This window comes from Amborella trichopoda, chromosome 4, assembly GCF_054954075.1.
Source record: "Amborella trichopoda isolate Santa Cruz 75 chromosome 4, AtrichopodaSantaCruz75HAP2 v2.0, whole genome shotgun sequence".
NCBI classification, from domain to species: domain Eukaryota; kingdom Viridiplantae; phylum Streptophyta; class Magnoliopsida; order Amborellales; family Amborellaceae; genus Amborella; species Amborella trichopoda.
In genome coordinates this window covers 56,322,656-56,455,191 of record NC_142339.1, presented here as the reverse complement: position 1 = coordinate 56,455,191, position 132,536 = coordinate 56,322,656, and the positions used below count along the sequence as shown (strand labels likewise).

At 34.9% G+C, this 132,536-nt stretch overlaps 7 protein-coding genes and 1 long non-coding RNA gene across 25 annotated transcripts; 4 read left to right on the top strand and 4 right to left on the bottom strand.

The window, feature by feature from the left end:
- The first annotated feature begins 25,938 nt into the window (after positions 1–25,938).
- Positions 25,939–28,601, top strand: CYP78A7 (cytochrome P450, family 78, subfamily A, polypeptide 7). The gene is made up of 2 exons (XM_020664036.2): positions 25,939–27,126; positions 27,747–28,601. Exons 1-2 carry the CDS (start codon positions 26,101–26,103, stop codon positions 28,371–28,373), a joined length of 1,653 nt encoding a protein of 550 aa, XP_020519695.1. The 5' UTR covers positions 25,939–26,100; the 3' UTR covers positions 28,374–28,601.
- A 25,490-nt stretch (positions 28,602–54,091) lies between these two features.
- LOC18422367 (laccase-14) lies at positions 54,092–63,077 on the top strand. Its single transcript, XM_020664169.2, has 6 exons — positions 54,092–54,232; positions 54,491–54,642; positions 55,022–55,266; positions 57,175–57,303; positions 60,226–61,167; positions 62,592–63,077. The coding sequence occupies exons 1-6, from the start codon at positions 54,122–54,124 to the stop codon at positions 62,720–62,722; spliced, it is 1,710 nt and encodes a 569-aa protein (XP_020519828.1). The 5' UTR covers positions 54,092–54,121; the 3' UTR covers positions 62,723–63,077.
- Positions 63,078–74,618: 11,541 nt separating this feature from the next.
- On the top strand, positions 74,619–82,938 carry LOC105420311 (laccase-14-like). The gene is made up of 6 exons (XM_011623507.3): positions 74,619–74,753; positions 76,809–76,960; positions 77,246–77,490; positions 78,099–78,227; positions 80,784–81,734; positions 82,663–82,938. Exons 1-6 carry the CDS (start codon positions 74,646–74,648, stop codon positions 82,791–82,793), a joined length of 1,716 nt encoding a protein of 571 aa, XP_011621809.1. The 5' UTR covers positions 74,619–74,645; the 3' UTR covers positions 82,794–82,938.
- A 4,657-nt stretch (positions 82,939–87,595) lies between these two features.
- On the top strand, positions 87,596–93,256 carry LOC18422366 (uncharacterized). Of its 13 annotated transcripts, none has more exons than XR_016054966.1 (10): positions 87,596–87,814; positions 88,868–88,963; positions 89,205–89,279; positions 89,564–89,632; positions 90,154–90,230; positions 90,427–90,515; positions 90,613–90,742; positions 92,008–92,228; positions 92,338–92,403; positions 92,970–93,256. XR_016054966.1 is itself a non-coding variant. In XM_011623502.3 (10 exons), the coding sequence occupies exons 1-10, from the start codon at positions 87,677–87,679 to the stop codon at positions 93,087–93,089; spliced, it is 951 nt and encodes a 316-aa protein (XP_011621804.1). In that variant the 5' UTR covers positions 87,596–87,676; the 3' UTR covers positions 93,090–93,256. The 13 variants fall into 13 exon arrangements, 12 of the variants coding, with proteins under 12 accessions (XP_011621804.1, XP_020522167.1, XP_088722013.1 ...); XM_011623502.3 differs by having other exon boundaries at positions 92,138–92,228; XM_020666508.2 differs by having other exon boundaries at positions 92,120–92,228.
- A 1,555-nt stretch (positions 93,257–94,811) lies between these two features.
- Positions 94,812–108,445, bottom strand: DPE1 (disproportionating enzyme). Of its 6 annotated transcripts, none has more exons than XR_016054962.1 (17): positions 107,938–108,445; positions 107,121–107,183; positions 105,548–105,636; positions 105,378–105,438; positions 104,821–104,899; positions 104,381–104,517; positions 104,100–104,258; positions 103,914–103,990; positions 98,845–98,908; positions 98,587–98,726; positions 98,187–98,218; positions 98,014–98,088; positions 97,616–97,688; positions 97,436–97,524; positions 96,680–96,724; positions 96,084–96,236; positions 94,812–95,209 (listed from the first exon to the last, which is right to left on the bottom strand). XR_016054962.1 is itself a non-coding variant. In XM_006827035.4 (16 exons), the coding sequence occupies exons 1-16, from the start codon at positions 108,304–108,306 to the stop codon at positions 95,102–95,104; spliced, it is 1,749 nt and encodes a 582-aa protein (XP_006827098.1). In that variant the 5' UTR covers positions 108,307–108,445; the 3' UTR covers positions 94,812–95,101. The 6 variants fall into 6 exon arrangements, 2 of the variants coding, with proteins under 2 accessions (XP_006827098.1, XP_020520381.1); XR_016054963.1 differs by having other exon boundaries at positions 96,084–96,230; XM_006827035.4 differs by lacking the exon at positions 98,845–98,908.
- A 4,053-nt stretch (positions 108,446–112,498) lies between these two features.
- Positions 112,499–117,675, bottom strand: LOC18422362 (stress enhanced protein 2). Its single transcript, XM_006827034.4, has 2 exons — positions 116,555–117,675; positions 112,499–113,062 (listed from the first exon to the last, which is right to left on the bottom strand). Exons 1-2 carry the CDS (start codon positions 116,930–116,932, stop codon positions 112,802–112,804), a joined length of 639 nt encoding a protein of 212 aa, XP_006827097.1. The 5' UTR covers positions 116,933–117,675; the 3' UTR covers positions 112,499–112,801.
- A 5,198-nt stretch (positions 117,676–122,873) lies between these two features.
- LOC110007175 (uncharacterized) lies at positions 122,874–123,666 on the bottom strand. The gene is made up of 3 exons (XR_002280762.2): positions 123,358–123,666; positions 123,241–123,278; positions 122,874–123,140 (listed from the first exon to the last, which is right to left on the bottom strand). It is a non-coding gene; the product is annotated as an uncharacterized LOC110007175 (long non-coding RNA).
- Positions 123,667–129,090: 5,424 nt separating this feature from the next.
- LOC18422360 (MIZU-KUSSEI-like protein (Protein of unknown function, DUF617)) lies at positions 129,091–130,386 on the bottom strand. The gene has a single exon (XM_006827032.4). It carries the CDS (start codon positions 130,131–130,133, stop codon positions 129,405–129,407), a length of 729 nt encoding a protein of 242 aa, XP_006827095.1. The 5' UTR covers positions 130,134–130,386; the 3' UTR covers positions 129,091–129,404.
- Positions 130,387–132,536: the final 2,150 nt, after the last annotated feature.

The window sequence follows — 132,536 nt, the reverse complement described above, 5'->3', positions numbered from 1 at the left end:
ATTTCTTGGAAGGCTCAGAAGGTGATCTATGTGTGGTTATGCTCCTTATCTCTTTGGTTCTTTTATGCATACAAGATCAATATTAAACATGTCTCTTTGTTCTCAACAGCTGTACTAATCATGTTTACTTTTTGTTCATCTGATCATCTGCTTTATATTCAGTTCAATAATTTGTGAAAACTATTATTGCATGAACAAACATTGTGTCACCCTAAGAATTAACAATTTGTCCTTTGGTATACACTTAATTTTGAGTGTTTAAAAATTGGATGGTCTACATTCCATCTTAGGAACTTATTGTTTCTAAACTTATATAAAGTGTGTATAAAAATATTTTTATGTTGTGGTTGTTATGTTAGATTGAAGAGGTTACATCGTAAAATTTTACAAGGGCCTATTTATATGTGCTCATTATCATTGATAATTCACCGTTTCAATGAAGTTAATCTTGATTATGAGCTGTCTGTTATTTGGCTATGGCCATCACAATATTATTAGAGATAAACTTTAGGCAGTTTTACATATAAGTTTTATCTTTTTGGAAAGTTGGTTTATTTTATTTTAAGTAATTTAAATAGTTGGAAATCATTGAAAAGTTTAATACTTATAAATAATATTATACATAATACAAGATTCGAACCAAACAAACAAAATAGCATTTATCCATAGTGTATTAATTTCAAATAAGATAATATATTTTATGTAAAATTAATTGTCATACAAACAGTTCCTAAACGATTTCTTAGACAATATTCCTGGATAGGGTTTTGTTAGAGGGAGTGAATGCAAGATTTGCTCTGGTCAGAGGAATAGAGCTTTTAGCTTCAAGATGTTGTTTCGGTGTCCAAAACTCTTATGATAGCTTACAAATCCATTTTACCTCTAATTATGAAATTTAAAGCTCTAATGGTGTTGATCAATCAAATCTATCAATGCTTAAAATTTTGAAAACGGAAGATAACATATTAAAAGATGCATTATTTTTAGGATTAGAAATACTCTTCTTTTTTTCATGTTTATACATGTCAATCTATATCTCAAGGTTGAAAAGATCAATCATAGGATTTGTCAACCTTTTTTAATAGATTTTTGAGGTTTTCTACTGTCTAAGGTTGACTGCTATATTATATATGGAAAAAGTTTACATAAATTTGAGGCCCTGAACAATCAGATTAAGGTGCATCTCAAAAATTCAGTATAAGAAGTTGTTTCGATGCCAAAAAGCCCTCAAATCTCGTTATCTCGATTTTGAGATACATGGATGTAAAAAAAAAGCAAGAAGGAATTTCAAGTCTTGGATGCCTTATCTAGAATGTCAAGTTTCAAGATTTTCAAGCGTTCATGGATCTGCGTAATCTATATTATTTTTTAATCTTTAAATTTTATGACTAGAGACGAAAATAAATTGTCAGGTCATCATAAAGATTTTTTGTATTGAATCGACATCATTAGATATTATTTAAAGGTGCATCTTACTTTTAATGTTCAAGGCTTTATTCTTCTAGGTACCACACCAATATCCAATTTGACATCTAATGGGGAGAATGATTGTGATCTTTATGTACAAAAAAATAAATGATTTATTTGTATGCATCTTTTATATATATATGGAAAACACTACAAAACGCTTGTAGGTGAAGTTCAAAGTTTATTACACGGTTATAGACGCCTATCTGATAGTATTTGAATTTTAAAATTTTTTCTATAAATCATAATGATCTGAAATTTTGTAGGTGTATGCGTCTTAATGAGATGCATATGAATAAAATATAAAACAAATAGTTTGAATGATAAAAATTACGTAAAATACCTTTATAAAGTTTCAGGGGTAATTTTATCATTTTATTTTATGATTATTATTTTTTTAATATTTTATTTTGGTGTGATTTGGTCAAATGTACACACGTCATAATTTTTAGATAAATCTAATTAGTATAATAATTATAAAAATTCAAATACTACCGGATAATTGTGACCGTGTGATGAACTTTGGATCGGGATGAAATGTAGGTGAAGTACTCTAAAAAGCTTTTAGAGATGAAAAAATACTCCTAATTAGTACAATAATGGTTGCGAAGCTTGTTCAGAAGATGTTTTTTATTTGCATTTTTTATTTTTTAAAAGAGCCGTTAAATCAAGTTCCTTTCTAGGCAGAAGTATGGGTGCTTTACCAAAAGTTGAGAGAGACGTTTAAGCATTAGCACGTGAAAGCATGCGCATGCGCATGCACACATCCAATGCGTGGAGAGAGGATTTTGCTACCAGTGTTATAGGGACACCGGCATGTCTTAGTTTATATCTGAACTTATTTCGGAGAAACTTATGTGCGCATTTTGTAAGATAAACGTGAAACTAAATTATTTTTAGAATTGTGAAGGTGATTTTACTTATTTTAAAGTGTTCGTCATTGCAGCCTAATATTGTTCTACGCATGAAAAACTAACATACTTGATGAAATAAAAAATAAACATTAATTAGTTCGAATCGGCAAAGAAAATTTCTTGTTTTATAATATATTTCTTCTTAAATCTGTTACCCTATCTCCAATTGTACCAAGAAAATCCTAGCACTGAAATGTATTAATCTTTTACTCGCTTATATGAGTTGGATAATTTTAGAACGAGCAACAAATAAGTGGGGCTATTTGGGTGCTTTCTTTATATATTGAAGGTGTTATTTATCCAGGCAAATAAAATCTGGGGACTAAGTGATTTTGAGTTTTTCGGCCTCCCTATTGAGATCATGAAAATAGAGCATCTTGTAATGTATTGTTTAGGAGAGGGCTTTTTATGTGACCCCACCCACATATATGGTATATGTGACCTCTGGTCTCAGCCATCAGATCTGAGTAGATGGTTGAGATGACTCGAGTCACAATGTCACAAGCTAGCATTTAACCATCAGATCTTGATCAGACGGCTCATAATATTTTATTTTTTATTTTATTTCACAAATAATTTTGAAGCAAAATTTGGAGCATTCTAACAAGGGTGCACATGATAAAAATATTTTGGATGATAAAATTATCAGAATACCTCTGAAAATTATAAAGGCATTTTGGTCATTTCTTTTTAGATAAAATATTTCTTTCTTTTTTTCCAGGTTGGCCCTAATTTTTTGATGGCCTTAATGTTTTGTTGGGGTCATATAGAAACATTTCCCATTATTTAGAATGTTCATTTTCAAAGTTTTTAATTCTTTATAGATCTATTCAATCCGTATCATTTTTTTATATTGAGGTTTCATAATTGGGGGTAGAAATAGATTTTCATGTTATCGAATTGGATTTTCTTTTTGACAGTTTTGAACAAATAAATATTTTCAACAATTTGTCTCCACTGTTGCCCCTATTGAGTAGGGGAGAAATTCAAACTTAATAAACAATTTATTTCATAAATATTCATAAAGAAATGAAGACTGTTGTTTGTTAAAGATAAGCGACCCTGTTGAGTGGGGGAGAAATTCAAATAAGATAATGCTCCTTTTCTAGAATTTAAATATACAATAAAGGCGAGTTGAAGGGGTTGTCCAGATCGAGCAACTTGGCTGAATCCGAGTCTCAATTGAATTTAATGATTTTTTGAACTATGGATAAGTTTATTTGAGGAGTTTTGTTATAGATTCTTGATAGAGTATGTATATTATGCTCCCCGGGAACAGAGTTTACTTCTATTCCGTCGGTCAAAATACCTATTGGGATGATTTTTTTCCAATCTGAATTTTTGGGGATCATTTAAGAATTATTAGATGATTATTCTCAAAAAAAAAAATATAATTTGAGTTTTTTAATACTTAGATCTCTCGGGATGGTTTCAATTCAATCTTGAGATATTCTTTTTTTTAAGTGCATAGAGGGTACAATTGGCTTTTTTTCAATTGAGGTTAATCAATGGGTTGAAAAGGTTACATTTGAGGTCCTAAAATTAATTCTAGGTGAGGTTTACTTGAGAGAGTAAATTGACATTCTACTCCTGTGGGAGTAGAATGTCTTTTTCCTTTTGGAAATTGCCACTTAATATCTATGTTTATTTAATCCAAGAGAGACGAGAGAAAATCCATTGGATAGTTGTAATCCTCGTTTTGTTGCATGCCACACTACTCAATTTTGCTCCACTCACAGAAAAACCTTCCCCACTATCCACATGAATCGTGATCCTGCTGACCATATTGTATACTTACTCTCTCCAGTAAAAGATGCACAAGCTCACTGTACGTACTCCCATAAGTAAAAGACCTACACTAGTTTTGTTCCTCATGACAAAATTCTTCCACTCTTAATGACCTATCCATCAATTTAAACAGCCATGCTCATACAGATCAATTTATTTGTATTTAAATTGATCAATATGAACATGGTTAAAATTTACTCCCATGAGTAAAAGATTTAATTAGGAGTATTTTCTCATCTCTAAAACTTTGGGATGTATTTTAGTATCAGAGCAAGATTCATGTTGCGACCCTAATTAGTTGGAAAAGGCTTTGATGATGATGGTTTTGCTGTCGCCAATCACCCAAAATTTTTATATTTTCTCGTATCTAAAATTTTGAAATCTATTTTAGTATTATCAATAATGAAAAAAAATTGGATGTCTCTTTTCATTCCAAAATTTCAAGCATATTCCTTCATTCTAAGATTTCAAGGATATACAGAACAAATATGAGGTTGTCTTGACCAATTTTCTTTGCTTTTACTTTACTCTCTCACCTAATCTAATTCAGATATGATTTTCATTTAGGATGGTGGCAACCATTATAAAATATAAAAGTTTTTAAAAGGTACCCACAACTTAAAATATTTGATACTCAAATATTGGCCAGAGCTTTATATAGGATGGATATATACAGCCCATAGCAATTAGTTCTAGAATCATTAATAAATAAAAATGTCACAATTACTTATGGTCATAAACATCTTTATCCTCTTCTTGGACGAAAACTTAAAGCCAAAAGAAAATAGCTAATGGCCATTAGATTCAATACAAAATGAACAAATAGATTATAACTCTCTAAAATCAAATATATGAACAGTGAAAATTTTGATTGAAAAAAGTTATGGGGAATATTTGATACTTTATAATTGAAAGGCCTCTATTTAAAAAGAGATCTCTTAAATAAAGTGGTTATAAAGAATATGGACTTACACAGATAATTTATATTTATTCAGTTAATTTATTTTATTTATTTTTCAAATTATCTGGATAACCCATCCTTTTTATTAAATATCTCAAATTTATGTCACTTAAAATCTTACCTCAATTATACACCTATTTGAAGAATTTATTCAATTAGTCTCCATATTCACTTCGAACTTAGATTATTATGCTTATTTTTATCTGATATCATGGTGACGCAAGTATACCTCTTTCAAATCTCTAATCTCTACTGCATCACTTTCATATCTATATTCTCTCCTACCAATATGTAATGATGGCTTGATGTTGTTATAAACCCACCGATATGTAATGCTAGGTTGATATTCACCTCGAATTTAGATTATCATGTTTATTCTATGTCTGATATCATGGTGATGCAAGTACACCTCTTTCAAATCTCTAATCTCTACCGCATCACCTTCGTATTTTTATTCTTTCCCACTAATATGTAATGCTGGGTTGATGTTGTTATCAGTGCAGTACCTGTTACTCCCACCGATATGTAATGCTGGGTTGATGTTGTTATAAGTGCATTATCTGTTACATAACGCATCGTGCATAACAAAAATATGCAAATAATTTAATTCTAAAATACAAAATAACAAATATATTTAGATTCAGCACCATGACTAATGAAATTTATTTGATCTTAAATGTATATTTTATAGAAGTCCCTCTTACTATGATTCTCAAGTAAAATTACTAAGAGAGAATATCATAAGGAGTTTAAAACCCGTTATAGAGTGATTAAATGGGTTAAAAGAGCCCAATTAGCTTTTCAAAATTTTCCTTTAAAATTTCATTTTACTTGAATACCTCTGTAAAAATATTTTCAAAAATACTCAAGATTTCAGTAATTTGACCTACCTAGATAAAGAAGTGTACTCCTATTATTTAGTTGGGGCCTCTTAATTGGGTCAAACTACTTGTATTAGAGGTTTTTAAACTTGAACAAGTACAATTTGGTGATTTTTTGGAACTATTTTTTTTAGGAGATACTTCAGTAAAAAAGTATTTGATAATTTGTAAATTAAAAAGTAACCACTTTAATGTTAATTAATAATTTTTTGGGGTCCTTGATAATTTGTAAATGATTTGGACCCATTACATTATATTTTGCCGGTACTAAAATATAAATTTTTTTAAAACATATTATTGTTAAGAAAAAAGTTTATATCAGGTTGCAACCTTAAAATGTAGAATCACAGATGCACATAAAAAATCCATCGAAAAAGGTTGCTTTAATGTTGAAAAACTCTCTAATTGATCATCTCGATGTTGAGATGTATGAATATGAAAAAAATATATTTTAAGTCCTAGAAATAGTATGTCTTGCAACACGTTATCTAGATCGTCCATTTTCAAGATTTTCATATGTTTATAGATCTACTTGATATAAACTATTTTTAGAGTTTTAAATTTTATAATTACATATTAAAATCGATTTTTAGATAATCCTAAAATATTTTAACACCAAAATTATATGTTATAACAAAATTTGTAGGTGTGCTTTTAATTGGATGGTTTAAAGTTGTAAGCTTATAGAAACCACACCCTTTTATTACAGCTAAAAAATATGATTACAAACTTAAATCAAATCGAAATGACCCTAAATAGAACTATTATAAAATAATGTAACATAAGTTCTACAAAATAGAAAAATAATTATTGATTTCTCTTTAATCTAGAATCTTGCTAATTCTGAATTACACAGTCACACCATCAAAACGAGTATTACAAAATATAATAATAATAATAAATCCCACTTAATATACCTATTTAGTATCCTCCAATGCTTGAAGTTATTAGATGGAAACACCTCCATAACAAAAGAAAAACAACAATAGCATAATGTTATTCGAATGACTTTGTAATATTGGAAGTCGTGATTCAAGTCCAGAGTTAAGGTATGTGAAATGCGTGACTCATTACAATTGGATGTGAAATGATTATGTGGACCAAACTACACAATGTGAAGTGATCTTTTCACAAATTGGATTAACCGAAAATTTAAGTACGTGAAGCACACAAAATAAAATATAAAACAAATATTTCTAAAATTTAAATTGCCATATACCCCTAAATGTTAGGGGCATTTTGGTTATTTTATTTTTTTCAAACTATTTGTTTATTTTTCCTTATTGTATGATGGTGTTAAGTATAAATCCCTAAAATTTCAACTTAATCCTATCTGAAGGAGATTAAAATTTAATTAGTGACATGTATTCATGACCATCCCAACAAAACTCTGACAACTTGAAAACATAACCAAAATTATAATCTCATTTTAGGTGACAATATGTTATAGAGAGAGAGAGTAGAAAATAATGTGTAAGTAAATAACCTTTAAAAAAAAAAACCTTCAAGTAAAACCAAAATGCTTTTATTAATGGAAAATGAACTCTCTTAAACTGTTTTAATGTGAATTTCTAATATTGTATTGAGAATGATTGGTCTGTGAAGATTGACAAGCACAACGCCAACAGTCCCATATATAGTTTGGTACAAGTCAAAAGCCCTAGGTGCTTAGTTTCAGTATTTGAGCCATTATTTAGAAAAGCATCGAACCTAATCAGAACCAGCCGATTTAGATCGAGAACCGGTGAAACAAGTTTGATTCTACCAAAATAGATTGATCCCACGTTTATTTTTAATATTTTTCAATTTTTTTGTTCTCTAATATTTTAGTTTATTATTGGTTGTTTTGCTAGGCTGGATCACCTATCCGGACCGCCAATACCAGCCAATCCAAATAGGTTTCTCGATTTCGGTCACCGACATGTATTTTTAAACCTTGATTTGAGCTTTGAGCTTGTCAAGTTATTAGCTGATTTGCACCTTCCATCCAAGAGAAAGAGAGGCATAAGACAATTTGTTTGACCTCCTAACAAACATATGCAATAAGTTGGATACCAATCGCCTTATTAACCTTCCATTGACTCAGTGCATCGAAAGCTTTGAACTAATGCTTACTAGCAAATATAGACGGAATTCTAAATGACTTAATTTAATAAAAATCACATTTTTTTAGCTATAAATGATTAAAAATACATGTAAATCCCTAAAAAGAATTAAAAAACTAAAACAATATATATAATGCAAAGTTTATCCTAAATAGCTAACGAAGTATTATCGTGTCATGTGTATTAATTTCAGATATGATAGTCTACATAAGATTTACCGCGACTCAAATATGCCCTAGGTGTTTTAATAGATGTGGATGAAACATATTTGAAAGTTATTAAGTTCACTACTCAAGCCTATTTGAACGACTGAGGAAACAGTTAGATCAGCATTTGTGATCATCACCTTGGTTGCAGTGGAAGTTTGGAAGTTCCATCAAATGAATATGAAAAATGGCTCCTTGATTAGGGAAATTAACAAAGATTTGTACATGTATTAGCCCAAGGGATATGAAGATCTTGTAAGCATGCAAGTAGGCAAAACTCTATATGAATTGTCTGAAGCATATTTATCAAGACAAGAAAGTTCTTTATCTCACATATCCGTTTTCTCTTTGGTGGATTCATGCATATTTATCAGTCATTCTTTTAAAGAAAAAATTATGCAAGTAAATTAACTTGTTCCTAACTAGGATAATAAGCTCATGGATTTCATCTTACTTTATTATCGAGAAACAAAATAATACTTCTATCTCCAAGCTTAGTTCAAACGTGGCTTGTTCCTTTTTTGGGTGTGAAACAATGTCAAACCAAAATACTCAACAAGCAACAACTCTCCCTGAAAAGGAGGTGATCCAGACGTACCTTTTAGTACAGCTACCTTGCTACAACTTCACTTTAGTCACTAGCCGGGCCTTCGGCATGCCCCTCTTTGTAGTTAATGTAATGACTTCGGGCATGGTGTTAGTTATTTGACAATCATGAGAAACAACTCAAGTACCTTTGAAAGAATCAATGGCTCTCTCCCAGAGATTCAAAATGAAGGATTTTGAATAATTGCAATCTTTCTTTGGGATAAAACCTGTGAGAGATGAAAGGAATTTTGATCATGCAAAGGAATTCTTATATCGCACAGATTGTGCAAGCCATATAAAAATGGTTGATAGTCTAATTTACCTAACCATAACCCGGCCAAGCTTAGTATATCTAATTGGTATTGTGCATTAATTAATACAAGAAACAAAAAAACAACACACGGGGGAAGGAAGCAAATATTGAGGTATGTGAAGATAACTATCAACGAAAGCGTGTTTCATGAGCACAAAATTCTTATCAAGCTAAGAGGCTATTTTGATGCTTATTGAGCGGGATATTCAATAAGTAACCCATCCAATGGTATTTAACATCCAGAAAACCGCCAAATAAAATGCATCCCAAACCGAAATATTACAAGTATCGTATCAGGCTGGACCATCTCAAGGTAAATTATAACCAAAATCTTTCTTTATCTGACATGAACGTGGAACCATGTGCATCTAAAGCTCCTTTTACTAAGATCAATGTAGTTATATGCAAACCTAGAGTAATAGCATGGTGAACCTTTTACTAACATTAATGTAGTTATATGCAAACCTAGAGCAATATCATGATGAACCAAGATCAATGTAGTTATATGCAAACCTAGAGCAATAACATGATGAGCCAAGAGGTCTGCATGACCTATTTTTTGGAATAGTAAACTACTATTTTCATTAATAGAATTCAGCCTGCCAGGTAACCATAAGCTTCGACTAGCATTAAATGTTGTGCCGTTTGTTGAAGATACGAGTACATCGAATCCATATGAAGTCTTACCATGAGCAGATTGTATCCATTCTCGGGTTGCAGTTATAATTTCAATTTGGGATCACGGACTTGTATCATTGATAACAAAGGGGCTCATGGATTGACATCTATAGAAGCCAAATAGATAACAGCATATCAAGGTGCATTGCATATGATGCATATATCAACCAATGAATAAGTGACTAACATCTCCATCAGAGCATTGATTCCACATAGCAGTTCAAAGTTCAAACAAGCTTTAGGTGTGAAAGATGTTGGAATGACGATAAAGGGGAGATAAAGATTACCACTGTTAAGTAGTTACTTAAGACAATATTAGTAATATGTGTAATATTTAATATTAATCACTTAAATATATTGATCATTGAAAAAATTTCAATAAAACATGGTCTTTGAGAGAAAGAATTTAATGAATTTATCTTCATAATTGAATATCTTATTAATTAATAATAAATGTGATAGTAAATATTACTTTTAATATATTATTAATTAACACGGATCCATTTGATATACAATTAAAATAATAAAGATTATTTAAATAAATAATTTAGGTTATATAAATAAAACTAATAGAGAAATTTATGCAGGGTCTTACTAATGCTAATATCCAATATATTAGTTTAAGATATTAGATCCTATTAATGTTTATATCTAAAATATTAATCCATTAAAGCATACCAAAAAAGCTTTAAATTTATTATAAATAGTGATAATAATTTATATTTATTGATCAATACCTAATTTCAAAAATAAGAGAAGGGATAGACATTTAAGGAAAAAGGGACAGTGAGAGATAAGGAAAGAGTGGGTGAGGGAGAGATTTAGGGGTGAGAGGTGAGATTAATATATATTTCTTTCCTTAAACTACATGTTTTCTATTAAAAATAGACATGGAAAATAGTAACTTGAGTGAGAGGGATAAATTATCATAAATAAAAATATGTACATTTTTTATTGAGTTGGAGGCTTTTTGTTGCGCATGGGAAATAATAAATTGAATGTGATAGAGATAAATTATGCTTTATAAGAAATGCATGCTTATTAATGAGGGATGTGCATTTTCAATAGGTAGTGTTTTTTCTATTGTATTAACTTAAGAAGCATAAAATTTATCGAAAAAGCATGAATTGAATAAATAATTCAGATATACTATTTGTAATAAAAAATTCTAAATGTGGCCAAAATATTTTCAATATTAGTTTAAATAGAAGAATCAAGAGGGACATAGTGCAAATGAAAATAGCCGGAAAACTTTAGAGGAGATGGGATCACAACATATCAGTTATGAATAATTTTTAATAATTCAAAATTCATAATTAGAAAATAAAAGATATTCAACTATCTCACAAAACAAAGAATCAAATTTTATATATGTTGAATCACATTAAAAAAAAATGGTATTGTCATTAAAAAAACTAATGTAATATTAAAATGGTCATAAAACTTTTTAAAAATAAAAAGTATAGTTAAAATATGCAACAGCCAAAATTGAAATAGAAATAAAATTATTATTATTTCTTTCTATTATTAATATTAATAATACTAAATTATTATAATTATTTTATATATATTGAATCACATTAAAAAAAAATGGTATTGTCATTCAAAAAACTAATGTAATATTAAAATGGTCATAAAACTTTTAAAAAATAAAAAGTATAGTTAAAATATGCAACAGCCAAAATTGAAATAGAAATAAAATTATTATTCTTTCTTTCTATTATTAATATTAATAATACTAAATTATTATTATTATTTTATTTTTATTAAAATAAAATAAAAATAAAAAAAGTAAATAAATTATTATTATTATTATTATTATTATTATTATTATTATTATTATTATTATTATTATTATTATTATTATTATTATTATTATTATTAATCTTATAAGGTATGGCCCGTTTGATATTGAATACTAAAGAGAAATGATTATTTTTCTTTTTGATTCTTATGTTAAATGATACATCGACTTGGTTTCTATCTCAATTTTGTAATTTATTTTTATTTCATGATAAAGAGTTCAAAAGAGGCAATAATACAGCTAGAACATAGCAAGAGAAAGCTATTACTGTCATAAAAAAACTAACGTAATGTTAAAATATTTATAAAAAACTAAAATATAACAAAATATAGTTAAAATCATAAAGGGTGAAATTGAGATAGAAACAAAATTGATATAATCTAATGGAAGAATCAAGAAGGAAAAAAAAATCAATTTTTTCATTAGCATTTAAGATCTATGGGCTTTACCTTATATGATAAAAATAACTTATAAAATAAAAAATTATTTATAAAAATTAAAATATTATTTATTTTGTGGGATTGTCTATAAAGAGATCATTTATCTTTTGTACATGGAGGTCACAATCATTCTTGTCTTTTAAATTTCAAAATAGGTGGTTATAAGATTGTCATTTAATAGACACAAAGTTCCAAAAAAAATTCTCAGACTTCATAACTCACCTTAGGCTATCCAATTTAATATCTAATGAGTGAAAATGATTGTGACCTCCATGTACAAAAGATAAATAGCCTCTTTGTAGACAATCTCTTAATTTATTACTTAGGTCAAAGATTCAAAATACGTAGGAGGGATGGGTGAGACGTGTGGTAGAGAATATAGTTATTATGGTCAGTTAGGTCAAACTTGAGGTCTAACCAATCAGAAGGTCGACTAGTGTCTTCAGCCCATCTGATCCAAACTTCAAAATAGGTTCGGTAAAAAACATGTCAAAATCAATGTTTAATTAGTTTTAACTTGTCGGACTAAGCAAATTTAACTAGTTTGACTTGCTAAATGAATTCAGACAATTTTTTCAATACAATTTATATTTTAAATTAGATTCGTTCCTTTTTGTCTAAGTTATGGACGACTTAACTAGGCACTTACAAGATAAGATACCATGGTATATGTTGTTCGCGGACAACATAGTTTTGACGAATGAGACCCGAAGCGGTATGAAATACGAAGTTCGAACTTTGGAGGGATGCCCTAGAATTTAAAGGTTTTAAAATCAGTCGGATTAAGACAAAGTATATGAAATACAAGTTTAGTAATAATAGGAGTAGAGATGATAAAGTAGTCAAGATTGATAGCCAATAAATACCAAAAAGAGCATACTTTTGATATCTTGGGTCAATAATATTTTAAAATGGATATATTGAGGAAGATATCGCATAAAGAATTAGAGCTAGGTGGGCAAAGTGGAAATATGAAACCGGATTTTTATTTGATCACTGCATACCAATGAAGATGAAGGGAAAGATCTATAGGACAACTGTGAGACCAGTGTTACTTTATGGTACAAAATATTGGGTGGTAAAGAAACACCATAAGATGAGTGTAGCTGAGATAAAGATGTTGAGATGGATGAGTGGTAAGATGAAGGGATAGAATTCAAAATGAATATATTCAAGAGAACTTTGGTGCGGTTCTAATAGGCGATAAGATGAGAGAAAGTAGACTTAGGTGGGCTTGGTATGTTCAGTACAGACCCAGTACAACATCCATTAGGAGGTGCGAGTTGGTTCAAGTAAAAGGCTAAAAAAAGATAATGTGTAGTTCCAAAAGTAGATGATTGGAAGTAGTGAGAAAAGATACAGGGACTTATGACCTTACTGAGGGTTTGGCCCTTAATAGAGTAGAATGGCAGACCAGGATTAGTGTGCCCGACTCTAAATAAATAAGAAAAGTTTATGATGATGATGATGATGAATTTATATATTTAACCTATTAAATCTAATTTTCGTTTCTTGTTTTCTAAAATAAAATCTCACAAGTTCGATCAGTGGTCAGATTGGCTTTGACTTAATCAAACTCATTACAAGTATGACTGGTATAATCCTGGTAACACTGATAGAGAAGAGAAAAGAGAACATCACACTGACAGAAAGAAATTCTGAACAACTATCGGGCCTAAGTTGTTGATAGAGAAATTTGTACAGAAATCTCAAAAACGATTGTGTAAAAAGTCACCGAGATCAAATTGATTTAAATAACCCCAAACCAGCACAAAAACAAGTTTAGTCGTTAGCTAAGTCCCTCTAGACGGTTTTTTCTTCCTAGTTCAGTCGTTAGTTGAACGCGGCCCTCTTCTGTGTACTATAAGATCCGAATCATCGACAATCAAAGCTTATGAAACTTCGAACCTCTCTCTCTCTTACTAGAATGGTGCACTAAAATGGCTTTTGTGGATGTTGGCCATCTTAGTGTTGGGATATAGATATCTTAGGTTCATATCGATATATATCATTATAAATGTATATGTCTCTTGATAAGGTTAGGTATCTAGAAGATGGAGACCAAGTTACTTGGTCATCAAGTTATCATGCCATAATTATCGTCTCTAATTGTGTGATTGTCTTCTATATATAGAGGTACTTATTGATGTAAGCTTTCATCTAATATAATGAAAATACAACCGGTTGGGTCTTTAGATCCGTAGACATAAGGGTTCGTCCTGAACCACGTAAATATTTTCTCTCCCTTCTATGTTCCTATAAATTCGAACATGGTATCATATTCTCTCTCCCTTCTATGTTTCTATAAATTCTAACATGGTATCATAACATTTTCTTCCTCAGAGGCAGAGCCCCAATCCCCTTGATTATTTCTATAAATTCTAACATGGTATCATAGCATTTTCTTCCTCAGAGGCAGAGGCCCAATCCCCTTGATTGTTTCTATAAATTCTAACATGGTATCATAGCATTTTCTTCCTCAGAGGCAGAGGCCCAATCCCCTTGATTTTAGAGTGAGAAAGAGAATCACAGGTACAATAAAGTGCTACGGCTACCGTCTCTCTCATGGCCCTCGTTTCATTCCTCTTGTTTCTTCTTACCCGACCTCTCTTTTCTTCTTTTCCCTCTAGGAAAGGTCCCATTGGTCCTATACTTTGATCCTGATGTGGTTGGAGAACTGATGAACTTTCGTGACGTCTTTCTTCATAGTCAAGCTATAGAAAGAACGATATTGTCTATGATTCTTGAAGCACCAAGTGACGATGAAGTGACCCTACTGCTGGAGATATTTGGACTCTGTTTTACAGGAGGAAGGCAGGGAAGTTCACAACTCAATACTAAGCAGTATACAAGATTTGGCAAAAGCTTTTGAAAGCTACAATGAAGAACTCTCGTCTAAAAAAAAAATATTTGAAGAAGTTGAGAAGAAAAAAAATTGGGTAGTATTTTTTTAAGATTGGGCAATAATCTAGAAATAATTTCATTGGCATTTTTTTTTTTTTGATATGGTTGTACTCAAAAGAAAAAAAAAAAACAATCGTATTTTGCAAATTGGGTGTTTCTTCTCATCTACACCCAACTTGAGGGGGAGAGTATAGGAGATATGAAGAATATGAGATATGGAAATGATATGAATAGAAATGTAGTCAACATCAATAATGTACCCGCTATGTGGACAAGAACATCAGTTTCGGTATTCACGCATTTTTTCAGTTGTCTCGTGTGTTATTTGCTCCTAGCGCCTCGCCATATTCCGGTATTCGTGTATTTTTCAGTCATTCATGATTAGCGGATTTTTTAAGACGTTTTGGTTTCAAGACTCCAATTCCAATTTCAGTTTCAGTTTGATAATCAAGAGTTCCGAAGTTATGGTTGTTGATCAAGAGTTCCCTCTCCAGATGAGAAGATGAAGGTGATCGAATTTCACAATCCTGGTTGTTGATCAAGAGTTCCGTCTCCAGATGAGGAGATGAAGATGATCGAATTTCACAGTCCTGGTTGTTGATCAAGAGTTCCGTCTCCAGATGAGGAGATGAAGATGATCGAATTTCTCGATCCTGGTTGATGATCAAGTTTTCAGTTCCTTGATCTTGTTTGATGATGGAGTTTTTCGTTGCTCCATTCTGTGTGATGGTTGTCGAGTTTTTCGTTACTCAATCTCGGATGTTCCGAAAAGAGAGAAAGAAAAATCATTTTTTAAGATGATCGAATTTCACAGTCCTGGTTGTTGATCAAGAGTTCCGTCTCCAGATGAGGAGATGAAGATGATCGAATTTCTCGATCCTGGTTGATGATCAAGTTTTTCGTTCCTTGATCTTGTTTGATGATGGAGTTTTCCGTTGCTCCTTCCTGTGTGATGATTGTCTAGTTTTTCGTTACTCGATCTCGGATGTTCCGAAGAGAGAGAAAGAAAAATCATTTTTTTTAGAGAGAAAAAGCCTCTAGAAAGAAAATAAACCTATGAAGATAGAGATCTTTAGAGAAGCCTCTGAAGAGAGAGATATTCAGAGACCCTGAGTTTGAGGGGGAATGGTGGGATATAGATATATTGGGTTCATATCGATATACATCCATAAAGGGCAGTGTTGGGATATAGATATCTTGCGTTCATATCGATATACATCATTATAGATGTCTATGTCTCTTGATAAGGTTCGGTATCTAGAAAATAGAGATCAAGTTACTTGGTCATCAAGTTGTCATACCATAATTATCTTATCTAATTGTGTGATTGTCCTATGTGAGTTTGAGGGTTTGAGGGGGAGTGTTAGGGGGAGTGTTGGGATATAGATATTTTGGGTTCATATCGATATTTATCCATAAAAGGGAGTGTTAGGATATAGATATCTTGGGTTCATATCGATATATATCCATAAAGGGGAGTGTTAGGATATAGATATCTTGGGTTCATCTATGTCTCTTCTATGTCTCTTGATAAGGTTATGTATCTAGAAAATAGAGATCAAGTTACTTGGTCATTAAGTTATCATACCATAATTATCTTCTCTAATTGTATGATTGTCCTCTATATATAGAGCTGCTTACTTATAGATGTAAGCTTTTATCCAATATAATAAAAATATGGCTGGTTGGGGCTTTGGATCCATGGACGTAAGGATTCGTCCTGAACCACGTAAATATTCTCTCTCCCTTCTACGTTCTTATAAATTGTTACATGGTATTATATTCTCTTTCCCTTCTATGTTCCTACAAATTCTAATACTGGGTTCCTCTAACCACGCATTTATCTCAAGACTATTTTGTGAACAATAGACCCATAAACCCTAATAACCTCTCCAATGCACCAAAGGAATCCTAAGTTTACATCTTTCTTTGTAATGGTAATAAGGTGATCTGTATCATTTTTCTTCCCTCTTGGTTGCTCCAAAATAAGAAGGTTTATACCTTTCTTTTTAATGTTAATATGTAGGATTATATCTTCTTTTTTCTTTTCCACTCTTGGTATATCTTTTTGGGCCACAGGACAAGCATTTTCTATGTTATGGCTGGAAAGTGAAGTTGTCTTTTGAAATGTTCAGCTCACTTGTTCAAATAATTTTACAATTTTACGCGTTCAAGGAAGAAAAGAGGGACAAATCCATGAATGCTTGGTCTCCAATTTATTTTCTATTTTTATGTTTTTTTCTTCCTTTTTTTTCCTTTAGCCAACCCCAAGTAGTTCAAATAAGACTTGGATGATGACCACAGCCTTAGTAATTAGTCTCTCTTTGGAAATTTCTTGTTGAGGTAATTTCTTTATGGCCAAATCAATGTGTTGAAATAATGATATAATACTAAATTGTGGAAAATAAAATAAGGTGGGTGGGATGGGGGTTATCTCAAGGGATCCTCCATTCTCATAGGGGAGCACAATGTACACATACTCCATCAGGTTAGAGATTTAGTTAAGAGTGACTTTGTGATCTAAAATTGTATGATCCATGTTAAAATCACTAGATAAATATTTTTTTTAAAGAAAGGGTATTGAACTTTTAAGCACTTAGATCTTACTGCCCAAACTTTCTAGGCACACGTAGAATGATAGAATAAATATGAATTTTATCATTTCTTTTTTAAGTAGTTTGTGATGTTTTATCCCAAAAATTGAAGACCCAAACGTATATCTAGATAGCATTTGCACCAGAGAGAGCACGTACCTGCGGGAGCATGAAATCTTATTAAAATGCCAGGAAACAGTTTTGTGGTTACTTTTTCCCTACAAGGCAAGTAGCCCAAACCCTAGATAGTTGTGATTTCAGTAGTTATCATTTATTAGTTCAATGGCAGGATAAGAAAATACAATGTCATTCTTATAAGTTAAAAAAAGCAAAAAAAATTAAAATAAAACTGTTATTCTTATGTTTTATTAGAGTTCCTTCTAAAAAAAGCAAAAAAAAAAAGAATAAGAAAAAAAATAACAAATAGATAGTTATTACTCAAACTTGTCTGTGCTACCAAAACTTCCTTGGTCTTCATGCATGTTTCATTTTTCCATTTTATTTCTCTGTTTGGGCGGATATGGTCAAATTCCTTCTTTTCACCCAACTCGAGCTCTCAAGAAGATGCCAAAGTCAACTTGCATAGAGAAATGTTTCTTAAATTTTACTAGGTAAGGAATTCCTTAAAAATGAGGGGAACATAACATGTTCCTTGTTGTTTTGTGTTAGAACATTCTCTCAGTTATTAAAATTGTTATTCTAGGATTTGACTCCTACACAGTTTTAAAAAACACGTTTTTCCCTTATTGTGCTTCCCATCCAACGCGGTAGAATCATTTTAAGATGCCCTTCCCTAGGATATATGACAAAACTTTTAAATAATGTTTTATTATTATGCTATTTTTTTGGGTACATCGGTGGGGAATACAAGCTATCTATTTTTAGAAATAATAAGCGGTTTTCGAATGCACAAGTGGGAATGAAAACCTAAACCGGTAGCCGAGACTCAAGGTACTATCATTAAGACCTCAACCCGATTCCCTAAAGTCGTAAGTCAGTGGGGATTTAGGCCTTTACCCTTTGATGAGAGTGGCCTGAGGATTTAGCAAAACAATAGTATGTTAAGTATTTAGAATAGAAAAGTATACCATTGGGTGCAAGAACATTTCAGTCAAATTTAATAGTTAGATTTGAAAAAGGATGGTTGGGAGTGTGCATCCCTAGCTATAATGATGTTTAGGAGTTATTGGGTGCAAGAACATTTCAGTCAAATTTAATAGTTAGATTTGAAAAAGGATAGTTGGGAGTGTGCATCCCTAGCTATAAAGATGTTTAGGAGTGATTGTGAACTTTCTTGCATAAAAAATAACATTTTTTTACTACAAGTTCGAACCCGAATAGCTCGCTTCAACCCGAGATCTGTAGGGGGAAGTGATTTGACTCTCAAATGGCCTGTGATCGCCCAATTTTTTACTTATTTCTCTTCCAAGTGCTATTTTTTCGATTCTCTACTGAGTCACCATTCCGAGTTACTGAGCTGAATCGACCCACTAGGTGGGGGTGAGTATTTGGTTGGGTTAACCTATCGACCTGATGAGTTGACCTAAAATGGGTTCCTGTCTGGACAATAATGTTGGACCCAATGTGTCGGGTCCAAAGCCAAATGACTTGGACCCAACCTAAGTCAAGTTTGAACCTTGGTCCATCTCGAAACTTATCAGGTCAGGTTAGGTTTTGGTCAAGGTCGTTCCAGGCCGATATTTATATATAAACCTATCGACCTGATGAGTTGACCTACAATGGGTTCCTGTCTGGACAATAATGTTGGACCCAATGTGTCGGGTCCAAAGCCAAATGACTTGGACCCAACCTAAGTCAAGTTTGGACCTTGGTCCATCTCGAAACTTATCAAGTCTGGTTAGGTTTTGGTCAAGGTCGTTCCAGGCCTATATTTATATATAACATATGTACATTGTAATATTAGTTATAAAATACTGATAATAAAGTTTAGTTTTATTTTATCTAAACCTAGATCCCACCTAACCCCGCAAGTTAGGTCTAGTTCCAACAACCGAGACTGACACAAGTCTCGGTCCAAGTAGGATCTGCCTGACCCCTTATAACCCCCACCACTAGAGAACCAATTCGGCCACCTAATCCAATTTTTTAAAACACTGATAAAAATAAACGGCTTCATGCAATCCCATTCAGAGCAGCCCATCTCCAAGGTAAAAATGAGAGATATACTAAGCTGCCCTTGATGCCCTAATCACCAGTCCAACCGCCCGACCCCAAAGGCATTGCGTTTTCACTATCTAGCAGTTCATGAGGAGAAGAAGAGAGAGAGATTGGAATTTTATTTTATTTTAGCCATAAGATAGAAAACCTAAATTCCAAATACTAAACATTTTGATGATGGGATTGAGGTTGGAGCATCGATGGTCAGGGGAGGATGCTTCAACATAACGCCCCACCCTCTGTATCTACCATATTCCCACCATTAACATATCTGAAAAAAAAAGAAAAAAAGAAAAAAAAAAAAACTACACACTCTTGTGTTTGAAGAAAATAATGTCTCAAGATTGAGTAGTGATGGTCTAAGTTTTGAATGACAATACGTACGTGTTTAAAAACTCAACATCCTTCTTTGAAACTGCTCACTCTGGTGTGTTTGAAAAAAATAATGTCTCAAGATTGAGTACTTACTGTCAAATTTTTGGACGGTAACATGTAAGTGTTTAAAAACTCAAAATTCATATTTTTAAATATTATTGTGATTATTAGATGAATCGCAAAATTCTACCGCAAAAAGATCATCAAATAGCTCTTTTTATTGAGGCAGTTAGTGTATAATTTACTTGTATAATTTACTTCTACTCTCTCAGTCAGAGGACATACTGCGGAGGATAGGAACACCTTAAGAATTGTTTGATGATAATTCTTAACAAAAAAATTTAAATTTGAGTTTTCTAACATTTAGAAATTAGATGGTCTCTAAACCTAAAGATTAGATGGTCTTTAAACCAAGAGATATTAAATTTTTTCATATGCATAGGGCATGCAATTAGGATTTTTTAATGGAAAAATATTATATAGAGCTAATGCTCTAAACAATCAAATTAGAGCCCACCTCAAGCATTTCTTTGGAAAAAGTTGTTTTGATGCCCAAATATCCTTAAATTGATAATCGCGACATCAAGATACATGGACATGAGAAAAAAATAGATTTCAAGATTTGAAAATAGTGCATCTTGTTATGATTTTTTGGATCATCAATTTTCAAGATTTTTAAGGTTTCATAGATCTGCTTGATCTACATTATTTTTCAAGCTTTAAAATTTATAATTAAAGATGAAAATATATTTTAAGACTATCTCAAAGATCTCTAGTATTGAAACCGCAATTCTCGATACTATTTGAAGGTGCGCTTTATTTTGATTGTTTAGAGCCTTGGCTCTATACAAACCGCATCTTTTTTTTATTAATATATGATTTGAAGAAGTTATATCCACAAACTTTGAGGTCCTAAAATTAATTCTCCACGGAGCGTTACTTAGGGAGCAACGCAGAGTTACTTAGGGAGCAAATAGATATTCAATTCCCTAGGAAAAAGGTTGATGAATTGGAGCACAAAACGTAAAAGGAATCTAATCATCCTCAACGGACTCTAAACCGTCCATTGCGAGAAACCCTTTATTCATTTTGAGAAGATGATGGTCAAGGGTGATGACTTAGACTTATCTTTAACCCATCATATGCCCAAATAAAAGAGCTGGGTTGTGTTAGGTGGGCTGGATATGTATGGCGTAGACTCAGTACAATACCTGTTACGAGGTGCGAGTTAGTTTAAATGGATGGCTAAAAAAGAGAAAGGGCAGGTCCAAAAGGACATAGCTGAAACTAGTAAAAAAATATATGGGGGTTTATGGGCTCATTGAGGGAATGACTTTTAATAGAGCAGAATGACAAACCATGATTCGTGTAGCCGACCCCAATTAATTAGAAAAAAAATTTGATGGCGATGATAAAAAATTTCGTGATAAAAAGACTTTTTTTTTCCTTTTTAGAAGACGAATAAAAAATGATATGAAAAATGCTGTAAAAAAATAAATAAAGCTTAAATTTATTAGTTTTTTTAGAGATTAGACTACCAGTATATACGGTATAGAGGTATTGGGTTTGGTGATAGCCAAATCACCATAACCATATTTTCTTATAAAATATCAAGGTATTAATGTAAAAAAAGAAAAGGACTTTCTTTTTGTTCATTTTTTTTTTACATAAAGGAGTGAAGGATGATATAATACTCATCCTTTGAGGGTCACCCTTTTGGGGGTTATGGGAATGGATCTCCAATATGGAGATGGGTCTTTAAGAAAGAGACATGGCTTTTGAGAGAAGAGCGGTATTCTCATGAGTTTTGGATTAGTTAATTTTTACTTCTAGAGAGAGAAAATCTATATGTTGTTCTCAAGGTTATCTTTTCGATAGCAGTATTGCGGTGGAAAAGAGGATGTTGATCGACGATGTTGTTCGGTCTGGAGAGGAAGTTTAGAAAAGAAGATCGATGATGGTTTTTACCGATGTTTAGAGATATGTATTATCTCTTGTAACCTAAAACTGTAATCTTCATTGTGAAAGTGGATTTCGTAAATCACATGTTGTTGTGGTGTGCTTTTTATGTTTGCTTTATTTCTCGCACTCGATTTGTAGTTGTATTTATCAACTTCACATTTAGTAAAATCATGTACACGATCATGGATGGGATCCCAGTGTTTGGGATTCCCGGTTCTGCAAGCCGAAGGGTTATCGGGAAACCTACTATCATACCAATTGTAGGGCTCTGGGGAACCCATTAGTTTGCGAAACCGGGAATCCCAAATACCGGGATCCCACCCAAGATCGTGTACTCAATTGGCCAAATGCGAAGTAGATGAATACATCTATTAATCGAATGCGAGAAATAAAACAAATATAAAAAGCACACCACAATGACACACGATTTATGTGGATCACCTCATTGGGCTACCTCGGCTACTAGAAATCCATTATCACAAATGAAGATTACAGTTTTGGGTTACAAGAGATATGCCCGCTCTCCTGACCGAGCAAAACTGTCGATCAATAAATTCTTTCCACCGCAATACCGCTATCGAAAAGATAATCTCGAAAGCAACCGAGAGACTTTCTCTCTCTAGAAATGAAAGCATAACCAACACAAAACTCGTGAGAATACCGCATCTCTCTCGGAGGCAACATCACTCTATATTGGAGACCCGTCTCCATATTAGAGATCCATTCCCATAACCCCTAAAAAGGCAACCCTAAAAAAATGAGTATTATATCACCTTTCACTCTTTACTAAATATGTCACTTTCTTGCTTATCAAGAAAATCAATATTTTATTTTTCATATTACCTTTAATCTTTAGAAGAAAATATAGATATGGTGATTAATTAGTTAGAAAGTCGGTACAAAGACCTATTAGGAGGCATTATTAAGATTAGCCTGCACGAGAGAGCTCTATAGAGAGAGAGATCCCTTTAATGGAAAGCTTATTCCATTTAGTTGGAGAAGTTCATAGAACAATGAAGGTTTATGAGAGAGAGTGGTCTAGAAAGAGAGAGGGATATATCTAGAGAGAGAGCCATTCTATGTTCTTGATAACAACTGATTTGCTGGAAAGGTTCACTCCATTTGTTTAGATAGTAAGTTCAAACTTTGAACTTCAAAGAATAGGAAGGCTTATTCTTTTGTTAACTGGAGGTAAGATTAACAAAAATAACCCATTCACCAGTATTAACACTAAAACTGTTTCTGGTTCGGATTCTGGAGGAAATCCACTTACCAATTGTTTTCTTGTAATATGGGATTGAATTTAACTACCAATTGAGTGTGGATTAATTGAATTAGGTACACCTCTGACATGCATTGAGTAAATAGATCACCATATACATTTGAAATTTAAGCGTATCAAATAATAAATGCGAGCTTTAAGAAAGAGCCATTACGTGTTTTCTACTAATAGGGTATTAAACTTAATTAGCAATTCAGAATGGACTACCAACATTTAGTGCACTGCCGGCATGCATCTGGTCTACATAAGTTTAAAATTTAAAATATCAAATAATAAATAAGAGGGGGTTTGTTTCCAGAGAATTAATAGAAAATATCCTTATTTAGTTTATGAAAAAGTTAGGGCTAGGGTTAGGGTTAGAGAACGAATGAGGCTTGGTTGGTCGTGTATGAAAAATTAGGCTCTAGGCGCAAAATGTGGCCCGGACCGGGTCAAGGGTGGTTCAGGCTGCAACGAGCAAGGTTGTGCTTGAGCCAAAGCCACGGGAGGTTCACCCAGCCGGGCCGTCATCCCAGGCCATAGCAGGGTTGACCAAGCATTGCCTAGCCCAACCCTATATTTTCCCTTTTTTTTTCTTTTTGTCAATTTTTTCATCTAGCTCATCATGTTGCCAGCCCTACGTTAAGTATAGTCAGTCCTGATTTTTGTAAAAAAATATGTTATATGTCAAGTTATCTCTTATGGTGTCAATTTTGAGTGACCACTTTAGAAAGTTTGCCTTAAGTTCTCTTATTGTGTTAATTTTGAGTGACCACTTTAGAAAGTTGCCTTTTGGGGGTATCTAATTTTTCCCTCATTCATTAGATTGGCTTAACCGAGCAAATCTTATCCGGTGAAAAAAGCGTTAAAAGTAATACAAATTTTTTTTTTAAAAAATATATTTAAATCATGATTAAATAAAGAAATTGTCTACAAAGAGACCGTTTACTTTTGGGTGCGGTTTGTATAAAGCCTATACTCTAAACAATCAAATTATAGCCTACCTTCAAATAGTGCCGAGAAATGTGGTTTCAATATTAAAAATCTTTTTATAGCCTTAAATTATATTTCCATCTTTATTTATAAAGTTTAAAGCTTAAAAAATAATGTAGATCTATAAAACCTTGAAAATCTTAAAAATTGACGGTCTAAAAATGTGTTACAAAATACACTATTTTCAAAAATTGAAATCTTTTTTTTTCTCATGTCTTTGTATCTTGATGTCGGGATGATCAATTTAAGGATATTTGGGCATCAAAACAACCTCTTCTAGTGAAATTTTTGAGGTACACTCGAATGTGATTGTTTAGAACCTCGGTAGAAACTTTTCTTTTTACTTTTTGTACAAAGAGGTCACAACTATTCTCATTCATTAGATGTCAAATTGGATGGCTTGGAATAAGATACAAAGTTGGAGAATTTTTTTTTGGATATTTGTGTCTAATAAATGACACTATTACAACCACCCATTTTGAAATCTAAAAAACAAAAACGATTGTGGCCTCTTTGTGCAAAAGGTAAATGATCTTTTTGTAAACAATCTCTTGAATAAAACACATTCAAATCAAGTTGAAAATTATGAAAAAAAAAAAAAGATTTTAAAAAATCAATTTGTATCCAAAGGCACTTTTAAATTTTTTATAAAAAAAGAAAATATAAGAATAAGTATTCATGACCAAAACACTTTTTAATCTTTTCCAAAATGATAAAAAAACATTTAAAAACCCATTACAAACGAATCATTTATTTATTTTGGATTTTATATAACTTTTTTTAAATTTTTCTTAAAATACTCAGCCGGATTACGCAAACCGGTACTAGCGGGTTCTAGTTTAACCGCTTAGTTCCGAGTGGATATTGTATTGGCCCTAAGTTTTAGGCCCATCCGGGCCATTGGCAAAACCTTGCCTAAAAAGAGCATGAAATAGATGACCAGATCATAATCATAATGAGGACTCCTTTTGAATTGGTTCATCTCTTCTGTTCTCTCTTTCCGCGAGGAAAGGTTGGTCCCACCTAGCCCATACTGTAGCTTCCGAAACACAGTTAGTACAGGTACGGTACCCAAGAAAAACCAACCCATTGCCTCTATCTCTCTCTATACACTCCCAACCCATTGCCTCTCCCTCTATACACTCCCAACCCATTGCCTCTCTCTCATCTCTCATCTCTACTTGGCTTCTCTCTCTCTCTAAAACAGAGTTTATTAGACGTTCACTCATCTCTACTTGGCTTCTCTCTCTCTAAAACTTAGGTTATGACACGTTGTGTTCAGCTCCCGGTTTCAGCCTCGAAATCTATGGGTCCACGTTCACCCCACGCACGCCACCCCTTTCTCTCTCTAACACGAGACTCTCGCACGTGAAAACTATAAATAAAGATGATTAAGGAAAAAATTAAAGAACAAATCTTTCTCTACTTTTTCCAATAAAAAACCCCTAAGAAAAGCCCCTCATTATTAAATAATAAACGTCCCAGTTATTAAATCCCTAAATTAGACACGCAGTCATTTGAAATTCGCTATAATTTTCACTATATAAACCGGGCATGGCCTCCTCTTTTTCTCACCACCGCCAGACCCAATCTCTCTCCCTCTTCTCCCCTTCACCACTAAGCGTTCTCACCGAGGCTTTGAACTCGCTCTCTCATCATTCTAATTACTTTCTCTCACTAAAATAGCAATGGCCTCTATTTTAGGATCCGTTATCTCATCTTCTAAAGACTCCAACTGGTGGGTCTTCACCGTTCCCGCCTATCTCGGTACCAACTGCTTCGCGGGCTTGGGTCTCACTGACTCATGGACCTGCACCGCGATCCTTATCACTTTTTTCTCTCTAGCCCTTCTCTCGTGGGCTTTCACATCAGGGGGGCTCGCCTGGAAAAATAACCGCGCGAAACTGGGCTCAAGGCCCATCCCAGGCCCACGGGGGCTCCCCATACTGGGCAGCATCCTTGCCATGAGCCGTGGCCTCGCCCACCGAACTCTGGCCGGCATGGCTAAAGTCCATAAAGCCACCGAGCTTATGGCCTTTAGTCTCGGCTCAACCCCAGTGGTTGTTGCCTCCGAGCCAGTCACAGCTCGAGAGATCCTCACCTCCCCTAACTTTGCCGACCGCCCCGTAAAGAAATCCGCCAAAACACTCCTCTTCGAGAGGGCCATCGGGTTTGCCCCCAACGGCACATACTGGCGCATGCTGCGGGGCATCGCCGCGTCCCATCTGTTTGCACCTCGTCGTGTTGCTGCACACGAGCCAGGTCGACAGGCCGACTGCGCCGCCATGCTCTCTGCGATGGCCCGCGACCAGGCATGCGATGGTGCAGTCACCATCCGCCCCCACCTCCAAAACGCTGCCCTGAACAACATAATGGGGAGCGTCTTTGGAAAGCGCCTCGACTTGGAGAAAGAGAACCGCGAAGTCCAGGAGCTCAAAGAGATGGTCCGCGAGGGCTTCGAGCTCCTGGGTGCGTTCAATTTCTCGGACTACCTGCCCTTCCTCGGGTGGTTCTACGACCCTCTGAGGATAGTGGCTCGGTCCGAGATGCTGGTGCCGAGGGTCCAGAAGCTGGTGCGTGGGATTATCGCCGAGCACCGCCAGCGCCACGACGGTGCCTCGACCTTGGCCGACGCCGCGGACTTCGTTGATGTGTTGCTGTCTCTCCAGGGCGAGGAGAAACTCGAGGAGAACGACATGGTTGCTGTACTTTGGGTGAGTTCTCAGCATATTATTCCTCTTCTCTCATTTCTGTACGCTCATTTTGACCTGCTTTCGAGTGCCGTTACATTTAGGGTTTGAGTTTGTGTAATGTGTTTTCTTTTTTTTTAGATTTGTTTTGTGTCGAGTATTTATATATTATTATTTCTCGGTGGTGGTGAAGTTCCGTGCATTTTCTAGGTACAGTTGGACTGCATTAGTAGTTATCGGAACACGTGTCGTTCCGGTTGCTTGTTGCTCAATGCATTGCTTTGATTCGTGGCTCGTAGCAAACTCGTTGCTTTTCAGTTTCTAGCAAGCTTCCGCGCCACTTTTCAGCGTTTTCTTTTAACCATTTTTTTTTGCATGAAATCTCCGGAGCACTCGTTAAGATGCGCCAGGGACCTTTTCATCTTGTTTTTTCCTCCAAGGGGCATTTCGATCTTTTTTTTCTTTTTTTTTTTAAAAAAAAACGGAATAAAATTTTGTATATGGGTTTACCCCAAATCACCCCTCAGGGTCAGTTTTGTCATTTGAGAACTAATAAAATCGTGGTCTAAATCAAGCCCTCTTGAGGGACATTGTTGTCCGGAATTCGGAGGCCTGATCTTCCTGGGTTTGCGTGGTGGGTGCAGGAGATGATCTTCCGTGGCACTGACACGACGGCGCTTCTGACAGAGTGGGCATTGGCGGAGCTTGTTCTGCATCCCTCAGTCCAAACCAAACTCCGAACCGAGATCGATACCTTGCTGGACCCCACGGAGCCTCTCTCCGACGCTGCCGTGGCCAAACTCCCTTACCTTAGCGCCGTCATCAAGGAGACACTCCGAGCCCACCCACCAGGCCCCCTCCTCTCCTGGGCTCGCCTTTCCACGTCGGACGTCCAACTCAGCAATGGTATGCTCGTGCCAGCTGGAACTACTGCGATGGTCAACATGTGGGCCATAACCCATGATGAAGGTGTTTGGGACCGCCCAGAGGAGTTCAGGCCCGAGCGATTTGTGGTTGCAGAGGGAGGCGAGGCAGTCGACGTGAGGGGCTCGGACCTGCGTCTCGCGCCCTTCGGTGCTGGCCGGCGAGTGTGTCCTGGTAAGAGCTTGGGGCTGGTGACCGTGGCTATGTGGGTGGCCAAGCTGGTCAGGCATTTCGAGTGGGTCCAGCCTCCTGACTCGCCTGTTGATTTGAGTGAGGTACTGAAGCTTTCGTGCGAGATGAAGAACCCACTTCGAGCCATTGCAGTGCCCAGGGTTGGTATCATGTAGGGCGTGTGGGTTTTGTTGGTGAGCCTCGTGGGCTCTGTAGTGGGTCTAGGTTTGTTTGGTGTGGGGGTTTTGGCTGTGGCCCCAAGGTTTTATGCGTGCAATAGTTATGGTGAAATGTGTGCATGGTCTGTTTTTTTTGCTTCTTGTCTTGTTTTGGCGTTGTGTTATTATGTAATGAAACAGTGCTTTTAATAAATTGTCAATGGGTAATTACTTTTATGCGTGCAATAGTTATAGTGAAATGTGTGCATGTTCTGTTTTTTTTGCTTCTTGTCTTGTTTTGGCGTTATGTTATTATGTAATGAAACAGTGCTTTTAATAAATTGCCAATGGGTAATTACTTTTGCATAAATTTTTTGGTGTTAATTGTTGTGGAATTCTGATGGATTCTTCTCACTCTCTGATACCAACTGCTCTTTCCCTGTAGTTGTGTTTTATCAGACGTACCACTTATAAATAATGCTCCTGATCTCTAATTTCTGTTATTTGTTATATGGTAATATTTTTCGCTATAGGTCAAAATTTAATCTTACATAGGATTGTGTTTGCAATATCGATTTTGATTCTGGTGTTTACACCTAGAAAACTTTGCTTTGTGTTTTCCATTACCTCTCTTGAATTACGTGAAATCTACCTTATATGCAGTGCATGTTTTATATTGCAAATGAATACAAATTAACTCTATTCTTCTTCCCCTTATTCCTTTCATCTAGTGTTAAAAACTACGACTAAGTTTCATTTCGCCTCTGGCGAAATCCATGTCTTCCTGCCCTCGAGTCACAGGATCTTGAATTGGAGGCAATTGTGAACAAGAGAAGTTGCAGGTTTATGAGGAAATTGGAGACCCTCCCGCTCTATCATTCCGTGTGGTTCGGACCCGCGTCCGAATGGTCCAAGACAGACCGGGCAATTTCTAGTAGGCGAAAATTTAAAACTTTTGAGGAAGGGTGCGGTTTGTATAGAGCTTAGGCTCTAAACAATCAAATTAGAGCCCAGCTTCGATTAGTGTTGAGAAATATGATTTTAATATTGAAAATTTTTGTGATAGCCAGAAAATATATATTTATTTTTATTTATAAAATTTAAAGCTTTAAAAAATAATGTAGATCGCCGGATCTATGAAAACTTGAAAATCTTGAAAATTGAAGTTCGAAAAATACGTTATAAAATATACTATTTTCAAAATTTTAAATCCATTTTATTTTTCATAGCCATACATCTTGATGCCGAGATGATCAATTTGAAGATATTTGGTCATCAAAACAACCACTTTTAGTGAAATTTTTGATGTAGGCTCTAATTTGATTGTGTTTAAGAAGCTCTGTATAAACTTTTTCCTTGAGAAAATGTGGACTCTCTTGATGCCATGTCTGCGAATTTTACAAATGCTTCTTTTGAATGTTATAATTATGTCGGGTGATAATGTACCATTTCATCTATTTTCAAATCCTAATTTACCATGAAATATATGCTCCTGTGACGGATACAACATTAATCCTTTTTTTACAAGACTTTTTTTTTTGATCTTTCGTTATGATATTACATCCCATATTCAAATTCGCTACGATCTATTACTCTGTCAATTCGTGGATTTCTGGTGTACCAATTTTGGGTGAGTTTGCTGCAAAAATTGGTTCCACCCAGTCCAGAATAAAATCATTCCGGTCACGATCTTGGCACTACCAATTGTGTGCTACTATCCTAGAAGTTGCGACATCTTTGGTTCTGATGAATTAGTAATCTGTGTGCGCTTGCAGTATCATCCCAATTTGAAGATTGAGATTACTATATTACATTGATAATAAATTCCATCAGTCTGAATTTAACTGAGTTTGTCCTCGTTACGTTCAACTCTAATCTCACTGCATTCCATTCCCGTTTGATATCATCCCATTTCAACTGTGAGAATTTTGATACACTGAACTCTCATCCCTTCACAATCTGGACGCCTTTGTTTCTGATCATCCACCATTAACATTTTATTTCGAGAGTTATAATATTGTTTGAAAAAAGATTCCGTCTTTCTGAATCAGGAATTGCTAGTCATAGAAATTAGGTCACCTTATTTTCTCATCATTCCACAATATGGAGTCTCTCTGTTTCCATATGTCAAAAATTCGGGTTTTGTTCTCATGGTTTTCATATGCACTTTGTTTTGACAGAATCTGGACATAATCAGACGGTTGAGGTGCTGTCAATCTTCTTGCATGATGTTTGAAACCTAAATATTCACTTTTCATCATTCCAACCTAGACACAAAATGCAAATCACGATTGATTGCAGTATTGCTATCCATACCCTACATTGTGTGCTTTACACTGTTGTGATTTAATCACAATGATGATGGCTTTTCCAAACTACCCTAAAGCCCATCGTATTTAGTAATGGTAATTAGTTAAGTTAGGCTGGTAATTAAGACCCGTGATACTATAAGATCGGATCCGTCATAGAATCAATAAAAGATTTGGTCTAGTTAAACTAGATTTTATAAAAACATAGATATGATAATAAAAAAGTAAAAGCAATATTATATAGAAAATTTATCAAACTTCATTTAGTTGGCTTAACTAATTAAAACCTGGTAAATTCAATCAAAAATAGAATTTTGGATAAACTGAGTTTTTTCTATAGAGCAGACCACTCAAGATATTTAGTGGTACGATATTCGGAATCCTGAGGATTTTTGTTCCCGTAATTTTCAGGACGTAACAGGTTATTTCCGTAAAATTGACTTGTGAGATATCGATTGGTTGGCGTGCCACAGTAAAAAGGCGATCGTCCAGAGCATAAATCATTGCAATCTTTCTTCTCCGCATTTACGCAACGCAAGAGAGCCCTTCCCTATCCAATTTAAGTAAGCCCAAAACAGGATTTCATACTTTTGTTAATTTCAATTTTAGCCCTGTAAAGTGTCGGGCGCCCGTGGACCCAGACCCGACTTTGGACGTGAGAGATAGACCTAATTTAAGTATGAGATGTCATCTTGGATCTCTACAGTATTTGGGTCTAGGTTTAAATCTAGTAATATTTTTTGAGTACCAATATATTAAATATAATTAAGATATGAAAAAAGTTTATATAAAGTTGCAACTTTACATCTACAGCTACGGATGAACTATATAAAGTTGCAACTTTACCTCTACAGCTACAGATGCACTACATAAAGTTGCAACCTTACGTCTACAGCTACGGATGCACCTCAAAAACCCATCAAAAAATATAGTTTTAATGTTGAAGAACCCTTTGATTGATCATCTCGACATCGAGATGTATGGCCATAAAAAATAAAAAGATTTTAAGTATCAGAAATAGTGCATTTTACAACGTATTATGTACACCGTCCATTTTTAATATTTTTTATAGATCTACTTGATATTAACCATATTTGAAATTTAAAATTTTATAATTAAATATAAAAATAGATTTTGATATAATCCTAAGAACATTTTACATCAAAATTATATACCATGATAAAATTTGAAGGTGCACCTTACCTCTGCAGCTACGGATGCATCCGTATGCCAACTGCACCCTTAAGATATTATATACAATAAGATTATTTATCTTGTATACGTCATAATTACTTACAATCATCTGATGTAAAATTTAAAAGCTTAGTTGTGTCACAAAGTTAGAAAAAGTTTCTTTTGAACTTTGAGCTTGGTCCATAAAATAAATGGTCTCTTCGTGTACAATCCCATTTTAATTTCTTGGGTCCGGTTCCCTATTTTTGTGTTCAGTCCATACACGAGTCCTACCCGACCCATTTTCACCTCTAATAGGAACAAAATCCAAAAGTAGAAAAGTGTATACTATCTATTTCCATTTTTTTTATTTTTAGATTTTGTTTCTATTAACTAATGCATTCGCTCTTTTCTACTTGTACGAGCTTTGACATTTTAGGTCTCATGGCTGGGATTTGATATGCTTGGCACGTCCCTAGTTATCAACTTTTTAAGATTGAATTGGACTAGCAGTCAAATTAGTCGAACCAGCTTGGATGATTTAGAGCATAAAAGATGCCGACCAAGCAATTTATCAAAATTAATATTTGATCAATTTTAGCTGGTCCAACTAATAAGTAATTTTTTTTAAAATTATTATTCATATTTTTTGACATTTTTAAATTTTAATCAAATAGGTTTATGTTGTCGGATGGGTTTTGATCAGATTAGACCAGCTCATAACAATTAGTAGGAAGTAAATATAGTTATTTGTGTGCACAAAAACAGGACCAGCTTTCATTGCTGTTTTAGAAGCCTACATTATCAAATGTAACTAATTCTATTTCTTTTCAAAGATGATTTTTCTGACACGTTTTACATTGGATGGCTTGAGGCTTTTGTGACATTTGAGCATGAAAGGTAGTACTCTCATTTTATTAGCATATATGTAGTGTTGTCCGTTTGGGATGTGAGAAAGGATTTCTCTTAAAATACATTAGTTGTTGCGTCTTCATGGATTGCATCATTGTTTATAGGAAAATTGTTTCTTACGGGCTGGACGGCATTTTTAGATATACGGTCCTTAAGTATAAAGCATTTATTTTAAAGATGAATGTAAATATGTGGTCCATTTAAAAACAATTAAAACTAATGGTCCAAATGTTTTTTTAATAGAATTATTATTTATAGTTTTTAAATTTTATTTATTTTTTTATATTCATGATCTCCATCATAGAGATTACATATCCTTAAAAATTAAATCCAAAACTCCATCTCAAAAATAGATTTATTAAAAGGCACGGATTTTTACATGTGCAGGTTTGGCTTGCATGCTAATTGCGTCCATGTTTAAAAGCATGAAAAGTTCAATTTTTTTTTTTGAGTGAACTTTACAATAGCGGGGCAATTATAATGAGTAGTATTATAGGTAAAATCTCAGCCGTCAGATTTTCATCGAGTGGTTCAAAATACATATCACAATATGAATTTTAATTCTTTTCTATCAATCTGATCAAGATTAAATTTTAGGTGTATATACCTAACACTATTGTGCACCATATAAAAATATAAAAAATAATTATTTTCAATAATTTAAAATAATCAAATTACTTCCGTCATTTTTAGGGGTATTTCGGTCATTTTATATTTTGTGAAATATATTTTATATATTTTTAAATTGTGTGTATTAATTTTTTATTACATCCATTTAAAATTTCATTTTGATTCGATTTTTAAAAAAAATATTAAAATTTATATAATGATATGTATTCTGAACTTTACGAAAGTATTCTCATTCCACCTACATTACTGTTTATTATAACTGCCATGGTTAGTTTTAGACTCCTCTTTGTTGGATCCAATTTATATTACGGGTGAGGATTTAACAGGAGGACCCATTACAATACTATATAAAAAAAAAAAAAAATTGAGAGTTTGGGTAAAAATGGGACCATCGAAACCCATTTGCCGCCTAAACACGGAATTGCTTTAACAAACCAAAAAACTCTCCATTTGCATTTCATCATGGAGAAAGTACATTCCCCCGATGGCAATACAGTCATTTTCACAAAAACCTCTCCACCCCGTCTCTCTCTCTAGAGTCTATACTCACTCTCTCTCTCTAGACTCTCTCTATTTAATTTAGTGCGGTGTTATGGAGGCATTTATGTACGTTCACTGTGGCTTCATGTACCGTTTTACGCCACCCTCCCCAAAACCCTCGCCGCCTCTATCGTTAAAAGTAGAGCGTCTTTTGGCAGAGACTGCATAGTTATCTTAGAGAGAGAAAGAGGTGAGAATTAACTCAGAGAGAGAAACAGACAGAGACATTTCATCTTTCGACTTTCAACCTGTAAAAAAAGTCACCCGCACGACCACGTGAAATTAGCTGTTGTTTTACCTGCGGGCTGCGAGTTACCCCAGTTTAATCGCTTTCATGCCAGTAAAACAACGTATCATTAATACTAGTGCAATAATAAAAAAAGTTAATATCTTTTGCCACCTTTAATTTCCCTGAATTTGGCGCCAAAATTCCAATTAATTTTTAGGAGAAGTGGCGTTATATAATTGGTGGAATTATATAAATTTCCATAACGTTGGTGGGCTTAAATGCTTGTGCATTTTGCCTTCCACGTAAGTGGCAATTTTGCCTAAATAAGGGTTGTGTACGAGCACGTACAGCATGCTCCTCACGAGCATAGTTTACTTCTACTTCCTCAAGATTTTTTCAATTTGAAAATTTGAGAACAAACTTAAGAATTACTAAATGATTGTACTACAAAAAAAAAATTGAAATTTAAGTTTTCTATCATGTTGATCTCACCATTTAAAAATTGGATGGCCTGTGTTCAATTTCAAAACCGCTATTATTTTAAATGTATAGAGGGTATAAACACAAAAAAAAAAAAAAAATTAAAAATAAATCTCCAGATGAAAAGGTCACATACCCAAAATTTAAGGTCCTAAAATTAATTATAGGTGGGGATTTATCCTAGGGTGTAAATAAACACTATACTCCCCCTGATAGAGTACCTTTTGGCCTTGGCAAAGAGCAAAAAGGGTAGAAGAAATTAGAATACTTCGACTTAATTGTCTCCAAATTCACTGAATTTGTTGTTAATTTAGTCCTTTGATTTGGGTTCATTGGTTTTGTAACTAAATATGGAGGATTTTCAAATTTAGTTTGAGTAGTTTGGAGTAAATTTTGGCAACTTGTGCTAGTAATTGCTGCAAGGGAACCTTAGCTGTCAACTGTGAACTTGGACAATTACCTCGAAAAGAAATCATTTTGTTACCTCAAATGAAAAATTGGCCGATAATAGCAAGAAAAATCTAGAAGTTCAAAGAATTCTACGCGGTTTCTAACAACATCTTGCAATTTTCAGGGGAAATCATCTTTGACATTAAATTTCGGTTCTTTTGGCATGAAACTCAAATCCTCTAAAATTATCTGCCGTTTTAAATTTGGGCCTAAATTTTTTGCATGGACAAAGCTTATAACCAAATGCAACTCTATCTAAAGGAAAAAGTTTATATAGAGCCGAGGCTCTAAACAATCAAATTAGAGCCTACATCAAAAATTTCACGAGAGGAGGTTGTTTTGATGTCCAAATATCTTCACATTGATCATCTCGATATCAAGATACATGGACATGAGAAAAAAATGGATTTCAAGTTTTAGAAATACTGTATTTTGTAACTCATTTTTGGACTGTCAATTTTCAATATTTTCAAGTTTTCATAGATCGGTCTATCAGCACTATTTTTAAGCTTTAAAATTTATAAATAAAATAAAAATATATTTTAAGACTATTATAATGATTTTTACTATTGAAACCACATTTTTCGATACTATTTGAAGGTAGGCTCGAATTTGATTGTTTCGAGCCTAGACTCTATACGAACCACATCCCTATCTAAAAAACCAATAAAAAAGTTTTTCTCCCAAAGTGATCATCTCAACGTTGGATATAAAAAAAGTTTCAAAGTCTTAAAAAACTAGTACATGATATTTTTCTTCTTGTTTGGTAGATCTATTTGATTTGCATCACTTTTAAATATAAGAGTTTCAAAGTCCTAAAAACTAGTACATCTTCTAACATGATATTTTTCTTCTTCTTTGGTAGATCTATTTGACTTGTATCATCTTTAAATATAAGCGGAGCATTTTGTATTTTACCAAAATTTTTAAGGCCAGTATGTAGAGTGATTAACGTATGAACCTTAAAATTTTAGGTAAAATACAAAATGCTCAACTTATAGTGAAAATTACAAAGAAAGTTGATCAATCCTCTTTTTTTTTTTTTTTTTTTTAATTTTTCCCTTGGTCGACCTGAATTTTGATTCTTTTTGTTTTTTTTTAGTTTATTTGTTAGTAGGGTAGTGCCTTCCTACTATTGAAAAATTTAAAAAAAAAAACTCTAAAAAAAATATCAAAATTGGGGTTCATGGAAGGTGCGCTTTAATTAAATTGTTTAAAGTTGCAACCTTATAAATCGATTTTAACTTCACCAAACCCTAATGATAATACTGTAGAGATCTCACTTTTTCTCATTCTTGGTTAGTTTATGATTGTGGTTTGTATGGAGTCGAGGTTATGAACAATTAAATTAAAGTTTTTTTTTAAATAATATCGAGAAAAATGATTTCAATATTGAAAATCTTTCACTAATTTTAAAACATATTTTTATCTATAATTACAAAATTTAAACATCTAAAAATAGTATACATCAAGCGAATCTATAAAAATTTGAATAATTTAAAAATTAATGGCCTAAAAATACGTTGCAAGATACACTATTCGTACTGTTTAAATTTTTTAAGTCCGTACGTCTTGATGTCAAGATGACTAATTCGAAGATATTCGAGCATCAAAAATAAGTTTTTCCCCTTACCTTATGAAAGTTTCCCGAAACTTTAGTGTACTTGGGCCCACTAATTGAGGACAATGTCCCACTCACTACCCGAAAATTCGCTCAAACTATCGGTACGGAAACTACACACGAGATTTTCCAAAGATTTATAATGGGTCCCAGCGCCACGAATCATCCCTTAGTCTTGATTATTGACCGGAGCGACCACAACTTTTTGGGTTTGAACTTTTTTATGTGATTTTCCCTTTTATATACTAAACTTTTTTTTTTATACCCCAAAAAGAGGAAACCCCTCACATAATAGATTATTGTTGACATTAAAACATTTATTTTTATTTTATTAATGGATTTTAAAGATAGGGACTTATTTCATAAAAAAGAATGGTGGATCAAGATTTATTTAATTAAATTTGATTAATTAAAAAATTAAAATACTAATAATAATTTTAAAAATATTTTAAAATACATAAATTCAAGATGCATGTACATTTTAATAATGAGATTCACCCTGACGGGCAAACAATGGGCTAGTTTAAGATCGGCACTAGCTTGGGTGCTTAGTTGTGGGGCCCTAGACTGGCTTGCGTCAAAGAAGCCTTGCTCCTAGCCTAGCTTAGGGTCCATGGATTACCCAACGCTGCCCACATGCTAAATGTTGTTGTGGTGGCCTTGGTCTTAGCTTTTTCGGGGCACGCTCTGCCCGTTGTGAGTCCATGAACAAGCCAAGGGATTCGCTTCATTCGGTTGAAGTATCTTAGATTTAGAGCTGTAATTTATATATTTTTAATGTTTTTTTAAAGATTTATTTGAGTGAAATAAAATTTTCATATAAATTCTTTAAAGATTTATTTGAGTGAAATAAAATTTTCATATAAATTCTCTAATATAAATTGAATTTTTTTTTGACTTTTGATGTCTTGAGTAAGATCTTATTTTTCCATTTATCTATTTTGGTGGTTACCCTAACGAAATGACATGACATAGATTTGGTTAGTATAGTGATCTAGTCGGTGCTCCCTAGATTTCTCTCTCAAATTATGTAACAAAAATATGAATCCAAATTTTTACCACCGACTTTTTTGAGATTTTTTTTGACCTAGGACGAGGATCTCATATCATCTTTTGACTCTCATTCTTTTTCTATTTTAATGGTTTTAGTCTCATATGCTCTTTTGACTCTCATTCTTTTCCTATTTTAATGGTTTTAGACACTTTAGTCTTGGATTTTTTTCAATTTTTTAACACGATGTTTTATTGTGTCTTTAAAGAACTACATTTATGCAGAAAGCTTTTTGTTCGGTTGTACATGTTTTGTTAGTTGTTAGGGAACTAAGCTTTCCCTCACATAATCACGTAGCATTACTCTCTAATCAAGGCTTGCCACGTGTAAAACTTATACACTAAGTATGTCTCCTTGTGCCGCCCTCTCTCTGTCTAGTATGCCGCCCCAGCATGTTTAGCACCTATTTTCTCTCTCTAGCAATTTCCTGTTTCTCTCTCTAGTTTTTAGAGGTTTTTTAAATAACTTTTATCTCTCTCTAAAGGGGGAGCTAAGTGAATTATGGGATCTGGGTGGCCCTCCCTAATTGTTCTCTCACAAAAATATTTGAGTATGGACTCTGTAAGCAATTGACATGCTTTGGTGTATCCTTGTTGGTGTTGGTTGGAGACCAACCGCTATAAGTGAAACTCTTTTCATATAATTAATACTTTATGGTATCTTGTGAGCCCAAAAACGGTCACATTTGCTGTAAAGTACTCTCTCATGAAATGAAATATATATAACAAAAAAAGTCGACTATGTGGAGAATGTTCAAGGGGGAGATGCTCATTGCATGTTCCTTGTTGGCAAGCTGGAACTGGGAAGATTAACTTCTGTGTAGAAGTGGCTCTTGTGAGTTGTACCGCTTGGATTAGTTGGGTGTTTGAGTAGTTTTTGGTGTAGGATTGGCGAGATTTATAGGATTGTTATGTTTCAGGAGTTAGGATAGGCCAGTCTTGGATTTAGGGAGTGCTCCTCTCTATTTCTTTGTTTGGTACTATCAGAACATAGGAGCTTTACTCTTCTATCTAATGAAATTACCGATAACATTTTTTTAAAAATAAGACAATTGTTTCATGCAGACTGGACCACATTTGTAAATATGCGATCTGAAGGTATAAAACGTCCATCTTAAAGATTGATGCAAATAGGTGGTCCATCTAAAAATAATTGTAACTAACTATTCAAATGTTTTTTTAATATAGTTATTATTTATATTTTTAAAAAATTATTTATTTTTTCATATTCATGATCTCCATGTTAAAAATTATATATTCTCTAAAAATTAGGATCAAATTATATTTAAAAAATATATTTATCGCGAACCCCACATTTGTACACATGTGTGGGCTAGGCCGCCATGCTAACCGCATCCAAAATAAATAAATACCTTGCTAACCCATAAGGGTCATCACTTTGCGATGAATCGGTGTTTGCTAACCCATAATGGTAGATCAAGAATTTTGCTTCTTTGGAACCCATCTATTTATTCAATTAATGTACTTATTGTCAATAATCAGATGATTATTATTGAGGCCACTCGCTTATCTAATGCTTGTATGTCAATTATTTATGGAGTATATGCTTTTAACTCTGTCTCTCATAAGGCTTTACTTTGGGATCATATGAGATGTCTAGGGGCTATTACTACATTACCTTGGTTGGTTATAGGAGATTTCAATACCCTATTGGATAGTTTAGAAAGGATGGGTGGTAGTGGCTATTTACAGCCAGATTCAGGGGATTTTGCACAAGTTATGTCAGACTGTGGGTTAACTGACCTTGGGACAACAAGGGGTTGGTTTTCTTGGTCTAACAGTCAGCTTACTAGGAGATGTTAGAAGAAGATTGGATCGTGCTATGGTGACTACAGATTGGGTGTTGGCGTATTTAAAGTCCAAAGTAGAGCTGCTTCCAAATGGGAATTCTGACCACTGCATGCTGCTATTATCCATATTAGATTTGGGTCCAGTTGGACCAAAACCCTTTAAATACTTCTCTACTTGGGAAAAAACTCCTGGTTTTATTGATATAATTTCAGCATCTTGGCAGGCAGAGTGGGGGGTACACCTATGTTCCGTTTTGTCACAAAGCTAAAAAGACTTAAGGGAGATTTGCGTGCCATGTGAGTGATGCTATTTCGGAAGTTCGGCAAAAGCTATCTATTCTATATGATAGTCTGTGCTTTGACCCTTCCAATGAAAACTTAATATTCGAAGAGAAGGAGTATACTGAAAAGTTATAGTATTAAGCCATGAAGAGAGAATATGGAGGCAAAAATGGTTGAAGGATGGGGATTCGAATACAAAATTCTTCCATTTGTATATTGTAATTAGGAGAATGAGTGATCGTATTACCTCCTTAAAAGATCAAAATGGAATTTCTTTGGCTTCTTAATCAGATATTGACAATCACATGATAGGTTTTTCAAAGATCTTCTAGCTCAGGAAAATGATGTTGGTACTCATATGGTTGAACAATTTTTGCCACCATCTCTACCTAGCACTCATCAGCATGAGAAGTTAGTTGAGGATGTTTCTATGTAAGAGATAAAGGATTGTATATGGGGAATGAAATGTGCCAGTGCTCCGGGCCCTGATGGTTTCTCGGTAGAATTCTATAAATTCGGATGGGAGGTGCTCAAGAAGGATATTTTTTTGGCTCTTAATTATTTCTTTAAGAAAGGTAAATTTCTTAAACAAATTAACTCCACCTTTATTTGACTGATTCCTAAGGTTACCACTCCTATTAGTATGAAAGATTTTCGCCCAATTGGTTTATGCAATGTGCTGTATAAAATAATTAGTAAAATTATTTCTAATCGCCTACGGGTAGTGCTAAATGATCTGATTGACCCTAGACATACTGCCTTCCTGAAAGGTAGACTTATTACAGATAATATCCTCGTGGCAAACGAACTCATATCTATATGCAATAAGTATTCTAACAGGGCAAAAATGTGCTTGCAATTAGATTTGAGCAGTGCTTATGATAAAGTATCTTGGCCATTTGTTATTGCTCGTATGAAGGCTTTGGGATTTCCAGATACTTCTATATGTTGGGTTCGTTTCTGCATATCCACTACTTCCTTCTTTGTGTTGCGTAATGGTTCTCCTAAAGGTTATTTTAAGGGGAAAAGATGTCTGAGACAAGGGGATCCCTTATCTCCTTATCTTTTTCTACTGGTGATGAATTTCTTGAGTAGACAATTGGACTATGTTATCAAGCAAGGTATAATTACCAGGGCTTTTCCTTCAGGTTGTGATTATAGAATATCACATCTTTTTTAGGCAGATGATGCTGTGATTTTTTGTAATGCTTCAATTAATACTGATGTTACTATGAAGTTAGTTCTCTCTATTTTTGAAGCAACCACAAGACAAGAACTTAATATTGCAAAAAGCAAAACCTTCTTTTTTGGGGTCTCACAGGGCGATAAATCTTTGATTCTGAAGGAACTTGGTTTTGGTGAAGGGTCCCTTCCAATTCATTACCTAGAGGTACCTTTGTTTTAAGGTCATTTGAAGCATAATCAATGTCATGCTTTGGTTAGAAAAGTTATTGTAAGAATAGGTTCTTGGCAAGCTTTGACTTTATCTTATGCATGGTGTCTCCAGTTGTTGAAATCAGTTCTATGCACTTCTTCTATATTATGAATTCTATCATTTATTTTACAAAAGAGAAATTGTAATATGATTGAAAGGTTATAGAGAAACTTCCTATGGGCGGGCATAGCTAGAAAGAAGGGGGTTCATCTAGTTAAATAGAACACAATCTGTCTACCTCAAGCAGAAGGGGGTTTACGGATACATGATATAGTCGATTTCAATAATTTAGGGATGATGAAATTGGCATGGAGAATATTGGCAAATCCTTCATCGTTATTTGCTCAAATTTTTAAGCATTGTTACTTCAGAAATTCATCCATATGGGAGACTAAATACAAAAGATACTCATCTTATGCTTGGAAGGGTATTCGGCTTGGGTTATCTCATTTGAAGGATAATGTTCGCTGGGTTATTGGTGATGATCGGCTTGTAGACTTTTGGGCAGACTCGTGGTTATCATAAAAGTCAATATGAGACTCTTATGGTACGACTGTTCATCAAGAACTTGAGGTTGCTATGCCAAAGGTCTCTGATCATATTGGGGGTGTTCCTCAATCTTAAGTCTTACCCCTGCCTATGTCAGGCTTTTTGACACAGATATGGAAGGGGGTTCAGAGCGATATCCTTCCACTACAACCACATAGGGATTTTTTGGTGTGGATTAATTCTGCGAGTGGTTTGTTCTCAATTAAAGAAGTTTTGGAGCATATTTGTAACAAGGGCACTTCTCAGCCGATATTCAGAACCTTGTGGTCAGAAAAATGTCATCCCCCAGCGAAATGGTTTTCTTGGTTGGCCCTCCATCATCGGTTATCTGCTACTTCTCTCTTGCAGTGTCGTGGGATTGTTATGGCTCCTCCTATATGCCCCTTTTGCAAAGATAGTGATGATAGTTCATATCATCTATTATTTCTTTGTGACTTTTTGCAGGTTTTATGGAGGTCGATTGCTTGGCGACACAATAGGTGCTTCATTTCTGGCAGTTTTATTCCAATGATGTTGAGAAAATGGTTATCATTTAGATTCAAATCAAATGGTTTCTTCAATATTTGGATGTCTTTATTCTTCACAACTACATAGTTCTTATGAAGGGAACAATTACTCATACATATCATTTCTCATGTTCAGGAGTCAGCTGATGTTAAATCCTGGACATTCCATTTGTCAGAAAAGGCGAACATTGATAACTTACAGTGCAAATGGTATCAGCAGAGGGATAAAATTACTATTTCAGTGGCATGGCCATTTCCTAACCCTAATCACTCAAGATAAACATTGATGGGTATTCCTTGCATAACCAGGGCCAAGCAGGGGGGGTGGTATTATTAGGAACTCTGATGGTGCTTTTATTGCAGCATTTTCCAAACATTTTGGAATCGCCTCTAATAATTATGCGAAATTTTGCACTTTGGAAGAAGGATTAATCCTAGCTGATCAGCTACAGTGCTACCCTATTCAGATTGAAAGTGACTCAGCATTACTCGTTAATGTTACTCATGAACGCTGGTGACCTCCATGGAAGTTATATACAGTGGTAGTAAATTGTCAACAACGTCTCTCTAAGTGCATGTGGTCAATTTTTCGCATCTTTCGTGAAGCCAATATGGTGGCTGATGTTCTTGCAAAGAGGGCTACATCTTATCAAAGTGCTACTGTTTGGCGTTCTCGTCTTCCAAATTTTATTTGCCTTTTTTTAACTTATGATTTGGCACAGGTGCCATGTTGTAGGGTTTTACGGTAATGAGTTGTAAACTTTTTATTTCTTACTTATTAATGAAAAACGGGTAGGGGGTCTTCTCCTCCACTGACTTACCAAAAAAAAAAAAAAAAAATCGGTGTTTAAAAGTTGGAATCGGATTTGGGATCAGCCACGTACTCTACTGCGCTGATTAGTTGGATTGGAAATCCGCTAAATTGGTAAGAAAATATAAGCAGTACAAAATGAAATCGAGGGGTTTACGTGGGTTGGAGTCTTCTGATGCCCATATGTTGAATCTGAATTGGATCTCTCCAATCCGGTTTGCCAAATTGTATAAAACTTAGACTCGAAAGTACTCTCTCCCCCACTCTCTCTCAAACTAGTGTTTTAAAACTTGTATTGGTGGGGTGGATCGTTCACTTACAGACTTGTGTCGAATTGCTGGATCGGCGATTCGAATCACGTCTAGATCACTCCAAATTGATAATCCAAAATATGTAAAAATTAAATAATTAAATTAAAATAGGGATTTATGGGGTGGAGATTTACGGGCCTAAAAAAACATTAAATAAGCTTAAAAAAAAACTCTATATCACATTCGGTCCCATCCGATTCCTATTCGAACTGGCAATCCAGATAGGGAATAATTGGAATTAAAGTTGCTTGATAAGCACTTGGTTAGTGGCCATAAGAACTAGTTTTCCCATAAGAAAATGCAGTAATGTATTGGAGTTTCGGACCTTTCTTACTCTAGCATGGTGTATTTAGCGTGTTTCATTTTCCACATGTTGGTTTTTCTGTCCTTCTATTGGTAAGTTGACCAACATCTAAAACAAAGTTGGTCGACACCATAAATAGTATTCAGTGGTGTCTCTCTTCAATGAATAAGTATTTCGTGCATGGTCCTAAGTTCTCAAATGATGCCGTACCTCCAAATACATTTCAAATTATTGCATCTCTATTTTTGTTTCACATTCATGAATTTGGAACTCTGAAAACTGTGCGGATTTGATAATTTTCGAAGAATTAAAATGAACGATATAGGAAAGTACACAATGGACCTTTTAAGGCTCAAAATCCATTTTATTTATTTTATTACTTTCAGATTTATGATCACCATGACAGCACAAATTCGATTCAAAATCAGAGGGTACTTCTCTTTTTAACTAACTTGGATTAGAATTCTCAGGGATAGATCTCCTTCCTGGGTCTCTGGCTCCTTTGTTGGCTTGTTATTTACAACTGCATGCATGTATCAGTGGCACCTTGGTTAGCAATGCTCTCTTCTAATGAGTGCTCAGGGAGTCGGGTGACTCGGTCTCGGTCTTGTTCCTCAGACTTGGCTCCTTACCATGAGCTGAGTATTTGGGTAAAACTTGTGGATATATTAAATAAAAATTATAAAAATTATGTTAAATTGTGAAATCAATGTCTAAATGTTTTATATTTAATTTTCATGTTTTTGATGCTGATGTATGAGTGTTTCTTGTTATATGCCTTGTGTTTATATTTTCATCTCTTTCTTGGATTTTTTAGAAATGTCTCTAGCTATATATCAATTCTTCCTAAATCCATGTTTTATGCATTCTTTTTCCATCTCAGCTTGACTTTCAATGTTGTTTGCAGTTTAATTTGATTTTTACTTCTTTTTTTAAATTTTTTTTAATTTTTATTTAAATTTTTTTAGGTTTTCTTTTTGCTCCTCAAACTACTTTGGGGGTGTTTGCTCGTATTATAGTCTAAGTTACTCAGCTCTGGTAGGGCCCGAATACCAAGCCGAAGCTGAATTCTAGACATTGCTTTTAATCATTTTTTAAAATTCTTTGATTTTTAAGTTTTTTATAATTTTTTATTTTAAATTGATTTAAGAACTGGTTTTTGGAAAAATAAAAGAATTGTTTTATTATATTAGTTTTGAAAATGACTTTTTTAGATTGCATTAGATTCATCTTCCTTGATGCTTTATCTCTTTACGGTGGTTGACTAGGCATAAATTAAAAAGTGATATACTAGCTTATTATTTGATTATATGGACTAGTGATAATATTTAATGGGATTGTATATAATGAGATCATTTACTTTTGACAAAAGAAGGTTATAATTACTTACAATCATCCAATGTTAAACCTTACGTGTGTCACATAATTCGAATTTTTTTTTTTTGAACTTTAAGCTTAGTCAATGAAATAAATGCATTCACCCAATTTCACATCCAATGATCAAGATTAATTGTGACTACTTTGTACCAAAGGTAAATGATCTCGTTATATACTTTCACATTTTTATTGGTTTTACGTGATGGTTAATGGTTTATTTAGTCAATCGCTAATGCAAAATCCGCTAAACACATACATGCATGCCTAATTTTTAACTGCCTATTTTTTAGCAAAATCCAATCTTATACATTTTTCCTCAACAATTTCATGACACATATTCTCGACAATTTCATGACACACATTACTCAAATTTTTCTGGATCAAAACTGAGGTAGTTTTCTTTTTCTTATTCCTGATATATTGCCTCTGCTAGTTATAAATAGTACTTCAATATTACTTTCTCTTTTTTTATTCGAACTTCAATATTGCTTTCTCTAAATTTTTGAACTAAAAAGATTGTGTGTTCCATAGCAAAATATACATTTGCTCCGTTACAGAAAAATCGAGCTAGAGTATTTTTAATATTAGAATGGATATATATTAGTATGGGTCATATCAATGTTAGTATAGATATCTATCGGAATGGATATATATCTTTGGATAAGATTAAATGTCATTATATAGATAATTATCTAGGTATTGATTATGATAAAATTAGGTTGTATATATCCATAACTGTTAATTCTTTAATAACAATCAATATACATAGAGTTCTCTGCCGTATTACGAAATTTTATCATTTGGGATATTATATTTCAGTTTTCAGTTCAACTCAATGACCACTTAAAAAAGAAAAAAAAAAACTCCATTACTTGCAGAATTGCATGAAAAAAATTATGCCTTAACATCACCGTCCAAATATAGCGAATTCTATTCGTTTTCTTTTTCTTTTTTTCGTCAATATCTCTCATTCTAAGAACTTGAGTCATCAAAATAGAGCTTGGGCTTGAGCTAAGTGGTTAGCACATGAATTTGGCAACGCTACATCGCAAGATTGATTCCTACTATAATTTGTTAAAAAAAGTTCAAGATTGATTCCTACTATAATTTGTTAAAAAAAGTTCAGTTCCCATTGCGGACATAACCCCCTCGAAAAAAAGAAAAGAAGAGCTGAGAATATATTGAGGCAATCTCGCTATAGATGATATCTTGTGAGGCTATGCACATGTGTATTTAGTTTCATGCCATCTCTATCATGAATCCATTTCTGCAAAACTTCCATGAACTGTGTTAGTTACCCTCTTGGCCACTCTATTTTGTTGCAGGGAGCAAGCACCTGTTAATTTTCTTCTGCTCCCACAATAGAGATGAAAGATCAATTGAGATAGACCATCATATTACGAGATCTTCTTGTAAAAGCTTTGTGGTACGCCATTGATTAGCTTTTTTAAAAAAGTTCTTTTTAAAAGAATTTTTTTAAAAAGTTCTTTTAAAAAAAGACAGACCTACCTGTTTTTTCAAGTAGATTAGAAATTAGTTTTTTGAAAATAAGCTTTGAAAAAGTTTCTAAGCGTAATATACACTACATGAGCTAAACGAGCATGCCACTGGGAACTGGGGGTGGCAATGGGTCGGTTAACCAGATCGGAACACCACCTGACTAGGTTACTTGCGGACCTGGTCCTAGGTTGAGTTAGATTCATATGGACCTGGACTTGCAAGTTGTCATTTGGGCCAAGACCCGGTCCAAACTTAGGTCTAGAAATTAAAAGAAAATAAAAAAAAAACTTTACAATGCATATGTATAATTTTACATTGCATATATATATATATATATATGTATATATTCTATATCCCAACCCGACCCGGTTCCTAGACCTAGAGCTAGGAACCGGGTCGGGTCCAGGTCATTTGTGTCCGATCTGAACCGGATCCAACATATGGATCGGGACTTGTACTCAATTCGGGTCGACCCGCTTGGTCAGTGACGGGTTGATCCGACCCGATTGCCATTATTATGGGAAAAGCATTCTTTCTTACTTATTTCACCAGATACGCTTCACTTGCAAATATCACATCCAAATAATTTTCTGGGGTATTGTCCACTTCTAGAGACCTTACTTTTCCAAAAATTTAAGTAATTTCGGTCCACGTGATATATACTGACTAGAATCAGGGATTTGAGAATAGAAATTAATTTTTTCTTCATACCTGGAACCTCTTTTTGCCATTTTGCCTTCACAAGTATGCTGTGAACATCCCAAATAAATAATCCTATTTCGCTCATAGTTTAACATGAGCATTAGCATCTCCTAGTGAGCCATCTTCTCCCAGATTTGACCCATCAAAAATTGACATTAGAACATGCATTTTAGATGAATTGGAGGCGACTTCCATCTTTAGTGGAAATCAGGTAGAAGTTTCTAATTATACCAGTCTGGATTGGGCTGGTTGCCTAAACAACAGAAGATCAAAATCGAGATCGGGATTTGTGTTCGCAAACTTGGCTGGTCAACCGGAATTGGGCAATGGCCGATCTGGTTTTGGTGGTTTGGCCAGGAATTAAAATAAAAAATTCAAAAAAATATAAATTCCAAAAAAATAAGGGATTTGTTTGTAATATGTTTTTTTTTTCATTTTGACAAAGATTGGAAAGTTTTTTAGCCATGAATACTTATTTTTACATTTCCCCATCTTTTTGGAAAATTTTGAAAATAGCCCTAGACACAAATATGATTTATTAAAATCTATTTTTTTCACTATTTTTCAACTTCATTTGGATATGCTTTGTTTAATCATGCTTTAAATATATTTTTCATATTTTTTCAGATTTATTTTGTATTTTTTTTTAACAATATTTGGACCGACCGGGACCTACCCAATTAGGCCGGTTGAACCAGGCAATTAAAAGTAAAATGTAAGCAACAAGTATTCTTGCACAAGAGAGTGAAGGCAAAGCTTGAAGAATTTTGCTGTAGGGTAATATTTGGGTAGCATCTCTTTCTCTGTCCTAATTTGAGTTGTGTGGAAGACATTGCAAAATAGCGCATAGCAAGAGGAGACAGATCATTGAAAAATTTATCAAAATACTCATCAGAGAAACACTATTTAACATTTTAGATTTTTTATATTATTCCAACTCATGATCATGAGTTTTTTTTTTTTATAAGTATTTTGAAATTAAATCAAACAATATGGATACAATGTTAAATAGTTCGCCTCATATGGGTATTTTGATCATTTTCCCAAGATTATTTTTCAATGGAAAAGTTATTTAATAAATTTTCTAGAATATTCACATATGCAGATGAATCTGTCCTGAAATGCTCCTGACTTAAGGGTGGCAATGGACCAAACAGCCTACTCCAAATTTGAAGGAGAGGGACTAGGTCAAGGCTAAGACCCTGCCTTCACTGTTTAAGCCCTGCCCTAACCATTTGAACGGCTTTTCAGAAACACTCTCTCTCACACACATGAACGCTATGCTCTAAGGAAGTTTGGTTCAGGCCCTGCCAACACCATTTGGATGAGGTTTTTAAACCCTTTCTCTCTTACACGCATACGTACACGTACACGCACACGCACACGCACACGCACACGCACACGCACGTGCTCGCAGGAGGTTTTGAGGGTGAGAACACCTGCATGGGTGTCCACCGTAAAGTGTATGTCATGTAATTCTTGAAATGGAATGATCCCTACCATGGAATTTTAGTAAGGAAAGTATAATGTACATCAAAGTCTTTGAGGAGTTACACATTTTATAAGAACGAAAGAATAAATAGGTGGTCAAGCATACAAGCTCCCCAAGGACTACATTGTTCATTTGGGCCTATGTGTGAGACGCCAAATTACAGTTTGAAGGATGCGGTTAGCATATTCGCCATGCCCACACATGCAGAAATGCGGACTCTCACCAAATCTATTTTTGAGATGGATTTTTGGACTTAATTTTTAAGAATATGTAATATTTAACATGGAGATCATGAATATGAAAAAATAAATAAGTTTTGAAAACTGGAAATACTAATTCTATCAAGAAAACATTTGGACCATTAGTTTCAATTGTTTTTCGATGGGCCACATATTTGCATCCATGTTTAAGATGGGTGCTTTGTTCTTCTAGACCGCATATGTAGAAATGCAGTCCAGCTCGCATAAAACAATTTTCCAAGTTTGAAATAGCTACTTAGGGATTTGTTGGATGCCATAACACCATTTTTGTGAAATGTCCAAACACCATTTTTTGTAAAATCGATTTTCGATTTAAAAAAACCAAGCTTAAGATAATTATTATTATTTAAATTCTTATTATTTAACTAGTAACCTTAATTGGATTGTTTAAGGTTGCAAGCTTACAGAAACCACACCCTTATTTTTATTATACACGATTGAACAAAACAAAAATCAGTATCACATTAAAGTATTTTTTAACACAAAAATAAACAAAAATTCCATGGCTGGTTTTAAAAAGTTTGTAACAAATAATAATTAAGAAATGTAATTTTTGTACTTTTTATTATCTAAGATAAAATTATTGTGTAATAGATCTCTTTGGTCATTGAATATTCCGTACGGTTTGTATCGAGCTGAGGCTCTAAACAATCAAATTAGAACTCAACTTCAAATAGTATCCAGAAATATGGTTTTCATATTGAAATTTTTTGTGATAGACTTAAAATATATTTTTCTCTTTAATTATAAAATCTAAAGCTTTAAAAATAGTGTAGATCGAGCCTATGAAAACTTGAAAATCTTAAAAATTGATGGTAAAAAATGCGCTCTAAAATGCACTATTTCCATAACTTGGAATCTATTTTGTTCTCATATCCATACATATTGATGTCGAGATCATCAAGTTGATGATATTTGAATATCAAAACAACCTCTTCTAGTGAAAATTTTGAGATAGGCTCTAATTTGATTGTTTAGATCCTCGGCTCTTTATAACCTTTTCCCTTTAATATTTGATCACTATTCAACAATCACTTTAAAATTTTACGTGCAACGTTACGTAATTCGACTAGTTTTATATTTCATACAACATTGTGAAATTGTTTTAGCCAAAAAATTTGGTGCTCCCTTGGAAGTATACTGTTCATTTGTTCCCTCGGGTAAAACTCAATCGAGAAGTACTTTTAGGACCCAAATTTGGGGATATTATGTCTTTTAACCCATAGGCTAACCTCAATAATTTTTTTCTCCAAATAGCACTCTCTATGTGTTTGAAAAATAGTGTGCCAAGATTCAATAAAGACCATCCAATTTTTAGATGCTAAGAGCTAAGAGTTAGAATCATAACTTTTTTTTTTTTTTGAGATAGCTCAGCAGGCATAGGTCCCCTACTAATAATAATCACCTACTAATTATTAGGCTGTTCCCCAAATTTGAGATCAATAAAATCCTCTCTAGTCAATCTTTTGCCCGAGTGAGTAAATGTATAGCATGCTCCTATGAGAGCATAATATACACACTCATTATTGTAATCACTTATCTTTTAAAGTGAAGGCTTAAACCATTTACTTTTGGTATAGGGAAGTTACAATTATTTACATCCATCCAATGTGAAATTTGATAGCTTGGGTGTGTCATAAAGTTCGAAAAAATTTCTTTTGAACTTTGAACTTGGTCAATAAAATAAATATAGCAACCAATTTCAAGTCAAGATTAATTGTGACAATCTTGTGTCAAGAATAAATAGTCTAATTATATACTTTCCTTTATAAAAATTGGAATCATAGAAAAGTTTTTTCTCATTTCCTGTCAACTCGAACCTGGCCGTAATGAAAACAACATATTTTTACTTTTTTTTTTGTTTGCTTTCCAAAAATTCTATATTGAGATCGGCACCCTCTCCAAAACATCCAATAGTCAAGATTAATTGTGACCATCTTGCGACAAGGATAAATAGTCTAATTATATACTTTCCCTTATAAAAATTGGCATCATAGAAAAGTTTTTTCTCATTTCCTATCAACTCGACCTGGACGTAATGAAAACAACATATTTTTACTTTTTTTTTGTTTGCTTTTCAAAAAGTCGATATTGAGATCGGCGCCCTCTCCAAAACATGTCTAATTAGTGGGCTTCACTAGCATGAGGCCGCGTCTATATGACGCTTCGCAAACCGTACATGAAAGCCCTGCCAAAAAAATGGATAGAGTTTCCATAAGGCTTAGGCTTTATGAAAGCAATGTAAAGCCTCACCTCGAATTTACGTTCAGAAAGCACTTTGGGCATCGAAAAACCTCTATGATGGCTCGTAAATCAATTTTCAACACTAATTATGAAATTTGAATCACAAAAAAAGCTACAGATCTTGCGACTCAAAAACACTTATTTTTCGGGCGACAGAGACTTAAAATGCTATTTTTTTCAGTCACATGGTCAAGGCTAAGATGGCAAATTTGAAGACTTTTCGAAACCAAAATTGCAATTTGCGGTGAGTTTGAGATGAGGATTATTTTGATAGGGCTGCAGCCCTATCGAAACATTCTCCCTAGAAAATAAAGTTCTTACGAGAAAGCCCTGACGATGGATGACGACTGGAAAATCTATTTCCATCCCTGATTGTGAAATCTAAAGTTCTAAATTTGGTGAAGATGCAGTGGATATGTGAATACTTGAAATGCAAATACATAATGCATTACAATTCATGCTATTTTTAAATCTTGTCACTCTTTTTTTACCAAAATCCATAATCATCAAGGTTAAAATGATGACTTTGAGGGTTTTCCAACAAGAAAATCGCATTTACCAGCCAGATTTGAGCTTTTGACTTGAAAATCCCCTATAAAACCCTTTATTTATAGTGTGGGGGCAACTAGAAAAAGAGGGAAAAAAAAAATTGAAGCGTTGATATAGATTGCTTAGATTTTCAAAAGCAAACGCAACTTTTAGTTGTACCTCCTTTTTGTCAAACACTTGTGAACCCATAATTTCATTTTCATAGGTCCTAAATAAGATAGGCTTAACTAATTGGTAGTATTACAAATTGGGGCTATGCTTTACTCATATCTGGCTGATGGTGATTTATGAAAATCAACTGGCACTAGGGTTACTTATGAATCACTTAACTCAACCTAAGGTTTTCTTCTTTTGTCAATTGTTCAATTCCTTGAACTAAAGATTAAGGAAAGTTAGGAAGCTTAATTGTTGTTAGAGTGGCCTAGATTACACTAGGGAATGCTTTGTGAACACAACACGCCTTCTATATTGGTAGACCGTCATTAACAAGGGAGAGTTTAATATATATCATAAGTAAAGTTGTTCTTTCAAGATAGCAAGAAAATTTGAGACGGTACGTTTAGTAGTAGTGAGGTGGGTCTACTTGGACCAAAGTGTGTTGGGGGGATTATAAATTTCCACATTCACTTGGTAAATTCAATGGGAGGTAAGAATTCATTTTCTCTAAAGATGAGGCCAAGTACTGGTGGTTGGCCCGTAACGAGAGGTTTTTATGATTCTTTTTCTTCAGCCAAACAAGACTATATGAACATTAAATGAGTCAGTAAAAAGGAAAGGATGATACTTATCCCTGCCCTCTGTTTTGAAGTGGTGCGATTGAGATTGTCGTTTCATAGTCGAATTTTCAGCTAAGCTCCAAACTAAGAAAAAACAGAACTTCCCCCAAATAATTGAGGTGTCTCAGTTAGGAATTTATCAACATTGTATGAATTCGAACAAGGAAAGAATGATATGTATCTTAGCCCTTGGTTTTGAATTATGCCCCAGTCGAGATTATTGTTTTGTAACCAAATTTGACTCGAAATTAAGGGTATAATGTGTTTTGCAATTAACAAACAAATAATTTGAGAACAGCATAGGGCCTTGGCGGCAGTATTGCTGAGCCCCATGATGAGGTCTTTGACTCCATTCTCACAAAAAGGTAGGGGCCCAAATCCCCACTAACGTACTACTTTTTCATTGATTTACTCAAAAAAAAAAAAACACAAGTAATTACCCAAAAAAACAAAAAATAAAAAGAACAAGCACCAAAGAAAAATATTTTAACTGAAAGATTAGATTTAATCATAGAGGCTAGCACACCACTCGTGTTTTCCTAAAAGCTCCAAATTAAGAGAAAACAAAACATTCCCAAATAATTCAGATGTCTTTGTTGTCATCCAAAACATTTACTTGTGGGGAATGTCCACAAAGTTTTTAAGAAATTTTGTATGTGTTATTCTACTTATTTAGTTGGTGGGGTTAGCCCGGTTTTTGTCACGAGTTTGTATCCTATAAGACAGTTTACCTTTGTTTGAGAAGGTGACAGTGTCATATGTGAAATTCAGCGGTTAGGGTATGTTATAAAACTCAAAACGGAATTTTCTTGGGTTCTGTGTTCGATCAATGGTGCGCCCTCGGCTACCTCAGTTTACACGCAACAACTAAAGATGATTATGAGCTTATAGTAAACTAAGGAAAACAATTTTTTGTAATCTTTCTATTTAGTTTTGGATTCGAATTTTGGGCTCTCTTATTTCATTTGTTTGGTGGAGAAGTTTGACTTTTAACCATCTATCCTAATACCCTATTCTGTCCTATATTTAAATAAAGTAAAAACCATAGCCTAACCACTAAGTTACTAATTAGTTTAAAAAAAAAAAGAAAAAAGAAAGGAAAAGAGAGACATAGCATTTAGGGAAAAGAAAATAACAACAATTAGGAAAGAAATTGTAGGGGCCATTCTTGGACATTGGGGACCATGTTGCAAAGAAGAGTATTATTTGGGTTGAAAACTTGCTCCAATTGGGATATGTCAAAGTTGGTATTTATAATTGAAGTACCAAAAATACCAATATGTGTAGCTCGTGGTTAGTCACCAATTTTTTAATATTACTTACCCAAAAAAACCCAATTTTTTAATATTTTGTTTTGTTTTATTATATTTCTTTTTTAAATGTAACTATCCTTTGTAGAACCTCTATAAAAGCGGGGCAAAAGGAGGTTTTAAGGGACAAATAATCGCTTTGGTCTTCTAGGAATGGGTTCGAGCAAAGGGGTGGTTTTCCAAATTGTAAGAGTTTTTTGGCCTTTGCTTCTATTGACGTGGGCACATCATGCATGGGGCAACCTGGGATACTACAATTTCACCGTAAGGGTTTCCTTCTTCCCTTTTTCTATCTTTCTTGTGTTCGTGAGTAGTGTCACCTTTCTCTCTTTCCCCTATACATTTTTTCCTTATAGATTAAGGAGTTAGTTTTTTTTGAAGTGTCGGAAAGTGGTGTTAAAATTGAAAACTATAACTAGGGTAACTAAGGTATGGGCGTGCTACCACCACCACCCAACCTTTTTTGTAATGGCACCCTTCCTTACCCCTTAATGCCGATTGTTTCATGGTTTTTGATTGCAGGTGGAGTCAAGCCCTTACACGAGGCTGTGCAGGACAAAGGTCATACTCACTGTTAATGGGCAGTACCCGGGGCCAACACTTTATGTTCGTAAAGGAGGAACCCTCATAGTAAAAGTTCTCAATAAATCTAGCTACAATATCACTCTTCACTGGTATCTCTCTCTCTCCTTTTCGTTTTTAGTCGCTTCGAGAATTAGTAGGGTTTAAAGTTGAAGCACCCTGTTACCCCGACCACGTATGCTTGGTGCCCATCTTTCTCTGTGTCTCTCTTTTGGTTTTTTTATTTTAAAAAAAACTGAGGGTCTGTGTTTTCTCTCCCTCTCTCACTACAAGTAGATCTTTCTACAAAATTCAATCGTATAAATTATTTTAGAATAAATTGGTTATATTGGGCATAATAAAGTATTGGGCTTAGGTTTGCTAACACTAATAATTGCAATGCCATATCTCAAGTTCGATTCCTATTGCTGAACTACAGGAAAAGCTTATTTTTGTCCCCACATGACATTTGTTCATCAATCAATCTTGCAGGCACGGGGTTAAGCAGCCAAGGAATCCATGGTACGATGGTCCTGCGTATATAACACAATGCCCAATTAAACCAGGAGGGAGGTTCACATACAAAGTCTTCTTCTCCGCAGAGGAGGGGACTGTGTGGTGGCATGCTCATAGTGACTGGAGTCGGGCCACGGTGCATGGTGCCATCGTCGTATACCCTCGAATTGGAGCGAGCTACCCCTTTCCAAAGCCTGATGGAGAGATGCCCATTATATTTGGTACAGGGAAATTCGATTGCGATGATGGGAGTATTTTGTTTATTTTGTGAGAAATTTGGGCGGTTTAGTGCGGTTGGATTATGGGTATGGGTGGCAATAGGCCGGGTGCCCGACCCTAAAAACCAAGGGCCTAGGCCACAAAATATGGCTTGAGGACCAGACCACTATGGCCTGAGTACTGGGCCAGCTTGGGTCAAGACAGGATTGCACTTGCCCTTATTTCTTTATCTTTTTGTTGTATTTTTTGAATTATATTTAGACCGGCCCACCATGATAGGGCTGGGGCTGGGCAGCGAGGACCTCTTTGGCCTGGTTGGGGCTGAGCTGGGCGCAACACTCAAGGAAACATGCTGGGTTAGGGCCAGGGATGGTCCAGCCCCTTGTCAGGATTTAGGGTATTTTTGGTCTAGAGAGATGTTGATAAGGATTCTTTGGTCATTCTAGTAAAGGTGCACTCGATACGCTAAATTGCTTAAGAGATAAAAGGTCATTTTGGATTCAAAAAAAATTTTGACAAAATTTTATATTGACGACTTACCTAATACAACTTATCTCCTTTATCTGGATGAGTTAGGAAAAGTTTAAAACCTTCATCCTTCCTAGACCAATTAGGTGAAAATAGCCATGATGATGATGATGAAAGGCCACTTTGGTAATTTCAAAGGTGGAGGGTATGATTGTCATTCCAAAAAATCCAATGCAAGAAACATTTTTTGAATATAGAAGTGTGTTTGGACTGCGTTTCAAAATCGGGATTGGGCTACAACTATGCAGGGTTCAAATCCAATTCCCTTCCGACTATGGGTAATTTTCAAGCGGGATCATTCAACAAAGAAAAAAAAGAAGATAAAAACCAAAGAATCGGAAACATTCCACGATTTTTGGAAAATGATCGCCCAGCCAACGATCCCCATCTCAAGTGATTCCGAGTCGGATTCGTAAATTTTCCTCAAGAGAATTTGGCTTGTTTCCTTAAAAATTATGGATGCTTCCCTTTTAAACCCTAAGTGGGTTATGTGGTCATTTTAGAAATGAGGCATCTAAATCATTATCGCTCCTTGTGTAGCTCAACTCCATTCTATATCATTTCTCATTAGGATCAATGCCCAATCGTCTGATGTATTTCTTTTGAATTCTGAACTTAGAAATCATGCAAAAGTCCTCATATTCTTTTCTTCTCACCTCATAGTTATAAAGACTGTATTATATCAATGATTATGGAAAGTGTGAACAATTAATATGATCTATATGGTCTTAGTAACAAGAACATCATGTTATTACGCCCAAAAGTTGAACTATTTAACATTTTACAAAATGTGTAATTTGACAAATTTTAAAAAGCCGTAATGAATAATGATGTATCTTTTGATTGATAGGTTATTTGAAATTTGATTAAATAAACGATAGGCTATTTGAAATTAGATTAAAAGATACAGATGAGATATTAAATTATTTAATTCTTAAATGCGATTCTATAAATTTCTCAAAATAAATCACATGGATAAAGAATCCCAATTAGAAAAGGACACGGTTTCTATGAGTCCATATAAAAATAATTCACCTTTTAAAAATCTAGTTTTGAGATGGAGTTTTGGACTTAATTTTTAAGGACATGTAATTTCAAACATGGAGATTAGGAATATGAATATATATATATATATATATATATATATATATATATATATATATATATTAAAAATAATAATTCTATTAAAAAAACATTTCGACCGTAAGTTTCAATTGTTTTTAAATGACCACCTATTTGCATCCATCTTTAAGATGGATGCTTTATCCCTCGGGAACTGTAAATGTAAAAATGCAGTCCCCGCCGCATGAAACAATTTTCCATTAGAAAATAACACAAAGCTTTTTTTACATCATCATCATCAATATATGTTTCACTTGCAGGAGAATGGTGGAAGAAAGATGTTATGCAGGTTTTGAGGGAAGCCGTAATCACGGGGGGAGACCCCAATATTTCTGATGCTTTTAACATTAATGGCCAGCCCGGTGATCTCTACCCTTGCTCTAGATCAGGTAACATTTAAGTATGAAAAAAGAAAAAATAAGAAAAATGAGTGAATCTTAATATAAAAAAAGGTATATATCATGTTTCCTCAAATAATTTTTTATCTACAAATGGCCACACATGGTGGTTCAATAGGACCAAGCTGTACATTTGGTCCTGCAGATAATAAAAATACGGGTTTTTATGTTCTCATAGTTTCAAATAGTATTTAATTCACCATGCAACCAGTTGCAAAACAGGAAAAGGAAATTCTTATGAGCTCTTGGAACTGTAGATTTAATTGTCTAGTAAATGAATGGATGGTCCAAATTCAACGTTGATTAGAAGCAGTGCTTAAGCTCTAATATTATCTTATTAAAATAATTGGTCTTGGTCATGAACAAAGATGATGTCATAATTGTTGGGTAAAAAAAAATCTTGCGTTGTTGTTTCCGTTATGAACCAAATTTGAAATTTGTCTTCTAGAGCACCAATTCATTTTAGCTTTTCTTTTGTTTTGTTTTTTTTTTAAACATTGATATACACAAATATAAGTAGATACTCTTTCTTTTATTCATTTATTTATTTATTTTTCTTTTAACGGTGGGAATAGAATCTAAGACATTATGTTTGTGCACCTGCTTCCATGAATCAAATATAATATAAATATATTTAGAGAAAAATTTCCCCCTAACTAGGACTTGACCACTTGTTGATGGGTAATTAGCACAACTAAATATTTATGCTTTTCTTGAAGGAGAAACCTCATAATTTGTTGCGCAATGATATAAGAAACAATATTCAATCAGACCATTTACTTTTGATATAAAGGGATTAGAATCATTCAACCATTGAATGTGAATCAGCCAGGTGAACGTGTTATTGAACGAGTTCAAAATCCAAATTTTTTTTCTTCAAATTTGTAATGTAATTTAAAATTTCATATTTCACATCTCATGAGTAAGGGTGATTGTGGCCTCAATATACTAAGTTAAATCATCTAACAGTGTGTATATATATATATATATGAAAAAAATTTATATAAGGTGGCAATAGCGAAAAATTGTCACATCTTATTTAATTCATTAACCTGTATATAATAAGTAGATTGATATGTATTTTATAAATAAATACTAGAAAAATGGATGGAGTGTGCAAAAGAAAATGGGGGATGTTGAAAGGTAGACATAGGTATTGGATCGTGTATTAAAACTAATGCAAAAAATAAGTACTAAGTCATATTCCAAGCCCTCATAGCATTCCTCATTTTCTATTTTTTTCTTCTTTTATTTATTTTATATTTTTAATGATCTTAATTCCCCCTTTTCTTGGTTGAGTGTGCCTCCTTGGACATTCCCGTACGCAAGGGGAAGTATTTTGAGGGGCTTAAAATATAAGAAATTGTAGTTTTTGTGCCCGAAATCTTGCAAATCAATCATCTTGAATTTGACAATTATGGACTTGAAAAATTATATTTCGAGGTCTTAAAATTGTGTATTTTTTAATGGAAAAATTGTTTCATGCGGGCTGGACCACATGACTACATATGCGGTCCAAAAAGTGTAAAGCATCCATCTTAAAGATGGATGCAAGTAGGATTTCCATCTAAAAACAATAGAAACAAACGGTCCAAATGTTTTTTTATTAGAATTATTATTTCTAGCTTTTAAAAATTGGCTTAGTTTTTTATATTCATGATCTCCATGTTAGAGATTACATGTCCGTAAAAATTAAGTCCAAAAATCCATCTAAAAAATAGATTTATTAATAGGCTCGCATTTCTGCATATGCGGGGTTTGGCTGCATAGAAACCATGTCCTTTTTAATATATTATTTGAAAAGTTCATGTATCTATTATATTTATGATTTTTGAAGTTTCAAATTCTATAATTAGGGGCAGAAATAGATTTTTATGTGTCAGCAAGAGGTAAAAATAAATGTTTCAGCCACCGTAAGGGTTTCTAGATTTCCAATAAGAATTTTGTGGTGTGGCCTAACCAAAATTATTGTATGGCTGCAACCTAACTAAAAACCCTCCCAGTAATGAAACAAAGCAGTGACTAAGTTATTGAGGTGACTCATAATGACTCAAGTCGGGATCCATTGATTTTGAGGAGTCACCCAAAGTTGAGCGAATCTCTCGGGCCTAGGGCCTCCGATTGTTACTTGCCCCGAAAATTGAAGGCCTATAACTCGATCGATTCTCTGACCGACTCGCAATTGAGACCCTGGAAAGTCCAAGCATAATTCCAAAATTTCAAACACTGTAATAGATAACAATAAGCATTTGCAAAGGCATTAATTCATGATACTAGCATATTATGATATGAGCATGTATACTATGCTCCCCCAGGAGCATAGTTAACTTCTACTCCCTCAGTCAAATGGCATAAGATTTTTTTAATCTGGAATTTTGATAACCTCCTTAGAATCACTAGATGATTATTCTAAAAAAAAAAAAAATTTGAAATTTGAGTTTTGTAACACTTAGATCTCACCCTCTACAAATTGGACGGAATCTATTCAATCTTGAAACATTATTTTTTTCAAGTGCTTAGAGGGTGCAATTAGAATTTTTTTTTTTTTTTTTATATATAGGTTAATTTATGTATTAAAAAAGTTATATCCCCAAAAAAATGGGGTCCTATAATTTATCCTAGATGTGGTACTTTACCCGAGGGAGTAAATAGACGATATACTCCTAAGGGAGTAGAATATCATTTGAGTTATGATATTGTGCACCATACTATTTACTAGAAATAATAAACTATCTAGCCATTCGACGTAATACATCCCATTTTGGAAATTGATGAGTAAGAAATGATGTACCGCAGTACAATATGATATCATTCAATATCACATTGTGAAAGTTCGTGACTTCTTTCCTTTATTTGTTCTTTAGTTATTTTCTCAGTCGATAAGATTTTGATGATGATTTTACGGTCTTACAGGGACATTTCGCATGTTTGTAGAGCAAGGAAAGACCTACCTCCTTCGACTTGTCAATTGTGCCATGAACGATGAATTGTTCTATTCTGTAGCAAACCACACACTCACAGTAGTAGGAATGGATGGTAGCTACCTCAAGCCATTCGCAACAAACTTTATCGTGATCACCCCTGGCCAAACCATGGATGTTCTCCTCACCGCAAACCAACCTAGAAATCTCTATTACATGGCTGCTAGGTCATATTCTAGTGGCCAAGGAGTCGCCTTTGATAACACAACAACAACAGCAATTCTACAGTATGCTAACACCAAAAACACTTCAGTTCCAATATTCGCAACCCTCCCATATTACAATGACACCTCCTCAGCTACAAGTTTCACTCTAAAACTAAAAAGCTTGGCCTCTAAGGACCACCCAATTAGTGTGCCAACAAATATAGATGATAGTCTAGTAATCACAGTCTCAGTGAATACGATACCATGTGTTAATAACTCATGTCAAGGGCCTAACGGCAGTAGATTGGCTGCAAGTTTGAATAACATCTCTTTCCAAAACCCATCATTTGATATCCTTCAAGCTTACTATGCTAGAGTAAGTGGGGTTTTCACAAAAGACTTTCCTAGTATGCCACCTTTTGTATTCAATTTCACCGCTGATAGTTTTCCTGAGAGTCTTCAAATACCTGAGTTGGGAACCAAGGTCAGGTTCTTGGAGTGGAACTCAAATGTTCAGATAGTTTTTCAGGGGACAAATTTGGTTGCTGGAGAAAATCATCCCTTCCATGTTCATGGGCATAGTGTCTATGTGGTTGGGCAAGGATTTGGGAACTATGATGCAGTGAAGGATCCTCTAAGTTTCAATCTGCTTGATCCACCCAACCTTAATACCGTGGACGTCCCGGTCCGAGGATGGGCGGCAATAAGATTCAAAGCGAACAACCCTGGTATCTCTCTCTCTGTTGTGTGTGTGTGTGTGTGTGTGGTGGTGCGTGTTTTGGGGGATGGGATTGAAAGAAAATGTTTTCAAGTCATGTGCGGTGCCATAGATACAGGTAGTTGTGAAGTAATCCACAAAATCGATAAGCGTATATAACATGCTCTTGTGGGAGCATACTGTAGCCCCTTAGGTAAAGTCCTACTCAAAATTTCTCAATATAAAATCTTGGAATCCATTTTAGAATTATTTGATGAGTAATTTTTTTTTTTTAAAAAAAGACATAAAAAGTAGATGGGAGTTTCTAAACGCATGGATCTGTCCATCTAAACTTTGAAGTGTCTCTATTCAATCTTAGGATTTTATTTTCCAAGGCACATATATATATATATATATATATATATATATATATATATATATATATATATATTATTTTTATTTTTTTCTGGGTTTGGTCTGTAAGTTTAGAGGTTACATCCCTGAAATTTAGGTCCTAAATATATGAAATTTTGGTCCTAAATATATTCCAAGATCGGCTTTTATATATGAGTGTGGTTAGAGCCTAGGCTCCAAACAATCAAAGTAGAGCTCACCTTCAAATAGTGTTGAGAAATGTGGTTTCAATGCTGAAAATATTTGTGATAGCCTTAAATATATTTTCATATCTAATTATAAAATTAAAAGCTTTAAAAATAGTTTAGATTGTGCAGATCTATGAAAGCTTGAAAATCTTATATATTGACGGTCCAAAAATGTATTACAAGATGTATTATTTCTAAAACTTGAAATCCATTTTTTTTTCTCATGTCCATACATCTTGATGTCGACATGATCAATTTGAGGATATTTGGGCATCAAAACAACCTCTTATAGTGAAAGTTTTGAGGTGTGCTCTAATTTGATTGTTTAGAGCCTCAGCTCTATTATAGAGACTCTAAACAATAAACTTGAGCCCACCTTCAAATAGTGTCGAGAAATATAGTTTCAATATTGGCAAGTTTTGTGATAACCTTAAATTATATTTTCATCTTTAGTTATAAAATTTAAAGCTTCAAACATAGTATAGATCGAGGAGATATATGAAAACTTGAAAATCTTGAAACTTGACGGTCCAAAAATAGGTTACAAGCTATACTATTTTCAAAACTTGAAATCCATTTTCTTCTCATATCTGTGCATCTTGATATCGAGATGATCTATTTGATGATATTTGGGCATCAAAAAAACATCTTCTAGTAAAAGTTTTGAGGTAGGCTCTAATTTGATTATTTAGAGCCTAGACCCTATTTAATGATATGTATGTACAGAGACGCACACACAAACATACGTACCCAGGAGCATAAAATCTTTTTAACTAATGGAAATTTGTTTCTTTGGATGAAGGGTGAAGCCTTTGGAATCTGAATACCTTTAACGAGATTTATTTCTTTTTAGGGGTATGGTTTCTACACTGCCATTTAGAACGTCATTTGACATGGGGAATGAATACAGTATTCATCACTAAGAACGGACCGAGTCTAAGCGATCGCTTATTGCCTCCACCTCCTGATTTACCGAGTTGCTAGGAAAAAAAAATGCCAACATCTGAACTTGATCCCAACCATTTGGGGTCAGCATGCTAGAAAAAGTAACAGAGAGCGATAGGCATATCATTGAGATGTTGGCTTTGTGATTTGTAGCATGGGTGTGCTATTTGTAAGAAAGGAGTAAATCTGGAAGGGCAACTTTGGACCTGTTCTATGCTTTATTGCCTGATGTTAATTTCACTCCCCTCTTTCTGCAAGGAAGAGTGGGACTGGCATTGTATATTCATTTCTCATTTGTGCATGTATAAGAGCATCCTACCTATTACATACATACCAACGATTGTAAATTTGTGTTAATTTTTTTATCTGCATATGCCTAATGAAGCTTGGGTAATCTCTCTCTCTCTCTCTCTCTCTCTCTCTCTCTCTCTCTCTCTCCTTGATCATCACCGTAGTTCAACTTCATGCATCTCTCAAGCATTGATGGTCTATGGTGTTAAGTTTAATAATAGCTCAAATGACCACTCTTGTGCTCTCATCAGTGGGCCAGGACTCTGCTGAGTTTGCCTGAGTTGTATGTCAGGAATATTAAAGGAAAATAATCCACAAAATTGTAAAAAATGTTGGATTGATCTAAATTTTTTTATATATGATTTATATGTGTTTGGTAAAGATTGGTGAGTATTTTTTGTGTCTTATTCTATTTTATTTTTTTGAAATTCTTAAATACCCCAGCTATAAATCTGTTTTTTCTATATCCATTATCTAATAACTTTTCAAAGCATCTTTGGACTCCTTAAGGTCGTTTATTATTTTATTTTAATTTTAATGTATTTTTTAAAAAAATTCTCATTTTTCTAAAAAATTTATTGACAACATGTCAGGACTTGAAAAAGTCCTCAAGATTCAGCCGGGTAACTGGCCTCGACAATGGGACGAGTTCCCCAGCCTAGGCAAGTCTTGACTCACTGGCTCTCATCAGAGGTTAGGAGGATAATGATCTTTGACCAAAACTATAGAACTGGAATTGTTAAGGGGCATGTAACCTTAATGATCTCTATATGAGGGGACCAAGGATAGACATAATACCTATCCTCTAGATCACCTTCTAATGTATATTTTGGTTCATGGGGAGAAAGATTTCTATTGACCGAGTCACTTTCCCACATTTGTTTGGAAAACATTATCGAGAAAATTTAAAAGGCTAGAAACTTTTTTTTTTTGTTAAATCGAAAAATAAGTCACTTAGGATGTGCGATTCTATCCTCTCGTGAGAATGGACTCTGAGACTTCATCATAGTCGGAGGGGTTCTACTACCGAGGCCCACAATTCTCAAATAGAAAGGTGAACCTTTCAAGGCATGAAGTGGATTTTAAAATTTCCCAAAATTTGGATGGTGATTTGGGAAGCCTGTATACACAAAATTCATTGAAATTTGAAGCCGCATATTGCCTAATAATCATGAAAATTACTACTTTTGTGGTGTGGATTATTTTAGAAGAATGTTCTTAGAGGAGAACAGATACCTCATTTCCACTGATACTTGTTTGTTGTTGAAGAATTGGGTCATTAAGTAACCCTCTTGCCCCAAAACCTCAGCTTGGGCAGCACAGAGAGCAAACAGAGAGAGTGCATGTTCTATGGGGAAGAGGGAGAGAGAGTATATGGTCGGGCTGAGAGAGAGAGGTCGTTGCAGGTTACCTTGGGTAGCAAGGGAGGAGGAAGAATGGTGATTGTTTCTATAAAAAAAAAAAAAAGAAAGAAAAAGAATGGTGATTGTTACTTCTTGTTCAATTTAATTATTGCTACTATTAAGAAGTACATACGTTGCACGTGATGAAAAGCATCGATCATCAAATATGCATACATAACATTTTCTAGATACAAAAATAAAAAAAGAGAGTCAAGGCTAAAAAATCAGCACAGTGATTATTTTAATTTAAATTACTAATAGAAAAATTCCCTAAGTTTGTGCAGCAATATTACTCATTTGAATTAAAATATATATTAAAGAAATCATGGTATTTTTTGGTAAATAATTAAACAATTATAACCTATAAATTTTCATAAATAAATTTATTTAAAGAGAAACTCTCTCCCTACATAACCCTCTCTTTCTTTTCAACCCTCTCTCTTTTTTCATGGTTTAGGAGTCTCCCTGAACTTTTCCTCTCGCTCTCTCTAAAGATGTAAGGTGAATGCTTTATCTCTCTCTTCCTAAAGGTCTATCTATCTCAAAAAATTTAAGAGGTTTTTTTTTTTAAAAAAACATCTTTTCTATTGTTATCAAAATTCTCTCTCTCTCTAGATATTTCTTTCTCGAGGATATTCTCATCTTCTCTCTCTGTAAAACTGTCAAAATTAGGGGTCATTCTAAAAAGGAAAGAGTTTATATAAGGATGCTACCTTAGAATGTAGAACTACATATGTCCTTAAAAAATCCATCGAAAAAAGTAGTTTTAATGTTGAAAAACCCTTTGATTGATCATCTCAACATCAAGATGTATGATTATGAAAAATAAAAAGATTTTAAGTCTAAAAAATAGTATATTTTACAACATAGTATCTACACCATACATTTTAAAGATTTTCATATGTTTATAGATCTACTTAATTTTAACTATTTTTTAAATTTAAAATTTTATAATTAGATATAAAATAGATTTTGAGATAATTCCAATAAAATTTTACATCAAAATTATATACTATGATAAAATTTTAAGGGCACCTTACCTCCACACCTACGGGGGCTATGCCGAAAAAGTTCATATAAAGATGCTACTAGAAAAAAAGTTTGAACCACCTTTCTTACAAGGCGGTGGTCCATATGCGCTCATGGAGAACCATATGGAAGGGCGGTTATAAATACCGACTTTCTTGTGTGCCTCATTTGTTAGTGCGTGTGCCATTGCAAATGTAACGCAATGATAGGTGGGTGAGTGGGTTGGGCATATGAAAGGGACAACTTATACACGCGTGGGGAATATCATTAGATGTGTGTTGTAACGCGACATATATTTTATTAACATTGTTAATATAACGTGTATGTGCACGGTTTAATATAACAAGGGTGCAGACGGATGCATCCGTAGCTGTAGAGGTGAGGTGCACCTTCAAATTTTATCATGGTATATAATTTTGATGTAAAATATTTTTAAGATCATCTCAAAATCTATTTTTATATCTAATTATAAAATTTTAAATTTTAAATATGGTTAAAATCAAGTAGATCTATAAACATATGAAAATCTTGAAAATGGACGGTGTAGATAATATGTTGTAAAATGCACTATTTTTGAGATTTAAAATCTTTTTATTTTTCATGATCATACATCTCGATGTCGAGATGATCAATCAAAGGGTATTTCAACATTAAAACTACCTTTTTCGATGGATTTTTGAAGTGCATCCGTAGTTCTACCTCTAAGCTTGCAAATTTATATAAACTTTTTCCATATAATAAAGCAAGGTGTTTATGTTTTAGTTCGATTTGTTGTGTACGCGCTTCTTACATCTCTCTCTTTCTCTCTCTCACAGTTCAGAATCTCTCTTCCTTCTATGCCATCTCTCTCATTCTCCATATTATGGAATCCACATCACACTCTTTATCCATGGAGGATCTCTCTCCATATTATGGAATCCACATCACACTCTTTATCCATGGAGGACCTCTCTTACATAGCATCTTTTTAAATTTTAGGATCTCTCTTCAACAGCATTTTTTTTAATTTTTGGAGATATATGCTTAATTATTATTTTTAAATATATATATATTCTTAATATTTTCTCTCAATATTTTAGGAGGTTTTAAAAAAATAAATTCCCTCTTTCTTCCCTCCCCCTCCCCTCCCCTCCCCTCCCCTCCCCCACAAACACTCCCTTAAGATTTACAGACACGTTATTTTTAGAGGTCTACTATGTCTTGTTTGAAATGTATGTATCACATAATATTTTTATAAATAAAGTCTCTTCTTATTCTTGCGACACGTGTCTACCTAACAATAATGATGAATTATAATATATATAAGGTATACTCTAAAAACACCTCTAAAAACCTATATTTTGGTGAGATGAAAGTGGGAAGATGGATAGCCCAAACACTCAGAATAATTTTTTGGGGTTGGATAGTGCTTTGGGGCTTTTACCTTGTCCTTTTGTTTTGATGCATCAACATGGAAATCAAATTTCTATTATGTAATGTTCTAGTTTCTACCACCCTAATTTAAACGCCAAAAATGTATATCATCTCCATGTTATGCAAGATTCGTGTTTAAAAAAATGGATCAATGGGGCACATTCTTCACATACTGATCATGTGTTGGGTTGCCAATATGGATCAATCCCTTAGCTTGTACATCATGAGATTATTTACTTTTGGTATAAGGATGTCATACTTATCTATAGCCATCAAATGTGAAATCTGATAGCTTATTGTGTAGCCCGAAGTTCTAATTTTTAAATTTTATTTTTAATTTTTAATTTTGAGTTCATTCAAGGGACATCTGTAATCATTTGGTTTTACATATGGCTTTTGGGGCAAATTTTGATCTCCCTATACAAAATGTGAATAACTTTATTGTATACTTTTCTATCTATAAACATTTGACAAAATATCAAAAACGAAATTGAAAACCCTTACAATATCTCTAGATGGATCAAAAAATACTAAACTACACTTAGGGGGGTAGGCTTCTATATCAATCAGGTACCTCGTAAAAAATGAAGTAAACGGTTTTTCAAATGACACCTATTCAATGTTGGAAAGCTAAAACGAAGGTACCTCGTAAAAAAAAGGTTACAAATTTTCAAATTACTCCTATTTAGTATTTGAAAGCCAGAACATGAATTGTACTTTGGTAATTTAATCCCAAATAAGCCTTAAAAAAAAAAAGATAGAAATATATCTTTGGGAGTTAAATTACTAAATTGCTCCTAATTATTCTCGCTTCCCAATGCCAAATAGAGGCAACTTGAGAATTATTTTAAGCTTTTTTTAGGGTTGTACCAATATAATTTAGGAATTTAAAAGTATACTCTCAAATGTAATTTGTAATCTTTTGATACATTTAGGGATATTATAGGGAATATCAACCTATTTTTTCATATTTTTCCAAGATATTTTGATACTAAGATGTGAACACTCTTTACTCTTTATGTTGGCTTATGTTGCACGTAAGTATGTATGTATTATCGACACTTCACCCTTTCTCATATTTTTTTGTTTTGGTAGAAAAAATGTTTTATGCGCATTCAACTGTAAAAAAGTCGTAGGAAATTAATACATTAGTAGTGAGATGATGGTTACCGAACAAAGGAAGAAAACGAATGGTAAACATGGGTCTGATTTGACTAAACTTTTCATATGCATGTTTATCTCAATATCCATATTCCAAGATATTTAAGGCACGTTTGATTGGCAAAAGACATGGCTTCTACTAGCTGTGGCTTCCACTGACTGTAGCACCTGAAATGCCACTTTGTCCACCAATTATATCATTTCGTGTGTTTGAAAATGAGAAAGTAACATTAAACCCCAGATGCCGCAGCTTCCATGGTCTCGGCGGCTTCCATGGAAGCCTTCACTCTACAAGTTGGTTTTTGCGTAAAGCAATCAATGGGAGACAGAAATCCATGTTTGACAAGTAACATGAAAATGAGGGTAGGGATTGTTACTAGGCCCCTAGCATATAATCTCATGGTTTTGACAAGGAAATTGGTCCACAACAAGTACACGCTTAAAAAAAGGTGCACAATAATGGCTCTCTTTTTTTATTTTTTACTTAAAAATTATATTAATGTGGAATTTTGGTTTTAGGTTATTTTTATAAATAAGATCAAATAAAATTAATAAAAATATATGTTGAATAAAAAATAAAGACCAAGAAAAATGTAGAGGTATTCTAGTTATTTTTTGTTTAAAATATTTTTAATTATATTTATTTAGTTATATTTATAAAAATGTACCTAGACTAAAAAATTCAGATAAATATTTTATTTAAATAAAACGTAAAACTAATTCTCAGCCGTTGAATATCACCGTATGATAACCCTCCACCTGTCTACATGACGTGGCCGGGGTGACAGGTAATATGAAAATGAATGTAGGGATTGATGATGATGGTCATTGTTTTATGGCATTAATAAGATTGCTCCAAAACCGTATCAAGATGTAACCCTGGCGTAACGCAAGCTTCTCATATGGGATCCACTTGGAAGCACTGTAATGAAAGTTATTCAAGATAACAAGCGTGTGTCTTTTCAGGACTTTAATGATACAATTTGAGCATAGTATTCCTGCTCTTCTATGCTGGGTTATAGAGACAACCCGAGGTTCTAAACAATCCAATTAGATCCCACTTTCAAATAGTATCGAGAAATATGGTTTCAGTAATGGAAAGTTTTGTGATAGCTTTAAATTATATTTTCATCTTTAGTTATAAAATTTAAAGCTTTAAAAATAATGTATTATATTTTTATTTTTAATTATAAAATTTAAAGCTTTATAAATAGTATAGATCGAGCATATATATAAAAACTTAAAAATTTAATGTCTTAATATTAGTTAAAAGATGTACTATTTTCAAAATCTGAAATCCATTGTTTTTTCTCATGTCTATATATTTTGATGTCGAGATGATTAATTTGATGATATTTTGATATCAAAAACAACCTCTCCTAGTTAAAGTTTTTGTGGCAGGATCTAATTTGATTGTTTAGAACCTAAGCTCTACCTAAACTTTTCCCCTAATATAATAATAGCTGGGTAGGGTTTCGATACGTCAGCCGACACGTTTGTCCAAAGTCATCCTTTCCAAATCTTATCTTATGATGAATCTCGGATCCAAAACTTTGCAAGTGGATGATCTTGACTACCACAATTCATAAAAATAAATATTGTTTTATCCTTTAAAAAGTATAGTTTAAAATCTTTGGTTTTTTTTTTTGTTTTTTTTTTTACCGGATCGTTCATTTCGTTTCCAAAAAATCATTAGATTTATACTATTTTAGAACTCAATTTGAGGACAAAATGCAAATATAAGTTTGAAATCATAAGAATTTTGGACTCAATTTTAAGACCAACGGCAAAATGTGTTTGTAGTGATTTAAAATGAATTCACATCACATGTGCATAGAAAAACAAGGTTGCATACTAATATTTAGAAAAGTATAGAATGAGACCGTTTACCTTTGGTCTCATTTTATGTGGTCACATTAATCTTGATCATTGGATGTGAATTTGCGTGGCTCAATTATTCTATTGACCAAGCTCAAACTTTTAAAGAATTTCTATCGAACTTGTGACACATCTAAGATATCAAATTTCACATTAAATGGTTGTAAGTAGTTGTGACCACCTTATATATCTCATTGTATATAATCCCATAATATTTTTTTAATACTTATAATAAGTGATCTGCCTCGATTTTTAGTAAAGATCCTAAGGTGCATATTAGAGTGACGTCTTTATGATCTATTTTTGTATTCCATTTTGGACCGGATTTTCAAGCCCCGAAAGCAAATGAATGATATGCTTATGTTGGAGCATGAAGTCTTTTGGCTTCAAATATATCATAACGAAGTTAATTTTTTGGAAGGAATTCTAATTTAAATAAAGTAGAGGTGGCAAGAAGTCGGGTCTGTATCCGGGTTGGCACCAACCTGGCTAGGTTTCATATGGACCAAGACGTAACCTAGTCCCGGGTCGGGTCTAAGTCATTTAAACTCAGACTTGACCTAGACCCAGGACTAGAAAATTAAACAATAAAATTTGCACTTTATAAGTTGTGTAATGTATATAGTTTATATATCAACCCCAAACCCAATCCTGACCCAAGCATATAAGATCCAAGCCAGACTGGGTTCCAGACCTGACCCCGGGCAGGTCCAAGTCAATTGGACGCTGACCCAACCCGCTACGTCCAACACAAGACCCATATTTGGACCCGTTGGTCACGGCAAGTCCACCCAACCCGATTCGCGCTCTTAAAATAGAGTCCAATAATTACGCTAATTATCTTAAAGAATTTTATTTTCTCTGAGCTCTAACTTTTGGAAGCCTAATGTCTATTTTCAAACCCTAAGAATCTACCATTCTCGCCTAACATTCCAACCTTGAGTATGACGCACGTGATTTTACTTCGGATCCGGAAATTCTTTTGTCCTCCATGTATATATTATTTTGTCGTCTTTTTTTATTCTCGATTTTTAAATGGTTTCATGCGGGCTTAACCGCATTTCTACATACGAAAGTATAAAGCATCCATTTTAATGGTTTCATGCGGGCTGAACCGTATTTCTACAAATGAAAGAATAAAGCATCCATTTAAATGATGGATGTAAATATGTGGTTAATCTAAAAACACTTGAAATTAATGGTTCAAATGTTTTATTAACAAAATTATTATTTTTAAATTTTTAATTTTTTTTATTCTTTTATATTCACGATCTCCATTATAGCAATCACATGTCTTTGAAAATCAAATCCAAAAATCCGATCTCAAAAATAAATTTATTTAGAGGCCCGCATTTCTACATGTGTGGGCTGCGCCGGCATGCTAACCGCATCATTTTTAAATACCGTTAGTCCTCGTGTGTTTTGATAATCTCAATGTCCTATCAAATCAAATACAATTATTTTCCCCCTACTGTGGCATTGATTTGGACGTGAGAAGTGCATTTCATGTGCGCTCTTCGTGAATTTGACGTGGAATATGACTCTCAACACTTGAAAAGTGCACTTCATGCGCGCACTTCGTAAATTTGACGAGAAATGTGAATCTCAAGACTTTAAAAGTTTTTGTTGAGAGTTGAGACATTGATTTTATTAAGGGTGTGGTTTCCATATAGCCTAGGCTCGGACCAATTAAATTAGAACCTACCCTCAAATATTGTCAAGAAATGTGGTTTCAGTGTTGGAAATCACTGTAATAGTCTTAAAATTTATTTTCATATTTATTTATAAAGTTTAAAGTTTCAAAAATAGTATTGATCAATAGATCTATAAAAACTTCAAAATAGACGATAAAAAATGCATTACACAATACACTATTTTCAAAACTTAAAATCTTTTTTTTTCTCATGTCCATGTATCTTGATGTCGAGATGATCAATTTGAAGATATTTGGGCATCAAAACAACCTCTTCTAATAAAAATTTTGAGATAGGCTCAAATTTGATTATTTAGATAGAGACTTGGCTCTATATAAACTTTTCCTTTTTACTAATAAAAGAAAAATCAAATCTGCATCTTGTGTGAAGCTCGAAATTCCCTATTCTCAATGAAAAATAGATCTATGTTAATTTAGAATGTATTTTAGATCCCAAATGCCTTGAAAACCAAGAGGAACGCATGAGCATAATTTTGACTACAGTCAAATTAAATTGGAGCAATCAAACTAAATTTAACTGTTGTAAAAGCAAACTAACAGGGTAAGCTACCTTTTCAACCTTCATGGTTAAATGGATAGATTTTATTGTGAAAAGACCTAGTACTGGATAGTTGATGGGTAGAGCCGAACGGTACAAATTGTACAAGTTATCAATAAACGAGGGGGGGCGAATTTGCTTGCTTGGTAGCTAGTACAATATACCGCACGTGCGTGGTCACCGACTGTCTTCTTGCTTTATAACTTTATGTTGGGTCATGTGTTTTGTGGCTTGGCCTGAGCACCATGCTGCAATTGAGCCCCAAACCACTCTCTCATGTTTCACATGCACAACTATGGGGTTGGTATTGTCTTCTAACTATTAACAGTAAATGTTGTTCTTTTTTAATTTTATTAAAAACCATAATCCTACTTTTAACCTACTGTGAGCTCACTTATATGTTCTAACGCTTGAGCCATATATCCCCATTTAAGCAAAGTAATCAGAAAAAACAATCACCTAAAGACCATGCCAAAAGTAAAGAGGTAAAAACTAATGTCCTTGCGAAACATATAGTGACATATGCTTTCTTTTTCAAGTATGCGTAAATATCTCGTGACCACTGGCCTATGGACAAATGCAAAATGGACGGTCGGCAAAAGTGATGGCGCAAAATTGTGTACGAGTTTATTTTGACTTTATTATAGAAAGTAACGTCGAATGCACCCTAAATTTTGCACACATTTTTTAATTAGTGTCCGTGCTCTTAATAACGATTGAAGGTTCAATTGCTTCAACCATTTTTGTCGTCTAAATAGATATTTATCTTTTAGGATTTGATCTAGTCAAAATTGGTCTGATTACCCATTGGATTGATTTGATTAGATTTTAAAAATTTTATGAAAAAAACATGAATGATAATCTAAATTATATATATTAGGAAAGAGGCGTTGTGCACTTTCTTTAGCTAGTTGAACCAGTCGAGAATAGTTGGTCGAATCAATAAAAACCGATCAAACACTCATTTGGACCGAAGATTTAATTTTTACTCTTACACGAAACCAACCAAGGCGGAGGGCCTATTCAATCGGGTATTGATAATCATGGTTTTCTATGCGAGATGGGTCACACAATTTGCTGTGTGTGGGGACACATCTATTGGATTGCTCCCTGACATTTGTACTATTTCAGTGCTCTTGGGTACATAATTATGCGATTGCTTGACATCTGCACCGTCTATTTAAATAGACGATGTAGTTACTCACCTTGAATTGACTGCATCTGTTGTATACACAGTGCAGATACGAGGAGACGCATTAAAAGTATTCCGGCCAGCGCTCCAAACACTTTTCTCCCGATCTTTAACTGCGGAAGGGAAAAACTTGATGTAAGGATACAAATATACTTATAAAGTTGCAGCAATTTACGCCATTCGATGATGTGGATATCACATTATGTTAAGGACCCAGTTTCTATGTGTCCAAGCCCTCATATGTACAAGTGCGGGCCTCTTAATAAATTTACTTTTGAGATGGATTTTAAATCTTAATTTTTAAGGACTTGTAATCTCTAACATGGAGATCATGAATATGAAAAAATAAATAAATTTTAAAAATTAAAAGTAATAATTCTAATAAAAAAACATTTGAACCTTCAGCTTTCATTATTTTTAGATGGAACACCTACTTGCATCCATCTTTAATATGGATGCCTTACACTTTCTAGACCGCATATGTAGAAATGCGGTCGAGCCTGCATAAAACAATTTTCCTTATATTAAAGGACGTGTTACTTTTTTTATTATCTCAAAAGATAGAGTGATCCACATACGGACTTTAAAACTTTAGGCAAATACAAAATACTCTACTTTATATGTGAAAGTTATAAAGAATGTCGGCAACCCCATTTTTTAGGTTTTTCAAAATTGTTTATCAGTCAACCCGAGTTTTTTAGTAGGGTAGTGCCTTAAAATTTGGAGCACTACCTTACTAACAAAAAAACTAAACAAAAATTTAAAATTCGGGTTAACTAAGGGGTAATTTTGAAAAAAATAAAAAAAGCCGGTTGATGGACCGTATTTGAAATTTCTACCAATAAGCAAAACATTTTGTATTTTACCTAAAATTTTAAGATTTATTTATAAATCATTTGTCCAACTAAAATAGATGGTATAGAAGACCATAACCTTGCAATTTCTATAAACAACACCTAAAAGAAAAACATAAAGAGTTATTTTCCAAAAGGATTTAGCTCAACAATATTGTAAGGCGCAGATATGATGCCGTTCATTGGACAGATATTTTTATCCAATCTCTACGGTCCAATGAAACTTCGTGGGATGATGATACCTGGTCCCAAAAAGACGAGAGCGCAGTCTCATGACTTCTATTTGTTTCTTTTTTGAAGAAAAAGAATGAGGTGACAAAAAAAAATATCTATTGAGTTTGAAAAGATACCCACGCAGAGTAATAATTGTACTAAATAAACACTGCACGATGTTCACATGGTCTTTCATAAAAAGTCCTCTCTCTCACTCTTTTCCCACCCTATAAGAAGTGGGTCGAGGGCGAGTTGAAGGGGGCAGGTGAGGTTAGAATGGGTTTAAGCAAAGAGATGGGTTTGTTTGTGGGGTTTGTTTGCTACTTGGTTTTGGGCATTACTGGTGCGTATGCAGCCGGCGACCTGGGTTATCACACTTTCGTAGTTAAGTATTTTTTCTTCTTTTTCTTGTGATTCTGATTTGTCCTTAGTTGCTCTCTACTGTTTGTGGAAATTCATTTACGAGCGATACTAATCTCAAACGTCTCTTTATTTTTTTTGTTTTTTTTGGGTAATTCAATGGGGAATACTACCTTTATGGTTTTTTAATAGATTAAGGAGAATTACATTTCGAAGGTGTTAATTAGGGGTGTCAAACGGTAAGAATGGATACCAGGATGTGGTAACTGGATGCAAAGATGCTAAGTGTTAATTAAAGGTGTCAAATGGTTAGACTGGATACCAGGATGTGGTAACTGGATGCAAGGATGCTGCCGCCACGACTCCGGTCCCTTTCCTAGTTTAGAAGCCCGTGTGTGGGTGTGTTCAGGCGTTCTCTCTCTCGTTGTTATGGACTGTCATGGTCGGTTCGGCCATTTAATGTCAAAAAGTATCGGCCCTCTGAGAGACAGAGATGGGTGGTGTTGGGTGTGTGGTTGCTGGGAGGCGGGCCTTCCCAAAGCCTAGGAGCGCTCTATTTTGTTTCTATATCAACTAATTTTGTCTTTAGGAATTTGTTTCTTAAGATCAATGGGCTTTCAAAAACATGGGCACTTGAGAGTTAAGATATATGGGATGAGGTCCCTGGTAGTGTTTGAAAACTTGAGTATTCCCAAGTAGGCTACTTGCCTGAGTACTGCCGCTGATCCGGTGACTAAGTACTCGGGCGAGTAGTCAACTAGTAGGCCAGGCCGGGTAGTGTTGTACTCGGCCGAGCCGAGTTGGGCATTGCCCAACCTCTCTCTCACAGTTGGGCAAGGGGCATGGAGCACTCCGCCCATATTCTCCCTCTCTTACTCTCGGGGTTGGGGTAGGCTCCTGCCCTAACTTCTCTCTCTCCCTCTCTCACTATGTTTATGTATGGCCCTTGCCCCAACCCTCTCTCTATCCCTCGGTTGGGGCAGGGCCAAGCCCCAACCCCTCTCTCTCTCCCCCAGCCCGTTCGGACCCCTCACCCTCTCTCTAGCGCTCTCTCTCTCTCCTATCTTTTGAGGCAAGCCCTAACTCCCTCTCTCTCGGCAAGAAAGCCCAACTCTAGCTAACTACTCAGACCTGAGTATTGTGGGGATAAAAAATGTTAAAAAAATATAAATAAAAAGTAAAAAATTCCAAAAAAAAAAAACTATATTTTAAATAAAATAAAATACATTTGAATATGATAAAAAAATAGATTTGAAAAATCAGTTTCGGACTAAGGTATTTTCAAACAATAGGAAAATGTAAAAATAAGTAGTCATGGCTAAAATACTTTCCTAACTTCGCTAAAATGACAGAAAGCATAAAATATATATATATATATAGTTTTCTTTATTTTTTGTGGAATTTTTTTTATGTACTTTTTAAAAAAATTTAATATCGAGCTCACTCGATTTTTCAGACAGCGGTCTATGCTTCCCCCTCTTTATTTTTCAGACAGCGGTCTATGTTTCCCTCTTTGCATGGGAGAGGGAGAAAGGGGTTTTGCGCATGAGTCATCACAAAACAGCTCCATTACTTTCGTTACAACAGCTGGCAATCGCTTTTAAAGTTTTACCATTTCCATGCTTCATCTTATGGAAATACGGATTACAAAGCAATGTAAATATACGCTGGTATACTTTTTGGGGGAACACGAGAAAGTCCTTCACACGTATGAACTGTCCATTGGACCACACGTGTGTATTGACGATCGAGCTTTAAGGAGGGGGTCAATCCGCCACGTGGGCTCGGCTGATTTGATCTGGACCGATTGCTATTTATTCAACTTTTTTTTGGATTTGTTTTTGCTTTTTTTAAAAAAAAATTTACTTGGCTCCGTGGTTCGTCAACGCGCGCTTGACCGATTAGCGGGAAGAAAACCATACGCGCTAGCGTGCACATAGGGTTACAAGCCAGCACAAACAAGTAGGAACCGGTGTCACTTGGGCTCAAAACCCTGGTTTATCCGAGCCTGAGTCTGGTTTTTCAAGGCCGATTTGGAGACATCACTAAATCCTGTTTTCTCCTTATCTCTCTCTACAGGTTCAATCGACTCCTTACACAAGATTGTGCAGCACAAAGAACATACTCACTATCAATGGGCAGTACCCGGGGCCAGCTCTCCATGTCCACACAGGAGGAACTCTCATAGTCAATGTTATTAACAACTCCACAACCAATATTACTCTTCACTGGTCTCTCTCTCCTATGCTTGAGATATTTATTTTTTTGGATAATTCAGTAGGGAAGATAACCCCTACCGGTTTTTTCAATTTCAAATAGTTTACAAGTTAGTTTTTGAAAAATTTAATAGGGTAGAGGGTAGTGTAAGTGGAAATGAAAAACACAAGCGGGTGACTGGGTTGTGGGGGTGCTACCACCACGACCCCGGCCCTCTCCCATGCTTGAGATACTTTGTGTTGTATCTTTTCAATAAAAAGAAAGGCAAAAATGATGATTGTGGGTTTTTGGTGGTGCAGGCATGGATTGAAGCAGCCAAGGAATCCATGGTCCGACGGTCCTGAGTACGTAACACAGTGCCCAATCAGACCAGGACAGAATTTCTCTTATAGGCTTATATTCTCTGATGAGGAAGGGACCATTTGGTGGCATGCGCATAGTGATTGGAGTAGGGGCACGGTTCATGGTCCCATCTTTGTGTACCCGAAGAATGGGACTGGCTACCCTTTCCCCAAGCCGGCTGGAGAGATACCCATCATATTAGGTATGGGAAATTTTGACTGACATAATAAGGGTATTTTGATTATTTTTATTTGATTGAGTTGAAAGGAAATTGAGGACATTTTGATCACTCGAAAAGGGATATATTGGTAGGGAATCGAGGATTTTGGTCACGGTGAGATGGTGGAGCAGATCTTTGGTCCTTTGGCATGTAGGAACCAATGAAGTAAAAGTATTGATCTGGTCCATTGTTTCAAAAATCAAACAGATGGGTTTTCAAAAATCGAACAGATGGGTTCAATTGCTCACCAGCTACTTTTCAGCTAGGTTTTTCTTTTTCTTTTTTACTGATAACTAAAAAAAAAAGGATAAAAAGGGGTATGGGTGGCATCGGCAGGGTTGGGCCAAGAATAAATGAAGCAAAAATAAGAAAAGAAATAAAAAAAATAGGGTCGGGCCTAACCGAGCCGGTCAGTCACCGGCCCCGGCCGTAGCCCGACCCCCATGCCAGAGCTTGTCGCCTAAGCTGTATTGGGGCCGAGCCGAGCCGAGCCGACCAGGCCACTGCTAGGTAGGGGGCAATAGTAGAGGTGTGGGAAACAAAAAGAAATAAATTCCCCATAATCATCATCTATTTTCATTGTTTGACAGGAGAATGGTGGAAGAATGATGTCATGGAGGTTATGGAGACAATGCTTGAATCGGGAGACGAACCTGAGATTTCAAATGCCTACACTATTAATGGGCAGCCTGGAGATCTTTACAATTGCTCCCAACCTGGTACCACTTATCAACTTTGAATTTATTTTTTTCCTTATATATATATATCTCAATTGGGACTCGTGAAATTGTAACTCGTGAGATTATATCTGTAGATGTGACAACAGTCAGTGACACTTGCCACCCAAATCACCTTTGCCTAGAGCCATTTCTCTTTTACCATTTTCGGTTCACGGGAAATTTTTTTTTACGTGTGGGAATATTTTATACGAATTAACTGTGAATTGATGTGAAAAAATGCACTCGGACCGATTGTTTAAAAATCTGTTCACACCTGACCACATGATGCCATTGTTTCATGTAAAAATATTTTTCAGGAAATATTTCATATATTACATTCGAAGATCTTAAACATATTAAATTCTTATGTAGTCTCATAGGATGATGAATAAATTTATTCTTCACCTTGTCTCGCTAAAAGTAAAGGATTTGGTTTATATAATTTACCTAAAGAAATCTGAACCCTTTTCAACAAAAATTTAACATGCTGCTTTTTTTTTTTCTTTTTGCTTTTTACCTGATATATTGATTTGATTTTGTTGGCTCTCAAAATCCCAGAGTTGGCGTCCTTAAAAAATAGTGTTCGACAAATCGAACCCGACTCGGAAACTGGCCAAGGGCCGGGTCCGATTAACATGTAAACCTGCCAGGTCACTCAGCCCAAGCGGGCAGGTCACAGCGAGTCCAAAAAGTGCTGAAAAAAATAAAAAAAAGTAAAAAGAATTTGTAAAGCAATATTAAATAAAACACATCTAAAGGAAGTTGAAAAGTAGTGAAAAAAATAGATTTTAAAAAATCGATTTGTGTCTATAGGTATTTTAAAAATAATCCAAAAAAAAAAATGTACAAATGAAGTTTCATGGCCAAAACACTTTCCAATCTTTACCAAAATGGTAAAAATTATTCAAAAACACATTACAAACAAATCCTGTTGGACCACTTAAACATGCCAAAATCAAATCTTACCTGGTTTCAGTTTGACCGGCCCGTTCTAAGTAGGACCAACTGACTTTTCTAAGTTCAATTTTGACTTAACGCATTAAAAACCCAATTCAAAAAAAAAGTAGGGGCTCGTAATCCCCACTTAATTACCCAAAAAGAAAAACATAATGCATTATTCCCTTAAACATTTCTTTGAAGCTTTTTCAAAGGAAAATTGTTTCATGCGTTGGAACGCATTTCTACAATATACGGTCTAGAGGTATAAAGCATCTATCTTAAAGATGGATGCAAATAGGTGGTCCTCCTAAAAACAAATATAAATAACGCTCCAAATGTTCTTTTAATATCATTATTATTTTTAATTCTCAAATTATTATTATTATTTATCTTCATGATCTTCATGTCAAAGATAATATATTATCTAAAAATTAAAATCAAATTATATTTAAAAAATATATTTATTGCATTTCTAAAATATGCGGTCCGGTCGCATAGAAACCGTGTCCTTTCCCAATATGACCTACAAATCCAGGACAAACAGTCTTAAAAATACAAGGCATTATTATTCCCTTAAACAGTATTTTGAAGATGTCTTACAAATTCAAGACAAAAAGTCCTCGTTCTAAGAGCGTACAACAATAAAGTCTTTTAGAAAAGTGTCCAACAGTATCTCCCAATAGTACTAAATAACAGACCTGGTCACTGAAGATGTGCAAGATCCTTTTGCACTCAAGTAATGGGGTCCCATGACTTGCACCACCAAGGTTAGATTGTTTACCATTACTGCTTCTCCCTTTTACCAAGTTGCAATCATGAAACACACATCCCATTGTTTTGTTTTACTTTTCTCTCGGGTGATTTATATACGGATTCTAAACTTTTAGGTAAAGAACAAAATGCTTCGCTTTTAAAAAGAAATCACAAACTAAGGTCAGTCAATCGGTTTTTTTTTTCTAAAAGAAGATTACCCCTCGATCAATTGAATTTATTTATTTGTTAATTTTTTTTTAGTTTTGTCATTAGTAGGACAGTGCCCCAAACTTTAAAGCACTACCATGCTAACAAAAACCTAAAATAAATAAATAAAATAAAATAACACAACAAAATTTGGGTTGATCGAGAGGCATTTTTAAAAAAAATAAAAAAAATGGGTTGACTGAGCTCTTTGTAATTTTTGCCTATAAGTGGAGCATTTCATATTTTACCTAAAATTCTAAGGCCCCTATGTAAATCACTCTTTTCTCTTTTGTGGTAGGTTAGGTGAGTTGGGATTCAAAGCACAGTTGAAAATTAAGCTTGGAAACATTTTTAAAATTAGGCTATGTGAAATCCTTTATAAAATCATGAAAAATTGAAGAAAAGTAAAATCTACAAAAAAAAAATTGTTAGAAATTGATGAAAATAATTTTCTATTGCCCTCCATTTTTTTGGTGCCATTAACGAAGCACATGATATGATAAGATACTAAATTTTTCTTTACTTTTGAGGAACAAATTGAAAGCACTCAGAAAGTCCCAAGTCTCTTCATGTTCATGGACGTTATCTGATAATTCATTCAATCTCATGTTCTTCTTCATTGCATCCTCTTATTTTCACGAATTTGCCTTCTTACAGGGACATTTAGGACGACGGTCGAGCAAGGAAAGACTTACCTCGTGCGACTTATCAATTCGGCCATGAACACAGAGCTATTCTATGCAGTCGCGAACCACACACTCACAGTTGTAGGAATGGATGGGAGCTACCTCAAGCCATTCAATACAACCTACGTCATGATAACCCCTGGCCAAACAATGGATATTCTTCTCAAAGCAGACCAACCCAAAAACTTTTATTACATGGCTGCAAGGGCATATGCTAGTGGTGTAGGAGTCTCATTTGGTAACACCACAACCAGTGGAATTTTGCAGTACAAGGGTTATGAAAACCCTAAAAACAGTTCCTCAATGCCAGTCATCCCATTCTTCCCATTTTTCAATGACACCAAGTCAGCTATGAGCTTCAGCAAAAAGCCTAGAAGCTTAGCCTCTAAAGAACACCCAGTTAGTGTGCCACAAACCGTGAATGATGATATGCTGATCACCGTGTCTGTTAACATAGCTCCATGTGCTAACAGCTCATGTTCGGGGCCTAATGGTAATAGGTTATCTGCAAGTTTGAATAATATCTCCTTCGAGAACCCCTCCATTGATGTGCTCCAAGCCTACTATGCGAGAATTAACGGAATTTACGGCATCGATTTTCCTTCTAAGCCATCCCCTGTTTTCAATTTCACTGGAAATGTTTCTGATGTGGGCAATGCACCTTTTAATGCCACTAAGGTCAGGTTTTTAGAGTGGAATTCGAATGTTCAGATAGTTTTTCAAGGGACCAGTTTAGTTGCAGCAGAGAATCATCCAATGCATCTCCATGGCTATAGCTTCTATGTGGTGGGGCAAGGTTTGGGGAATTATAATAACGAGACTGATCCTAAGACCTTTAATTTGAAAGATCCACCTCATCTTAATACTGTGGGTCTTCCTCTTAATGGATGGGTAGCCATTCGATTCAAAGCCGATAACCCTGGTAATCTCTCTCTCACTGAGAAGTTTTCTATAGCATTGTATATAAACACTGAAGTGACTGAACTGAGTCGGGAACGAGCCTGGTGATTTGGGTAGAGTCCTAGGCCAGATCAGTGAGTCTTAGTTTTGGAAAACGATGCTTCTTTAAGGATATTAGTAGAACTGCTTTTGAGACTTGGACAGATTAGGGTAGACTCTACCAGGCGTGAATCAGACTCGAATCAAACTTGGATTACCCGAGTCTGACTCATCCAGAGCTGACAGACTGCCAATTCAAAGTAACTCGGGTGAATTCATGTCCGGCCTGTAGAGTTTTAAACACTGGTGTGTAACATAACCATCAGTGTTCACAAACTCGAACGGTCTAACTTGGAACCGGCAAGTCAAATCGGAGCTCAACATTGGCCGATATGGTTTTTTGTGGTTTGGTCAGATATTTTTTAAAAATTAAAAAAAAAAAGATCTAAAATCTTAAAAAATAAGAGATTTGTTTGTAATATAATTTTTTAGTGTTTTCTATCATTTTGGCAAAGATTAGAAAGTGTTTTGCCCATAAATACTTATTTTTATATTTTTCCATATTTTTTAGAAAAATTCAAAAATACCCTTTGGGTGATATTTTAAAATCCATTTTTTCACTTTTCAAACTTCATTTGAATTTTCTTCGTTTAATCATGCTTTAATTATAATTTTTTTTTTTTTTTAGATTTTTTTTAACACTTATTGGACCGACCGGGATCTACCAATTAGGCCGGTTGAACCGCCCGTTTATCGGTTACTCAGACGCAGCCGTTGTCCAGATTTTTTAGGCCGGTTCAATTTTTCGAACACCGATAACTATACAAATTGGGGAGTCCACCAGGAGCACGAGTGTGTGGAACTGTTGGTGTTATTGTACTAATGCACTTATTTATTTTCTTTAATTACAGGTGTGTGGTTTATGCATTGTCATTTGGAGCGCCATTCATCATGGGGAATGAGCACTGTGTTTATTACTAAAAATGGGAAGAATGTAGGTGAAAGAATGTTGCGTCCTCCGGCTAACTTGATTCAATGCTGAGAAGTAAGAGGCCATGAGTCCCAAGAGGAACCCGTATTTATAAATAAACAGAGTGTTTGAAAGGAGTGAGAATATTTGAGTTTTCTCTATGTATAAATGAATTTGATGTATGCATCCGCTGTAGGAATAAATGTGAATTGGTAAACTGCGTTTCCATGAATTATTTATCGCCTACTCTAAGTTTGAACGTTTACTTATTTTGTGGAGAAAAGCATGGTGCATAGTACATGTGCTTACGCATGGGTGCAAATGGAATATAGGGGACCTTAAAGGGCTCTCTCTCTCTCTCTCTCCTATTTCTTTTTTCACTATAATGAATCCTTTTTCCCACCATAATAGATTTTTTAAATGAGATAACCCCCTTGACCCAACTTTCTAAATATTCCCCCCACGGCTAATACTTCTTAACCACAATATTAACCCTAAAATAATTTTTATTTTTTATGTTTGGGACACACCTCCATAACTAAAAGAGTTAGAATTTTTTAAACTAAAATACCCCTACTTTTTAACCCATCTTTAGTCTCTAAAGACCCAATTTAGTTTCTCAGTCTGACCTAATCTGGCACATTTTAGTATCGGGTTGACTTCTATGTGAATTGAAGCCGATTCAGCACATTTTGTGTGGGGTGTGGGACTAGGTTACTGGCTTCTTGGGAGCCAAAAATGGGTTTGGCACTATATATATGTCAGATCGGCTTCTAGGGGAACAGATGGAAATTGCATATGTAGAGTCACATTGGGTCTTTAGTCAAGGGATAGCAACTTGGGTTTAAATTTTGGTTCTAAAAAATTAATTTTTTTACTTGGTGGTGTGCATTGCCTAGACGGTCGGGTCAAGGAGGGTATTTATAATTTTGAAAAGTATACAAAGATGCTATTCATTTTTAGTATAAAGGATGTCGCAATTACTCTTGGATGTCAGATTTTAAATTTGATGGTTGTAAATGTGGCATTGATTAGACTCAAAAAAAATTTAAATTTTTTTTTAGGACTTTGGGGTGATTGTGATTTTAGATGATATCATAATCCCTTATAACTTTCCCTATTTTCTGAAAGGTGTGGTTTGTATAGAGCCTAGGCTCTAAACGATCAAATTAGAGCCTACCTTCAAATAGTGTCGAGAAATGTGGTTTCAATACTGGAAATTTTTTTGATAGCCTTAAAATATATTTTCATCTTTATTTATAAAGTTTAAAAGCTTCAAAATTAATGCAGATCGAGAGATCCATGAAAACTAGAAAATCTTGAAATTTGACAATCCAAAAATACGCTACAAAGCTATCCATTTTTTTCTCATGTCCATGCATCTTGATTTCGAGATGATCAACTTGAGGATATTTGAGCATCAAAACAACAGCTTCTAGTAACAATTTTGAGGTAGGCTCTAATTTGATTGTTTAGAGCCTCGGCTCTATATAAAAATTTGATTGTTTAGAGCCTCGGCTCTATATAAACTTGTCCCTGTTCTAAAATTTGTGAATAGTACGTACGTCGTGTCCATGGCACTTGAACAACAAGGGTGTGGTGTTAAAACCCTTGGTAAGAACAAGTTCATATAACATGTTATTTAGCAATCATCCATGCAATTTCTCTCCACACGGGATTCTACACAATGTGCCTCAAGAATCCCTTCCCAATATATTTCTACACTTTCTCTTGGTAGGGTGGTAAAGAAACACCCTTTTTTTTCTAGAGGAAAACTTGTTGCATATTTCAGAATTTCAGGATTTAAAACACTAAAAATAGCATTAGAAAAATCACCTTCAAAATCCGGCCAAGCGTTAGAAAATCCGCCTTCAGAAAACCGGCCAAGTGCTCGGTTTGAGTAACCGGTAAATCATTCGGTTCAACCGGCCTAATCGGGTATGTCTTGGCAAGTCTAAAAAATGTTAGAAAAATAATAATGAAAAGCATATTTAAAGTATGATTAAACAAAATACATTCAAATAAAATTAAAAAGTAATGAAATAAAATAGATTTTAAAAAATTGATTCGTGCCTAGTTTGAGATAAAAAAGATTGTACAAGTGGGGTTCATTTTGATAATTTTACCTCAAAGGAGGCTTTACAAAACGGAAGAAGTAACCCAACTTGTTTGGGATTAGAAATAATAAATGAGTTTGTGTAGTATTATCTTTGTTACTAAGAAATCACAATTGTTGCTAACCATTAGATATCAAATTGGATGGCTTGAATTATGTTGCAAAGTTCAAATAATTTATTTTGAATTTTGAGGCTAATCAATGACACAGTTACCCGATTTGAAATCTGACCGGATCAAAGTGATTATGATTACCTTGTATTAAAAGTAAAAGATGTCGTTTGTATAAAGCTAAGACCCAAACACTTAAAGTAATGCACACCTTCAAATATTATCAAAAGATATTGTTTCAGTACTGAGAATCTTTGTGATGCCCTGAAAATTTAATTTCATCTCTATTTATAAAATTTGAAGCTTAAAAAATAGTGTAGATTGAGTAGATCTACGAACACTTGAAAATCTTGAAAATTGACGATCTAAAAAATGTATTACAAGATGCACTATTTCCAAAATTTGAAATGTATGTTTTCTCATGTCCATACATCTTAAGGTTGAGATGATCAATTTGAAAGTTTTTGGACATCAAAACAACCTCTTTTACTAAATTTTTGAAGTGCCTCTTAATTTTAGTTTAGAGCCTCACCCTTATATAATTTTTTTTCAAAAATATATAGTCACTCTCGGTGTAATAAATAATTTGTTGAAGACTAAAAAGAGACTATTTACACAAATAGATCATTTACTTTTAGTACAAAGAGATCACATTTTATGTCGGCTTATAGATTTCAAATCTGGTGGTTCGAGCATGTTATTAGCTAGACTTAAGTTTAAAAAAAAAAAACTCAAACCTTTAAGTCGTATCCCAAGCAATTCAATTTAACATATAATGGTTGGAAGCAGGGTTTGAAAACTCGCCGAGTCGAGCCGGATTCACCCGGTTCGACTCGGGAATCGTCTGCAACCGAGCCAATTCCACAAAAAAACCAAGAATCGCCCGTGTCCAGAGAGAACCGGGCGATTCCCAATAGTGAATCGCGAGTCTTACACGTAACCCATGACACCTAAAAAAAATCCACCACACGTGGTAAATCACCTCACATGTCGGCCCTATCGCTTTTTACACGCGCAATGCAACATCTATTACACAGGAATTTATAGAGAACAAAACAACGCTCATCTTTCGATGTGGGATAATTCCCACAAAAACTCATTAAAGCAAGACGATTGAATATTTATTATTATAGAAGCTAATAAAATCACATTAGGTGACGTGGCGGTGTTGGTTGACGTCTCCGATTTTTCGGTGGACATCTAGAGTTCGAATCTAGCGCGCGTCCTCGTTTATATTTTTGTTGTCAAAAAATAAATACAAAGGCCGAACATACTGTTGTAAAAAACTAGAAAAAATAAAAAATAAAAGGCTTTTCAAGATAAAGATAATACAACATTTTTTTTTTTTTTGTAAAAAAAATACAAAGTAATATAACAAGTATTTCTTGTAAAAAAAATAAAACAAAAGGAATAAAAAAATAAAATGTACTTTGACAGCATCATTTTTTTATTTTTCTTGTAGAAAAAATAAAAAGTAATACAACAAGCAAAAAAAAATGTAGTACAACATCTTCTTCTTTTGTCAAAAAAAATAGAAAGATAATCAACAAGTATCATATTTTTCTTGTAAAAATAAAATAAAAGATAACACAATAAGTATTTCTTGTCAAAAAAATATAAGGTATTTCTTAATACAACCTAGGAATAAATGGTCTAATTATATTTTTTATTTTTATAACATGATGGTCTTTAACATAAATTTAGTAATATTAATTTAAAGATATGATTCATACAATGAGGCCATTTGAAATCTCTCTTTCTACTAACAATCTCTTTCACTAATTTATTCTAGAAACCTAAAAAATTAAAGAAAATTGGTACGCATTCTAATAAATTTTGCATTGATAACCAAATCTTTTATTTTATTTATTAATTTTTGTGTTATAAATCATGTAGTGTACTATTTTTATTACAGTCGTCAATAATACATTTTAAATTAGATGATGTTATACAAATTTTTTTATTTTTTATTATTTATATAATAAAATAATTATAAAATATTGTTGGTATATAATATTATAGTTAGTTAGGTTGTAATAATTTGGGTTTTTTTAGCAGATTAGGGTTTTCCTTCAATTCAAGATTTTAGTGGCCAATTTTTCATCGATTTAGTCAACTTTTTATTGTAGTTTATATATGATTATATACTTAATCCATGATAATTCTATGATTTCTTTTGTGTGATGTAAATTTAATAGTCAACATAAGTTTATACAGAGAAAGAACATCTTAATATTCATAAATTAATGACAATAATGAAAGTTAATAATGTAGTACCCCCATTTCCTATTAGATTCCTAAAAAACAACATTTGTAATGAATTTTAATAATTTTTTTGAATGTTTTTAAGGTTTAATTCAAACGATTCGACACGATTCTCGATTCGGATCGCCGATTCATCGTTCTAGATCAATTTTTAGGATGTCCTATCGGGGTCACCGATCCGTTTTTTAAACCACCGGTTGAAAATAATTGTTACATTCTTTAAAAGCTATAATTTTTTTTTGGATGATGTACGTGGTTGAAATAGATATTCAATTTTAGATCTCTTAATCCCTTTCCCCCTAAAAAATTTATATTAAGCCGATATCTGTAGATATTTAATTTTATATAAAATTTCTGTGGACGATACGAGAGAGAAAGCAAACATAGAGCAAATCACAGAGAAGAGGAGAGAGAGACGAAGAAAACAAGAGAGAGAAAATCAAGGAGAAGAAAACAAGAGAGAGATGATATCTGTAGGCTGCCGAGCTCTTTTTCCGAGCCCTAGTTGGTTGAGTCATGGAAAGCCATGGAAATTGGCTGTTCGAGCTGCCGCAGCTGCAGAGGGAACCAAGTTAAGCACACTGCAAGTTGCCATTGAAGCGGTGAGTTTAACCCATAACACTTTCTATCCCTTTTATGATCTTCAATTATAAATGCTCTTGCTTTTAAATTCTCATAGTTTTTCTAAAAGATTCTGTGGTTTTGTGTTTTAGATTATTCAGCACAATTTTTGTGCTAGTGGTTTGCCATTATTTCAGAAATTTGGTTTCCTTGCTTAAATGTTGATTCTGTTTTAGATCTTCAATATGTTTATTTTCTGTTTTATACTTTGCTTCAGTATAATTTATGATTTTTTCCCAAAATTTAGATTAAATTATTCTTGGAATTCGTTGTGTTCTATTATTTTCTCCCCTTTTTTCTTTGATTTGGGTGCTCTGGGGTTTCAGTAGATGGCCTGAAATTCAAAATCTAGAGAAAGAAAATTTACCTGAATTAGAAAAAAATATGGCTCTAGCTGATCATCTGGCGACCTGATATGGAGGGTCTATGCTTATTTTTGCTTTCTATTGGTTTCATTTGGCTGATCTATGCAACCACCTTTCTAATTATTAATCCTGATGCACATAGTTAAGGATCAATTTTGAACTGCTTTTGTTGAAAATGTGTATGATTTTGAAAGTGTTTTAATTGTAAACTTTATGTCTTTAAGGTCTTGAACCCCCTGGTGGTGTGACATTGGTTCGTTTATCATGCCCATTGTTCATGTCAGTATGGGAACTTGGCAAGTCCAACTCGGCCTTGCCTAAGTTACTCAGACCGGCAGGCTAACACACGGGAATCCTGGCCAGTTCCCAACCGAGTCTATGACAGGATCAGCCAGGTCTGTCAGACCTGACTCAGGCTTGGGACGCTAGCGTGTCCTTACTCAAGTCAAGCTGTCGTTTTTTATCATTGCTTCATATATTGAATGTTGATGCAATATTAAAGGTTTCTTGGGCTATGTACTTTTTTTTCTTTTTTTTTGGGTGTATCTCATTGTATGTTATAACATTCTGACTTTCAAGGTAGTAAATATTTCTTTTGATTGCCTCTTTTCGATTGCTAATCCGTTACATGGATATTTACGATAAAATGAGAGATTTGTTATGTCACAGAAAGATAGTGATGCTGTCAAAGAAACACTTGATCAGTTGAGTCAAGTTGGTTGGGCCAAAAAATGGAGTTCACAGACGTATGTTTCACGCCGTACGGTCAGTGCTTGAGCAAAGTGCAAATTTTTTGGCAAGTACAACTCAATTTCTCAACATTAACTTGTGTACTCACAATACATGGACTTGACTTATCTAGTTGTTCATACAACACATAATTATTAATTAGAATATGTGTGTTTGTATCCAAATATATGTATGTAACTTCCTGCAAAAATTTTTTTATGCGGGGTTGGTTTTTTGGTGGGAGGAGCATTTGACAAATTTTAAAAAATCTGTGCAGACATCTCTGAGAGAGCTGACAACTCTTGGCATAAAGAATGCAGAGAACCTTGCAATTCCAAGTGTTAGGAATGACGTAAGTAGATTTGCTATGGCTTGATGCTAATGCTAATTTTACTCTGCATCTTATCTTTTGTTTGAATTTTTCAAGTAATTATGATGCCACAAGCACAAATCTACAAGAATTAGACAACGCTATTCTACGTGGTTTTCTATTGATTTAGGTTTTTGGCTTTCATTTTCTGAGTTAGTTTTCACTGACTTTCGATGGCTTGATGCAATATCTATTAAAATATGGCAGCCTTTTCAAATGCAAGATAGTTAGTCAGATGTAAAGTTTGATTTCTTTCAGTGATGCAGGTGGCTTTCCTTTTCACTGTGGTGGGAACCACAGGATTTCTGGGTGTTATTGCTGGCCAGCTTCCTGGGGTAATTCTCATGTTCATTTCATCGTTATGATTGAGGGATTGATTCCAAATTTTATTTCATTGGAAATATAGAAGAGAACGTCATGTCACATTGTATACCATTAAACATGCAGCACCTAGCGACTTGGGATTTCTGTTTTTCTTTTTGTAGTTGATTTATGATTTCTTTTACTGGAGCATTATTTTCTACTGCCATATATTGTTCTCTCTTATAGGTTAATTTCCTTTAGCATGTCCACAGTATCTGAAAGGTCCTTCTCAACAGTTTAGACTGACTTGTTCTCCCAAGTTTCCCAATAGTCCGTTGTTTTATTCCGAAGAACATCCTCATGGACAGTGTAATGGCCTTTATGGTTTTCTTTTTACAATGTACCTTATATAAAAAAAAGTTGCCATTGATTGACCACATTTATCTTATCAAAATTTTAGTATCGACTACATTTTCTTGTTTCTTTCGGATATACTTGATTACAAGTTTATTCTTGTACTACGATCTCTGTTTTAATACGTCAATATTTACAGGACTGGGGTTTTTTTGTGCCTTACTTGCTTGGAAGCATCTCTTTGATAGTATTGGCAGTGGGAAGCATTTCTCCTGGGTAGCCCTTGAAATATCTCACCTGATTTCCTATGCAAGCCCTAAATTGATTACTTCAATATACTTTTATTCTATGCAATCCCTAAATTGATTACTTCAATATACCTTTATTTTTCTCATTCTCAGAAGGTAACAAATTGAGGAACACAAGGCCCCTATACATTTCTTGTGATTAACTCACTAATTTCTTTTCATAGGCTTCTTCAAGCTGCTATCGGTGGATTTTCAGCATTCTTCCCTGATTACCAGGAAAGGATTGTTAGACATGAAGCAGCTCACTTTTTAGGTAACCTCTTTTAAATGCTTTTACATGTCTATTCTGTTGCATGATTCAACTGGTTTCTATCAGCAGACTGATCTCTGAATTTTCTGTGGAGTGTCAGTCTCATACTTGCTTGGCTTGCCAATTCTTGGTTACTCTCTGGACATTGGGAAAGAACATGTTAATCTGATTGATGAGAGGTTACAAAAGGTGATATATAGTGGGCAGCTTGATGAAAAAGAACTGGACAGGTAGAATATATACCCCCTGCTTCTACAAATTCACTTGCCATTGCTTTGTTTTCTCAAGCATATACCAATTCCACCTGGAGAGGTACTTCATAGCGCCTCTGTTTCTTGGGTTTCATGTCCATATGATTGCTTTATTCCATCTGAGCCTTGTAGGTATCCTAGTCACATATTTTCTTCATCACTTATTATATCTGGGTCTGGTTATCCATGAATGAAAATGGTTTACAGTTTAGTGGATATTTTTTTCAAACCAACGTCCATTAAAGATTTAGACAATCAAAATAATAAAATTTTGGGATCAGTTTGAGGGTGTTTGTTGCCCTTTTTTTGTAACCAATCCCGAATACGGGTGTGATGTCCCAGCATTTACTGGAGAAATGTCTTTCCTCAGCCTTAATGAATACTTGAAGTGCATTTTTCATAGATCTAACCAATCCTTAAATTTCCTTGAGCATATTCTCTTGTTTCCTAAGGACTTTTCTCTTCTGACCATAAAAAAGACATTCATAGAGTTGAGGATCGAAAAACTGCTTAGGTGCCTAGACACTGGGCAGGCATCTCGGTTTCGAGGCGCCCTAGACACACATATATACATATATGTATGCTCCAAATATGCATATGTATGTGTGTCATACATCTATGTGTGTATATATGGACATAGCTTACTAGTTTTTGTTGCATATCTTCGATACTTGATGTTTTGGATGAATATCAAGCTCTAAATCACCCAAAAATTCCTCTTATAACCTTTCTTGATAGTTCACTGTAATCAAATAAGAAAAAAGTTAGGTTTGAGATGATCACTCATACTTTTCAAAAAAATTTATATCAAAGATTTTGAGGAATCCAATAATTTTGAAGTTCTCTTTACTTCAAAAGCCTGAAAACAAGTTTTGAGGTTAGAATACCCCTAAACAGTTTTACCCCAAGAAAGGAAAAAAATACATAAATGCCCCTTGCCTGAGCACAATTTCTGCCCTGGGGAGGAGCGACGAGGTGGGTGCCTCGGCTTAGGTGCAGGGCACTCTGGCACCTAGGCGGGGTGGGGCTAGGCAGGCCCTTTTTTTTAACATTGCATGGAGTTTTGCTTCCCATTATATGGATAATAGAGGAGTTAAAAAGAAATACCTTATCCCATTGGGACGAGGCAGCCTCTGCATCACTAGATTTAACTTCTGTTGCATCAAGCTTGAAATGAATTTTAGGCTAATTGAGCCATCAACTTTAGCTGAAGTTACTGATGTTAAAATTGATGTTTACTCTAGTGGCCTCCATGGTCTGTTCTGGTTGAGCCACAAACAAGGCGTACACAATTAGAAGACAAAATTGCAAATTGTTATCGGATCTTTTTCTGCCAAATTATGTGATTTATTGCAGTACATTAAAAAATTTTAGATTGGCTGTCATCACAATGGCGGGATTAGCAGCTGAAGGTTTGAAATATGACAAAGTGGTGGGCCAATCAGCAGATCTCTTCACTTTACAGGTTGGTTGAATGAGTTTTGCCCAACTTCCTATTACCCCATTTTGTTTTCCCCTTCTCTTTTGATGGATCTCAAGTTCTTGACCCTAATGCAACCTATTCTTGTCTGTAGAGGTTCATTAACAGGAGTAAACCAAAACTTAGCAAAGATCAACAGCTGAACCTTACCAGATGGGCTGTAAGTTCCTCTGCCTATCACATAAATACATTTGCACCAAGTAGACTTATCATATACTGGTGTAGTAGGAAATGAATTCTTCCGAAATTTCCATGAAAAGAGGTTTCTAATTCTTTGAAAAAAAACGTGCTCATTTTCTTTAATATCTCGTGAAATTAACGTGAGATTTTGAAAAATAAATTATGACCACTCAGGATTATAGGCTGTTAAACCTTGTGTTTTGATTAAATCTTGCGCATCTAAAATGACATGATCTCATGGTTACATATATAATACAAGTTCACAAACAAAATATATGGTGTACTCTGTTCAGAGGAATGTGAAGTTTTGCACCGTTCTAGAAAAAAGTCAATAAAAATACAACATCAACAGTTCCTGAAAATTCAAGTATAGGGAAATGTGTTCTCTTCCATTTAATATGGATTTTTCTTCTATATAATTTTCCTTTTCTGTTTTCCAGAGGTTCTCGTGAGAATCTCCCCTGTAAAACTAAAAACATAACTAGTAAAAACTGCTTTGGAAACCACCTGGTTTGGAGTTCTAAACATGGGGCAGTGCTCTTTCAGGTTTTATTTGCTGGTTCTCTGTTAAAGAATAACAAGGATGCTCACGAAGCTCTGATGTCGGCCATGTCGAAGAATGCTTCTGTTGTAGAGTGCATCGAGGCAATTGAGAAATCTGCTTAATAAACTCAGTTGATCAAATGATTATTCATTTCACTCATCATAAAACTTGCTGATATGCAATGCAATTCTTTGAGCATATCAATCTTTCTGTTTGTTTTGTACCAGAAACAATTTACTTGTAAATTTTCATCTTGTGCCAAGTGTCATAGTGCTGTTAAAAACTTAAATATCAGTGTTCTCATTTTGCTTCAATTTATCCAAAGTGATAGTATGAAGCAGTGGTTTAAAAAACGGATCGGTGTTCCGGATCGAGCATTTCAAAAATCCATCCGGATCGTTGAATTGGCGGTTCGGATCGAAAATCGGCCGAATCTGTTGGATTCAACAATAAAAAAATCCAAAAAAATTATTAAAAATATTTATAAATATTGTTTTTTTATGAATCTAATAAAAAATGGGGATACTACATTATTAACTTTCATTTTTTTCATCTATATACAAATATTGGCACAGATCTTTAGAAAAGTTATCATATGAGTGTCAAAATTTTTTAATAGATGTGTCAAATTTAATGCTGATCATTTAGGGTCTTACACACGTGGGTGTGGGAGGGTCTCATAAGATCATTACTCTTTTTGTAATTATATGTAATTAAAAATTAATTACATATACTTTATGTTTGTATATATTTTTAAAATATATATATAATTAATTTTAAAAAGAATTATAGACTATTTCATTTGATCGATGTTCTTGTACAAGAAAGGGATCTATTTATATAACATTTAATTTATACATCACTATACATATGAGAGAGTGTAAAAGAAGATCTTAAATAAAAACGTAAGTGCATTGAATGCCAAGTGTAAAAAGACTTGAAAATTATCCCACATTGAAGAGATGTAGAAAAGAAATGGCATGTAAAAAATATTGAAACAACCCAATTGACATGGCGTGTTGGGTGCATGGCCACGTGCAAACTCCAATTCAGTTCTGTGTTAATTGTGATGCAAGCTCAACGTCATTGATTGGTTCCTTGTAATGCAAGGCTCACCCGCATTTAATTGGATTTTTAATAGGAAAATAGTACAGATGATTGCATCAGCAACGACCCATGATGTCAATTCGACAATTCAAGATCGAGATTCGGCTGGATCCCGTTTTATGACTGGATCCGACTCGATCTTGGTAATTCTTATTTCGGATCGGATCACCAATTTTTTAAACACCGATTTGAAGCCAAATAGGTAAATCAAGATTTTGGCCTAAATCTGGTTAGAATTTGTACAATATGGGACTCCAAGAAGTTTTTTGTGTACTTACTCCTAGGAGCTTGTTTTCTGAAAGAGCAGATATACCGTGCTCCTCCAGGAGCATACTTGCATGTATTACCTTCGGCAAAAAATCTAATTGGCGGGATTTTTTTATATGAAATTTTGGGATGTTCTTAAGAATTACTAGATGATTACTTTCAAAACAAAAAGTTTGGGTACAGATCTTGCGCTCCAAAAATTGGGAGGACTTTTATTTTTTTTCCAAGAGGTTATGTCCCCGAAATTTGGGGTCTTAAAAATACTTGGTTTGGGTTTTAACCGAGGGAGAAATGGACAATATACCCCTGCCGGAGCACAATCTTTTGGCTTTCGGGTAGAAATTTGATCCAAAGAGAGAGACCTTTCAGTATTGTTTCATGCTAAGATTATATACAACAAAGATCATTGAGGACGACGATGTCATGATCATACCCTTGACAATCTCAAAACCAAAGTTCTACGCACTCTGTTTCAGCCAATGTTCAGTCACTTGTACTGAACAAATATTCTTATTTGGAAATTATGCTAGAAACACATGGTTATAGAACAACCTTATTCCAGTTACATAAGCTCCAAGCCTATTTCAAATACTAAAATACACCACATTTCCCCTGGTGATTGGATAGGAATTCATCCAAACACAGAGAAGCTGCTTCACAAGTAAAAGTACGGAACGAAGGCCATAACACAACACATGGCAAAAAGGGGCATCTTATGGTCCTGATCTTACCATATGTCAACAAATGGTTGGTGCTTGACTCATTTCAGCCTGTTGTACAAAATAAGCATGTCCCGGAGTTTCTTTGCTTCTGGTTCTAAACTGTCAAAACTTTTTGAGCTATCCATACGCCAACGCCAGTTACCATACTGGTCCAGCAATAAAATATAAAACCAAAACAAGATAAAATAAGTATTAGCCAAGGCAATCTTTCTTCATGAAGGTTTAATGAGGAATCATGAAGGTATAATAATAAGTAAATGCTTTGGACCATGTGGCTCTAACAGCAATGAAGCAGAGTTAAAAACTTTGCTGCAAGGACAGAAATTGATGGGGGGAGGTGGTGGTTGAAGGGGATTCATTTAATGTGATTAAATGGTGTATGGGGGAGATGAAGATGCTGCGGAAGATGAGGGGCGTGTGGGCTGACATACAAGATATAAGTTGACTGAAGGATATGAGCGTTACTCATGCGTATAGAGAGAAGAATTCCGAGGCTGATTTACAGGTAAAACAAGATGTACAGGTTAGTCAATTGAATGTTGTATGATAGAAGAATAAGGCTGGGAAGTGGTAAAGGCTAATTCATGGATTGATTTGTAATGCAACTTGTTCTAATTTGTAGAATATTAGATATTGAATTGGGTTTTTATTTTTCTGTAATGATTGGTAAGGTTAATAAGTGAACATTGAATACTGTAACATTGAGGAGAGGTTAATAAAAAAAGAAAGTTATTATTCTTGTCAAAAAACGGTAATTTCATTTCATGGTTTAAGTATGAGTTTATGCATTTCTATTTTGTGACGAAGCTACTTATGTCATGTGACAGGTTCAACAAAAGAATTTGTTTCCTTTACTCTTTTTTTACCCAAAACTTTCGAGGGAAAAACTATTGGAGAAAAGAATACATTCCAAGAATTGGGTATTTGTAAAGCTTTCATGTTGGAGTTGGGATTTCACACAAAATGCTTTATTTCAAATCAAATCCTAATATATAACCTAACTAGCATACAATTTCTAACCTGAGTTGCTGGGATATTCATTCTGGCTGAATTATCTAGTCCAAGAATGTCTTGCATTGTTAAGACTGTGGTTTTTGCAACTGAAGATAATGCATATTGAATCAGCTCCCATGAAATATCGCTCTCATCGCTTATGTGTAGATACTTCTGTACCTGCAGCACATGTTCTTTTAATAATAGGATAAATGATAGCTACAAAGAACAAATCTCAATTGCGAAAGTATATTATAACCCAATGTGAAACTTTTAATAAAAATTGCGACCAACAAATAAATAGATATATAATGTAATACTGTAGACCCAAGCAACTTGGAAAACCTAGCTCATTGGGTCATCACAGTCCAATGAAATGGACAGCAATAAGAGAATTGGATTCCACCAATTCAGTCATGTCCTGTTCTGGTGGATCGCACTCTCTCTTGATCACGGTCCACGAATCCATTTCATAAACCGTGACAATGCCATTGTACTGGTTTCCATATTCCATGGAATAAGAGTACATTTCCATCTAACCTGTTGCGTAAAATGCGCGAAGGTAAGGTGAAAGACAAATTTTCTCTAACACAAACATTTCCAGATGCATGTAAATCACTCACAGTAGATTTATCTTCTTGCTTCAACTTCTGCCACCAACCCAGAATCTGAAAGCAAAAAAGGGTAAATGAATAGATTTGATTGAACAAATGGGAAATACTACAGAAATGCTGGCATGACACAATATGATATACATAAAAATTGTGCAATATGAATTCCTAAATTACTTACCATCTTGCTAATTGTACATTAAAAAATAAATAAATAAATAAACCAATAATAATCTACTCAAAGAAGAATCCTAATTTCCAATTACAAATTTATGAATTTAATTCTACAGTCCTAAAATATAATTTAAGGAAGAAAGAGAAAAATCAACCCATGCCTCGAATTGAAACGGTGCAATGGGAGGCCCCATACTGATGTTCTCATGTAACTGGGGAAGCAAGGAAATTACCTAAAATGTTTAAGGCAACTTCCTCAAAAGGAGAGAGCAACAAGTTCAAGAATACATCTCTCTCACGAATGCAACCACTTCAAAAATGCCTCCCCCTCTCTCTCTCTCTCTCTCTCTCTCTCTCTCATTCATGCAAGTACCTCCAAAAGATGGTAGCAAGCACTTCAAGCTTGCATACCTCTCATTCTCATGCAAATCTCTGTCTCTCTCTCTCTTATGTGCAAGTACCTCAAAAGGAAGGAAGGTAGCCAGCACTTCAAGAATACACCCCTCTCTCTCTCTCTCTCTCTCTCTCTCTCTCTCTCTCTGTGGCTTTGGATCATGAAAAAAGGGTTCGACACAAGAAAGTGTAGCTTCTTACTGTGTCATTGTCATGGGTCCCTGTGTATACAACTTGATCAGGTTCATGGTTATGAGGCAAGTGGGGGTTATCCGAATCGCTTCCAAAAGCTGCATCAGGAAAATATAACAAACAAATGAGATGACAAAATATGAAATACTGGTGAGTGGATGTCATGTTGAGCCTTTTGCTGTGCATTACCAAACTGAAGAACTGCCATTCCCGGAGCTCCAATAGCTTTCCTTAGTCGAACAACATCATCTGTAATGACTCCCTGTCAAATCAAAATGATTAGTTAAAACCACATATGGACGTTAAATGGAAAAACGCAACTTCCATGGGTGTGTACACCTTCCCTAGAACCATATATGATGCAACAGAATCATGTATAATGCTAGTGTTGAATGTTCTAGCTTCCATCAGTTTGTCACACTTCCCTAGAACCATAAATTATCGCTAATAAATGAAGATGCCTCTCCAAAACATAACGGCTGTCATTCAGAGCAAACTAGAAACATGCAGAATATAGACCTCAATCAAAAATTCAAAACCAATGAGTTCCAAGTTAGTCAGCTGTAACACAGTATTATGCAACATACCAAGTCCTCAGCAACTATATTGATATTCCCCATTGCTTTAAATATGGCATCAAACAAGGCTTCCCCAGGTCCAGCCTATATAGAAAATGCCTCTCTTTTCAATTGAAATAAAGATTAATAAAGATTCTTGAATTCAACCAGTAAGAACTAGACCTCAAATATATACTACTGACCTTCCATCTTCCATACATTGCAATCTTTGCTTCTGCACAATCACGAGATTTGATCTGTTAGGTGCAATTCTCACATTCCTCTTTTGTTTTTTAGATTGATCTGTTAGCTGCAATTCTCACATTCCTCATATTCAATATCCATATGGCAATTTTGATCTGTTAGGTGCAATTCTCACATTCCTCTTTTGTTTTTTAGATTGATCTGTTAGCTGCAATTCTCACATTCCTCATATTCAATATCCATATGGCAATTGTAGGAATGGCCTCAAGGCTAGGTGGCCAGGGTGGTTGGGTGCAATAACATGATGTCTTGAGTTCCATTCCTACCATGGGTAAAGAAGTCCATACCCACTGAACTACACAAAATAAATAAATAAATAAATATGGCAATTGTACCCACCAAATGGAACAGCCCAGTAACCAGTGAATCCTCGAAAATGGTCTATCCGGAATTCATCAAATAGATCATGAGCACGCTTTATCCGTTGTATCCACCATAAGAATCCATCTTTCTCCATGCCTTTCCAATCATATAGAGGGCTGTTAACCATACATTGCTAGTAAATACCTTAACATAAACACCCATGCGAAAAACAGTGACTAAAAAACAAACTTCTCGCAAATTAAGGGAAAGACTAGGAAGCAATATGTCTCTCACAATTAGCTTACGATGCTGGCCACCATGCAATATCTGATAATGTGGTGAGTTTATAGGGGGGGTCCTGTTGACTTATAACATTAGGTTAGTCTCAAGTTTTTTTCAATTGAACAGAAATCCAAAGTGTCAACTACACATTCAGGACTGTTTCAAGCATTGTTACATTCTCACACCTAACAGAGCATGTTCACTAGATTTGAATATTTAATGCATCAATGGACAAAAAAAGAAGTTCCAACAACACATTTAGTAACTGGCACAACCACTGAGACATCATCACCTGTATGGAGGGCTGGGCACATCCTGCAAACAAAAATCCAACTACTTAAGACTTTCCTTAAAACCTGGAGTAGAACCATCCCTGGAAACTTCTCACACCACAAATCTACCCTCCTAGCCTCCATCCAGAATCTTGACATTCTGGAGGAATCAAATCCTCTCTCGACCTCGAAAGACAACCTTGGATCCGACCACAAACAGGAATATTTCTCCACCCTCAAGAAAGAGGAGATTCATTGACATCAGAGATCAAGGGTAAAATGGTTAAACCTTGGGGACAACAATACGGGCTTCTTCCACCGCATAGCAAACTGCAGGAGGGACAATTCAATATCCACTATCAAAGATGAGAATACCATCTTGGACCAACCACCCGAGATTGAAGCAGCAATCTCTCCTACTTCCTGAACCTTTATTTGGCACCTTTGGACCCAAGACCCAAGATGGGTGACCTACAGTTTAACCACATTCCTCCAAATTGGGTCCAGTGGTTAGAGCATCCTTTCTCAGAATTTGAGATCCTTGTAGCAGTCTCAGCCCTGGGGAAAAACAAAGCCCCAAGCTCGAATGGTTTCCCAATAGCCCCATTCTACACCTTATGGGACACCTTTAGGACAGACTTCCTGAACTTCTTCGAAGAATTCTTCCACCTGGGCATTTTGCATAAAGCAATGAATGCTACCTTCATTGCTTTAGTCCCTAAGATTGAGCATGCAAACGAAATGAAAGACTTTCGGCCCATTAGTTTGGTCAATTCTTCCTACAAGATAATGTCAAAAGTTCTAGCCTCTAGACTTAAAGACGTGCTCCCGTTTGTGATTTCCCCCTCCCAGAGCGGCTTCATTAAAGACAGGCAAACACTAGATGGGGTTCTGGTTGCACGTAAATGCATCCACTCAAGGCATCTACCAAGCCTTAACTTCAAAATTGACTTGGAAAAAGCTTATGACCATGTTGACTGGTCTATCTTGGAAGCAATAATGACCAGAATGGGCTTCGGGGTGAGATGGCGCAAATGGATGAGGGCCTGTTATTCTCATCCTTTCTTCTCGTTGCTCATTAATGGCTCACCGAAAGGTTTCTTCCCATCTAAAAGGGACCTCTGGCAAGGAGACCCCCACTCCCCCTTCCTCTTTGCCATCTCAGCCGAAGTCTTCAGCCAATCAATTTCACGACTCTACCAAGCTGGCCTACTTTCAGGCTTTAAAAGCAGTCCTAGAGGTCTGATCATAACCCACCTTCATATGCAGATGATACACTCGTCTTCATCGATGCTGTCCCCGAGGAGATTGCAACTATTCGCCTCTTCTTCAAATGTTTCGAGTATGCCACTGGTTTCAGAGCTAACATGGAGAAATCCACCATGATTGGGGTGGCTTTAACCCCTGCTAAAACCAGAGCTCTAATCCCAAATTGGGACTGTAAGGTGGAAGACCTCCCAACCAGTTACCTAGGTATGCCTCTAGGGTTGGGCAAACCTAAAAAAACGCAGTGGTCACATGTTATTGATAAGGTGGACCACCGGCTAGCAGGATGGAAAGGGCGATATCTCTCTTTTGCTGGTAGGTCAACCCTAATTAAGGCGACCCTGGCCAACACCCCGGTATATCTCATGTTCCTTGTCCACTTGCCGGCAGCTATTTCTAACCGGCTAGAGCAGCTCGTGAGGAACTTTCTTTGGTCAGGGGACGCTGAATCCAAAAAGTTCCATCTGATATCTTGGGACAAAGTATGTCAACCTAAACATCTGGGGGGGGGGGGGCTTGGGATCTGCATATTGAGGAAACAGAACACCGCCCTCCTCGAAAAATGGTGGTGGAGATTGGCAAACCACAATAACCTGCTATGGACCCAAGTTATCAGAAGTAAATACAGAATCCACCCCACACAGTGGACCCTCGAAGGGAATGCTCCTTCTAGGACTTTCGGGGCTTGGAAATCCATGATGACTTCCTTCTCCCTATTCAAACAAAATATTCGCTTTCATCTTCGAAGAGGAGACAGAATACGATTTTGGTCAGATTTATGGGTGGGCCACACTCCTCTCAGGGATTCTTTTCCGGCCCTCTTCTCTTGGGCTAAAATCCTACAGCTTCTATAGAGGAAGAGATGCCCCTCTCGGGCAACAGTAGGGTTTGGAACCCCTCCTTCAGGAGGGCTTTTTCAGATAGAGAGACGTCTGAATTTCTTTCCTTGTCTTCCTCGCTACACTCTACCTTCTTGGCTCTCGATGGCTCCAATAGGATAGTGTGGACCCCCTCACCCTCTGGAGTCTTCTTTGTTGCTTCTTTCTACAAAAAACTGCTGAAACCACCCACCTTCCCCCACAATCCCACTTCGGTGTTAAACAAGGTGTGGTACACCATAGCCCCACCTAAAGTACGTGCATTCAATTGGTTATGATGCTCCGAGAAGGCACTTCCTGTCGACCAACTAAAATGCATAGGCATTGATGTGCCTGTGTGAAGAAGAGAGCAACTCACAACTCTTCATACATTATAGCCTGGCACTCAACCTTTGGAGTCATATCCTTTGTCTCTTTGGACTCTCTTGGGTCATACCGGAGTCCTTTAAGGTACTCCTTTCTATGTTGTTAGATTCACACTGGCCAAAGGCAGGCAGGCTACTATGGAGAGCTTCCATGGCTGCTACCATTTGGGTAAATCTGGCTAGAGAGAAATGCAAGGATTTTCCTTGGATTCAAATGTGAACCCACAACCCTCTTCAACAAGATCACCGCCCAGGTCATTTTCTGGGCTTCAAATCAGTAGGCCTTCAAAGGCATCTCAGCAGCGAACTTCCCACAAGAATGGGAAAACGTCCTCAACCTCCACACACCGAGGATTGGGCGTGTAAATAAATGGTCTCCACCCCCGTTTGGTCTAGTTAAACTGAATTTTGATAGGTGTTCATTGGGAAACCCCGGCCCAGCTGGTGTTGGAGGTGCCATCCGTGATCACAGAGGCAACGTTCTGGCCACTTTCTCGGAATCTATTGGTCACTTTGACTCCTAGTTTGCAGAATCCTTGGCTCTCCTGACAAGCCTCAAACTTTTTAACCCAGCCTGGGGCCTACCTTTAATAGTGGAAGGAGATGCCCAAAATGTCATCACCTGGGCTTCGGGGAAATCTGTTCCCCTTTGGTAACTTGCTCCGATTTATGATGAGATTTTGCAAACTTGTAGCGGTACAACCGTCTTATGAAGGTATAGGAGGGAATCAAACGACCTGGTAAACCGTCTCGCAAAGGAAGGAGCAGTTGCTCAAGTCATGGACCTTCAAACGACTGATGATTTGCATATTCCTTGAGGTCCCTCTTTTTGGTTTTTTGTGGTCAGATCCTCTTTTTGGAACACTTGTTCCTCATGTACATGTTCTGTATTGGGCACCTTTATAAGCTCCACTCATTTTTTGTATAGGGCCTTTTGGTCTAGCTCATTTTTTGATGAGAAGCCCGGCTTGTGGGCATTCTCGTAGATAAGATGTATACGTATTTCCATCTTTAATACAACAGTTAACAATTTCAAAAAAAAAAAAAACCCTAAATTAAAAAATCGTTGGGTGGACCCTAGGTGGCGGGTGGGGTCTAGGCTGCCCAACGCCTAGGTGGGCGCCCAAGGATCTGAGCAGCCTAGGTTCAAAAGGGTCTAAAGTGTGTCCAGGATCCTGCTTTAGGTCCAGATTTTGAACAAAAATACATATTCATGCATTTTTTACAATCCAAACAAAAACCACCAAAAATGCCCCACCTAATGGGTATTTTTAAACCTAGGCGGGTGCAGTCCTTGGGAACCCGCCTAGACGGCGCCTATGGTCCCAAGGCGGGCACTCAAGGACAACCCACCTAGTTGGTCCGCCTAGGACTAAGCAATGCGCCCACGCCCACGCCCACGCCCCCGAAGCCCACCTAGGTGTTGGGTGGACCACTTTTTGAAACTATGTTGAATACAATGGGTTAAATCAGTGTTGTCAAAATTCGCTTCACTTCAGCCGAAAAGGCCGAAGCCTTCAGATTTTAGGCCTAGACCAAAGCGAAGCGCAGCCTAGTGTTGTCGGTCTTGATTCGAGTATGCTTCGGCCGAAGCTTCAGCCTCTTCGGCCTAAGCAAAGAAATATGAAAGCATTTTTTTAAAAAAATTATTTTAAATTTTTCATTATTTTTATTTATAAACATCTAATTTATTTATATTAAACTTAAAAAGAAAATCCGAAGTTTTCCCCCAAATTGGCTAAAGCACCGAATTGCTTCATTTTTCTCACCAAACCGAAGAAGACTCCAAAGCAAATCTGACAACATTGACTTAAACCCTCTATCACATTGAATGCACGATTCTGTTCCAAGTTGGAACCTAATAGTACCAAGTCAGGGCCCAAATCAGGCTAGACTGATGCACTTACTAGCAAAACTGGCTAACAACCAAGTCAAGCCAAATTGATTGACCAGGTCAGCTCAACAAGTTCTTAAAACAGTTGTTAATAGTGCATATTATTCAAAGTTTCAAATTGCCCAAAATAATGTACTACATCCAAATAAAAATTGGTAACTAAGGCAAAGCCTCCTTTCATTACAACCTTCAAGCCATAGAAGGTTCTCTTCATTGGCACAAGTATTTACTCCATTTTTTTGTATCTTATCATATGAATGTTAATGTGTCACTAATTTCTGAGGGAGAACTCTCCAGTTAAGAAGCATGATCAAAGTGCAAGAACATGTCACATTTTTCTTAAATAAATGAAAAGAGTCCTACTAAAGAACTTTATACAAGTGGCACGTAAGCTATCGATCACAACCTGCCCCACAGCTGTCCAGTTTCACTAAAGGCATCTGGAGGAACCCCACTAACAAGAAGAGGAAAGCCACTTCTGCTCTGCAAAGGGCAAGAAAAGGAAAAGCCAATAGAACTGTCAGAATCTGTTACGACTTACTCAACACACCCATGGAAGTTGGAATCTTCCAAATTCGAGAAAAATACATACCAACAAAAATAAACTTTTGTTTGCCCAAACATCTGCACTATGATAACCCACATAGATTGGCATGTCTCCCATAATGCTTATTCCTTTCTTCCTAGCATAATTATGAACTTTTTTCCATTGTCTTTGAAACAGAAATTGTTCGGCAATGAATATATCAATCTGCATTATGAACAAGAACATATTGTAGGCACCAACGAAATAAATACAAAGAGGCCTCATGAAGAACAAATGAAATTCTAATTACCATGACCACAGTTATCAAGACATTATCGTAGACTTACAAATTCCTTTTGATTTTGGTATACACATTCCATTGCTGCCAGGTGGCGGTTTCGTAAAGGTTCAGGCCATTCACACCACGACAATGTATTGAGCATGTTGTCTATGGCCGCAAATAAGGCAGCATCCTGCAGCCAACCTTAAAGGAAAAAACAAAGCAACAAGAAGAAAAAGTGCAAAAGAAGAAACCCGTAGATATATTTAAAAATAGAACCATATAACTTTTTCTGATAGAAATATCCTTTGAGAAGAATACGAAGTAGTTCTAGTAAAAGGTCTCAAGCAAAGAACATGGAGAATCTCCTAAAACTGTACCTCATAATTATGCATCGTAATAATATGATTTCCCATATTCTAATAACTTTTATGAATGGCAATTTGTAAGAAAAATGATTTCTAAAGGAAAGCAAAAAGATTGCTCTTATGTAAAAAGAAAAGATACCTGAAATTTCAGGAGCCGTACGGAATTTCTCAAGCTCTTGTTTGAGTTTACTGTCACCAACAATAAGCCTTTTGGCAGCCTAACAAACACCAGGATAAGAAACAATTACCCTATTTACGACATTGCCCTTGAAATTATGATTGAATTGAAGCATGTCTCTACTAGTGAAGCAAGTAAACTAGAAATTCTACACCAATATATAAATATAGTTTCACGTGCAAAGTTCTAATTTATTTAGAAATAAAGAAGAACAGCGAGACTGCTCAAAAATTTATATTGCATTACACCATTTTCTGTGTGAATGAAGAATCCATAGAAGAGATATTGGGAATCACAGTTAAAATATCTCACCAATGATAAGACTTACAAGAAACAAACAAAGTGAGTTGTTTGTTATGGTTCACACTGGGAAATAGGTCCAAAGAATGTAAGAATGGATAGGTTTGAGAAAATTTGTCCAATAGAAGCCCAAAGAAGAAATGACCAAAATGGAAGAAAATAAGAAAATGACTAGAAGAGTAACTAAACTTGGAGAGATCTCATCAGCACGCATTTACCTTAGCAATCAAAGGATCCTTTGCATCAGCAACATCAGTGAATCTTACATACTCCGCATCCCTTGTATTGAAGGCATAATATACACTTAATAGCTTAAGCATGACCTAGAACACTTGCAGATTCTATCTATTGTATCATCATTGTTTATGAAACAGTTAGGAATCCTCACATAGGTTCAGGAAGCTCTTCCTTTGTCAGCAACCCATCTTTGACAAGTTCTTCAAGGGATATCAAAAGTGTGTTCCCACAATTAGCATCCTGCATATAATCAAAATGTGAGACCCCCAAGTGTACATGAGAAAACCAATGGAAAATAATTTCTTTATAATTATCGTGGCCAAGGAAATACTTAATTTGATAGTTTCACATATATACATGAGCAAATTTCTACAGTATTTCGCTCATGGCTCATTACTATCCAAATTTATCAAACGGTCAAGATTATCTGATAGTGTTAGAATTTTAATAGCTTTTCTACAAGTCAGATTAACCTAAAATTTTCGGGGTGTGAGCGCCTTAGCGAGAGGCACCTAAATAAAATATAAAAAAATAATCTAAATAATAAAATGATCAAATTACCACTATAAATATTTCAAGAGTATATTCATCATTTTATTTTTTAAGAATTATTTTTTTTAATATTTTATGTAGGTGCTAGTCGGTTAGATTTACACAAGCTCCAAATTTTAGATGAATCTGATATGTAGAAAATTTAGTAAAATTCAAATACTATCAGACGACCGTGACTACATGATGGACTTTGGATGATGATGAGCCACGAGCCAAATATGAAGAAATTTGCTAATAAGTGTTTGTAAGTGACTACTTGTTTTCCATGTATATATGCATATGTGTGTGTGTGTCTGCGTGTGTGTACCATTGTTCGCAAAATCGAACCAGAACGGTTAGCTGGACATAGGCCTGGAAGCGATTTAACCGGCCTAACCGATAAACCGGCCGATTCAACCGTTCTAACTGGGCAAGTCCCGCACGGTCAAAAAAGCGTTGAAAAATAAAAAAAAAAGATACAAAACAAAAATCCACTAAAATATGAAAAGCATATAAAGAATGATTAAAAAAAAACACATTCAAATGAAGTTGAAAATTAATGAAAAAATGGATTTCAACGAATCGATTTTTGAATTAAAGTGAATATTAATAACCAATTTTTTTTTAATCTTTACCATAATATAAAGAATATTAAAAAATGCATTACAAACAAGACTCCTTATGTTTGGGAATTCATATACATTTTTTTTATTTTCTTTTTAAATACCAATCAATCACCAAAACCGCCCAAAACCGGAACCGGCCAGTTCCGACCTAACCGGGCAGTTAGCGGTTAGATCGTCCGGTTTTTCCAACAGTGGTGTGTACATATATATACATGCGCGCGTGCATGCACACACACATCCATGGATGCATAGATATCTCTGAAAGCCCAGAAATCCAAAACCAGCAAGAAATTTGAGGTTATTCACTTTCTAGTTTTAAGCATACTCGACAATTCTAATTATGATTCACTTTCTAGCTTTAAGCATACTCGACAATTCTAATTACAAGAAATGGAAGAAAATGAGACATGATGTTCATGTATGTGTCAATGTATGCCTCTTTTTCTTTTTTTTGGGAAATATTTGACTATGCAGATCGATGCCTCTGTCCACAGGAAAAGTGAGAGAGAGAGAATTTTACTAGACAAATATTTGTAACTCATTAACATATAGATACTGAGTAAGTACCTGTCCAGCATATGGAGATCCATCTTCTCCAGATTTTCGTCCAGGAGGCACAAGAGGAAGGACCTGAATGGCACATAGCATAAGTCTTATCCTAAGGAGTAAAAATCATATGCGCATCCATGAAAACATAGAATAAACCAGCTATAACAAAAATTTCAGAAGAGTAGCAATGAGGAGTGATAAATTAGTGGAAAGTGACTATATGTAAAAGCTCAACTTGATTCGTCTCTGATCATATAAAAAATCACCCTAACTTAATTTTTTCTCTATCTCATTTTCTGAGATTACCAAGCTCCAATAACAGATATGACTACTAACTTTTCAATGGCCCAGTCTAATTTTCAAATTGTCCAAACTTATCAAGATTCAAGGTTTCTACCTGGATATGAAATGTTTGGTTAATGGAGCAAAGACTTAATGTTTTTACCTCTGGTTGCCATATCCCAGTCAATCAACAAAGTACAATGATACACTCCATCACAGAGTAGTCCTACTTGGTATATAATTGAGGAACAAATACTAGTTCATGACACTCCATGTAACTGTAAACTTTCAGAAACTGAACTCAGCATGTAAATTCCTGCATCTCAAGCTAAAAAAACCCATTTAACACTTAACAAGATTAAATTCCTATGAGTTTCTGCAATTTGAAAGCAATTTAGTCTTTAGAAAAACAATGTGCATATAGATCAAAACATATTAAAAGGCAAGCCAATAACAAGCACCCTAGCTAAAGTGTTTAATCATGGCTCCCAATTGCAAGGCCCATGTTCACATCGGATCAAAAGAATAACAGAAGAAAATGGGCAAAACCCACCTGCCATACTGAAAAACCGGTCGAATGAAGCCAATCCAAGAACCGAAAAGCCTGCTCTCCGAGATCCCCAACGCCATAAGGCCCAGGAAATGAACTCGGGTGGAGAAAAACTCCAGCTCTTCTTCTTTCACTAGAATCCTTTTTGGGGTACCACTCCCCATAATCCTCAGGCAAATCAGCACCAACTTCGAAACTCTTCATGCACTGAGAAACCCAACCATGGGAACCCTTCGCTTTAAACCCTGGCAACGCAGTAGAACCAGATAAACAGAAGCTTCTAAAGTTGGGTTTGCAGAGAGAGAGAATGGGAAGACAATCAGAGTGTTGAGAAGAGGAAAGGAGAGCGGTAGAGAGAGAAGAAGCGGCCATGAACAAAGTTGGATGAGAGAGAAACTTGGAGTGAGAAGCAGCGAGAGAGTGCCCTCAAATTAGTGATCCGCCATTGCAGGTGTAACCCATTAAGACCACGGGGTTCGCAGGTCTGAGTAACATATTAAAATGTAGAGATGGGATTCGTAGGAGAGGGAGACGAGGATTTTGCTTTCCCAAGGAACAGCACGGGCCGAATGTGAAAAAAAGGAAAACGTTTGTATAGAGCCGAGGTTCTAAACAATCTAATTAGAGCGCACATCAAAAAATTTAGTAGAGCTCATTTTGGTGCTCAAATATCTCCAAATTGATCGTATCTGAGATTCATGAACACGGGAAAAATAAATGGATTTCAAATTTTAGAAGTAGTGTATTTTGTATTGCATTTTTAGGCCGTCAATTATTAAGATTTTTAAGTTTTACACACTATTTTTTAAATTTTAAATTTTACAATTAAATATAAAAATATGTTTTAAGGATATCATAAAAATTTCTAATATTGAAACCAGATAAAAATATGTTTTAAGGTGCATTGTACTTCGTCGCTTTAAAAGCCTCCGCTCTATCCAACCACACCCCCTCCAAAAAAAAAAAAAAAAAACCTCTGATCTGATCTCAAGGCAACGACAAAAATGACCTCAATGAATTTGGGATGACGAAAATGCCCTTGAGAAGATAAAAACGCCTTTAATTTTGTGGCTATTTAGAGGGATCAACAGGGTTGTTACTTGGACTAGCTTTGAAGTTGTTTGAAATTTTTATTTTGGTTTGAAATTATAGGGACAGTGATTGAGCAATGATTATGATATAAAAGTACTATATCATAATATTACTTTGATTTTATACAAGTAAAATTAATAGTTGAGGTTATTTTTATACTTATACAATTAATGGAGAAGTTTAAAGAGAAGGGAACATAACTCCCCATGGTCTTTATTAATTTCGAGAAAATATATGATACGGTATCTAAAGAGTTAATATAATAGATGTTGGAAAAAAAAAGACTCTAGAAGGTGTATTGAATTGGTGAGAGATATGTACGAGGGAATGTTAACTAGTGTGATGACAACTAGTGGAGAGACAAGTGAGTTTTTAATGACAGTAGGCTTACATTGGGGTTAGCATTAATACCAATGTTTCTTTGTTTTGATTATAGACAAGTTAACTAGCATCTATATGATGTTATATTATAATGTATTTGTTTGCAAATAACATAGCTTTGATTGATGAGACTAGAAAGGTGCCATCGCAAAGTTAGCTTTGATTGATGAATCCAAATGTTTTAAAATTAATCGGATTAAGACATAGCATATGTAATGCAGGTTTAGTATAATAGGAGTAGAAACAAAAAATTAGTTAAAATTGATGACCAAAATGTACCTAAAAGATATTATTTTTTATATCTTGGATCGATAATTTATAGGAATATAGAGATTGAGAAAGATATCGTGTATAGAATTAGAGCTTGATTGATGAAGTGGAGATGTACTTTTAGAGTCTTATGTGATCATAGCCTTACCAATGAACTGAAAAAAATGTTTTATACGATGGTTGTAAGACCAGTCATACGTTATGACAAAATATTGGGTAGTCAAGAAACAACATATCTATAGAATGAGTGTGGCTAAAATGAGAATGTTGAGATGAACGAGTGACATGACAATAAAAAATAGAATGCGGACGAATGCAGACGGTAGAACTTAGGGGTGGCTCCAATAGGTGATAAGATGAGGGAAAGTAGACTTAAGTGATTTGATCATGTGCAATATCGACCTAGAATAGTACTAATTAGGAGGGGAATTTTGTTTCAAGTGGACGGCTCTAAAAGTACTCTGAAAAGGACCTAAATAACGTAGATGGAAGTGGTGAGAAGAGATAACTAAATGACTGACTGAAGGTAATGCCTTTGATATAGCATAATGGTGAAATATAACTCATGTAACGACCCAAAATAGTTGGGATGAGGCTCGGATGCTTATGATGGTGGTGGGGTTTTAAATGAAGATCAGATCAAACCTGCAGGTCCAATTGGTCGGACCACTAGTAGTTCCGTCTAAAGCAAAAATTAGTTTATGTTGAAAATTAGTTAAAACTTAAAACTAATATTTGAACGACTTTGTATGGTGATACCAATAAGTTTTGATTGGTTTAACCCACTAATAAAATTGTCCAATTTTTGTGTATTATATTCCACACTTTTAAATTATTATTTTTATTGTTCTCATATATTCCTAAGGTCCGTTCCAATCAATTCAATAGGTGGTTAGACCGGTTTTAATTGTAAAAGATCCTTACTCATTTGTGGGCCGGTCCAATCCTAATAACACTAGTTTAGATGCAGTTAGCCATAACATTTTCACAAAGATTTCTCAAAATATTTTGATTGTTGATTTGAAAGGACAAAACTCAATAAGTATTGCTAAAAATAGACTAATAGAATCGCTATCTTCACTGGAAGATCATCTTAACATCAATATGCATGGACATGAAAAAAAATGAATTTCACCTTTTGGAAATAGTATATTTTGTAATGCATTTTTGGACCATCAATTTTCAAGTTTTCATAGATATGTTGATCTACACTATTTTTGAAGCTTTAAACTTTATAAATAAATATAAAAATATATTTTAAGGCTATCACAAAGATTTCCAATATTGAAACCACGTTTTTCGACACTATTTGAAAGTAGGCATTAATTTGATTGTTTAAAGCCTAGGCTATATACAAATTGCACCCTTTGTTTATGTCTACTCTGGAAACACATCAATGTTCAAATACTACTATAAAGGTTCTAATCGGCTGTTTGAGCCTTATAAATGGCATTTGTTTAGAGGGTTGGGCTCTAGCCTGACTTCCTTTGACTTGGGGACTAACCCCAGTTCACTAGAATCCTGGTCCTAGTGGGCCCTAGCCCAGGCCCAAATAGACCTTGTACCAACTCTTATGGCTTGGGCTTGGGTCTTTCACAACTACCAAGCCCATTATTATTTGGGGTTAACAACACGAATCATGTTCCCCTATTCTGCTCTATTAAAGGGTATGACCCTCAACCAGACTATAGGTCATCATATCTCTTCTCGTTAATTTCATCCGTATCTTTTTTAGTCTTCTTCTTGCTCTTTTAAGCCTTCAACTTGCACCAAATCGCCTCTCCTAACTGATGCTATTCTCGGTTGATGTTGTACAAAGCCAAACTACCCAACTCCACTTTCTTTCATCTTATTGCTATTGGAGTTACCCCTAAGTTCCTTTGGATGTCAATCGGATGATATCCGTTGGTATAAGCCAAACAATCTCATTCATAAACACATCTAATGCACACATGCACAAACAAATAAAAGCAAATAGTGGATCATACTTTTCTTTTTTTGAGAAATTTACTAAACTACATTTATTTGGATCTTTTAATATCTTCTCTATATCTTTTCAGTCTAATTTCAAATAACTCATCATTCTTCTCATTACATTTCAAATTGCCCATCAATTGACACATTAAAATATATTTTGAAATTTATCAAAATATACTTACAGTAAAATATTATATATTCAACTTTTATATATTTTTGATAAGTTTCTCTTTTATTTTGAAAAACCTTAAAAAATCACAGCAAATGCATGAGTCAAACCAACTAGAGTTTATTGGCCGCAAAGAATATGAATCGATAATCTTAGGCATATAAGTATGACAAAATATTTACTCATGGATCCATCTTGGTTTTTGAAGGACTTAGGACTTAAAACACATCTCGAAATCTTGTAAATCTATTTACGCCTTAGATCCATAATTTTGGAGCTTCAAAAGAGTATCAGATCTAACGGTCTTCAAAGAATTAAAATAAACAATCCAAAAGCAACACAGTAAACCATTTTTATGACTCAAAACTTCATTTTTTTTAAAAAAGATGGTGATCAAGGTTGTCTAGATAATGAACCTGCAAATTTTTGGAATGTGGGATCACTATAATAGGCGTGTTCCCAGGCTCACCTAAAATGCAAGTCAAAAAGGCCAAACTCCACCTCCAAGCACTTCTCCTTGAGTAGCCTCTATAAAAATTCCAATGTTTCAGTATTTTTTGGGTAATGGAGAAGGTTCCCTACCCATTTTTTATTAAATAATAATAAAAAGAAATATATTTGATAAATTTACAACTCTTCGATACGGTACAACATCATGAAGTAAAAGAAGAGAAATACAATCAAGAGATCTAAGAACTTCATATATTTCTTTTTTTGCCAACAAATATGGGATTTAGACCCTCAACTTTAAGATGCATTGCTAAGGATCCCAAAACTAGGTCTTTGGGATATTCATGCATCTACACATGAGGGGTGTTACTCTCTTTTCTATGACCCTGTTACCGAAGCGGTCTTCTACTTTCACATTCTTTGCTCTACACGAGTTCCCCTAGTATTTCATGTACACAATTTCATTCATTTTTCCAGTACATTGTTTACAGTAGACAATATCTCTTGAAACAAAAGGATGGATTACTGTTAAACATCACCAGGAAATTCTTCTTCATAGAAGAGGCTATCAACCAAGTTATTGATGAGGGAATCGACAAAGGCATTGCACTTAAGTGATATGATTTGGCCGACCCTGACTCGAGCACTCGAGAACCAAGCGAAGGCAGCAGCCGACAACACTGCAACAAGACAGACGCCAATTGCTTCAAGGATTCTGGGTGCGTCCAACTTCCCGAATAGAGAGTTTCCTGTCACCATCTCCTTGGTCAATGCAGCTGTAAAGGCAACCTGAGGAATGACTTTCGACCATCAGATTGTTGAACCTCAAACATATGAAGGAAAAATTGAAAATAATGTTAGTTTTAGCCTATGGTGTGTGCAATTTGATCTAATTCTACTCTTTGCTCTTTGATTGCAAGGGGTACAAAGACTGACATATATCAATTCATACTCCTTGATTTGAAAATGGTTACAAAACAGGTAACAATATAAATGGATTGAAAAAATGTATTTATAAATATTTTCTTAATAAATATGACATTTCTACCTATTTTTTTTTTAATTCGGTCTCTTTTTTTTTCTTTTTTCTTTTTCTATGTGTCCTCCATGTACAAATCAAAGAACGTCTTGTTGCAATCCAATAATAAAATTTAGACAGTTTCAAAATCATTACGAACTAGTTTGACAAGCGTGCTAGTCTTAGAGCTAAGTATAAAAAAACATACTATGATAAACTCATTATATGTTTGCTATCCATTAGAATTCCTTAACAATGTTATCAGACTAGTCAACAAACCATTGAGAGGTTTGGTCTAGATAAAACTGAGGCAACTGTCAGTTGAATTGATAAAATTAGATTTTTAAATAATAAAAAAGAATAATAATTTAAATATATGAAATATAATATAAATGTTTTTTCTGATTTTATTTGACTGATCTAACCAGTCAAAACCAGCTAACAGACAAGTTAATATTATATTTGACTTGTTCTCAACCAAACATGGTTTTTACTTTGGATTAGACCAATTAAAGTACTTTTCGATGATTTGACTAACAAGTCTGGTCCAGTTTTGATAACTATTTCCCAATTATAGGTATCTCTTTTACCCCCTCATTTAAAAAAGAAAAGAATTATTTCATGCGGGCTAGACCGCATGACCATAATTGCGGTCCAAAAAATGTAAACCATCCATCTTAAAGATGGATGCGAGTAGGTGTTCCATCTAAAAACAATGAAAACTAAGGTTCCATATGTTTTCTCACTAGAATTATTTTTTCTAGTTTTTAAAATTTACTTATTTTTTCATATTCATGATCTCCATATTAGAGATTACATATTCTTAAAAATTAAGTCCAAAAACCGATCTCAAACATAGATTTATTAATAGGCCCCCAATTCTACATATGCAAGCTTGGCTGCATAGAAACCGGGTCCACAAAAAAGAAAAACACTTCCAAATAGAGTGTTGATGGCCATAAGAGCTGATAATTAGGTCGGGTCAACCCATGGGACTAGTCTTGGGTCTAGGTTCAGGTCCCAGTTTTGAACCTCGTGGGTCAGGTAGTTCCTAAAGTATATACCCTACCAATGTTTTGGAGATCAGCTCGGGCCAAGGACTCAAACCTTGCCCAAGCCAAGTTACATGGGCGAGTCCAGTAGTACACACTTCAAAAAAACAAAAAAGGGAAAGAAAAAAAACAAAACAAAAAGAAATGCATAAGAGGAGGGAGGACAGGTGTTTTGCCCAAGTGCCCACCACCATAAATTATTGTGATGGCCTGAAAATTTATTTTCATCTCTAGTTATGAAATTCAAAGCTTTAAAAACAACATAGATCAAGCAGATCTATAGATACTTAAAAAATCTTGAAAATGGATAGTCCTGATTATACATTATAAGATGCAAGATGTACTATTTTTCGGACTTGTAATCCTTTTTTCTTTCCACATCCATGCATCCCGAGGTTTGGATGATCAATTGGAGGGCTTTTCATAGTTGAAACAACATTTTAGGTTCAAGCCAAGCTAAATCAACTCCAGCTCAAACTCAACCCTACCTGGTTAGGTCTGAGCTAGACCTAGACCTAGTTTGATCCAAGTCCAAGTGAACCAAGACTCAACCTCTCATGTCAAATAGGTAAATTGTATCCCCAATTGGATGACTTGACCCAACCCATTTACCTCCCTTAATTGAGGGGGAAGGGATCTGGTCTATATTCTCTTGGCCTTGGCTTTATTAGCTAGGTGGTAAATTGATACCAGTAATGGCACAACACTAAGGTGTTCGATTAGGAAAGCTTACCTACTTACCCTGACTAATTAAAGAAGAAAACAAAAATTGAAAGATGTGGAGTGAAAAATCCTTATCTTATTATTCAAAAATAAATACAAGAAGTAGGGTAGAAAACCCTTACCAAGAGCTTTTCCTAACACTAATTTACATGAAGACTCTTTTTTCCCTTTGTTTTATCTTTGCTAGTTGAGTGAAGGTGAATAAAGTTCAAAACCAATAGCATATGTCTCTATCCAATAGATGACGATTGAGCAAAAAGCAACAAAAAATCGAAATAATGTGTCGAGTCAATAAATGAATCAAAGCAAAGGCTAGAGAGGAAAGCAACTTTACTTCTTTTCTTTTTTCTTTTTTTCTTTTCTTTTTTTTTTTTTTTTTGTCCTTTCTACATCTTCACTTTGTTAGGTTAAAAATGGTTATTAAGAGAGCAAGTTTAACTATTTAAAAAAAACAGAAAAGCGCAGTAAATTTAGTCCAAGCCTCAAGTAAATATAAAAGACAAGAAAAATATAATCTACCAAAGGGTCGCATTTGTATCGCCAGGCATCGAAAAGAACCATTAGTACAACTCGATGTTGAAAAGTAAGGCTTGCACTTGGAACTCGGTAGTCTCAAGTCCGAATTATGCGTACAGCGTGGTCGAGTCTATATAGATTACGGTGATACTAATGATGTAGAAAACGTTGGTGGGCATAGAACTGTCCGGTTTGACTTAAAATCGGTCCTTCCGTTCTAATTCTCCGTATAGTAGAACAACCAAGTCTAAAAACGGGGAACTGACAGTTCCGTACAATAAAACAATGATCTTTTATAGTAAAACGGTGATCCAGACTATCGATTCATCAATTCATAACGATTTTTGGTTGGTACGTTATTTTTTCATACATTTTTTTACCTGCTCACTATTTTTGCCACATAGTAAAACAGTGATCCAGAACGCCAATTCACTGTTCCCAGCCAATTTTTTACGTCTCTGATCCTTTTTTTTAAATCACTTGGTAATACAATACTAGGCCAATTCCTACTCGCCCGAGCTTTATAACGCTACTAGAATTTTGTTGCGATTCACGTTAAGTTCCAACTCTCTAATAAAAATTCGTTCTCATAGATATTTGTTCATCTGATCTATTACAAAAAAATCAAAATCAAGGCCTAAGACCAATCAGGAAGAGGGAGTATTTCACCCTAGCCAAGCTTAAAAAACAAGGACTTGGGTCCGGACTCACTAGGGTCCCGAGCATAGTCAGCTCCGGTTCATTAGGCCGAGTCCAAAGTCGAATAGAACCAGTGAGGCTCGGGTGCCTACCATGTGTATGGTTCCAGACTAGTGGCCGTCGAACCCAAGTTACTAAGACGAGTCCAATTCAGACTCGCGGAGTCGAGCCTTTTCTATCTACAAGGAAATTCGGCAACAAATTCCAAAGCAATTAAACGGAAAAACATAAGAACCCATTTCTATTCTGCCGGAAAAGTAATAGAAAATTTACCATGGCAAGGCGTCCAGAAAGAAGCTCCACATACTCGCTCTTCCTCGAATTATCAATATAATCAGAAAGAAAAGCAAAAAAGGGTGACATATCAGAAGAATCAGGCCTCTTCGATCTAACGATTCCGTCACCATAAGCCCTCAGCGTGCACACCCTCGGCTGAAGAAGAATTTTTGAGCCATCCACTGATGAATCGCCAAGTCTGAACTTTGTGATCAATGGCTCTTTTGTTGTTTCATCCGAATCTTGAGACAATTCACTGGAGATCTTTGTACGAATCGACAAAGAACAGTAGGGTCTGAAAGTTGGAATCTCTGGTTTTCTTGTTGAGGGGGCTAGTTTCTGTTGAAAAGAGCAAAAGGCCGCCTTGGAAGCCATGGAAAGCAAGCAGAGAGGGAGAGAGAAGAGAGAAGGTTTCGAATTTTAGTGAGAGAGGGAGAGAGAGAGAGGTCTGTAGGTGAGAGAATTTTTGGGGTTGGACAGTCGTCCACGTTTGTTGGAAATAAGACATGAGATGGTAAAGAAAAAGACGTGTTTGTGTGGAGGCTTCCGATTCAAAAGCTTGGCGGATTTCTATCAGTTTTAAAATTGCCATCATACATTTCGAGGTTTAAAAACATGGATCGGTGACCCATCCAGGAAATCGGTTAGGATCAGAAGTCTTGATCCGTTATTCGACCGACCAGTGAATCGGTTAATAAAAAATTATAAAAAAAAAAAGATTAAAAACCTACTATACCCTAATTCAAATGGCTTTTTTTTTTAACACTAGTGCTGGTACGAGCATGGAAGGTGTGAATGAGGCGGCTGGTGAAAATCACTGACTTGGACTACAAAATATATAATTTTGGACTGGGCCTAGGCTAACCCTATAATGACAAGTCCCACTTGTTGTCAGAGACATGGTCTCTTTCGCCCCGGTCTAGGTTGGGCTGGGCCTACGCTAACCCTATAATGACAAGTCCCACTTGCTGTCAGAGACATGGCCTCTTTCGCCCCGGTCTAGCTTGGGCTGGGCCTAAACGTACCCTATAGTCAAGGCTGGGTTCAGGTCGGGGACGGCCCGGATCGCTCAATTGCCAACCCTTAGAGGAGTAAGGTCCCAATCATCTCTAGGGATCATGGGTAAAATCCAATAACTTCACATTATAAATTTTGGCCAAGTTGTCATTCTTTTTATAAATCTAAAAGATGTGCCCGCGTGGGAGTATACTGTCCATTTACTCCCATGTATAAAATACAATCTAGCATTGACTAAAGTTTCTTAAACTCTAGGGTTGTAACCTATTTAACCATAGTTAATCTCAATGGAAAAAATTTCCAAATTGCACTAATGGCCTAAAAATAATAATACCTAAAGATTGAACTGAGGCTGTACAATTTTAGGAGTACGATCCAAGTATTGGAAATTTTAAAGTTCAATTTTTTTTTCTTTTGAAAATAATCATCCAATGATTCTTAAGTGGTTCCCAAAATTCCAAACTAAAAAAAATCTCCCAAGTTTGTTTTCTAACCAAGAATAGATGTACAATATGCTTTTGTGGGATCATAGTGTATGTGCTCTTCATTAAAATAGGTTTTTGGGAAAGTAGAATTTTTTTGGGAAAGTAGAGTTTTTCTCAATTTTAAAAAAGGTGTGGTTCACATAAATCTTAAACAATCAAAGTAAGTTACACCTCCAAGTTTTATCTTAAGATTAAATTTTTGTGTCGAATATTCTTAAGATAGCCTGAGAATCAATTTTCATATCTAACTATAAAATTTTAAAGTATTAAAATGGTTCGAAACAAGTAGATATACAAATATAGGAAAATCATGAAAATGGTCAGTCTAGATAATATATTGCAAGGTATACTATTTTTGGGAACATCCAAATTCCAGATGATCAAGTAGATAATTTGCCAACAAAACAACATTTTTCAATGCATTTTGAGCTGCACCTTAATTTTATGAGTATAAGTTGTCAACCTTATATAAATTTTCTCCTTTTAAAAATTCTAACTAACGTGCCAACCTAAAATTGGGGTTCGAATTGCAAACATCCTAAATAATTGCAAATCCATTTCTCTTCTAAATTCATGAATTTCGAGGTCTAAAAGTAATGTAAGTCTAATGGTTTTTTAAGAATTGAAATTAACAATTTATATATATATATATATATATATATATATATATATATATATATTAAAAAAAACTACAAAATGGGTTAAATGTTATGAAATATTTAAAGGGAAAAGTTTATATAGAGCCTAGGCCCTAAACAATCAAATTAGAGCCTACCTCAAAACTTTCACTAAAAGAGGTTGTTTTGAATCCCAAATATCATCAAATTGATCATCTTAACATCAAGATGCATGGATATGAGAAAAAAAATGGATTTCAATTTTTGAAAATAGTACAATTTGTAATGCATTTTTAGACCGTCAATTTTCAATATTTTCAAATTTTCATAGATCTGATCGATCTACATTATTTTTTAAGATTTAAGTTTTATAATTAAAGGTGAAAATATAATTTAAGGTTATCACAAAACTTTTCAGTATTGAAAGCATATTTTTCGATACTATTTGAAGGTAGGCTCTAATTTGATTATTTAAAGCCTCGGCTTTATACAACAGCACCCATATTTAAATTTCTTACGTGCGAAGCAGGTGTCCTTAAGCAATGAGTGTAATACGTCTTTGAAATTTGGGTCCCAATATGATTTTAAAGAAATATAATTAAAGGACATTTATCAAATCACACTCCAGAATTGAACCATATAATATCTCACTAATGTATATGATTCTAATTGCAAGTAACTCGCCCTTCTTTTGATTAAATTTCAAATAGCCTGTTAAATAAAACATTATTTATCAAATCATACCAATAGTGAAATTTAAGTAGTTGACCTTTTACGTGCGATTTGATCAATTTCTCAAGAAACATCACAAAAGTAAATTACAATAACAAACCTAGTTTTAAATAGAAGGCTAGTGTTTGTTTTTTACCTTTTTTTTATATATATATATTGAAGAGTTAGTTTTTTTGAAAACGATAATAAGATATCAGCAGGATTGGAAGCCATAACGTGATAATTGGGTATGGGGTTGCCACCGTAACAACCAAACCCCGATCCTACTAATATCCGAGTACAAATCGGAAGTCCGGGAGTGTCTTAATGTCCGTCAAAAGAAGCTGCTACCATATCGACTTCTTCTTCGAAAAGCTGCTACTCTATGGACTTCTTTGCATTTCAAAATATCGATTGCTTCCATCTATTATTATATTTCGATATTACTTCTATGCTATACTCCTGCGGGAGTATACTGTGTATCTATTCTTTTGCAAAAAACCTATTTAGGAAGGTTTTTTTAGCGTAAAATTTTGAAAACCACATAAGAGTTGCTAGATAATTATTTTCAAAAGATGAAATCTGACTTTTGAGTTTCATGGCACTTAGATTGAGCCCTAGAAAAATTGGATAATAGATACAATCTTGAGGCGTTAGTATTTTCTAGTACATCGAGAATCTATTTGAGAAATTTTTAAATTGAGATTACTCTGTGATTTGTAGAGATTACATCCAAAAAATGAGATCTAACAAGTATCCCTGGCATGTGATTTGCCCGAGGAGTAAATAAATAATATACTCACACAGAAGTAGGAAATCTTTTGGCTTATTTCTATTATTCTATTTTGCCCACTCCAGATTTCTGAGGTATTCTTTGGGCCTTGGACCGAAGGCAAATCACGCTCTTGTACAAGAGGAGTCAAAAGGTTTGAACTTTGAAGCAAGTCAAAGAAACGTACTTCTATTTTTTATTTATTTTTGTTCAAATTTCGAGTCTATTGTGGGCGCATATACCCATTTGTATTTGAGAAGTTGGTAGTTCTTTGAACTTTGAAGTATTTCCTAATGAGACATGAGATTGTATATTGACTACGGTTTATTTTTTTCAGAACAAAGGGTCACAATCAGTTTTAAGAAGATCGCAATCTCTTTTTGTTATTAAAGATGAATTCTCATAGCTAATAGTGCACGGTAAAAAGCTTGAGAAAATTTTTGGACTTCGAGCTCTATCGTTGGAAACTTTCCAGCTTCAATTTCACATCAATAGCTAAGAGTTAATGTGGTCTATTATCCAATTCACATTAATGGCGAATGGTAATTATGACTTTTTTCTCTTTAATCCAAAAGGAAACGATATTATCGCATGCTTTATTATGACAACATCATTTCAAAACTTAGCACTGTTTCAAAACTCGGTTCATTGGGATGGATCATCTACCACACGTATTTTTATTAGATCACTAGATCGGCAATTTGGATTGGTCCAAATCGATGATTTGAAAAACATTACAAAATAAAAAAATAGAATGGGATTTTTTTGATTTTTTTTTTAGGGGGGGAGGGGGAAATGTTAGATAAGCTTAAAAACAAAAAGAAAAAAAATATGAAAGAGAAGAGTTTTGAGGGGAGCTAGCCAATCCCAATACCTTCTCAGAACCAGCTCAGTCCTGGCCAATTCCATATACAAATCGGTGTTTCAAAACACGATTTTAGAAAATAATTATTAACAAACTAATGTTCTTGCATAGGAAGGAAGTGCTCTATATATGGCCCACCTTAAAAAATAAAAATAAGGGCACCTCCAAATAATGCCAAAAGATAAAGTTCCAATGCATGAAACTTCTAAGATGGCCTAAAAATATGTTTCAATATCTGATTACAATATTTAAAGCTCCAAAAGTAATAGGGATTGTGCAAATTTATAAAATTTAAAAATCTTGAAAATTGATGATCTAGATAATATGTTATAAGATGCATTGTTTTTAAGACTTGAAATCTTTTTCTTTTTATATTCATACCACCTAAATCAATAATTCCAAAACATTTTGAGGTGTGCCTCACTTCTGTTAAAAATTGACACCTTATATAATCTTTTTCGTTGAGAAATAATCTTATGAATTTCTTTATCCTAGCAATAATGCGTAGGACCCTCTTTTGCAGCATTAATTGCCAACCATGGATGGAGGAGATGATCCATAACAATAGAGACATAACAATAGAGAAGTCCGCTATTATCCATTAAGTTGAATTACAGATCATCTCCACCGTCTATACCAAACCAACAACAGTACAAATCAGGTCCTATACTATTCATGTAAGACGAGGTATAATTGGATAATCCCATTCTTTTTTCTAGCATAGTCAATGGTGGTCTACTGGGGCATGTGGCTCAGCCCAAAGGCCCAAAATATAAAGGCCACATTTATGTGCATACGGTTGCCTGTTTGGCATTAAAAATTGAAAATACATATAATGAGACTATTTACTTTTTATCACAATCATTATTAATCATTATATGTAAAATTAGATAGTATGAAATGTGTTATTGATTCGATCCAAAGCTCAAAATAAAATTTCTCAAATATTGTGACACATTACGATCCGTTGGATTTCACATCCAACGAAAATCCAATGGCTAAAAGTGTTTGTGACCACCCTGTATATGAAAAATAAATTGTTTGAAAAAATGAACCGAAAATGATTCTGGTCCACTCTAAGAAATCTCGACTAAATCGTGTCTAATGAAATAGAGAGGAGGGAGGGAGAATCTTGCCATCCAAAAGAACTATTAGAATAGATTTCGTGTTCAAAATTATGTAATCTTTTATAATTTTTCAACTAGTCCAACTCAAAATTACATGTATTTTGATGGCATTTTGAAAATGAAATGAGAATGAATGGGTAAATTGCTAAATGATTAACATCTTAGGTGTATTTTGATCAGTTGTCCCTAATTGGTTGGACAGCCCACTAGGGATTTGGCCAATCTTTTTAAAGCCAAAATTGGCTTGGTCAAGACACAAGATCGGCCGAAACTAATGTTTGACTAGTTCTAGCTGCGGACAAGTGTGAATTTTAATTAATTGCATGACTAAGAAATGTATAACCTTTTGTAATAAATTTTATAGTTCTAAATTCTCTCTCTTTTTTTTTTTTTTTTTTAAAAAAAAATCCAATCTAGCTTGTTCTATTCTCGATCGAACTAGTTTGATGGTCGGTTCGATTCTAATACCATTCTAGTAGATAAATGAACATTTGGCATATTACGTGGACTAAGGTGGAGATAGGTTGGAATCTTACTTTTAATTTTTAGGCCTTATTCAGGTACTACCAAGTTGTTCTTCCGCATATTCTTGAATAAGATGGTTCAAAAACATAAAAAATAAAAAAATAAAATAAAAAAGAAAGAAGAAGGTTCATGGAACTTATTCTCAAACAATGACTGCCCTGATACCCCATTAGAAATATAAATTTTTCTTAGAGAGATTGTTAAATGAGTAATTCGTACTCATGGGTAATTCGAACTCTTTTCAATTTATTCTAACACCATGAAAAATACACGAGGAAGATGGAGCACAAATACATCATATATATAAAAAATATAGCAAACAGGAGCTAGAAGAAAGAGAAAATGGGGGATCACATCGAAGATAATAAGTTCTAATTGACCTGACCCGGTGCGCCTTTCTTTATGGGAGGAGGATTTGAACCTCTTCCTCTCACCTTCAAACCCCTTTCCTGCACCACCATTTTCTGCAAAAAAAAAAATCAAATCAATGCCAATGTGTGCTTGTGAGAGAGAGATGGGTACTTTATACCCTACGTATAAGGCCATAAGCACTCTAATAATCACCTGATTAGTCTCCCAAGTGGGTTCTCCCTCCTCGATTCCTGAAGCAAAAACCCATGAAAAGATCTCTTTGTTAGAGAGAGAGAGAGAGAGAGAGAGAGAGAGGATCTGATTTCTAACCTTTGGTGTGAGATGGGTTTTTGTTGCAGGTTGTGAGACCAGCAAATAGAGTAGAAAGCCTGTTCTTGACGTCCTTGAGAAACGCCTCCATGACCCTATTGCAATGGAGAACCAGCAACTGGGCCTAAATTTTATGGAGAGTTTCAGACTATAATGTCCAGAGCACGTGAAGACTGCAATATTTTTATACATGGGGCTTGGAATTTTGTTACCTACTAATATTAATTGTTTCACTTATTCTATGAGGGAAGAAACCTAGGAAAATACCAAGTGTTTGATAAGTACACTAGAAAGAAGGGGACAACCACCAATTTGTCGGTGTATTGATTTGAAATTATATTTTAAATTGGAAAGTGTATCATACACCTCTCCGGTGTATGATATGCGATACCCTGTTCATGATGATGGACGGTGGAGACTAGACGTAATGAAATTAACATTCTATCTTTGTAATATTTTCTCAATGGGAAAAGTTTAAATGATGTCCTTTTCAAACGTGATCTCCTTCCAAGAATCCATGTCGGAGGTGGATTTGGGAATGAAACATATCCTAATATGTTTAGATGCATTTCTGCTTTAGATCCATGATTTTGTAACTCAAAAAAAATGTGCAGCTCTATAAAGAATTAAATTGAATAGTCTGAAAATAAAGCTTAAAATAGCCTATGTTCAAGGTTAACAATTTATTTTTTTTCAGATTCATGATTATGATGGCCGAGATTATCCTTCACAAAATTTTAATTTGAAAACTGCTCTTTAAGGAGGAGCTTTTTAAAGAAAATTGCATGGAATAGCTTACTCCACCATGTGTAAAACCAAAGCCCATCCATTATTATTTTCTGTCATTCAGTGTTTTGGAAAGGACTTTGAGTAACCCATATGTGTCATGCGTAACATCATACACTTGTTGTGTATATTAGACTTTCCGGGTAGAATTATCTCTTAATATGGGTCAAAATTAGGAAAATTTTGACCCTTGAGAGATGGATTACTCACATTTTATCTATTTACAACTCTTTCAATATGGGTATTTTAAACTTAAATGAGAACTACAGATAAAATGTTAAATTGTTCATCTCTAACAAATATTTTAATAAAAAAAATTTAGAATTATTGGCCGATTCATATCAAGATTAGCGGGTGGATGATCTGGGTAACTGACATTTCCATGATCATTTGATTTTCACATTTTAATTTTATTTTTTCTTTTTTGTTTGATGTTTGTTTGACCCTAAAAACTCAACCGATCTAGATTGATCAGCCTAACGAGATGATTGAGTGGGCGACCTGATCTAAGCATTAAAACACTACTTTTGTGACAGCTTGAAAATTTATTTTCATCTCTAATTACAAAGTTTAAAGTTTCAAAATTAATGCAAATCGAGCAAATTTATATACACTTGAAAATCTTGAAATTTGATGGTCTTAAAAATGCATTACAAGATGCACTATTCTAAGACTTGAAACCCATTTTTTCTCATGTTCGTACATCTTGAAGTCGAGATAATCAATTTGAAAATTTTTTAGCATCAAAACAACATCTTCTAGTGAATTTTTGAAGTGCATCTTAATTTGATTGTTTAGGGCCTCACTCTTATATAAACTTTTTCCTTCTAGTAAAATTTCACTATAGAAGTACTGTAATTATAACACAAAAGTCCCAAATCCCCCTTATTATTATGACATCATCTTTATGCTAGAAAAGGTTAGTTTTGGCATTAGAATTTTAACAAAGTCCAATACAAGCAAACAGGCCATCTTGCTCATGCAAAAGCTAATTCAAAATTCAAGAAAATAAAGGTCTTTCTCAAATTTATCTTTAGAAAATAACTTCACACAATGTATATTATCAGTTTGGAGGACCACAAAGGTCGAACTTGATGTTTTATTTTATAGCTATGATTACATTATTTACCTCTAGAAGTTATCCAAAGCTCATCATTTTCTTTGTGGATGTGCAACCTTATGATGAGATTCATGTTCCACTTTAAAAAAGTGCCATGATGTTTTTCCAACTAGGGTTGAAAGATACCTAACACAAGAATTAATCAATGTTTTGCACGTCTATATCTTCCAAAACAATTCACTAGCCGGTGGAGCACCCAATGAACTCAAACTTTAGAAGAAAAAAAAATGGTAGCACCTATAAATCTCTATTGTTTTGGAAGTGTGGACTTTACAAGACATGTGTGTTGGGTATATTCATACGGGAATGTATATAATGAGACTATTTATCTTTGATACAAGGAGGTCACAATTGCTTACAACTATTTGATGTGAAATCTGATAGCTTAGGTGTGTCACAAAGGTCGAAAAATTTTCTTTTGAGTCAATGGAATAAATGTAGCTATCTAATTTTATATCTAACAGTTAAAGTTAATTTGACCACCTTGTACTAAAGATAAATGGTCTCATAGTGTATTTTTCTTATAGAAAATCATTTCAATGGGTATTTTTTTCCCTATTATTTGTGGGTATTTAAATTGTTGTGAAAACTATTTTAAGAGGGGGCTTTACAAGAAATCTGTAGATTGTGTTGAAATAGAAAGTAGATATTGTGAGGGAGAACTTTGGATAAAGTTGAGATTTGGTGTTTTCATTTGTAAGTGAAGATGGGCTGATGGAGTTAGTAATAGAGGTTAGTTTGATAGTTTTTAATGAAAGTGGAAATGGGATCCAACGGTGCTTTGCGGATTGTAAAGTATCTCTTATTTAACACTCAAATCTTATAAGGAAAATTGTTTCATGCGGGCTGATCGCATGACTACATATGCGGTTCAAAAAATATAAAGCATAAATCTTAAATATGTAAGTAGGTGTTCCATTCAAAAACAATAGAAACTAATGGTCCAAACATTTTCCTAATTAAATTATTATTTCTAGTTAGTTTTTAAAATTTATTTATTTTAGTATGTGGATTGTCTTGATTTCCTTTTATTTCTCTAAATTAATTGTACCAAGTATTGTCCTTGGATGTTTGGGTTTCTTGAAATTGACTTTTAATTTATTGTAGGAGATTGTTCACAAACAACAAAGGATAACTTTGATATAACAACCTGAGGTGGAATAGTGTCCTCTTCAGTCTTTCCCCATCAGTGTGTTTAAAGCTCAATTACAAGTTTATTATCTTGTTGTTCATTGTCTAGTAACTCTAGTTAATAAGAGTTAACCCTGGTATGCTTTTCACTTTGTTAGATGACAGTTTTCTACACTCTTTATGTGCAATGACAACTAAAACTGTGTTAAAAAATGTCAACCAAAAGGGCCACTGATACATCATAACATCATGACATCATAACTTGCCGTGCTCACGTAACATGTATTATGTATGTTATATGTTGGCTAATGCATGTAATACCCAAAATAGAAAAGAAAGAGAACACTCTTATGGAACCCATAAAGAAATTTTGATCAAAATGCTCTCATACATCTGTTTATGATTATCTTCTACATGTGTTAAAAAGGATATAAATGAAGATAATAATGAAATAGGTTTATAATGATCAGAATTAAATTCTAAAAAGCTTTATATGGATATTTATATTTATTCTTATTATTTTTATCTCATTATCTTATTTTTTCCCTCCGTCTTTGTAATTTATGATTTATTCTTCCAGTCACATTCTATTTTGGATGGGGTTTCTACGGGGTCGGCCGACTCATATGTACATATGACCTCCCTCTAAAATCCATTTTAAAAATAGATTCTTTATCTAATTTTTTTTATAGAATCATCTAGCCAAGGTGATCATGAATATGAAAAGAAAAATAAAAGTTAAAAATATAGGCTTTTTTTTTATATTTTTTGGTGCACAGTCTATATATGGAATCCATGGAGTGTACACCTTATACAACGTCCATCTTCACAGTGGACGTTTGTGATGAATTAGTAGGTTCTTGCACCTACTGAATCACGCAACAATTTTCTTTCTATTTTTTATCCATGTAATACCAATTCAACACAATGTCTTATTTCTTTTATTTTCTTTTCCCAACATTCATATTGACAATCATGTATTCAACCAAAATAATTTAATCATAGAAATAGACCTATTTCCTTCGATCCATAAGTTTGGTTCGATCCTTTACTTCACTCAAATAATTGGTTGCCCATATCCACTATCAGAGACACAAGACATATATTAATTCTAAATAGAATTGAAATTCCAAATATAAGATGGAACACAAAAAGAAAATCAGGCCCTCATGTTATATGACATGGATGCATGTGTTTATGATTTTCTGCTCGTCTCAACACACCAAGAATGTTTACGATTTTTTGCTTGTCTCAACATACCAAGAACAAGACACGCTTCACATTTTACAACCTAAACACCTCTTCTTAACCGTTCTTCTTGAAATTTGATTATGAACATACTTTATGCCACCTAAGATCTGATATTTGCCTTCTTTAAATGGCACAAAAAAATGTCATGCCTGGAAAACTAATTTGGATAAAGATTGGAATCAGAGAGTAAAGTTTATATAAAGAAATTTTTGAGATCTTTATGTTAATAGGACTAAAAAAAGAGAAGGCCTATGATGCAGAGTATGCAATGCTCCATGAGCTCTTTGAGGTGCAGTTTTCATACTCGCATCGGGATGAGGTGCCCTAAACCGTGCATGGTTGTGGTGCCGTGCTCAAGCTTCACACTAAGTTTTAATAATGGCTAACATTGTCGGTCGCGGTTATGAGCATACTATGACCACGGTTAGGCCTGAAAATAATTCGAAAACACACTAGTTAACTGCTATCAACCCAAATTAATGAACAATTAAAGTTGTTTGTGAGAAGACGTGATTTTTCAACAAACATTTACATTGAGGAGCAATGTTCCGGTTCAAGAAATGGTATCTAAATTCTTCTGTATAAAGGAGAAGAACCACTCATTTCATGTATAGGATTTTTGCGTCTCTATAGAAATATTGGTTGTTTACAGTAAAAACAAAAAAAACAAAAAAGCAAAACCTAGTGCTATAGGGTTCTAGTTGCTCATGTGCATTCAAACAAGAAAGATTATAATTTTAATTTTCTCTTTCGAGATAACCAATGATTCATATGAATGGAATCCTTTATATATACTTATTTCTATTACTAGGGACAGATATTATCTTGAGATAGCATAAGAGTCATGACCCGACAGGAAGATCATTCCACTCTATTAACTTTTTTTAAAAATCTACAATCTGCTTAAGTTTTTGTTTATAACTTGGCGGATCGGTTCCTCTTTCAATGACCTAAAAATCTATTTCTACCCCTGATTTTAAAGATAAAGCTCCAAAAACAATAAAGATCGAATAGATATATAAACACTTGAAAATCTTGAAAATGGACAATCTCACCAGATGCACTATTTTTAGAACTAAAAAATCGTTTCTTTCATATCTATACAACTCAAGTAGGAGATGATCAATTGAAAGTTTTTTTTTTTTTATGCGCGCCTTACTTTTATGTGCTATGTAAACTTTCTTCATGCATACATCTTCTTAAACAATCCATGCTCCTTCAAGAAAAGGCTATAAAGTATACTACACAACACATGCAGGCCATCTACCATCCATCCTCCACAATTGATGGTGGGAGATGAACCATCAGTCTATAGACAAATGAAAGAAGATTGAAAGCAAACCTACAGTTCATCTCTAACCATGCCTCCCTTGAGTAGGAGACATGTTGGAGGCTTGCATATGTTGGTATGCAATAAACACGAAACCTATACCACATTTCACAAATTTTCAATAGAAAGATGGAAATCTCTATAGACTACATGTTCTCATTTTACAAAACATCACCAGGGAGGAGAAGCTCGCAAGAAATGAAATATTGTATATCATCAATATCCTCATGAAAGTATCCGATCAATGAACAAATGAATGAAGAAGTGTCTATCTGATCAATGGACAAATGAACGAAGCATCCAAGGAGGAAGAATCCTCAACTCTCTCTCTCTCTGTTTTGGTTAAATTTCACTTCTTTCTCTGAAAAACCAATGGCCAGTTGGATCATAACATCATCCTCAGAAGGAAGAAAGAGAAGCCCATGTCCCTCAAATCCTCACAAAGAAGATGCTCAACTCAGGCCCACCGTTGCCATCAGGATTCAACATGTAAAATGCCTCGGAATCCCTGGAGCCCACGACCCGCTCAAAATGTGCTCTCATATATGTCATCTCCCCATCTTCCCCCTCACCGCTTGCTGTCGGCAGCACCCCAGCCCCCATCGACACTGCCTGCAGCATCTGCATCACACCCAAGTCCTCCTCAGCTGCCTCCCTCCGCACGCCATACCCCGCCTTCCTCCCGTTGCAGTACATGCTCCAAAGAGGCTCATCCAGCAATTTTGTCTTGTCGGCTGCTTTCTTCTCGGTCTCAAGAGCGATTCTCACGAGTCCAGAGGCCATTTCTTTGAGCAATGAATTGGTCTGCATCGCAAGCTCGATTATAGCAGTGGGCAAGCAGCGGGGGTTTTCCTGGATAGAGAGGGAGACTCTGCCTTTGCGGTGGCCGAAGAGGGTGCCAGTTATTCGAGAACCAAGCGAGAGGTGGGGGGAGGAGCTAGGGGGGAGGGGCGAGAGGCGGCAAGGGTTGGAAGGGGTGAGTATGGGGAAGGAGCGGAAGACGGAGCGGAAGAGGCGGTAGACTTTCGTCGATTTGGAGGACCGCTTGCGTTGGGAGGGTTGGAGGAGGGAGATTGGGGGGCGGCCGGGGGGAGGAGGGAGGGGAGGAGGGGAGGGAGGAGGTGAGCTGGTGGCGCCTCTCTTCGGCTGCTGCCCCATTTTTGCTCTCCGGAATTTGAGCTTGGTGGTGGGTTAGCAGGATGCCATGGCCAGAGATTTCATTTCATGCAATTTCACAGAGAGAGAGAGAGAGAGAGAGAGAGAGAGAGAGGATGACAGGTGTGAGACCGGTTGGAGAGAGGAGAGGAGCATTATGATTATGACTTTGAGAGTTTGGAGTCAGAGAGAGAGAGAGAGAGGGTTATGGTGTGCACGTTGGGCTTGCACGGAGGCGCGAGTTGACGGGGTTTAGAGAGAGAGAGACGCGAGTAAACGTGTGAGGTTGTGTGATTGGGTGGGGTTTTGCGTGTGCGGCTGCCCGCTCTTTGTGGCCGCTTTTCTTGGAAGCGGTTCGGAGCTCCCTTCCATCGATAGAGGTTGGATGGTGGAGTAGCATGCATGCATTATCCCTTGGTTTTTAAACCTTTCATGAAAAATCTAATTCACATGCGCTCCATACCAAATGCTGCTATTCTTTTTGTCTCTATAGGGCTAATGCTTTAGGAAAATAAAATAAAGCCTCATTTCATATCCTCGTTTGGAAAGCATCTTTGGCAACGTAAATCTAAATCAATTTTCAACGTCGATAAAATTTTGAAACTCAAAAATGGTAAAGTACTTGTGGATCCATGATCAATTAATTTTAGGGTGAAATAAACGATTTAGATAATTTATTACAATATACATATTCTTAGAACGTAAAATCCTAATTTATTTTTACAACTAATATATGCTCAAGCCGAGATGACCCATATAAAGGTTTCCAATACTTGAATTGTAATTTTTGATGAATTATGAGGTGAGACTTTACTCTATTTTTTCTTTTCTTTTTTAAAACTCCGCAAGAAGAGTGCTTTTTCGTAAATCTATATTAGAATAAGTGCTAAATTAGGCTTTATTTTTGTCACCCGGTAGGAATTGAGACTAGGCTTTATTTTTTGTTAAATTAGACTTTATTTTTCTCACCATGTAGGAATTGAGACTAGGCTTTATTTTTTGCTAAATTAGGCTTTATTTTTCTCCCCATGTAGGAAGTGCGACTGGGATGTAGCGTTGCAAATTGTCAAACGCTGACCAATTAACCCCAGGCTCTATTTCTACTTCTCCAAAAGTCCATGTACGTTATATATTATGAAAAACAACCCTCTAGTGTGCCAATAATTTTTAAAAAATTGTTGTGTGTGGGGGATACATTCCAACACTTGCCTCCCCGAGGCATAAAATATACCATCTCAAGGATGCAAATGGGTGGTCCCTCCAAAAAAATTAAGCAAATAATATAAATATTTTTTCATAAAATTATTATTAGTTTTTAAAAATTATTTTTAATATAGTAGTGATTTCTTTGTTAGACACAATATTTATTTAAAAAATTAGATCCAAAATCTATCTTGGAATTTAAAAAAGGGACCCCATTTCTACTGGACTCGTATAAACTGTGTCCTAATTGTGAACAAAACTTTTTAATAAGTATTGATCAAACTGAGAGAGAAATGCAAGAGAAGACAGATGGAGACATTCTTCTAGTGGTTTTGTAAAAGAAAAAAGTTATGCAAACCTTAAAAAACTTAGATCCTTAATTTTTTTAGTTTTTTCTCTTTCTTGTTCCAATTTTTATATATTCTAATTGGTATTATAAGTCTAATATTTTTATTGATTAGGTATGTCATTTTTTTTGGCAGTCAAGCTCAACCTGATTATTTTTTTCACAAAATATTATTTTTTCCTCTCAAAGGTTGACTCTACATCGTTGAGAACATCTTAACGGCTATGATTCGATATGCAAGATCGATCGAAGGGGCGAAATCAGACGAGTGTCTTAGACGATTAAAAGGAATGACAAAAAGGTGGAGGGAGAGAGAGGAAAATAATAAGTCCTAAATTAGAGAGAGAGGAAAAATGTTTTGGCTGAGGGAAGATCTCTCTTAGCTTGAGAGAGGATCCTTCGTGTTCTGCAAAATCCGGATTTGACTAAAAGATCATTTAGTTTTAGTACAAGAAGGTCATAGTTACGTTTAGTTATTGGATGTGAAAATAAACAAAATAAATTATAATAATATTCGATAAATGTTATTTTAGACGTTGTGCCTACGTAATGATATATCCCCAATTCCCCCATCTAATATTTAACGGTCAATAATGATTTTGAATACCCGATGCCAAAAGTAAATGCAAAAAGTTTATAAAAGGTCGCAAAAGGTGCTCCTTAAAAATCCAGTAGAAAAGAGTGTTTCGAAGCTGAAACCTTCCAATCGATCGTCTCAATCTCATGATGTATGAACTGAGTGAGTGACTTGCAATCAGTTTTGTGGAGGCTCGCCATGGTGTGAGCATAAGGGGATGTGATCAATGTTGCCACCAACATTCCCGAGCCGAGTACTAGGTGGTGATCCGCTTACAAAT

Coding starts and splice junctions, on each gene's coding strand:
- CYP78A7 (XM_020664036.2), top strand. CDS start 26,101: ATGGCCTCTATTTTAGGATCCGTTATCTCATCTTCTAAAGACTCCAAC. Junction 27,127..27,746: donor ACATGGTTGCTGTACTTTGG/GTGAGTTCTCAG, acceptor TGGTGGGTGCAG/GAGATGATCTTCCGTGGCAC.
- LOC18422367 (XM_020664169.2), top strand. CDS start 54,122: ATGGGTTCGAGCAAAGGGGTGGTTTTCCAAATTGTAAGAGTTTTTTGG. Junction 54,643..55,021: donor TACAATATCACTCTTCACTG/GTATCTCTCTCT, acceptor TCAATCTTGCAG/GCACGGGGTTAAGCAGCCAA. Junction 61,168..62,591: donor ATTCAAAGCGAACAACCCTG/GTATCTCTCTCT, acceptor ATTTCTTTTTAG/GGGTATGGTTTCTACACTGC.
- LOC105420311 (XM_011623507.3), top strand. CDS start 74,646: ATGGGTTTAAGCAAAGAGATGGGTTTGTTTGTGGGGTTTGTTTGCTAC. Junction 74,754..76,808: donor TGGGTTATCACACTTTCGTA/GTTAAGTATTTT, acceptor CTCTCTCTACAG/GTTCAATCGACTCCTTACAC. Junction 78,228..80,783: donor TTACAATTGCTCCCAACCTG/GTACCACTTATC, acceptor GCCTTCTTACAG/GGACATTTAGGACGACGGTC.
- LOC18422366 (XM_020666508.2), top strand. CDS start 87,677: ATGATATCTGTAGGCTGCCGAGCTCTTTTTCCGAGCCCTAGTTGGTTG. Junction 90,231..90,426: donor GTGGGAAGCATTTCTCCTGG/GTAGCCCTTGAA, acceptor TTCTTTTCATAG/GCTTCTTCAAGCTGCTATCG. Junction 92,229..92,337: donor CAGATCTCTTCACTTTACAG/GTTGGTTGAATG, acceptor TCTTGTCTGTAG/AGGTTCATTAACAGGAGTAA.
- DPE1 (XM_006827035.4), bottom strand. CDS start 108,306: ATGGCCGCTTCTTCTCTCTCTACCGCTCTCCTTTCCTCTTCTCAACAC. Junction 104,900..105,377: donor AGGATCCTTTGATTGCTAAG/GTAAATGCGTGC, acceptor GGTGTTTGTTAG/GCTGCCAAAAGGCTTATTGT. Junction 96,237..96,679: donor AGCAAGAAGATAAATCTACT/GTGAGTGATTTA, acceptor CATGTGCTGCAG/GTACAGAAGTATCTACACAT.
- LOC18422362 (XM_006827034.4), bottom strand. CDS start 116,932: ATGGCTTCCAAGGCGGCCTTTTGCTCTTTTCAACAGAAACTAGCCCCC. Junction 113,063..116,554: donor TTTCTGGACGCCTTGCCATG/GTAAATTTTCTA, acceptor GTCATTCCTCAG/GTTGCCTTTACAGCTGCATT.
- LOC18422360 (XM_006827032.4), bottom strand. CDS start 130,133: ATGGGGCAGCAGCCGAAGAGAGGCGCCACCAGCTCACCTCCTCCCTCC.